The sequence below is a fragment of the Ranitomeya variabilis genome, chromosome 2 (genome assembly GCF_051348905.1).
Source record: "Ranitomeya variabilis isolate aRanVar5 chromosome 2, aRanVar5.hap1, whole genome shotgun sequence".
In the NCBI taxonomy this organism is placed as follows: Eukaryota; Metazoa; Chordata; class Amphibia; order Anura; family Dendrobatidae; genus Ranitomeya; species Ranitomeya variabilis.
This window is the reverse complement of record NC_135233.1, coordinates 1,111,321,865-1,111,462,313: the sequence shown is the minus strand read 5'-3', so window position 1 is coordinate 1,111,462,313 and position 140,449 is coordinate 1,111,321,865. Positions and strand designations below refer to the sequence as shown.

General features: G+C 52.0%; 1 protein-coding gene across 1 annotated transcript; it reads left to right on the top strand.

Moving 5' to 3' along the window:
* Positions 1-58,433: 58,433 nt before the first annotated feature.
* SNX17 (sorting nexin 17) lies at positions 58,434-136,476 on the top strand. The gene is made up of 16 exons (XM_077291991.1): positions 58,434-58,562; positions 68,537-68,635; positions 69,793-69,867; positions 71,469-71,586; positions 71,861-71,925; positions 72,395-72,505; positions 81,663-81,753; positions 82,407-82,494; positions 82,750-82,819; positions 83,059-83,151; positions 83,235-83,438; positions 87,190-87,306; positions 88,165-88,242; positions 130,521-130,595; positions 130,702-130,743; positions 135,590-136,476. Exons 2-16 carry the CDS (start codon positions 68,576-68,578, stop codon positions 135,707-135,709), a joined length of 1,407 nt encoding a protein of 468 aa, XP_077148106.1. The 5' UTR covers positions 58,434-58,562; positions 68,537-68,575; the 3' UTR covers positions 135,710-136,476.
* The last annotated feature ends 3,973 nt before the right edge of the window (positions 136,477-140,449 follow it).

The following is a 140,449-nucleotide window of genomic DNA, read 5'->3' as shown; positions in this document are numbered from 1 at the left end:
GTGGTGGAGGAGCGGGTCCTTCCTCTCACAGCCGCTATTCCCTAGTGGTGGAGGAGCGGGTCCTTTCTCTCACAGTCGCTATTCCCTAGTGGTGGAGGAGTGGGTCCTTTCTCTCACAGTCGCTATTCCCTAGTGGTGGAGGAGCGGGTCCTTCCTCTCACAGCCGCTATTCCCTAGTGGTGGAGGAGCGGGTCCTTCCTCTCACAGCCGCTATTCCCTAGTGGTGGAGGAGCGGGTCCTTTCTCTCACAGTCGCTATTCCCTAGTGGTGGAGGAGCGGGTCCTTCCTCTCACAGCCGCTATTCCCTAGTGGTGGAGGAGCGGGTCCTTTCTCTCACAGCCTCTATTCCCTAGTGGTGGAGGAGCGGGTCCTTTCTCTCACAGTCGCTATTCCCTAGTGGTGGAGGAGCGGGTCCTTTCTCTCACAGTCGCTATTCCCTAGTGGTGGAGGAGTGGGTCCTTTCTCTCACAGCCGCTATTCCCTAGTGGTGGAGGAGCGGGTCCTTTCTCTCACAGCCTCTATTCCCTAGTGGTGGAGGAGCGGGTCCTTTCTCTCACAGTCGCTATTCCCTAGTGGTGGAGGAGCGGGTCCTTTCTCTCACAGTCGCTATTCCCTAGTGGTGGAGGAGCGGGTCCTTCCTCTCACAGTCGCTATTCCCTAGTGGTGGAGGAGCGGGTCCTTTGTCTCACAGTCGCTATTCCCTAGTGGTGGAGGAGTGGGTCCTTTCTCTCACAGCCGCTATTCCCTAGTGGTGGAGGAGCGGGTCATTTCTCTCACAGTCGCTATTCCCTAGTGGTGGAGGAGCGGGTCCTTTCTCTCACAGTCGCTATTCCCTAGTGGTGGAGGAGCGGGTCCTTTCTCTCACAGCCGCTATTCCCTAGTGGTGGAGGAGCGGGTGCTTCCTCTCACAGCCGCTATTCCCTAGTGGTGGAGGAGCGGGTCCTTCCTCTCTCAGCCGCTATTTCCTAGTGGTGGAGGAGCGGGTCCTTCCTCTCACAGTCGCTATTCCCTAGTGGTGGATGAGCGGGTCCTTTCTCTCACAGTCGCTATTCCCTAGTGGTGGAGGAGTGGGTCCTTTCTCTCACAGCCTCTATTCCCTAGTGGTGGAGGAGCGGGTCCTTCCTCTCACAGCCGCTATTCCCTAGTGGTGGAGGAGCGGGTCCTTCCTCTCACAGCCTCTATTCCCTAGTGGTGGAGGAGCGGGTCCTTCCTCTCACAGCCGCTATTCCCTAGTGGTGGAGGAGTGGGTCCTTCCTCTCACAGCCGCTATTCCCTAGTGGTGGAGGAGTGGGTCCTTCCTCTCACAGTCGCTATTCCCTAGTGGTGGAGGAGAGGGTCCTTTCTCTCACAGCCGCTATTCCCTAGTGGTGGAGGAGCGGGTCCTTTCTCTCACAGCCGCTATTCCCTAGTGGTGGAGCAGCGGGTCCTTTCTCCTCACAGCCGCTATTCCCTAGTGGTGGAGGAGTGGGTACTTTCTCTCACAGTCTATTCCCTAGTGGTGGAGGAGCGAGTCCTTCCTCTCACAGCCGCTATTCCCTAGTGGTGGAGGAGCGGGTCCTTTCTCTCACAGCCGCTATTCCCTAGTGGTGGAGGAGCGGGTCCTTTCTCTCACAGTCGCTATTCCCTAGTGGTGGAGGAGCGGGTCCTTCCTCTCACAGTCGCTATTCCCTAGTGGTGGAGGAGCGGGTCCTTCCTCTCACAGCCGCTATTCCCTAGTGGTGGAGGAGCGGGTCCTTCCTCTCACAGCCGCTATTCCCTAGTGGTGGAGGAGCGGGTCCTTCCTCTCACAGCCGCTATTCCCTAGTGGTGGAGGAGCGGGTCCTTCCTCTCACAGTCGCTATTCCCTAGTGGTGGAGGAGAGGGTCCTTTCTCTCACAGTCGCTATTCCCTAGTGGTGGAGGAGCGGGTCCTTCCTCTCTCACAGCCGCTATTCCCTAGTGGTGGAGGAGCGGGTCCTTCCTCTCACAGTCGCTATTCCCTAGTGGTGGAGGAGCGGGTCCTTTCTCTCACAGTCGCTATTCCCTAGTGGTGGAGGAGCGGGTCCTTTCTCTCACAGCCGCTATTCCCTAGTGGTGGAGGAGAGGGTCCTTTCTCTCACAGTCGCTATTCCCTAGTGGTGGAGGAGCGGGTCCTTTCTCTCACAGCCGCTATTCCCTAGTGGTGGAGGAGCGGGTCCTTTCTCTCACAGCCGCTATTCCCTAGTGGTGGAGGAGCGGGTCCTTCCTCTCACAGTCGCTATTCCCTAGTGGTGGAGGAGCGGGTCCTTCCTCACAGTCGCTATTCCCTAGTGGTGGAGGAGCGGGTCCTTTCTCTCACAGCCGCTATTCCCTAGTGGTGGAGGAGAGGGTCCTTTCTCTCACAGTCGCTATTCCCTAGTGGTGGAGGAGCGGGTCCTGCCTCTCACAGCCGCTATTCCCTAGTGGTGGAGGAGCGGGTCCTTCCTCTCTCACAGCCGCTATTCCCTAGTGGTGGAGGAGCGGGTCCTTCCTCTCACAGTCGCTATTCCCTAGTGGTGGAGGAGCGGGTCCTTTCTCTCACAGCCGCTATTCCCTAGTGGTGGAGGAGCGGGTCCTTCCTCTCTCACAGCCGCTATTCCCTAGTGGTGGAGGAGCGGGTCCTGCCTCTCACAGCCGCTATTCCCTAGTGGTGGAGGAGCGGGTCCTTCCTCTCACAGCTGCTATTCCCTAGTGGTGGAGGAGCGGGTCCTTTCTCTCACAGCCGCTATTCCCTAGTGGTGGAGGAGCGGGTCCTTCCTCTCACAGTCGCTATTCCCTAGTGGTGGAGGAGCGGGTCCTTTCTCTCACAGCCGCTATTCCCTAGTGGTGGAGGAGCGGGTCCTTCCTCTCACAGCTCTATTCCCTAGTGGTGGAGGAGCGGGTCCTTCCTCTCACAGCCGCTATTCCCTAGTGGTGGAGGAGCGGGTCCTTTCTCTCACAGTCGCTATTCCCTAGTGGTGGAGGAGCGGGTCCTTTCTCTCACAGTCGCTATTCCCTAGTGGTGGAGGGGCGGGTCCTTCCTCTCACAGCCGCTATTCCCTAGTGGTGGAGGAGCGGGTCCTTCCTCTCACAGCCGCTATTCCCTAGTGGTGGAGGAGCGGGTCCTTCCTCTCACAGCCGCTATTCCCTAGTGGTGGAGGAGCGGGTCCTTCCTCTCACAGCCGCTATTCTCTAGTGGTGGAGGAGCGGGTCCTTCCTCTCACAGCCGCTATTCCCTAGTGGTGGAGGAGCGGGTCCTTCCTCTCACAGCCGCTATTCCCTAGTGGTGGAGGAGCGGGTCCTTCCTCTCACAGCCGCTATTCCCTAGTGGTGGAGGAGCGGGTCCTTCCTCTCACAGCCGCTATTCCCTAGTGGTGGAGGAGCGGGTCCTTCCTCTCACAGCCGCTATTCCCTAGTGGTGGAGGAGCGGGTCCTTCCTCTCACAGCCGTTATTCCCTAGTGGTGGAGGAGCGGGTCCTTCCTCTCACAGCCGCTATTCCCTAGTGGTGGAGGAGCGGGTTCTTCCTCTCACAGTCGCTATTCCCTAGTGGTGGAGGAGCGGGTCCTTTCTCTCACAGTCGCTATTCCCTAGTGGTGGAGGAGCGGGTCCTTCCTCTCACAGCCGCTATTCCCTAGTGGTGGAGGAGCGGGTCCTTCCTCTCACAGCCGCTATTCCCTAGTGGTGGAGGAGCGGGTCCTTCCTCTCACAGTCGCTATTCCCTAGTGGTGGAGGAGCGGGTCCTTTCTCTCACAGCCGCTATTCCCTAGTGGTGGAGGAGCGGGTCCTTTCTCTCACAGCCGCTATTCCCTAGTGGTGGAGGAGCGGGTCCTTTCTCTCACAGCCGCTATTCCCTAGTGGTGGAGGAGCGGGTCCTTCCTCTCACAGTCGCTATTCCCTAGTGGTGGAGGAGCGGGTCCTTCCTCACAGTCGCTATTCCCTAGTGGTGGAGGAGCGGGTCCTTTCTCTCACAGCCGCTATTCCCTAGTGGTGGAGGAGAGGGTCCTTTCTCTCACAGTCGCTATTCCCTAGTGGTGGAGGAGCGGGTCCTGCCTCTCACAGCCGCTATTCCCTAGTGGTGGAGGAGCGGGTCCTTCCTCTCTCACAGCCGCTATTCCCTAGTGGTGGAGGAGCGGGTCCTTCCTCTCACAGTCGCTATTCCCTAGTGGTGGAGGAGCGGGTCCTTTCTCTCACAGCCGCTATTCCCTAGTGGTGGAGGAGCGGGTCCTTCCTCTCTCACAGCCGCTATTCCCTAGTGGTGGAGGAGCGGGTCCTGCCTCTCACAGCCGCTATTCCCTAGTGGTGGAGGAGCGTGTCCTTCCTCTCACAGCTGCTATTCCCTAGTGGTGGAGGAGCGGGTCCTTTCTCTCACAGCCGCTATTCCCTAGTGGTGGAGGAGCGGGTCTTTCTTCTCACAGTCGCTATTCCCTAGTGGTGGAGGAGCGGGTCCTTTCTCTCACAGCCGCTATTCCCTAGTGGTGGAGGAGCGGGTCCTTCCTCTCACAGCTCTATTCCCTAGTGGTGGAGGAGCGGGTCCTTCCTCTCACAGCCGCTATTCCCTAGTGGTGGAGGAGCGGGTCCTTTCTCTCACAGTCGCTATTCCCTAGTGGTGGAGGAGCGGGTCCTTTCTCTCACAGTCGCTATTCCCTAGTGGTGGAGGGGCGGGTCCTTCCTCTCACAGCCGCTATTCCCTAGTGGTGGAGGAGCGGGTCCTTCCTCTCACAGCCGCTATTCCCTAGTGGTGGAGGAGCGGGTCCTTCCTCTCACAGCCGCTATTCCCTAGTGGTGGAGGAGCGGGTCCTTCCTCTCACAGCCGCTATTCCCTAGTGGTGGAGGTGCGGGTCCTTCCTCTCACAGCCGCTATTCCCTAGTGGTGGAGGAGCGGGTCCTTCCTCTCACAGCCGCTATTCCCTAGTGGTGGAGGAGCGGGTCCTGTTGTGAATTTGCTTTTTGCTCCCTCTAGTGGTTACTAGTTTTTTGACTCTGGTTTTTCTGTCATTCCTTTTATCCGCACCTGGGTCGTTAGTTAGGGGTGTTGCTATATAAGCTCCCTGGACCTTCAGTTCAATGCCTGGCAACGTAGTTATCAGAGCTAGTCTGCTGTGCTCTTGTCTACTGATCCTGGTTCCAGTTATATCAGCTAAGTCTGCCTTTTGCTTTTTGCTATTTGTTTTTGTTTTGTATTTTTGTCCAGCTTGTTCCAAATCTATATCCTGACCTTTGCTGGAAGCTCTAGGGGGCTGGTGTTCTCCCCCCGGACCGTTAGACGGTTCGGGGGTTCTTGAATTTCCAGTGTGGATTTTGATAGGGTTTTTGTTGACCATATAAGTTACCTTTCTTTATTCTGCTATCAGTAAGCGGGCCTCTCTGTGCTAAACCTGGTTCATTTCTGTGTTTGTCATTTCCTCTTACCTCACCGTCATTATTTGTGGGGGGCTTCTATCCAGCTTTGGGGTCCCCTTCTCTGGAGGCAAGAAAGGTCTTTGTTTTCCTCTACTAGGGGTAGCTAGATTCTCCGGCTGGCGCGTGTCATCTAGAATCAACGTAGGAATGATCCCCGGCTACTTCTAGTGTTGGCGTTAGGAGTAGATATATGGTCAACCCAGTTACCACTGCCCTATGAGCTGGATTTTTGTATTCTGCAGACTTCCACGTTCCTCTGAGACCCTCGCCATTGGGGTCATAACAGTTTGCCAGGCCAGTATTAAATGTTTAATGCATTGCAGAAGAGGGATTATAAGAAAGAAGATTCTGAGTTTTTTTTTTTCTTCTTCCCCTTTACCTCAGAGTGGCTATGCTTGCTGCAGACATGAATGTCCAGACCTTGATTACAAGTGTGGACCAGCTGGCTACTCGTGTGCAGGGCATACAAGACTATGTTATCAGAAATCCTAGGTCAGAACCTAAAATACCGATTCCTGAACTGTTTTCCGGAGACAGGTTTAAGTTTAGGAATTTCGTGAATAATTGTAAATTGTTTTTGTCCCTGAGACCCTGTTCATCTGGAGATTCTGCTCAGCAAGTAAAAATTGTGATTTCGTTCTTACGGGGCGACCCTCAGGATTGGGCTTTTTCGCTGGCGCCAGGAGATCCGGCATTGGCTGATCTTGATGCGTTTTTTCTGGCGCTCGGTTTACTTTATGAGGAACCCAATCTTGAAATTCAGGCAGAAAAGGCCTTGCTGGCTATGTCTCAGGGGCAGGACGAGGCTGAAGTGTATTGCCAAAAATTTCGGAAATGGTCCGTGCTGACACATTGGAACGAGTATGCACTGGCCGCTAATTTTAGAAATGGCCTTTCTGAAGCCATTAAGAATGTTATGGTGGGTTTTCCCATTCCCACAGGTCTGAATGACACTATGGCACTGGCTATTCAAATTGACCGGCGGTTGCGGGAGCGCAAAACCGCAAATTCCCTCATGTTGTTGTCTGAACAGACACCTAATTCGGTGCAATGTGATAGAAAAACCGCAAATTCCCTCATGGTGTTGTCTGAACAGACACCTGATTTAATGCAATGTGATAGAATCCTGACTAGAAATGAGCGGAAAATTCATAGACGCCGGAATGGCTTGTGCTACTACTGTGGTGATTCTACACATGTTATCTCAGCATGCTCTAAACGTATAGCTAAGGTTGTTAGTCCTGTCACCGTTGGTAATTTGCAACCTAAATTTATTCTGTCTGTAACTTTGATTTGCTCACTGTCATCTTATCCTGTCATGGCGTTTGTAGATTCAGGTGCTGCCCTGAGTCTCATGGATCTCTCATTTGCTAAGCGCTGTGGTTTTACTCTTGAACCATTAGAAAATCCTATTCCTCTTAGGGGTATTGATGCTACACCATTGGCAGCAAATAAACCGCAGTATTGGACACAGGTTACCATGTGCATGACTCCTGAACACCGCGAGGTGATACGTTTCCTGGTTTTACATAAAATGCATGATTTGGTTGTTTTAGGGCTGCCATGGTTACAGACCCATAATCCAGTCCTGGACTGGAAGGCTATGTCAGTCTCAAGTTGGGGCTGTCGTGGTATTCATGGGGATTCCCTGCCTGTGTCTATTGCTTCTTCTACGCCTTCGGAAGTTCCGGAGTATTTGTCTGATTATCAGGATGTCTTCAGTGAGTCTGAGTCCAGTGCACTGCCTCCTCATAGGGACTGTGACTGTGCTATAGATTTGATCCCAGGCAGTAAATTTCCTAAGGGAAGACTGTTTAATCTGTCGGTACCTGAACATACCGCTATGCGTTCATATATCAAGGAGTCTCTGGAGAAAGGACATATTCGTCCGTCTTCTTCCCCTCTTGGTGCGGGATTCTTTTTTGTGGCAAAAAAGGACGGATCTTTGAGACCTTGTATTGATTATCGGCTTTTAAATAAGATCACTGTCAAATTTCAGTATCCTTTACCGCTGTTGTCTGACTTGTTTGCCCGGATTAAGGGTGCCAAGTGGTTCACCAAGATAGACCTTCGTGGTGCGTACAACCTTGTGCGCATTAAGCAAGGTGATGAATGGAAAACCGCATTCAATACGCCCGAAGGTCATTTTGAGTACTTGGTGATGCCTTTTGGGCTCTCCAATGCGCCTTCAGTTTTTCAGTCCTTTATGCATGACATTTTCCGGAAGTATCTGGATAAATTTTTGATTGTTTATCTGGATGATATTTTGGTTTTTTCTGATAATTAGGATTCGCATGTGGAGCAGGTCAGGTTGGTCTTTAAAATTTTGCGTGAAAATTCTTTGTTTGTCAAGGGCTCAAAGTGTCTCTTTGGTGTACAGAAGGTTCCCTTTTTGGGGTTCATTTTTTTCCCCTTCTGCTGTGGAGATGGACCGAGTCAAGGTCCGAGCTATTCTTGATTGGACTCAGCCCTCGTCAGTTAAGAGTCTTCAGAAGTTCTTGGGCTTCGCTAACTTCTACCGTCGTTTTATCGCTAATTTTTCTAGCATTGTGAAACCTTTGACGGATATGACCAAGAAGGGCTCCGATGTAGCTAACTGGGCTCCTGCTGCCGTGGAGGCTTTCCAGGAGTTGAAACGCCGGTTTACTTCGGCGCCTGTTTTGTGCCAGCCTGACGTCTCACTTCCCTTTCAGGTTGAGGTGGATGCTTCGGAGATTGGGGCAGGGGCCGTTTTGTCGCAGAGAGGCCCTGGTTGCTCTGTTATGAAACCTTGTGCCTTTTTCTCTAGGAAGTTTTCGCCTGCCGAGCGAAATTATGATGTGGGCAATCGGGAGTTGTTGGCCATGAAATGGGCATTTGAGGAGTGGCGTCATTGGCTCGAGGGTGCTAAGCATCGTGTGGTGGTCTTGACTGATCACAAAAATCTGATGTATCTCGAGTCTGCTAAACGCCTTAATCCGAGACAGGCCCGCTGGTCATTGTTTTTCTCCCGCTTTGATTTTGTTGTCTCGTATTTACCAGGTTCAAAGAATGTGAAGGCCGATGCTCTTTCTAGGAGCTTTGTGCCTGATGCTCCTGGAGTCGCTGATCCTGTTGGTATTCTTAAAGATGGAGTTATCTTGTCAGCTATTTCTCCGGATCTGCGACGTGTGTTGCAGAGATTTCAGGCTGATAGGCCTAAGTCTTGTCCACCTGACAGACTGTTTGTCCCGGATAAGTGGACCAGCAGAGTCATTTCCGAGGTTCATTCCTCGGTGTTGGCAGGTCACCCGGGAATTTTTGGCACCAGAGATCTGGTGGCCAGGTCCTTTTGGTGGCCTTCCTTGTCAAGGGATGTGCGGTCATTTGTGCAGTCCTGTGGGACTTGTGCTCGAGCTAAGCCTTGCTGTTCTCGTGCCAGCGGTTTGCTCTTGCCCTTGCCTGTCCCGAAGAGACCTTGGACACATATCTCCATGGATTTCATTTCTGATCTTCCGCTATCTCAGGGCATGTCCGTTATCTGGGTGATATGTGATCGCTTCTCCAAGATGGTCCATTTGGTTCCTTTGCCTAAGCTGCCTTCCTCTTCCGATCTGGTTCCTGTGTTTTTCCAGAACGTGGTTCGTTTGCACGGCATCCCTGAGAATATTGTGTCAGACAGAGGATCCCAGTTCGTTTCCAGGTTCTGGCGATCCTTTTGTAGTAGGATGGGCATTGATTTGTCATTTTCGTCTGCTTTCCATCCTCAGACTAATGGACAGACGGAGCGAACCAATCAGACTTTGGAGGCTTATTTGAGGTGTTTTGTCTCTGCTGATCAGGACGATTGGGTGACATTCTTGCCGTTGGCTGAGTTTGCCCTTAATAATCGGGCTAGTTCCGCCACCTTGGTTTCGCCTTTTTTCTGCAACTCTGGTTTCCATCCTCGCTTTTCTTCGGGTCATGTGGAGCCTTCTGACTGTCCTGGGGTGGATTCTGTGGTGGATAGGTTGCAGCAGATCTGGAATCATGTGGTGGACAACTTGAAGTTGTCACAGGAGAAGGCTCAGCGCTTTGCCAACCGCCGCCGCGGTGTGGGTCCCCGACTACGCGTTGGGGATTTGGTATGGCTTTCTTCCCGCTTTGTTCCTATGAAGGTCTCCTCTCCCAAATTTAAACCTCGTTTTATTGGGCCTTACAAGATATTGGAAATCCTTAATCCTGTATCTTTTCGTCTGGATCTTCCTGTGTCGTTTGCTATTCACAATGTATTTCATAGGTCCTTGTTGCGGCGGTACATTGTGCCTGTAGTTCCTTCTGCTGAGCCTCCTGCTCCTGTGTTGGTTGAGGGCGAGTTGGAGTACGTGGTGGAGAAGATCTTGGATTCTCGCCTCTCCAGGCGGAGGCTTCAGTACCTGGTCAAGTGGAAGGGCTATGGTCAGGAGGATAATTCCTGGGTGGTCGCCTCTGATGTTCATGCGGCCGATTTAGTTCGTGCCTTTCATGCCGCTCATCCTGATCGCCCTGGTGGTCGTGGTGAGGGTTCGGTGACCCCTCACTAAGGGGGGGGTACTGTTGTGAATTTGCTTTTTGCTCCCTCTAGTGGTTACTAGTTTTTTGACTCTGGTTTTTCTGTCATTCCTTTTATCCGCACCTGGGTCGTTAGTTAGGGGTGTTGCTATATAAGCTCCCTGGACCTTCAGTTCAATGCCTGGCAACGTAGTTATCAGAGCTAGTCTGCTGTGCTCTTGTCTACTGATCCTGGTTCCAGTTATATCAGCTAAGTCTGCCTTTTGCTTTTTGCTATTTGTTTTTGTTTTGTATTTTTGTCCAGCTTGTTCCAAATCTATATCCTGACCTTTGCTGGAAGCTCTAGGGGGCTGGTGTTCTCCCCCCGGACTGTTAGACGGTTCGGGGGTTCTTGAATTTCCAGTGTGGATTTTGATAGGGTTTTTGTTGACCATATAAGTTACCTTTCTTTATTCTGCTATCAGTAAGCGGGCCTCTCTGTGCTAAACCTGGTTCATTTCTGTGTTTGTCATTTCCTCTTACCTCACCGTCATTATTTGTGGGGGGCTTCTATCCAGCTTTGGGGTCCCCTTCTCTGGAGGCAAGAAAGGTCTTTGTTTTCCTCTACTAGGGGTAGCTAGATTCTCCGGCTGGCGCGTGTCATCTAGAATCAACGTAGGAATGATCCCCGGCTACTTCTAGTGTTGGCGTTAGGAGTAGATATATGGTCAACCCAGTTACCACTGCCCTATGAGCTGGATTTTTGTATTCTGCAGACTTCCACGTTCCTCTGAGACCCTCGCCATTGGGGTCATAACAGGGTCCTTCCTCTCACAGCCGCTATTCCCTAGTGGTGGAGGAGCGGGTCCTTCCTCTCACAGCCGCTATTCCCTAGTGGTGGAGGAGCGGGTCCTTCCTCTCACAGCCGCTATTCCCTAGTGGTGGAGGAGCGGGTCCTTCCTCTCACAGCCGCTATTCCCTAGTGGTGGAGGAGCGGGTCCTTCCTCTCACAGCCGCTATTCCCTAGTGGTGGAGGAGCGGGTTCTTCCTCTCACAGTCGCTATTCCCTAGTGGTGGAGGAGCGGGTCCTTTCTCTCACAGCCGCTATTCCCTAGTGGTGGAGGAGTGGGTCCTTTCTCTCACAGCCGCTATTCCCTAGTGGTGGAGGAGCGGGTCCTTCCTCTCACAGTCGCTATTCCCTAGTGGTGGAGGAGCGGGTCCTTTCTCTCACAGCCGCTATTCCCTAGTGGTGGAGGAGCGGGTCCTTTCTCTCACAGTCGCTATTCCCTAGTGGTGGAGGAGCGGGTCCTTCCTCTCACAGCCGCTATTCTCTAGTGGTGGAGGAGCGGGTCCTTCCTCTCACAGCCGCTATTCCCTAGTGGTGGAGGAGCGGGTCCTTCCTCTCACAGTCGCTATTCCCTAGTGGTGGAGGAGCGGGTCCTTCCTCTCACAGCCGCTATTCCCTAGTGGTGGAGGAGCGGGTCCTTCCTCTCACAGCCGCTATTCCCTAGTGGAGGAGGAGCGGGTCTTTTCTCTCACAGCCGCTATTCCCTAGTGGTGGAGGAGCGGGTCCTTCCTCTCACAGCCGCTGTTCTCTAGTGGTGGAGGAGCGGGTCCTACCTCTCAGTCGCTATTCCCTAGTGGTGGAGGAGCGGGTCCTTCCTCTCACAGTCGCTATTCCCTAGTGGTGGAGGAGCGGGTCCTTCCTCTCACAGCCGCTGTTCTCTAGTGGTGGAGGAGCGGGTCCTTCCTCTCACAGCCGCTATTCCCTAGTGGTGGAGGAGCGGGTCCTTCCTCTCACAGCCGCTATTTCCTAGTGGTGGAGGAGCGGGTCCTTCCTCTCACAGCCGCTATTCCCTAGTGGTGGAGGAGCGGGTCCTACCTCTCAGTCGCTATTCCCTAGTGGTGGAGGAGCGGGTCCTTCCTCTCACAGTCGCTATTCCCTAGTGGTGGAGGAGCGGGTCCTTCCTCTCACAGTCGCTATTCCCTAGTGGTGGAGGAGCGGGTCCCTTCTCTCACAGTCGCTATTCCCTAGTGGTGGAGGAGCGGGTCCTTCCTCTCACCGCCGCTATTCCCTAGTGGTGGAGGAGCGGGTCCTTTCTCTCACAGCCGCTATTCCCTAGTGGAGGAGCGGGTCCTTCCTCTCTCACAGCCGCTATTCCCTAGTGGTGGAGGAGCGGGTCCTTTCTCTCACAGCCGCTATTCCCTAGTGGTGGAGGAGCGGGTCCTTCCTCTCACAGTCGCTATTCCCTAGTGGTGGAGGAGCGGGTCCTTTCTCTCACAGTCGCTATTCCCTAGTGGTGGAGGAGCGGGTCCTTTCTCTCACAGCCGCTATTCCCTAGTGGTGGAGGAGCGGGTCCTTTCTCTCACAGCCGCTATTCCCTAGTGGTGGAGGAGCGGGTCCTTCCTCTCTCACAGCCGCTATTCCCTAGTGGTGGAGGAGCGGGTCCTTTCTCTCACAGTCGCTATTCCCTAGTGGTGGAGGAGCGGGTCCTTCCTCTCACCGCCGCTATTCCCTAGTGGTGGAGGAGCGGGTCCTTTCTCTCACAGCCGCTATTCCCTAGTGGAGGAGCGGGTCCTTCCTCTCTCACAGCCGCTATTCCCTAGTGGTGGAGGAGCGAGTCCTTTCTCTCACAGCCGCTATTCCCTAGTGGTGGAGGAGCGGGTCCTTCCTCTCACAGTCGCTATTCCCTAGTGGTGGAGGAGCGGGTCCTTTCTCTCACAGTCGCTATTCCCTAGTGGTGGAGGAGCGGGTCCTTTCTCTCACAGCCGCTATTCCCTAGTGGTGGAGGAGCGGGTCCTTTCTCTCACAGCCGCTATTCCCTAGTGGTGGAGGAGCGGGTCCTTTCTCTCACAGCCGCTATTCCCTAGTGGTGGAGGAGCGGGTCCTTCCTCTCTCACAGCCGCTATTCCCTAGTGGTGGAGGAGCGGGTCCTGCCTCTCACAGCCGCTATTCCCTAGTGGTAGAGGAGCGGGTCCTTCCTCTCACAGCCGCTATTCCCTAGTGGTGGAGGAGCGGGTCCTTTCTCTCACAGCCGCTATTCCCTAGTGGTGGAGGAGCGGGTCCTTCCTCTCACAGTCGCTATTCCCTAGTGGTGGAGGAGCGGGTCCTTTCTCTCACAGCCGCTATTCCCTAGTGGTGGAGGAGCGGGTCCTTCCTCTCACAGCCGCTATTCCCTAGTGGTGGAGGAGCGGGTCCTTTCTCTCACAGTCGCTATTCCCTAGTGGTGGAGGAGCGGGTCCTTTCTCTCACAGCCGCTATTCCCTAGTGGTGGAGGAGCGGGTCCTTTCTCTCACAGCCGCTATTCCCTAGTGGTGGAGGAGCGGGTCCTTTCTCTCACAGCCGCTATTCCCTAGTGGTGGAGGAGCGGGTCCTTTCTCTCACAGCCGCTATTCCCTAGTGGTGGAGAAGCGGGTCCTTTCTCTCACAGTCACTATTCCCTAGTGGTGGAGGAGCGGGTCCTTCCTCTCACAGTCGCTATTCCCTAGTGGTGGAGGAGCGGGTCCTTTCTCTCACAGCCGCTATTCCCTAGTGGTGGAGGAGCGGGTCCTTCCTCTCACAGTCGCTATTCCCTAGTGGTGGAGGAGCGGGTCCTTCCTCTCACAGTCGCTATTCCCTAGTGGTGGAGGAGCGGGTCCTTCCTCTCACAGCCGCTATTCCCTAGTGGTGGAGGAGCGGGTCCTTCCTCTCACAGCCGCTATTCCCTAGTGGTGGAGGAGCGGGTCCTTCCTCTCACAGCCGCTATTCCCTAGTGGTGGAGGAGCGGGTCCTTCCTCTCACAGCCGCTATTCCCTAGTGGTGAAGGAGCGGGTCCTTCCTCTCACAGTCGCTATTCCCTAGTGGTGGAGGAGCGGGTCCTTTCTCTCACAGTCGCTATTCCCTAGTGGTGGAGGAGCGGGTCCTTCCTCTCATAGCCGCTGTTCTCTAGTGGTGGAGGAGCGGGTCCTTCCTCTCACAGCCGCTATTCCCTAGTGGTGGAGGAGTGGGTCCTACCTCTCAGTCGCTATTCCCTAGTGGTGGAGGAGCGGGTCCTTCCTCTCACAGCCGCTATTCCCTAGTGGTGGAGGAGCGGGTCCTTCCTCTCACAGTCGCTATTCCCTAGTCGTGGAGGAGCGGGTCCTTTCTCTCACAGTCGCTATTCCCTAGTGGTGGAGGAGCGGGTCCTTCCTCTCACAGCCGCTATTCCCTAGTGGTGGAGGAGCGGGTCCTTTCTCTCACAGCCGCTATTCCCTAGTGGTGGAGGAGCGGGTCCTTCCTCTCTCACAGCCGCTATTCCCTAGTGGTGGAGGAGCGGGTCCTTTCTCTCACAGCCGCTATTCCCTAGTGGTGGAGGAGCGGGTCCTTCCTCTCACAGTCGCTATTCCCTAGTGGTGGAGGAGCGGGTCCTTTCTCTCACAGTCGCTATTCCCTAGTGGTGGAGGAGCGGGTCCTTTCTCTCACAGCCGCTATTCCCTAGTGGTGGAGGAGCGGGTCCTTTCTCTCACAGCCGCTATTCCCTAGTGGTGGAGGAGCGGGTCCTTTCTCTCACAGCCGCTATTCCCTAGTGGTGGAGGAGCGGGTCCTTTCTCTCACAGCCGCTATTCCCTAGTGGTGGAGAAGCGGGTCCTTTCTCTCACAGTCGCTATTCCTTAGTGGTGGAGGAGCGGGTCCTTCCTCTCACAGTCGCTATTCCCTAGTGGTGGAGGAGCGGGTCCTTTCTCTCACAGCCGCTATTCCCTAGTGGTGGAGGAGCGGGTCCTTCCTCTCACAGTCGCTATTCCCTAGTGGTGGAGGAGCGGGTCCTTCCTCTCACAGTCGCTATTCCCTAGTGGTGGAGGAGCGGGTCCTTCCTCTCACAGCCGCTATTCCCTAGTGGTGGAGGAGCGGGTCCTTCCTCTCACAGCCGCTATTCCCTAGTGGTGGAGGAGCGGGTCCTTCCTCTCACAGCCGCTATTCCCTAGTGGTGGAGGAGCGGGTCCTTTCTCTCACAGCCGCTATTCCCTAGTGGTGGAGGAGCGGGTCCTTCCTCTCACAGCCGCTATTCCCTAGACGTGGAGGAGCGGGTCCTTTCTCTCACAGCCGCTATTCCCTAGTGGTGGAGGAGCGGGTCCTTTCTCTCACAGCCGCTATTCCCTAGTGGTGGAGGAGCGGTTCCTTCCTCTCACAGCCGCTATTCCCTAGTGGTGGAGGAGCGGGTCCTTTCTCTCACAGCCGCTATTCCCTAGTGGTGGAGGAGCGGATCCTTCCTCTCACAGTCGCTATTCCCTAGTGGTGGAGGAGCGGGTCCTTCCTCTCACAGCCGCTATTCCCTAGTGGTGGAGGAGCGGGTCCTTCCTCTCACAGCCGCTATTCCCTAGTGGTGGAGGAGCGGGTCCTTTCTCTCACAGCCGCTATTCCCTAGTGGTGGAGGAGCGGGTCCTTTCTCTCACAGCCGCTATTCCCTAGTGGTGGAGGAGCGGGTCCTTCCTCTCACAGCCGCTATTCCCTAGTGGTGGAGGAGCGGGTCCTTCCTCTCACAGCCGCTATTCCCTAGTGGTGGAGGAGCGGGTTCTTCCTCTCACAGTCGCTATTCCCTAGTGGTGGAGGAGCGGGTCCTTTCTCTCACAGCCGCTATTCCCTAGTGGTGGAGGAGTGGGTCCTTTCTCTCACAGCCGCTATTCCCTAGTGGTGGAGGAGCGGGTCCTTCCTCTCACAGTCGCTATTCCCTAGTGGTGGAGGAGCGGGTCCTTTCTCTCACAGCCGCTATTCCCTAGTGGTGGAGGAGCGGGTCCTTTCTCTCACAGTCGCTATTCCCTAGTGGTGGAGGAGCGGGTCCTTCCTCTCACAGCCGCTATTCTCTAGTGGTGGAGGAGCGGGTCCTTCCTCTCACAGCCGCTATTCCCTAGTGGTGGAGGAGCGGGTCCTTCCTCTCACAGTCGCTATTCCCTAGTGGTGGAGGAGCGGGTCCTTCCTCTCACAGCCGCTATTCCCTAGTGGTGGAGGAGCGGGTCCTTCCTCTCACAGCCGCTATTCCCTAGTGGAGGAGGAGCGGGTCTTTTCTCTCACAGCCGCTATTCCCTAGTGGTGGAGGAGCGGGTCCTTCCTCTCACAGCCGCTGTTCTCTAGTGGTGGAGGAGCGGGTCCTACCTCTCAGTCGCTATTCCCTAGTGGTGGAGGAGCGGGTCCTTCCTCTCACAGTCGCTATTCCCTAGTGGTGGAGGAGCGGGTCCTTCCTCTCACAGCCGCTGTTCTCTAGTGGTGGAGGAGCGGGTCCTTCCTCTCACAGCCGCTATTCCCTAGTGGTGGAGGAGCGGGTCCTTCCTCTCACAGCCGCTATTTCCTAGTGGTGGAGGAGCGGGTCCTTCCTCTCACAGCCGCTATTCCCTAGTGGTGGAGGAGCGGGTCCTACCTCTCAGTCGCTATTCCCTAGTGGTGGAGGAGCGGGTCCTTCCTCTCACAGTCGCTATTCCCTAGTGGTGGAGGAGCGGGTCCTTCCTCTCACAGTCGCTATTCCCTAGTGGTGGAGGAGCGGGTCCTTTCTCTCACAGTCGCTATTCCCTAGTGGTGGAGGAGCGGGTCCTTCCTCTCACCGCCGCTATTCCCTAGTGGTGGAGGAGCGGGTCCTTTCTCTCACAGCCGCTATTCCCTAGTGGAGGAGCGGGTCCTTCCTCTCTCACAGCCGCTATTCCCTAGTGGTGGAGGAGCGGGTCCTTTCTCTCACAGCCGCTATTCCCTAGTGGTGGAGGAGCGGGTCCTTCCTCTCACAGTCGCTATTCCCTAGTGGTGGAGGAGCGGGTCCTTTCTCTCACAGTCGCTATTCCCTAGTGGTGGAGGAGCGGGTCCTTTCTCTCACAGCCGCTATTCCCTAGTGGTGGAGGAGCGGGTCCTTTCTCTCACAGCCGCTATTCCCTAGTGGTGGAGGAGCGGGTCCTTCCTCTCTCACAGCCGCTATTCCCTAGTGGTGGAGGAGCGGGTCCTTTCTCTCACAGTCGCTATTCCCTAGTGGTGGAGGAGCGGGTCCTTCCTCTCACCGCCGCTATTCCCTAGTGGTGGAGGAGCGGGTCCTTTCTCTCACAGCCGCTATTCCCTAGTGGAGGAGCGGGTCCTTCCTCTCTCACAGCCGCTATTCCCTAGTGGTGGAGGAGCGGGTCCTTTCTCTCACAGCCGCTATTCCCTAGTGGTGGAGGAGCGGGTCCTTCCTCTCACAGTCGCTATTCCCTAGTGGTGGAGGAGCGGGTCCTTTCTCTCACAGTCGCTATTCCCTAGTGGTGGAGGAGCGGGTCCTTTCTCTCACAGCCGCTATTCCCTAGTGGTGGAGGAGCGGGTCCTTTCTCTCACAGCCGCTATTCCCTAGTGGTGGAGGAGCGGGTCCTTTCTCTCACAGCCGCTATTCCCTAGTGGTGGAGGAGCGGGTCCTTCCTCTCTCACAGCCGCTATTCCCTAGTGGTGGAGGAGCGGGTCCTGCCTCTCACAGCCGCTATTCCCTAGTGGTAGAGGAGCGGGTCCTTCCTCTCACAGCCGCTATTCCCTAGTGGTGGAGGAGCGGGTCCTTTCTCTCACAGCCGCTATTCCCTAGTGGTGGAGGAGCGGGTCCTTCCTCTCACAGTCGCTATTCCCTAGTGGTGGAGGAGAGGGTCCCTTCTCTCACAGCCGCTATTCCCTAGTGGTGGAGGAGCGGGTCCTTCCTCTCACAGTCGCTATTCCCTAGTGGTGGAGGAGCGGGTCCTTTCTCTCACAGCCGCTATTCCCTAGTGGTGGAGGAGCGGGTCCTTCCTCTCACAGCCGCTATTCCCTAGTGGTGGAGGAGCGGGTCCTTTCTCTCACAGTCGCTATTCCCTAGTGGTGGAGGAGCGGGTCCTTTCTCTCACAGCCGCTATTCCCTAGTGGTGGAGGAGCGGGTCCTTTCTCTCACAGCCGCTATTCCCTAGTGGTGGAGGAGCGGGTCCTTTCTCTCACAGCCGCTATTCCCTAGTGGTGGAGGAGCGGGTCCTTTCTCTCACAGCCGCTATTCCCTAGTGGTGGAGAAGCGGGTCCTTTCTCTCACAGTCACTATTCCCTAGTGGTGGAGGAGCGGGTCCTTCCTCTCACAGTCGCTATTCCCTAGTGGTGGAGGAGCGGGTCCTTTCTCTCACAGCCGCTATTCCCTAGTGGTGGAGGAGCGGGTCCTTCCTCTCACAGTCGCTATTCCCTAGTGGTGGAGGAGCGGGTCCTTCCTCTCACAGTCGCTATTCCCTAGTGGTGGAGGAGCGGGTCCTTCCTCTCACAGCCGCTATTCCCTAGTGGTGAAGGAGCGGGTCCTTCCTCTCACAGTCGCTATTCCCTAGTGGTGGAGGAGCGGGTCCTTTCTCTCACAGTCGCTATTCCCTAGTGGTGGAGGAGCGGGTCCTTCCTCTCATAGCCGCTGTTCTCTAGTGGTGGAGGAGCGGGTCCTTCCTCTCACAGCCGCTATTCCCTAGTGGTGGAGGAGTGGGTCCTACCTCTCAGTCGCTATTCCCTAGTGGTGGAGGAGCGGGTCCTTCCTCTCACAGCCGCTATTCCCTAGTGGTGGAGGAGCGGGTCCTTCCTCTCACAGTCGCTATTCCCTAGTCGTGGAGGAGCGGGTCCTTTCTCTCACAGTCGCTATTCCCTAGTGGTGGAGGAGCGGGTCCTTCCTCTCACAGCCGCTATTCCCTAGTGGTGGAGGAGCGGGTCCTTTCTCTCACAGCCGCTATTCCCTAGTGGTGGAGGAGCGGGTCCTTCCTCTCTCACAGCCGCTATTCCCTAGTGGTGGAGGAGCGGGTCCTTTCTCTCACAGCCGCTATTCCCTAGTGGTGGAGGAGCGGGTCCTTCCTCTCACAGTCGCTATTCCCTAGTGGTGGAGGAGCGGGTCCTTTCTCTCACAGTCGCTATTCCCTAGTGGTGGAGGAGCGGGTCCTTTCTCTCACAGCCGCTATTCCCTAGTGGTGGAGGAGCGGGTCCTTTCTCTCACAGCCGCTATTCCCTAGTGGTGGAGGAGCGGGTCCTTTCTCTCACAGCCGCTATTCCCTAGTGGTGGAGGAGCGGGTCCTTTCTCTCACAGCCGCTATTCCCTAGTGGTGGAGAAGCGGGTCCTTTCTCTCACAGTCGCTATTCCCTAGTGGTGGAGGAGCGGGTCCTTCCTCTCACAGTCGCTATTCCCTAGTGGTGGAGGAGCGGGTCCTTTCTCTCACAGCCGCTATTCCCTAGTGGTGGAGGAGCGGGTCCTTCCTCTCACAGTCGCTATTCCCTAGTGGTGGAGGAGCGGGTCCTTCCTCTCACAGTCGCTATTCCCTAGTGGTGGAGGAGCGGGTCCTTCCTCTCACAGCCGCTATTCCCTAGTGGTGGAGGAGCGGGTCCTTCCTCTCACAGCCGCTATTCCCTAGTGGTGGAGGAGCGGGTCCTTCCTCTCACAGCCGCTATTCCCTAGTGGTGGAGGAGCGGGTCCTTTCTCTCACAGCCGCTATTCCCTAGTGGTGGAGGAGCGGGTCCTTCCTCTCACAGCCGCTATTCCCTAGACGTGGAGGAGCGGGTCCTTTCTCTCACAGCCGCTATTCCCTAGTGGTGGAGGAGCGGGTCCTTTCTCTCACAGCCGCTATTCCCTAGTGGTGGAGGAGCGGTTTCTTCCTCTAACAGCCGCTATTCCCTAGTGGTGGAGGAGCGGGTCCTTTCTCTCACAGCCGCTATTCCCTAGTGGTGGAGGAGCGGATCCTTCCTCTCACAGTCGCTATTCCCTAGTGGTGGAGGAGCGGGTCCTTCCTCTCACAGCCGCTATTCCCTAGTGGTGGAGGAGCGGGTCCTTCCTCTCACAGCCGCTATTCCCTAGTGGTGGAGGAGCGGGTCCTTTCTCTCACAGCCGCTATTCCCTAGTGGTGGAGGAGCGGGTCCTTTCTCTCACAGCCGCTATTCCCTAGTGGTGGAGGAGCGGGTCCTTTCTCTCACAGTCGCTATTCCCTAGTGGTGGAGGAGCGGGTCCTTTCTCTCACAGCTGCTATTCCCTAGTGGTGGAGGAGCGGGTCCTTTCTCTCACAGCCGCTATTCCCTAGTGGTGGAGGAGCGGGTCCTTCCTCTCACAGCCGCTATTCCCTAGTGGTGGAGGAGCGGATCCTTTCACAGTCGCTATTCCCTAGTGGTGGAGGAGCGGGTCCTTTCTCTCACAGTCGCTATTCCCTAGTGGTGGAGGAGCGGGTCCTTTCTCTCACAGCCGCTATTCCCTAGTGGTGGAGGAGCGGGTCCTTTCTCTCACAGCCGCTATTCCCTAGTGGTAGAGGAGCGGGTCCTTTCTCTCACAGTCGCTATTCCCTAGTGGTGGAGGAGCGGGTCCTTTCACAGTCGCTATTCCCTAGTGGTGGAGCAGCGGGTCCTTTCTCACATTCGCTGTTCCCATAGTGGTGGAGGAGCGGGTCCTTTCTCTCACAGTCGCTATTCCCTAGTGGTGGAGGAGCGGGTCCTTTCTCTCACAGTCCCTATTCCCTAGTGGTGGAGGGGCAGGTCCTTCCTCTCACAGCCGCTATTGCCTGGTGGCAGAGGAATGGATTCTTTCTCTCAGATCCGTTCACAGCTTAGTGACCGAAGGTAACCTCTACACTGTGTTCCAAATTGTTATGCACATAGAGTTTAGGAGTGATGAGGTTAGAATTTTTTTGTTTGTCATGTAAGCTCATTGCTGGTGATGTGTGTCAGGGCTCTTTATATCACTGAAGTGCAGAGACCTGTGCACATTAGTTTGGCCGGTGTGTCCAAATAAAGGCAAGACTACTTAGAAGGCTGTTCCACATTATTAAGCAGCCTACATTTTTTGCCAAAATGGGAAAGAAAAAGGATGTGTCGGCTGCTGAGAAGCAACAAATTGTGGAGTATTTAGGTCAAGGCATGACTACAATCAACATTGCCAAGACACTTCATCGTTATCATCGCACAATCAAGAAGTATTTAGCTGATTCCCAGCACACACGTGTGAATGCTGATAAGGAAAAATTGAGGACTCTTTACAACAGGCAATTGCGTAAGGTTGAAAGAGCAGCTGCAAAAATGCCTTGTCATAGCAGCAGACAAGTTTTTGAAGCTGCTGGTGCCTCCAACGTCCCCAGAACAACAAGATGCAGGGTCCTTCAGAGGTTTGCAGCTGTGCGCAAGCCATCCTGTCGACCACCTCTATCCACTGCACACAAGCAGAAACGGCTCCAGTGGGCCAAACGATACATGAAGACTGACTTCCAAACTGTTGTGTTCACCGATGAGTGCCGTGCAACGCTCGATGGTCCAGATGGATGGAGTGGAGGATGGCTAGTTGATGGACACCCCATGAAAACACGGCTAAGGCGCCAACAAGGAGGAGGTGGAGTAATGTTTTGGGCTGGAATCATGGGGAGAGAGATTGTCGGCCCCTTTATGATCTCTGAAGGGGTAAAGATGAACTCCATAATCTATGTGGAGTTTCTAAAACAACACTTCCTGCCATGGTTCAAGAGGAAGAACCGTGCTTTCCGCAGTAAGATCATTTTCATGCATGATAATGCTCCGTCTCATGCTGCAAAAAACACATCTGCATCTCTGGCTGCTATGGGCATAAAAGAGAACAAACTTATGGTGTGGCCACCATCTTCCCCTGACCTCAACCCCATTGAGAACCTCTGGAGCATCATCAAAAGGAGTGTCTATGATGGCGGGAGGCAGTTCACATCTAAGCAACAGCTCTGGGAGGGTATTCTGTCCACATGCAGAACAATTGCAGCAGAAACCATCCAAAAACTGACAAATTCAATGGACGAGAGAGTCCAGATGCTTCTTTCCAACAAGGGGTCCTAAGTGCAAATGTAACATCACCTAGATTAAAGGTTTCACTTGAAAACTGTTTGATTTCATTTTGTAATAAGCTGATAATGCTTATAACTTCACAATTGACCATTTTTTTGTTCAAAATAAAAAAAAAGGTTGAAAACTCTGCTGTGCATAATAATTTGGAACATGCATTTTGAGTGTTTATTTGTTTTAAAAAGATACTGTTTTCATAGGCAGTTTGTTCCAAAACATTGCAATTATACTAGAATAGTAGATGACTGGAAAATAACAATGACTGCAATTCAGATAGGTAATTTAGAGAAAATATGAGGAAATATTATTTGCATAATAATTTGGAACACAGTGTATGACGTCACCTTCGATTACTTTTTCATTCACCAGTGGTTTTCAGCCGGGACTAGGGTTGAGCGACTTTTACTTTTTTGGGGTCGAGTTGGGTTTTGCGAAACCCGACTATCTCAAAAGTTGAGTCGAGTGCAATCGGCCGATTATCGCGAAAAGTCGGGGATCGACCGAAACACGAAACCCAATGCAAGTCAATGGGGAAGCATAGTCGGCAGTGAGTGGGGGCCAGGAAAACACCTACAGTGCCCATTTTAATGGCAAAAACATCCATTCTTGTTTCTGAAGCTTGTGAATCTTAATTAACTTTATAATAATAGTTGGCCATTGGAAATTGGGGGTCATTTGGCTAAAGTTGTGGGGGGTAGGGCTGGTTCAAGTTTTCAGTGGGCCCAGGAAACGTGGACTACGTCACGGCGGTGGAGCAGTGAGAGGTAAGTATTTCCACTTTGCAAGTGCTGTGATCCTGAGCAAGCAGGGGGGGCCCACTCGTTCGCATTGGCACTGGCACAAGTACGGCGGTGTGTTTGCACGGCGGGGGCGCCTCCCACCGGCAGCGACACTTCTGCGTACTCTGAGGGGCCCTGTGCCTGTGACATCGCCAACGAGTATGCCCCCCACCTGATGAAGGAACCTGCACTTTCATCTGCACCTTCCTCTTTGTCCCCCTGTAAGGTGGTATAGTATGCGGGAAGGGGAACCTGACTTTCAGCAGGGTCAGATTGTGGCTGTGTAGCGTGCAAGGGGAATGTAGTGGTCTGGGTCAATGTATCGCAAGACTCATCTAGCACTGGCTGGGCAATGGGCAGGATGAGGAGGAAACAGATATAGGCCCAAATAATAAAGTGGGCTAAGTGCAGTTCAAAATTGGTAACGACTAACCAGACGGCATTGGTTTGTTCAGTGGAGTTGAAAACCCAGGAGCGGCAGACGCCGTTTTAAGGGCCCAACCACAGTAGTAGGCCCAATGCAGTTTAATATTACAAATAAAGGCCGAAAGCCTGAAGATTGAAGCTTGGGAAAACAAAACAGGAGAAAACCCAGGAGCGGCAGACACCGTTTTAAGGGCCCAACCACACTAGTAGGCCCAATGCAGTTTAATATTACAAATCTAGCCCGAAAGCCTGAAGATTGAAGCTCTGGAAAATAACGCAGGACAACACCAAGGTGTGGCAGACACAGTTACTAGGCCCAACCAAAATAGTAGGCCAACTGCAGTGTTATATAAACAACAACTTAATGAGAGCCTGAAGATTGAAGCTCAGCTCTGTTCAGTGGAGAACAGAAAGCAGCGGCAGACACCGTTAGCAGGCCCCAACCACACTAGTAGGCCAACTGCAGTGTTATATTAACAACAACTACTTAATGAGAGCCTGAAGATTGAAGCTCAGGCAAGTAAACCTGGAGAACACCTTGGAGCGGCAGACACCGTTAGTAGGCCCCAAACAAAATAGTAGGCCAACTGCACTGTTATCTTAACAACAACTACTTAATGAGAGCCTGAAGATTGAAGCTCAGCTTTGTACAGTGGAGAACAACACAAGGGAGCGGCAGACACCGTTAGTAGGCCCCAACCACACATATTAACAGCAACTACTTAATGAGAGCCTGAAGATTGAAGCTCAGCTTTGTACAGTGGAGAACAACACCAGGGAGCGGCAGACACCATTAGTAGGCCCCAACCACACATATTAACAACAACTACTTAATGAGAGCCTGAAGATTGAAGCTCAGGCAAGTAAACCTGAAGAACACCTTGGAGCGGCAGACACCGTTAGTAGGCCCCAACCACACATATTAACAACAACTACTTAATGAGAGCCTGAATATTGAAGCTCAGCTTTGTACAGTGAAGGGCAACACAAGGGAGCGGCAGACACCGTTAGTAGGCCCCAACCACACATATTAACAACAACTACTTAATGAGAGCCTGAAGATTGAAGCTCAGCTTTGTACAGTGAAGGACAACACAAGGGAGTGTGTTGTGAAATTGGATTTTGGGCTCCCCCGGTGGCCACTGGTGGAATTGAACTGGTGTGCATCATCCTCTCTGTTCACCTGTTTCCATCAGGATGTGGGAGTCGCTATTTAGCCTTGCTCCTCTGTCACTTCCATGCCGGTCAACATTGTAATCAGAAGCCTTTCTGTGCATGTTCCTGCTGCTAGACAACTCCCAGCTAAGTTGGACTTTAGTCCTTGTTTATTTTTGCATTTTGTTCCAGTTCACAGCTGTAGTTTCGTTTCTGTGTCTGGAAAGCTCTTGTGATCTGAAATTGCCACTCTGATGTTATGAGTTAATACTAGAGTCTTAAAGTAATTTCAGGATGGTGTTTTGATAGGGTTTTCAGCTGACCATGAAAGTGCCCTTTCTGTCTTCCTGCTATCTAGTAAGCGGACCTCAATTTTGCTAAACCTATTTTCATACTACGTTTGTCATTTCATCTAAAATCACCGCCAATATTTGTGGGGGCCTCTGTCTGCCTTTCGGGGAAATTTCTCTAGAGGTGAGCCAGGACTATATTTTCCTCTGTCAGGATTAGTTAGTCCTCCGGCCGGCGCTGGGCGTCTAGGGATAAAACGCAGGCTACGCTACCCGGCTACTGTTAGTTGTGCGGCAGGTTTAGTTCATGGTCAGTTTAGTTTCCATCCTTCCAAGAGCTAGTTCTTATGTTTGCTGGGCTATGTTCTCTTGCCATTGAGAACCATAACAGTTTGACCGGCCAAAAAGGGTTAAATTAATTGACAGAGAAAGGAGAGAAAAGAGGAGTCTGCTGAAGATTTTTTTTTTTTTCAGTTCTGAGTGTGCTTGTAATTGAATCTCTTGCAAGTCTGCCTATATTGCAGCCTTTCTCTCTCTCTCTCCTTCTAATCCTGGAATGGCTCTGTGTTCACCTGTTTAAAATGGATATTCAGAGTTTAGCTGCAGGTTTGAATAATCTCACCACGAAAGTTCAAAATTTACAAGATTTTGTTGTTCATGTTCCTATATCTGAACCTAGAATTCCTTTGCCTGAATTTTTCTCGGGGAATAGATCTTGCTTTCAAAATTTCAAAAATAATTGCAAGTTGTTTTTGTCCCTGACATCTCGCTCTGCTGGAGATCCTGCTCAGCAGGTCAGGATTGTGATTTCCTTGCTCCGGGGCGACCCTCAGGATTGGGCTTTTGCATTGGCTCCAGGGGATCCTGCGTTGCTCAATGTGGATGCGTTTTTTCTGGCCTTGGGGTTGCTTTATGAGGAACCTCAGTTAGAACTTCAGGCGGAAAAGGCCTTGATGTCCCTATCTCAGGGGCAAGACGAAGCTGAAATATACTGCCAGAAATTCCGTAAATGGGCTGTGCTTACTCAATGGAATGAGTGCGCCCTGGCGGCGAATTTCAGAGAGGGTCTCTCTGATGCCATTAAGGATGTTATGGTGGGGTTCCCTGTGCCTGCGGGTCTGAATGAGTCCATGACAATGGCTATCCAGATCGATAGGCGTCTGCGGGAGCGCAAACCTGTGCACCATTTGGCGGTGTCTACTGAGAAGACGCCAGAGAATATGCAATGTGATAGAATTCTGTCCAGAAGTGAACGGCAGAATTTTAGACGAAAAAATGGGTTGTGCTTCTATTGCGGTGATTCAACTCATGTTATATCAGCATGCTCTAAGCGTACTAAGAAGCTTGATAAGTCTGTTTCAATTGGCACTTTACAGTCTAAGTTTATTCTATCTGTGACCCTGATTTGTTCTTTATCATCTATTACTGCGGATGCCTATGTCGACTCTGGCGCCGCTTTGAGTCTTATGGATTGGTCCTTTGCCAAACGCTGTGGGTATGATTTGGAGCCTCTTGAAACTCCTATACCCCTGAAGGGGATTGACTCCACCCCATTGGCTAGCAATAAACCACAATACTGGACACAAGTAACTATGCGGATTGATCCGGATCACCAGGAGATTATTCGCTTTCTTGTGCTGTATAACCTACATGATGTGTTGGTGCTTGGATTGCCATGGCTGCAATCTCATAACCCAGTCCTTGACTGGAAAGCTATGTCTGTGTTAAGCTGGGGATGTAAGGGGACGCATGGGGACGTACCTGTGGTTTCCATTTCATCATCTATTCCCTCTGAGATTCCTGAATTCTTGACTGAATATCGTGACGTTTTTGAAGAACCTAAGCTTGGTTCATTACCTCCGCACCGGGAGTGCGATTGTGCCATAGATTTGATTCCGGGTAGTAAATACCCTAAGGGTCGTTTATTTAATCTGTCTGTGCCTGAACATGCTGCTATGCGAGAATATATAAAGGAGTCCTTGGAAAAGGGACATATTCGTCCTTCGTCATCTCCCTTAGGAGCCGGTTTTTTCTTTGTGGCTAAGAAAGATGGCTCTTTGAGGCCGTGCATTGATTATCGGCTTTTGAATAAAATCACGGTTAAATATCAATATCCGTTGCCACTGCTGACTGATTTGTTTGCTCGCATAAAGGGGGCCAAGTGGTTCTCTAAGATAGATCTCCGTGGGGCGTATAATTTGGTGCGAATTAAGCAGGGGGATGAGTGGAAAACCGCATTTAATACGCCCGAGGGCCACTTTGAGTATTTGGTGATGCCTTTTGGTCTTTCAAATGCCCCTTCAGTCTTTCAGTCCTTTATGCATGACATTTTCCGTGATTATTTGGATAAATTTATGATTGTGTATCTGGATGATATTTTGATTTTTTCGGATGACTGGGACTCTCATGTCCAGCAGGTCAGGAGGGTTTTTCAGGTTTTGCGGTCTAATTCCTTGTGTGTGAAGGGTTCTAAGTGCGTTTTTGGGGTTCAAAAGATTTCCTTTTTGGGATATATTTTTTCCCCCTCTTCCATCGAGATGGATCCTGTCAAGGTTCAGGCTATTTGTGATTGGACGCAACCCTCTTCTCTTAAGAGTCTTCAGAAATTTTTGGGCTTTGCTAACTTTTATCGTCGATTTATTGCTGGTTTTTCTGATGTTGTTAAACCATTGACTGATTTGACTAAGAAGGGTGCTGATGTTGCTGATTGGTCCCCTGCTGCTGTGGAGGCCTTTCGGGAGCTTAAGCGCCGCTTTTCTTCCGCCCCTGTGTTGCGTCAGCCTGATGTTGCTCTTCCTTTTCAGGTTGAGGTCGACGCTTCTGAAATCGGAGCTGGGGCGGTTTTGTCGCAGAGAAGTTCCGATTGCTCCGTGATGAGACCTTGTGCTTTTTTCTCGCGTAAATTTTCGCCCGCCGAGCGGAATTATGATGTTGGGAATCGGGAGCTTTTGGCCATGAAGTGGGCTTTTGAGGAGTGGCGTCATTGGCTTGAGGGGGCTAGACATCAGGTGGTGGTATTGACTGACCACAAAAATCTAATTTATCTTGAGTCCGCCAGACGCCTGAATCCTAGACAGGCGCGCTGGTCGTTGTTTTTCTCTCGGTTTAATTTTGTGGTGTCCTACCTGCCGGGTTCTAAGAATGTTAAGGCGGATGCCCTTTCTAGGAGTTTTGAGCCTGACTCCCCTGGTAATTCTGAACCTACAGGTATCCTTAAGGATGGAGTGATATTGTCTGCCGTTTCTCCAGACCTGCGGCGGGCCTTGCAGGAGTTTCAGGCGGATAGACCTGATCGTTGCCCACCTGGTAGACTGTTTGTTCCTGATGATTGGACCAGTAAAGTCATTTCTGAGGTTCATTCTTCTGCGTTGGCAGGTCATCCTGGAATCTTTGGTACCAGGGATTTGGTGGCAAGGTCCTTCTGGTGGCCTTCCCTGTCTCGAGATGTGCGAGGCTTTGTGCAGTCTTGTGACGTTTGTGCTCGGGCCAAGCCTTGTTGTTCTCGGGCTAGTGGATTGTTGTTGCCCTTGCCTATCCCGAAGAGGCCCTGGACGCACATCTCGATGGATTTTATTTCGGATCTTCCTGTTTCTCAGAAGATGTCTGTCATCTGGGTGGTGTGTGATCGTTTCTCTAAGATGGTCCATTTGGTTCCCCTGCCTAAGTTGCCTTCTTCTTCCGAGTTGGTTCCTCTGTTTTTTCAAAATGTGGTCCGTTTGCATGGTATTCCGGAGAATATCGTTTCTGACAGAGGTACCCAATTCGTGTCTAGATTTTGGCGAGCATTCTGTGCTAGGATGGGCATAGATTTGTCTTTCTCGTCTGCTTTCCATCCTCAGACTAATGGCCAGACCGAGCGGACGAATCAGACCTTGGAGACATATTTGAGGTGTTTTGTGTCTGCAGATCAGGATGATTGGGTTGCTTTTTTGCCTTTAGCGGAGTTTGCCCTCAATAATCGGGCCAGCTCTGCCACCTTGGTGTCTCCCTTTTTCTGTAATTCGGGGTTTCATCCTCGATTTTCTTCTGGTCAGGTGGAATCTTCGGATTGTCCTGGAGTGGATGCTGTGGTGGAGAGGTTGCATCAGATTTGGGGGCAGGTAGTGGACAATTTGAAGTTGTCCCAGGAGAAGACTCAGCTTTTTGCCAACCGCCGGCGTCGGGTTGGTCCTCGGCTTTGTGTTGGGGACTTGGTGTGGTTGTCTTCTCGTTTTGTCCCTATGAGGGTTTCTTCTCCCAAGTTTAAGCCTCGGTTCATCGGCCCGTACAAGATATTGGAGATTCTTAACCCTGTGTCCTTCCGTTTGGACCTCCCTGCATCTTTTTCTATTCATAATGTTTTTCATCGGTCATTATTGCGCAGGTATGAGGTACCGGTTGTGCCTTCCGTTGAGCCTCCTGCTCCGGTGTTGGTTGAGGGCGAGTTGGAGTACGTTGTGGAAAAAATCTTGGACTCCCGTGTTTCCAGACGGAAACTCCAGTATCTGGTCAAATGGAAGGGATACGGTCAGGAGGATAATTCTTGGGTGACTGCCTCTGATGTTCATGCCTCCGATTTGGTCCGTGCCTTTCATAGGGCTCATCCTGATCGCCCTGGTGGTTCTGGTGAGGGTTCGGTGCCCCCTCCTTGAGGGGGGGGGTACTGTTGTGAAATTGGATTTTGGGCTCCCCCGGTGGCCACTGGTGGAATTGAACTGGTGTGCATCATCCTCTCTGTTCACCTGTTTCCATCAGGATGTGGGAGTCGCTATTTAGCCTTGCTCCTCTGTCACTTCCATGCCGGTCAACATTGTAATCAGAAGCCTTTCTGTGCATGTTCCTGCTGCTAGACAACTCCCAGCTAAGTTGGACTTTAGTCCTTGTTTATTTTTGCATTTTGTTCCAGTTCACAGCTGTAGTTTCGTTTCTGTGTCTGGAAAGCTCTTGTGATCTGAAATTGCCACTCTGATGTTATGAGTTAATACTAGAGTCTTAAAGTAATTTCAGGATGGTGTTTTGATAGGGTTTTCAGCTGACCATGAAAGTGCCCTTTCTGTCTTCCTGCTATCTAGTAAGCGGACCTCAATTTTGCTAAACCTATTTTCATACTACGTTTGTCATTTCATCTAAAATCACCGCCAATATTTGTGGGGGCCTCTGTCTGCCTTTCGGGGAAATTTCTCTAGAGGTGAGCCAGGACTATATTTTCCTCTGCCAGGATTAGTTAGTCCTCCGGCCGGCGCTGGGCGTCTAGGGATAAAACGCAGGCTACGCTACCCGGCTACTGTTAGTTGTGCGGCAGGTTTAGTTCATGGTCAGTTTAGTTTCCATCCTTCCAAGAGCTAGTTCTTATGTTTGCTGGGCTATGTTCTCTTGCCATTGAGAACCATAACAGGAGTGGCAGACACCGTTAGTAGGCCCCAACCACACATATTAACAACAACTACTTAATGAGAGCCTGAAGATTGAAGCTCAGCTTTGTACAGTGAAGGACAACACAAGGGAGCGGCAGACACCGTTAGTAGGCCCCAACCACACATATAAACAACAACTACTTAATGAGAGCCTGAAGATTGAAGCTCAGCTTTGTACAGTGAAGGACAACAACAGGGAGCGGCAGACACCGTTAGTAGGCCCCAACCGAAATAGTAGGCCAACTGCACTGTTATCTTAACAACAACTACTTAATGAGAGCCTGAAGATTGAAGCTCAGCTTTGTACAGTGGAGGACAACTGTAATGGGAGACAGACACAATAAGTAGGCGTAAATAAGTAATTAGGCAAAATGCAGTTCAAAATTGGTAAGTGGAGTACACTTGCAGCATAGCGTGGTTCAGCGGAGGAGGGCATGTGTAATTAGTGGCTCTGACACAGGAAGTAGGCCTAAAATAAAAATGAAGGCTATATTAAGTTCAAAATTGGTAAAAGGAGTACACAAGTGGCATAGCTGGGTTCTGCGGTGGAGGACAACTGTTATGACAGGCTTACACAGTTACTAGGCACAAAAAAGTAAGGATACATGCAGTTCACAATTAGTCACAGGCGGCATAGCTTTGTTCAGTGGAGGACAACTGCAAGGAGTGGACTGGCCGAGACAGACACAGGTAGTAGGCCTACAATGGAAAGTAGGCTGTTATGATCCCAATGGCAAGGATCTCAGAGATTACAGCAAAAGTCTGCAAACATAAATACCAGCTCGTAGGGACGTGGTAACTAGGCTGACCATATACCTGATCCTAGCACAAACACTAACAGTATCCGGGGAACGTGCCTACGTTGATCCTAGACGTCTCGCGCCAGCCGGAGAACCAACTAACCCTATCAGGGAAAATAAGACCTCTCTTGCCTCCAGAGAAAAGACCCCAAAGTAATACAAGCCCCCAACAAATAATAACGGTGAGGTAAGAAGAAAAGACAAACGTAAGAATGAACTAGATTTTAGCAAAGAGAGGCCCACTGACTAATAGCAGAAAATAGTAAGATGACTTATATGGTCAGCAAAAAACCCTGCAAAATATCCACGCTGAATATCCAAGAACCCCCAAACCGACTAACGGTGAGGGGGAAGAATATCAGCCCCCTAGAGCTTCCAGCAATATCAGGAATCACATTTTGTACAAGCTGGACAAAAATATGAACAAAGCAAAATAACAAAAAATAAGGAAGCAGGACTTAGCTTATCTTGCAAAGAACCAGGACCTGAAGACAGGAGCAAACAGAAATGAACTGATTACAACAATGCCAGGCACTGGACTGAGAATCCAGGAAGTTTAAATACCAACACCCCAGGCCTAACGAAGCAGGTGAGTACCAACCTGGTAAAAGACAATCCAAGTGCCAAAACACTAGTGACCACAAGAGGGAGCCAAGAAGTATAGTTCACAACAGTACCCCCCCTTTAAGGAGGGGTCGCCGAACCCTCACCAAGACCACCAGGGCGACCAGGATGAGCAGCGTGGAAGGCACGAACCAAATTGGCCGCATGAACATCAGAGGCGGCCACCCAGGAATTATCCTACTGACCATAGCCCTTCCATTTGACCAAATACTGAAGCCTCCGTCTAGAGAGACGAGAATCCAAAATCTTCTCTACCACGTACTCCAACTCGCCCTCAACCAACACCGGAGCAGGAGGCTCAACAGCAGGAACCACAGGCACAATGTACCGCCGCAACAAAGACCTATGGAACACGTTGTGAATGGCAAACGACACCGGAAGATCCAAACGAAAAGAAACCGGGTTAAGAACTTCCAAAATTTTATAAGGACCAATAAAGTGAGGCTTAAACTTAGGAGAGGAAACCTTCAGAGGGACATACCGAGAAGACAACCAAACCAAATCCCCAACACGAAGTCGGGGGCCCACACGGCGGCGGCGGTTGGCAAAACGCTGAGCCTTCTCCTGTGACAACTTCAAGTTGTCCACCACATGATTCCAAATCCGCTGCAACCTATCCACCACGGAATCCACCCCAGGACAGTCAGAAGACTCAACATGACCCGAGGAGAAACGAGGATGAAAACCAGAGTTGCAGAAGAATGGCGAAACCAAAGTAGCGGAACTAGCCCGATTATTAAGGGCAAACTCCGCCAATGGCAAGAAGGTCACCCAATCATCCTGGTCCGCAGAAACAAAACATCTCAAATAAGCCTCCAGTGTCTGATTAGTTTGCTCCGTTTGACCATTAGTCTGAGGATGGAAGGCAGATGAAAACGACAAATCAATGCCCATTTTAGCACAAAAAGATTGCCAGAATCTGGACACAAACTCGGATCCTCTGTTGGACACGATATTCTCCGGAATGCCGTGTAAACGAACCACATTCTGAAAAAACAAAGGAACCAGATCGGAAGAGGAAGGCAACTTAGGCAAGGGTACCAAATGGACCATCTTGGAAAAACGATCACACACCACCCAGATGACAGACATTCCTTGAGACATCGGAAGATCAGAAATGAAATCCATGGAAATGTGTGTCCAAGGCCTCTTCGGGATGGGCAAGGGCAGAAGCAACCCGCTAGCACGAGAACAACAAGGCTTAGCCCGAGCACAAGTCCCACAGGACTGCACAAATGACCGCACATCCCGTGACAAGGAAGGCCACCAAAAGGACCTAGCCACCAAATCTCGGGTACCAAAAATTCCCGGATGCCCTGCCAACACCGAGGAATGAACCTCGGAAATGACTTTGCTGGTCCATTTATCAGGAACAGTCTGTCGGGTGGACAAGAGTCAGGTCTACCAGCCTGAAATCTCTGCAACACACGTCGCAAATCAGGAGATATGGCCGACACGATTACTCCCTCTTTAAGAATACCAGCCGGCTCCGAGACTCCAGGAGAGTCAGGCACAAAGCTCCTAGAAAGAGCATCAGCCTTAACATTCTTCGAACCAGGCAGGTACGAGACCACAAAGTCAAAACGAGAGAAAAACAATGACCAACGAGCCTGTCTAGGATTCAGGCGCTTAGCAGACTCGAGATACATCAGATTTTTGTGATCAGTCAAGACCACCACACGATGCTTAGCACCCTCGAGCCAATGACGCCACTCCTCAAATGCCCACTTCATGGCCAACAACTCCCGATTACCAACATCATAGTTCCGCTCAGCAGGCGAAAACTTCCTAGAGAAAAAGGCACATGGTCTCATCACAGAGCAACCAGAGCCTCTCTGCGACAAAACAGCCCCAGCACCGATCTCAGAAGCATCCACTTCAACCTGAAAGGGAAGTGAGACATCAGGCTGGCACAAAACAGGCGCCGAAGTAACCGGCGCTTCAGCTCCTGGAAGGCCTCCACGGCTGCAGGGGCCCAATTAGCCACATCAGAACCTTTCTTGGTCATATCCGTCAAAGGTTTAACAACGCTAGAAAAATTAGCGATAAAGCGACGGTAGAAATTAGCAAACCCCAAGAACTTCTGAAGACTCTTAACAGACGTGGGCTGAGTCCAATCATGAATAGCTCGGACCTTGACTGGGTCCATCTCCACAGCAGAAGGGGAGAAAATAAAACCCAAAAAGGAAACCTTCTGCACTCCAAAGAGACACTTTGAGCCCTTCACAAACAAAGCATTATCACGCAAAACCTGAAACACCATCCTGACCTGCTTTACATGAGAATCCCAATCATCCGAGAAAACCAGAATATCATCCAGATAAACAATCATAAATTTATCCAGATACTTCCGGAAGATATCATGCATAAAGGACTGAAACACTGAAGGAGCATTAGAGAGCCCAAAGGGCATCACCAAGTATTCAAACTGACCTTCGGGCGTATTGAATGCAGTTTTCCATTCATCTCCCTGCCTAATACGCACAAGGTTGTACGCACCACGAAGATCTATTTTGGTGAACCACTTGGCACCCTTAATCCGAGCAAACAAGTCTGACAATAGTGGCAAAGGATACTGAAACTTAACAGTGATTTTATTCAGAAGCCGATAGTCTATACAAGGTCTCAAAGACCCGTCCTTCTTGGCCACAAAAAAAGAATCCCGCACCAATAGGGGAAGAGGATGGACGAATATGCCCCTTCTCCAAAGACTCCTTGACATAAGAACGCATCGCGGCATGCTCGGTTACAGACAAATTAAATAATCGTCCCTTAGGAAATTTACTGCCAGGAATCAAATCTATAGCGCAGTCACAGTCCCTATGAGGAGGAAGATCACTGGACCTGGACTCACTGAATACATCCTGATAGTCACCCAAATACTCAGGAACCTCTGAAGGAGTAGAAGTAGCAATAGACACCGGCGGAGAATCGCAATGAATTCCCTGACAACCCCAACTCGACACAGACATAGCCTTCCAATCCAAAACAGGATTATGGGTCTGTAACCATGGCAGACCTAACACGACCAAATCATTCATTTTATGCAGAACAAGAAAACGAATCACCTCCCGATGTTCAGGAGTCATGCACATGGTCACTTGTGTCCAAAACTGCGGTTTATTTTCCGCCAGTGGCGTAGCATCAATTCCACTGAGAGGAATAGGAATTTTTAAAGGCTCCAGGACAAAACCGCAGCGCTTGGCAAACAACAAGTCCATAAGACTCAGGGCAGCACCTGAATCCACAAACGCCATAACAGGGTAGGAAGACGATGAACAAATTCTCAGTCCCACATCTCGGGCACTCAGAGTCGGCACGCAACCCCGCTTTATGCATAACTTCTGGAGATTTATAGACTCTGTGCAAGATGTATAACTGCGACAGCCTATACGGCTCACTTAATGATACTCGTGGAACCCACTCCAATACCGACTCCCAGGTTTCATTCTCCATTGGGCCTAGATCTCTCTCCCACTTAGCTCTTGCTTTTATAGGAAAATCCAACAAATGTGTATGCAATAGGTCTTTATACAGGGTGGAAATAACTCCCCTTGTAGTCCCCTCACCACACACATATTCCAAAACTATGTCTTCTTGAATCCTAATTCCAGCGCCCCTGTTTTGAACTCCAAATGCGTGTCTCATCTGAGTATATTGATATTCCCCAGAGGGTCTCAGACCAAACTCTCCCTGCAACTGGGAAAAGGATTTTAACACTCGTTGTTGAACTATCTGACTAACATAACAGATTCCATTAGCCTGCCACTCCGTCAGCACTCCCAGAGCCGCAAACTCCACCAAATTATTATTAAACCATATCGGTGTGAATTTAGTCAATCCCGTAACCCCCCGAATCTGCTTCAATCTGTTCCACAACTTACGTATCAGAAACATGGTTGGATATAATTTTCCCAAAGCTCCCAAGGAGCCATCCTCCAAACACTGCACCACCGGACGTCGGTTTGTCATCCCCTCCATCAAGTTTTGTACAGCACTGGAGGACGCCTCCCGCGCCCAGCCCCTCAAATGCTGACTCTGGGCTGCAAGAAAATATAATTCAGGGTTGGGCAAAGCCAAACCACCATCTTCCTTGGGTCACTGAAGCGTCTCCAGGCTAATACGTGGGTATTGCCTCCCCCATATCAAACTTCTAAAAAGGGCATTCATCTGACGAAATTTCCCCCTGGCGCGTTATGAAGGACGTATAGTATTTTGGGCATCAGCACCATTTTAATAAGATTAACCCTACCTACCACCGATAAGTGTAGCTTATTCCACGCATCTACTTTTGCCTTAAGCACTCCCATGACAGGAGTCAAATTCCTATGTAAAAACTCCGTGACTGGCACCGAAATCCATATCCCAAGGTATTTAAAATGAGATGCCACCTTAAGTCGCCCCTCTCCCAATGGCTCACTCACATTCTCTCCCCCACCATCTACCTTAAACAGGACCGATTTATCCCAATTTATCGTCAGCCCCGACAAGGAACCAAATCTCTCAATGATCTCAATGGCCCCTCTCAAGGAGTCATCCGGGTCAGCCAAAAACAACAAAACATCGTCCGCATACAGCGCTATCTTTTCCTCAACCCGCCCATATCTAAACCCAGGGACCCCATCAGACTGTCGAATCTTGGCGGCCAGGGGCTCCACAGCCAGAGCAAACAAAAGAGGCGAGAGCGGGCATCCCTGTCTTGTGCCTCTAGCCAACTTTATAGGCTGAGATAGTTCCCCGTTTACTCTGATTCTAGCTGTCGGCAATGAATATAGCAGTTGAATCCAAGACACAAACTGTGGTCCAATACCCATACACTTCAACACCTGCCAGAGATATCCCCACTCCACAATGTCAAACGCCTTATGGGCATCCAAGGACGCAATAACTCTCTGGCCACAGTTGTCAGACTTCAACTGCAGATTCACATACAGCCTCCGCAGATTAACCGCTGTAGATCTATCAGGCATAAAGCCAGACTGATCCGGATGCACCAGGTTAGTAATGACACTAGACAGACGGGAAGCTAACACCCTGGCCAGAAGCTTGACATCCATGGTTAGCAAAGAGATTGGGCGATATGACTCAGGTTTCCCCAAATCCTTATCCTCCTTCGGAATAACCACTATTATGGCCTCCCTCATAGAAGCTGGCAGGCACCCTTGACACCTAGCTTCCTCCAGAACCGACTTTAATCTAGGAATCAACACCTCTCCCAAGCTTTTATAAATTTCAGCGGGCAACCCATCAACCCCAGGCGCCTTCCCATTGGCCATGGACTTCAGTGCCCGACTCAGTTCCTCCTCCGTGATAGGGGCTTCCAAGCTCTCCCTATCCACCTCACTCAATGTCGGCAACCCCAGACTCTCCAAGAAAGTCACTGTATCTCCGACCGACCCATCAACCCGGGAGGAATATAAGTCCGCATAAAAGTCTGCAAAAACCTTTAAAATCTCAGGTGTTTCAAATACCCTGCGTCCACCAACAGATGCTAACGAATGGACATATGAGGTACCTCTCTGAGCAGAGGCCACCAGCGACAGCATGTGGCCCATTGATGGTCTCTCTTCTTTGCACATTTTAATTTTGAGTTGCACTTCTGTCCCGGCAATAAGAATCTCAAGACTGATGCTCTGTCCAGATCCTTTTTGTCTATCGATACAGAAGAAGAACCCGCGCACATCTTGGATCCCTCCAAAGTCATCGTGGTAGCTCCCGTCGATCTGACTTCTTTGCCTCCGGGCAAAACCTTCGTCTCTGAGTGCAACAGGAGGCTGGTCTTACGCTGGGGACATGCCTCCAAATTTGCTGGTCATGTTGGTTTCAAGAAGACTCTAGACCCTATGGACTTCTTCATCCGCTTCCAGTTCCTTCGGCTCTGTGGTAACACATTGCAATGGATTTTATCACCGATTTGCCTCGCTCTTCCGGCTGCACCGTCATTCTTGTGGTTGTGGATAGGTTCTCCAAAATGGCTTATTTCATATCCTTTCCTGGTTTGCCCTCTGCACCTGAATTGGCAAAAGTTTTTATTCACCATATTTTTCGTATTCATGGCTTTCCTCAACATATTGTTTCGGACAGGGGAGTCCAGTTCACCTCTCGGTTCTGGTGAGCTCTCTGTAAATTTATGAACATCTCGCTTGACTTCTCCTCTGCCAACCACCCACAGACCAACGGCCAAGTGGAGCGTACTAATCAGACTCTGGTGACTTATCTCCGTAATTTTTCTAACTCCCGCCACAGTGACTGGTCCGATTTACTCCCGTGGGCTGAATTCGCATACAACAATCATACCAGTGAATCTTCTTCCAAGTCTCCTTTCTTTATCGTCTATGGGCAACATCCTGGTGTACCTCTACCGGTTCCTCCTGTCTTGGGTGTGCCGGCGGCTGATCTTCTGTCTGGGGAGTTCTCCAGGATTTGGCAGGAGACCAAGACAGCTCTCGAATTTACACGTGACAGAATGAAAAGACATGCGGACAAGAGGCGCTTAGATCCTCCACTATATCATCCTGGTGATAAGGTGTGGTTATCCTCCAAGTTTGTTCGCTTAAAGATTCCCTCACGTAAGTTGGGTCCCCGCTATATTGGACCCTTTGAGGTCTTGGCCCGCATTAATGATGTCTCTTACAAGTTAAGGCTACCTCCCTCGCTCCGTATTCCTAATTCTTTCCACGTTTCCCTCCTGAAGCCGCTTGTCCTCAACCAGTTCCATGCCTCTACTGCTCATTCTCCTCGGCCTGTCTCCGCTAATGATGTTTTTGAAGTCAAGTACAGCCTTGCCATGAAGAGACTAAGAGGGAGGACCTTTTTTCTGGTGGATTGGAGGTGTTTTGGTCCTGAGGAGAGATCTTTGGAGCCTCGGGAGAACATCCAGGCTCCCCGAATCTTGGCTAGATTTCTTTCTGGTCTTAGGAGGGGGGATGTAAGGGGAGGGGTACTGTCACGCCGCCGCCACCACCGCTATCCCTGGTGCCTGCTCATACTGACCGTTCCACGGCTTCTGCTTCCTGTCGGGTGCGCGCGCGCACTAGGTTCCACGGCGCACGCAGTACTCTCTGATTCCAACCGCTCCTTCCGCCTCACTCTATGCCTCTGGAGGACCTTGACCCGGAATGTACGCTGCCGCTCTGCATATCAGGCCACCTCTTCCTCCTGGCTGTGCCTGATTATCATTTGTTCTCTGCAAGTGACTCTGGCCTCCACATTTCTCTGTTTTACCTCTGCGGCTTGTCTTCCGTTCCTTAGCTAGGTTTTTAGTGCCTGACCATTGTTCGTTTCTTTGTTTCTTTTCAGCTCCGGTCTGCCTGTGTCTCAGTCTTTTCGGTGCACTGGTGCCTCTGCGTAGTCCTTCTGCTGGTGTCCTCTTCCCATTCGTATTCCTGTGTCTCCACCTTGTCTGCCGGTTTGTTTCCAACCTTCCTTCAGGGCTTCCGTCTTTTACCGTAACTGCCTGCGTCTCTTCTCCGTCTGTGTTTTCCTTCGTCCCTGCCTTGCCTTTTTGTCCACCTTGTCTTCCTGTCTCCCGCTGTTATTCCTGTTCTCTTTCATTGGGTACCAGCTGCCGTGCAGTAGTCTCCCCTGGGCCTGCTCCTAACGCTCCCTGTATAGGGGGTGGTCTACCTGGTCTCCTCGTCCTGGGGAGGTTCGCTGTCGCTGTCCAGTGGGTTCACCTTTTGTAGTTCTCCAAGTTCTAACACGATGTGCAGGATGGAGACGATTCTGAAGACACTGATGGCAGCTCCTGTGTAATCAATGACCAATGACGTCCCCAATGTGCTCTATGGTGACAACTCTGGAGATGCTGCCGGCAGCTACAGTGTAATCACCGACCAATAACATTTCCGATGGAGACAAGTCCAGAGACGCTGCTGGCAGCTCCTGCATAATCACAGACCAATGACATCCCCGATGTACTCGATGGAGAAAGTCTGTAGACACTGCAGGCAGTTTGTGTGTAATCACTGACCAACTGTAATAATTATAGGGGATAACTCAAGAGACTCTTTGCGTGGAACAAGACAACTACAGGACACAGTTTTATAAGTAGTAAAGTCTATATTATCACACGGTGATTCAAACAGGTGCAGAGAGAAACTCAAGTCCACAACACTTGGTGCAAATATCAAATGCAGCTTAGCAGTCTATAGGAAACTTCAGAGGAAAATGCAATCATGCAGAAAGTCTATGAAGCACAATTATTCTTGAGGATACTTGACACGAATAAGTCCTTGCTTAGTCCAAAACACAGATAGATATGCTTATAAGGCAGTTCAAATAATATCTTAGCTCAACCAGGGAGGTCTGGGTAATAGTCTCAGGTTCTTGCAGAGCAGAAACAGCTTACATGTCCAGCAAATGCAGATGGAAGTAAACACGAGCAGCAGATGGAAGTAAACACGAGCAGCAGATGAAGGAGGATTACTGGAACTGGTGTATGCAGCAGGAACTCAGAGCAGGGTAGCAGGATCACCACACAGGTTCACAGGAGCAGGTATGTAGCCTGGGAGTCACCAGAGGTCAGGAGCTGGATGCAAGGCAGACTACTCTAGCACAGACTGAAGGCTGGGGTGGAGTTTTATAGCAGGAAGACACAGTGCACATGAGACCAAAGACGCCATCTTGGAAAAGGGCAGTAATGCACAAAAAGGTAATAAAAAATGTTCAGAGTCCTGACATTACTCCCTCTGTTGTGAACTGTGTTTCTGGGCTCCCTCTGGTGGTCACTAACGGTATTGTGTTAGGTATGTCTTGTTGCAGGCCTGAGCTCCAGCTGTGTCGTTAAGCAGCGGGTGTTTCCTATTTGAGTCTCCTCTGGACTCAGTCTCTTGCCTGGCATCGTTGTATCCAGACCTATTTGGTCTCCTCCGGATTCCTTTCAGTCTGCCTCATGCAAGAAAAGCTAAGTCTGTTTTGTACAATTTGGATCGTTTGCATTATTCAGTGTTTTTGTCCAGCTTGCTTTACATTTGATTTTTGACTCGCTGGAAGCTCTAGGGGGCTGATATTCTCCTTCCACACCGTCAGTCGGTGTGGGGGTTCTTGAATGTTCAGCGTGGATGTTTTGTAGGGTTTTCTGCTAACCGCATAGTCCACTATCTATTTTCTGCTATCTAGACTATTGGGCCTCACTTTGCTGAATCTAGTTCATCTCTACGTTTGTGTTTTCCTCTTGCCTCACCATTATTATTTGTTGGGGGCTTTCTATATCTTTAGGGTTCAATTTCTCTGGAGGCAAGCGAGGTCTTATTTTTTCCCTTTAGGGGTAGTCAGTTCTCCGGCTGGCTCGAGACGTCTAGAACCAACGTAGGCACGTTCACCGGCTACTTTTAGTTGTTTGTGTCAGGATCAGGTATGCGGCTAGCCCAGTTTCCACCTCCCTAGAGCAGTATTTATATTTTTTCTATCTTGCCGGAATATCAGAGATCCTCTGCCATTGGGATCATAACAGAATGCCAGGCCAAAAAGAAAATGTTTAATGCATCGCAGAAGCGGGATTAAAAAGAAGTTCTGAGGTTTTTTTTGTGCTGCAGTTTGCCTAGCTTCTTCCATCCCCTTTTTCTCTGAGTGACTGAAACTCTGCTGCAGATATGAATGTCCAGACTCTGACTTCTAGTGTGGATCTGCTTGCTGCTAGGGTGCAAAGCATTCAGGATTTTGTTATCCATAGCCCTATGTCTGAACCAAAAATACCTATTCCTGAGCCGTTTTTTTGAGATAGATCTAAATTCCTGAATTTTAGGAATAATTGTAAATTGTTTCTGTCTCTGAAACCTCGTTCCTCTGGTGATTCCGCTCAGCAAGTTAAGATTGTTATTTCCTTCTTGTGCGGCGACCCTCAGGATTGGACCTTCTCTCTGGCGCCAGGAGATCCTGCATTGGTGAATGTTGATGCGTTTTTTCTGGCACTTGGTTTGCTTTATGAGGAGCCTAATCTTGAAAATCAGGCTGAAAAAATGTTGCTGGTTATCTCTCAGGGTCAGGACGAAGCTGAGGTATATTGCCAAAAATTTCGGAAATGGTCCGTGCTTACTCACTGGAATGAGTGTGCACTGGCCGCAAATTTCAGAAATGGTCTTTCTGAAGCCATTAAAGATGTGATGGTGGGGTTTCCTATCCCTACAGGTCTAAATGATTAAATGGCTCTAGCCATTCAAATTGATCGACGTTTGCGGGAGCGCAAATCTGATAATCCTTTGGCGGTGCTGTCTGAACGGTCACCTGATTCTATGCAATGTGACAGAATTCTGACCAGAGCCGAGCGACAAAATCATAGACGTCAAAATGGGTTGTGTTTCTACTGTGGTGATTCAACACATGTTATCTCAGCATGCTCTAAACGTTTAAAAAAAGAAGTTAATCCTGTCGCCATTGGTACTTTTCAGCCTAAGTTTATTTTGTCTGTGACTTTAATTTGTTCATTATCTTCTTACTCAGTTATGGCTTTTGTGGATTCTGGTGCTGCTTTAAGTCTGATGGATTTGTCGTTTGCCAAGCGCTGCGGTTTTGTCCTGGAGCCTTTGGAAAATCCTATTACTCTTAGAGGAATTGATTCTACGCCATTGGCAGAGAATAAACCTCAGTATTGGACGCAGGTGACCATGTGCATGACTCCTGTACATCAGGAGGTGATTCGTTTTCTGGTACTGCATAAAATGCATGATGTTGTCGTTTTGGGTCTGCCATGGTTACAGGCCCATAATCCAGTTTTAGATTGGAAAGCTATGACTGTGTCTAGTTGGGGGTGTCAGGGGATTCATGGCGATTCTCCATTGGTGTCTATTGCTTCTTCTACTCCTTCTGAGATCCCTGAGTTTTTGTCAGACTTTCAGGATGTATTTAATGAGGCCAGGTCCAGTGCCCTTCCTCCTCATAGGGACTGTGATTGTGCTATAGATTTGATTCCTGGTAGTAAGTTTCCTAAGGGACGACTCTTTAATTTATCTGTGCCAGAGCATGCCGCGATGCGGAGTTATATAAAGGAGTCTTTGGAGAAGGGACATATTCGCCCATCCTCGTCCCCTCTTGGTGCGGGATTCTGTTTTGTGGGCAAGAAAGACGGGTCTCTGAGACCTTGTATAGATTATCGTCTTCTGAATAAAATCACGGTTAAATTTCAGTATCCTTTACCATTATTGTCTGATTTGTTTGCTCGGATTAAGGGATACAGTTGGTTCACCAAGATAGATCTTCGTGGTGCGTATAACCTTGTGCGCATAAAGCAGGGAGATGAATGGAAAACGGCATTTAATACGCCCGAGGGTCATTTTGAGTACCTGGTGATGCCTTTCGGATTATCTAATGCTCCTTCTGTGTTTCAGTCCTTCATGCATGACATCTTCCGGAAATATCTGGATAAATTTATGATTATTTATCTGGATGATATTTTGTTTTTTTCTGATGATTGGGAGTCCCCTGTGAACCAGGTCAGGATGGTGTTTCAGGTTCTGCGGGAGAATGCTCTATTTGTGAAGGGCTCAAAATGTATCTTTGGGGTACAGAAGGTTTCTTTTTTTGGGTTTTATTTTTTCCCCTTCTACTGTGGAGATGGACCCAGTTAAGGTTCGTGCCATTCATGACTGGACTCAGCCCACGTCTGTTAAGAGCCTGCAGAAGTTCTTGGGCTTTGCTAATTTTTACCGTCGTTTTATCGCTAATTTCTCCAGCGTGGTTAAACCTTTGACGGATATGACCAAGAAGGGTTCTGATGTTGCGAATTGGTCTCCTGCAGCCGTGGAGGCCTTTCGGGAGCTGAAGCGTCGGTTTACTTCAGCGCCAGTCTTGTGCCAGCCGGATGTCTCTCTTCCCTTCCAGGTTGAAGTTGATGCTTCTGAAATTGGTGCAGGGGCTGTTTTGTCGCAAAGAAGTTCTGATGGCTCCGTGATGAAGCCATGCGCCTTCTTTTCAAGGAAATTTTCGCCTGCTGAGCGGAACTACGATGTTGGTAATCGGGAGTTGTTGGCCATGAAGTGGGCATTTGAGGAGTGGCGACATTGGCTCGAGGGAGCTAGACATCGTGTGGTGGTCTTGACTGATCATAAAAATCTGATTTACCTCGAGTCCGCCAAGCGCCTGAATCCTAGACAGGCCCGTTGGTCGTTGTTTTTCTCCCGTTTTGACTTTGTGGTCTCGTACCTGCCTGGTTCGAAGAACGTGAAGGCTGATGCACTTTCTAGGAGTTTTGTGCCTGATTCTCCGGGAGTCTCTGAGCCGGCTGGTATTCTCAGAGAGGGAGTAATTTTGTCTGCCATTTCCCCAGATTTGCGACGAGGGCTGCAAAAATTTCAGGCAGATAGGCCTGATCGTTGTCCACCAGAGAGATTGTTTGTCCCTGATGGATGGACCAACAGAGTTATTTCTGAGGTTCATTCTTTGGTGTTGGCGGGACATCCTGGGATTTTTGGTACCAGAGATTTGGTGGCCAGGTCCTTTTGGTGGCCTTCCTTGTCGCGGGATGTGCGTTCTTTTGTGCAGTCCTGTGGGATTTGTGCTCGGGCTAAGCCTTGCTGTTCTCGTGCCAGCGGGTTGCTTTTGCCCTTGCCTATCCCAAAGAGGCCTTGGACGCACATTTCCATGGATTTCATTTCGGATCTTCCGGTATCTCGGAAGATGTCTGTCATCTGGGTGGTGTGCGATCGTTTTTCTAAAATGGTCCATTTGGTGCCCTTGCCTAAGTTGCCTTCCTCCTCTGATTTGGTCCCTTTGTTCTTTCAGAATGTGGTTCGTTTGCACGGCATCCCTGAGAATATTATATCTGACAGAGGATCCCAGTTTGTGTCCAGATTCTGGCGATCCTTTTGTGCTAAGATGGGTATTGATTTGTCTTTTTCGTCGGCTTTTCATCCTCAGACTAATGGCCAGACCGAGCGAACTAATCAGACGTTAGAGACTTATTTAAGATGTTTTGTTTCTGCTGATCAGGATGACTGGGTTACCTTTTTGCCACTAGCCGAGTTTGCCCTTAATAATCGGGCTAGTTCTGCCACCTTGGTTTCACCCTTTTTCTGCAACTCTGGTTTTCATCCTCGTTTCTCCTCGGGTCAGGTTGAACCTTCTGACTGTCCTGGGGTTGATTCTGTGGTGGATAGGTTGCAGCGGATTTGGAACCATGTGGTGGACAATTTGAAATTGTCACAAGACAAGGCCCAGCGGTTTGCCAACCGCCGCCGCGGTGTGGGTCCCCGACTTCGTGTTGGGGATTTGGTTTGGTTGTCTTCTCGGCATGTTCCTTTGAAAGTCTCCTCTCCTAAGTTCAAGCCTCGCTTTATCGGTCCTTATAAGATTTTGGAAATCCTTAACCCGGTGTCTTTTCGCTTGGATCTTCCAGCGTCTTTTGCTATTCATAATGTGTTCCATAGGTCCTTGTTGCGGCGGTACGTGGTGCCTATGGTTCCTGCTGTTGAGCCTCCTGCCCCGGTTTTGGTTGAGGGCGAGTTGGAGTACGTGGTGGAGAAGATTCTGGATTCTCGTATCTCTAGACGGAAACTCCAGTATTTAGTTAAGTGGAAAGGCTATGGTCAGGAGGATAATTCCTGGGTTGTCGCCTCTGATGTTCATGCGGCTGATTTGGTTCATGCCTTTCACGCTGCTCATCCTGATCGCCCTGGGGGTCTTGGTGAGGGTTCGGTGACCCCTCCTCAAGGGGGGGGTACTGTTGTGAACTGTGTTTCTGGGCTCCCTCTGGTGGTCACTAACGGTATTGTGTTAGGTATGTCTTGTTGCAGGCCTGAGCTCCAGCTGTGTCGTTAAGCAGCGGGTGTTTCCTATTTGAGTCTCCTCTGGACTCAGTCTCTTGCCTGGCATCGTTGTATCCAGACCTATTTGGTCTCCTCCGGATTCCTTTCAGTCTGCCTCATGCAAGAAAAGCTAAGTCTGTTTTGTACAATTTGGATCGTTTGCATTATTCAGTGTTTTTGTCCAGCTTGCTTTACATTTGATTTTTGACTCGCTGGAAGCTCTAGGGGGCTGATATTCTCCCTCCACACCGTCAGTCGGTGTGGGGGTTCTTGAATGTTCAGCGTGGATGTTTTGTAGGGTTTTCTGCTAACCGCATAGTCCACTATCTATTTTCTGCTATCTAGACTATTGGGCCTCACTTTGCTGAATCTAGTTCATCTCTACGTTTGTGTTTTCCTCTTGCCTCACCGTTATTATTTGTTGGGGGCTTTCTATATCTTTGGGGTTCAATTTCTCTGGAGGCAAGCGAGGTCTTATTTTTTCCCTTTAGGGGTAGTCAGTTCTCCGGCTGGCTCGAGACGTCTAGAACCAACGTAGGCACGTTCACCGGCTACTTTTAGTTGTTTGTGTCAGGATCAGGTATGCGGCTAGCCCAGTTTCCACCTCCCTATAGCAGTATTTATATTTTTTCTATCTTGCCGGAATATCAGAGATCCTCTGCCATTGGGATCATAACATCCCTCCTTAGAAGCGGCCTCAGGACGATCCTGGAGCTGGTTTCTCAGGGAATCTCTGATGAAAACGAGAAATCTTCTGTTGGGCATTGATGTTTTCCACAGGTTCCCAAGAGTCTTCCTCAGGGGATATCCCTGCCATCTTATCAGATATTGGAGCCGATTCCTGCGAATCCTGGAATCAATAATTTCCTCCACCATGAATTGTTCTTGCCCATCAATCACCACAGGCTGCGGAGGAGGCACAACACGTCTCTGGAAGGTATTAGGAGATACAGGCTTTAGTAAAGATACATGAAAAACTGGGTGTAGCTTCATAGTCCTAGGCAGCTTCAGCCGGCAGGCCACAGAGCTCACAATACCGTTGATCTTGAAAGGGCCAATGAATTTCTGTCCAAGTTTTTGTGAAGGAACGTTTAACTTCAGATTCTTAGTTGCTAACCACACGGAATCTCCTACCTTGAACATGGGTGCAGGTTTACGGAATCTATAAGCCGATCTCTTATAACGTTCTTGAGCTGTGGTCAGTGATTCCTTCAGAACCTCCAGATTTTGCCTCATCGCAGTCAGCCTTTCCTCCACTGCCGGAACCGGAGAATTAATTGGAGACCTAGGTAAGATACACGGATGATATCCCAGATTGGCAAAGAAAGGTGTAAATTTAGTGGAGGCGCTCTGAGAATTGTTATATGAAAATTCGGCTAACGGCAACAACTCCAACCAATCATCCTGGAGATGGCTGACATAGCATCTTAGATATTGTTCCAGCATCTGGTTGGTACGCTCAGTCTGACCATTTGTCTGGGGATGGTAAGCGGAAGCGGAAGAGAGACAGACATTAATATTGAGTGCAGAGCAAAACCCCTTCCAGAATCTTGAAGTGAACTGCACTGCACGGTCAGAGATGATCTCATCCGGAACCCCATGCAACCGAAAGACATTCTGTATAACCAAGTTCACTGTATCTTTAGCTGAGGGGAGGCCGGTGCACGGAACAAAATGAGCAGCTTTAGTCAGGCGATCAACTACCACCATGATTGTATTCATGTCCCCCGATGTAGGCAGCTCCACAATAAAGTCCATTGATATAGACCCCCAAGGGCGGGATGGAACAGGTAATGGTTGTAGAAGACCCGTAGGTGCCACATGAGGAGTCTTGTAACGAGCACATACCTCGCAAGAGAGAACATAGTCCTTGGTATCCTTCAGGCAAGTTGGCCACCTGAAGAATCGGCTCAGGAACTCTTGTGTCTTCTGTACCCCCCTGTGACCAGCCAACTTGGAGTCATGTACCAACTTGAAGCTCTGCAGACGGACGACCTCAGGGACGTAGATACGTTGATCTCTGAACCACATGCCACCCTTAAAGACAAGATTAATATCCACAGGTGGGCTGGCCAGAAATACATCACCGTCATAGGCCTCCCTGCACTCCTTCCACAAGTCCTGATCGTGGATAACTCTGATGAAATTGGCATCAGATAGAATGGTCTTGGACGGGGCTCCAGGTACGGAATCCGCAGCATGGATTCGGGACAAAACATCAGCCTTCCCATTACGAGAACCTGGACGGTACGAGATAACAAAGTTAAATTGATTTAAAAATAAGTGCCAACGATCCTGATGAGGAGAAAGACATCTAGCGGATCTAAGGAACTCTAAATTGCGATGGTCAGTTAGCACTATGATCTGTTGTGCAGCTTCTTGCAGATGATGCCTCCATTCTTTGAAAGCCGCAATAATAGCCAGCAATTCCTTGTCTCCCACGTCGTAATTCTTCTCTGCTGAGGTTAGTCTACGGGAAAAGAAAGCACAAGGATGTAGCAGACCCTTCTCTCCAGTTCTTTGGGAGAGAATAGCCCCCAAAGCATTATCAGAAGCGTCCACCTCCACAATGAAAGAAAGTGTTGGATCTGGGTTTATCAACAGCGGTGCTGATGTGAAACAGATCTTAAGCCGATCAAAAGCTTCTTGAGCCTGTGATGACCACTTAAAGGGCTTTTCCTTCTTTGTCAAGGAAGTAATGGGACGGACAATATCATAAAAATTTCGAATGAAGCGTCTGTAGAAATTTGCAAAACCAATAAAACGTTGGACCTCCTTAACGTTCTTGGGTACCGGCCAGTCAAGGATAGCCTGAATCTTACCAGATTCCATGTTCAGCCCCTGGGGAGAGATGATATAACCTAAGAACTGTATCTCAGAACGATAGAACTCGCATTTCTCCGGCTTAATATACAGATGGTTCTCTTTCAGACGTCTTAAAACAGTTTTGACATGTTCTTCATGTTCCTGTAGAGAGTCAGAAAAGATTAGTATATCGTCCAAATAGATCACTACAAACTGGTCCAACAAATCTCTGAAAATGTCATTAGCAAGGTGTTGAAACGTTGCAGGGGCGTTAAAAAGCCCGAAGGGCATCACAAGAGATTCAAAGTGTCCATACAGGCATCTGAATGCTGTTTTCCACTCATCCCCTGGACGAATACGCACCAAATTATAAGCCCCACGAAGATCCAGTTTAGAGAACACCTTAGCATGGCGGACTCTTTCCAGTAATTCGGGAATCAGAGGCAAAGGGTAACGGTTTCGTACGGTTACCTTATTGAGTTCCCAATAGTCAACACAGGGTCTCAGGGTCCCATCCTTCTTCTTTACAAAAAAGATAGGTGCCCCTGCTGGTGAGGAAGAAGGACATATGAAGCCTTTTGCCAGATTTTCATCAATATACTCCTTTAAAGCTTGAAGCTCAGGTGCCGCCAAAGGGTATACGTTACCAAAAGGAATAGCTGCCCCAGGAAGCAACTCAATAGGACAGTCATAATGCCTATGTGGAGGAAGCTGATCTGCATTCTTCTTGTCACAGATGTCAGAGAACTCTTTATATGCTGGAGGTAAAGAAAATACCTGTACATGTGGTTCCATAGCCATGGACTCAGGGATAGCTTCTGTTAACGCTGAGTTGCTCCTTGTTGGAAAGATAATCTCCTTGGTCTCCCAGTTGCTAATTGGGTTCTGAGAACGCAGCCAAGGAATGCCTAAAATCACAGGAAAATGAGGAGGAGAAATTAGCAAGAAAGTTGCTCCTGATGATTAGGCTCCAACAAAATTTCAAAGGGTACGGTCTCCTGATCCACAGGCCCAGAGATTAAAGGTGACCCATCCACTGTTTCCATGGTAATTGGAGAGGCTCTTTGCTGAATTTCAATACCATGTTCCTTGGCAAATGCGATATCCATGAAATTGTCACCTGCACCAGAGTCAATCATAGGTGCACTGGAAATCCACTGTCCTGAACACAGGATCTTAATAGGGAGAGAACAGTGAGAGTTCTTCTCCTTCAGCTCCTTGGGGGGTGAAGTCATAGAAAGTGAATGGAATACAGCATTTAAAGGCAGGCTACATTCAGAGATGTCAGATTCATCCTCACAAGTGGTCATACTCCCCTACTGCTGTTAGCACCTTGTTAGGCCGTCTAGGACACTTAGGACAATTGATCAAGAAGTGGTCAGACTGGCCGCAGTAGAAACATAGACTTTCACGAAGGCGATGCTCCCGGCGCTCATTGATCTCGCGCCTTTGAATGGAATCAATTTGCATGGGCACCTCCTCCACTTCCCGAGAAGTTTTACCTGCAGGCTCTTTGGAAGGAAGGGAAAAGTTAGAAATACGGTTATATGCAGCAAACTTCTCCTGCCTACGCTCAGTAAGGCGAATGTCTATGCGCACACAATGCTGTATAAATGTTTCTAGCTCTTGTGGTGACTCAGAGCAAGCTAGTTCATCTTTTACAATACTAGACAGACCCCTTTTAAAAATAGGCAATTGTGCATAACTGTCCCAATTGGTATCTACCACTAATCTCCTGAATTCAGTAGCATACTCAATAACAGAATGTTTTGCCTGGCGTAAAGACAATAAAGCAGATTCAGCGGTTGCACGGCCATAAGGGTCATCAAACATTAATGCCATAGCGGCCAAGAAATCATCCAAGTTATTTAACCGTGGGTCACGAGACTCAATCATCGGATTTGCCCAGGCGAGTGCTCGTGCGGTCAGCAGCATTATTACACACAATACTTTGGATCTATCATTAGGAAAACGGTCAACATGCACATCAAAATATAGCATACATTGATTCACAAAGCCACGAAATTTGTCGCGATCACCATTAAATCTGAATGGGGGCAACTTAGGTGGGCTAGCTGGTGGCGGTTGCCCAGAGGGAAAAGTCGCTTGTGCAGCTATTTGCGTGCTTATGTCCTGAAAAGCCCGTCCATACTGGGACTCTATGCCAGCAAGTTTGTTTTCCTGGGCTGCCATGCGGGTGCTTAAGTCCTGCAAAGTCTGTCCAAACACTTGTTGATTGTGTTCAAAGCTTCCAAACTTCTTTTGCAGACCTTCCACATCTTTCTGCAGTGATCTAATTATGGAAAACACCTGCTCTAGTCTGCTTTCTGCAGTCATTGTTCCAGTAGTCTCCTTTTTTTTTTAGGCTAGAGTATCCTGTAATAATTACAGGGGATAACTCAGGAGACTCTTTGCGTGGAACAAGACAACTACAGGACACAGTTTTATAAGTGGTAAAGTCTATATTATCACATGGTGATCCAAACAGGTGCAGAGACAAACTCAAGTCCACAACACTTGGTGCAAATATCAAACGCAGCTTAGCAGTCTATAGGAAACTTCAGAGGTAGATGCAAACAAACAGAAAGTCTATGAAGCACAATTATTCTTGAGGATACTTGACATGAATAAGTCCTTGCTGAGTCCAAAACACAGATAGATATACTTATAAGGCAGTTCAAATAATATCTTAGCTCAACCAGGGAGGTCTGGGTAATAGTCTCAGGTTCTTGCAGAGCAGAAACAGCTTACATGTCCAGCAAATGCAGATGGAAGCAAACACAAGCAGCAGATGAAGGAGGATTACTGGAACTGGTGTATGCAGCAGGAACTCAGAGCAGAGTAGCAGGATCACCACACAGGTTCACAGGAGCAGGTATGTAGCCTGGGAGTCACCAGAGGTCAGGAGCTGGATGCAAGGCAGACTACTGTAGCACAGACTGAAGGCTGGGGTGGAGTTTTATAGCAGGAAGACACAGTGCACATGAGACCAAAGACGCCATCTTGGAAAAGGGCAGTAATGCACAAAAAGGTAATAAAAAATGTTCAGAGTCCTGACACCAATAATGTACCCAATGTGCTCTATGGTGACAAGTCTGGAGATGCTGCCGGCAGCTCCTGTGTAATCACCAACCAATGATGATCACGATGTGCTGGATAGAGACGATCCTGTAGACAATGATGGCAGCTCCTGTGTAATCAACCTATCAATGATGTTCCCGATGTGCTCGATGGAGACAAGTCCGGAGATGCTGCAGCTTCTGTGTAATCACTGACCAATGACCGCATGTTGTTCTTGATAGAGACAAATCTGGAGACACTGCAAACACGGGAGCAAGTTTAGGTCACACAGTCGGCTCACGGTAGTGTGAAAAGCATGTAGCCTGGGGTTGTAGTATTGGGATGGTATCACAATAATGTGAATAAGCCATGTTTTGAGTATATACCTAAAAGGTCCATGGCTTTTAAGACACATGCTGTGAGCTTTTCAGACCCCCCCTCTTCACTCTGTTTAGAAAGCTCTCCTTCTCTGTCTTGGCCTGCAGGCAACTCCCTCCCCCCCTGAATACAGTGGTAAATTGAAACTCCAGTGTGGGACTCTGTCCCCCCCTCCCTCTCGAATGCAGGAGTGTGTAGAGATCCTTTGTCCGAAAACTATGTGCTCTCTTGTTCATGTACAACCTTAATAGTAAGGCAAAACTTGATCCCAATTAGTGACAGAGATATGGAAGTTATGTATTTGGTATGTGCATCGGCCGGGCCATCACCCAGTGCGTTTCCCAATTTCCTGTACCCTTGGTATCCGAGAAATGAATTACTGTTTACTCGCTGTGCCTAGAGAGATCATGTTTGGTCTTAATAGAATGCTAGTTGCAAAACAAGATCAATGATAATTCCGTAGTTGCTATACGAGGTGGCATCCTGGAGCTATGGTGGATATGAATGTTCCATAACTCTGAGTCCCTCTGAGAAAAGAGGAGTGCATTTCATAACTCAGCCCACTCAGTGATGTCGTGACCAGAGGGCATATCTTAACCCTGCTGAGTTGTGAGTCTTTGGCCAGGAAGAGAGCCAACAGCAGCTTTGAAAGCTGCTCTTATGCACTCTGATGTTCGCCCATCCCCCACAGGACATGGTTTGCTATGATCTGAAATTATATGAGAGAAATGTGTTTTCCAACTTTAATCCCTTCATATTTGCAATTGTGCTGTACATACGATACTTGTCTATTTTTATAATATCTATTTATACTTCTGTAAACACTGCCTACTTTTTTTGGGTGTAAAATATATAAAATTACTAGCTTTCCTCTCCTTGCTCTATAACGTACTGTCACGTCCTCTGAAGTGAATTACGCTACTAATCTGGGTTGGCTCCGGACCTGTTATTCAGAAATCGGAGCTGGTGGGCAGATTTGTCCTGTGCGTTTCGGAGGCTTTGTAGCGATGGCAGCGTTGATAATTATTGTTCCCGCCTGAGTGGGAGTAGTTATATCGCCCTCGCTGCAGTATGCCCATTAGCCAGTACAACGTAAGGCAGCCTTTCTGGCGACTAATTATCCTAGGTGCAGTACCCTGTCTGACCTGGCCAGAGAGCTGCAAGTTCCAAACCGGAACTGGGAAGTGGGACATAGATGAATCCCCTTCAGAAAGGAACCAGGGGCAATCAAACCAAAGAACCCCAGTTCATGACAAATTGGTGTCAGCGGTGGGGATGATAAAGGTATCCTCCCCGTGAACTGTGACAGATGGCTCCTCAGATCAGTGTTATCCACATCCCTATCTATCCAAATTTTGTTTTCTATACTGCTGTTGCTATTTCAATGTAGATGACTGTATGCCACCTGTATTATCTTCCTCCTCCTGTTACTCTTCTTTTATCCTCCTCCTCCTGTGTCACCTGTATTATCCTCTTCCTCGTGTGTCATCAGTATTATCTTCTTCCTCCTGTGTTTCCTGTATTATCCTGTGCAGCTAAAGGTACCTTCACACGAAACGACATCGCTAGCGATCTGTGACGTTGCAGCGTCCTGGCTAGTGATATCGTTTCGTTTGACACGCAGCAGCAATCAGGATCCTGCTGTGATGTCGCTGGTCGCTGAATAAAGTCCAGAACTTTATTTGGTCGTCCGATCGCTGTGTATCGTTGTGTTTGAAAGCAAAAGCAACGATACCAGCGATGTTTTACACTGGTAACCAGGGTAAACATCGGGTTACCAAGCGCAGGGCCGCGCTTAGTAACCCAATGTTTACCCTGGTTACCAGCGTAAAAGTAAAAAAAACCAAACAGTACATGCTCACCTGCGCGTCCCACAGCGTCTGCTTCCTGACACTTACTGAGCGCCGGCCCTAAAGTGAAAGTGAAAGCACAGCGGTGACGTCACCGCTCTGCTGTTAGGGCCGGAGCTCAGTCAGTGTCAGGAAGCAGACGCTGGGGGACGCGCAGGTGAGCATGTACTGTTTGTTTTTTTTTACTTTTACGCTGGTAACCAGGGTAAACATCGGGTTACTAAGTGCGGCCCTGCGCTTAGTAACCCGATGTTTACCCTGGTTACCCGGGGACCTCGGCATTGTTGGTCGCTGGAGAGCGGTCTGTGTGACAGCTCTCCAGCGATCAAACAGCGACGCTGCAGCGATCGGCATCGTTGTCGCTATCGCTGCAGCGTCGCTTCGTGTGAAGGTACCTTAACTATAGACCTGTCTCTAATCTTCCCTTCATCTCTAAACTCCTGGAACGCCTGGTCCACTCCCGTCTTACCCGCTATCTCTCAGATAACTCTCTTCTCGACCCTCTTCAATCTGGCTTCTGCTCTTTACACTCTACTGAAACTGCCCTCACTAAAGTCTCTAATGACCTACTAACAGCTAAATCTAATGGTCACTACTCCATTCTAATTCTCTTGGATCTCTCCGCAGCATTCGACACTGTGGATCATCAGCTCCTCCTCACTATGCTCCGCTCCATCGGCCTCAAGGACACCGTTCTCTCCTGGTTCTCCTCCTATCTCTCTGGCCGATCCTTCACTGTTTGTTTTGCTGGTTCCTCCTCCTCTCACCTTCCCCTTAAGGCCCCGGCACACATAGCGATTTACCAACGATCACGACCAGCGATACGACCTGGCCGTGATCGTTCGTAAGTCGCTGTGTGGTCGCTGGGGAGCTGTCACACAGACAGCTCTCTCCAGCGATCAACGATCAGGGGAACGACTTCGGCATCGTTGAAACTGTCTTCAACGATGCCGAAGTCCCCCTGCAGCACCCGGTAACCAGGGTAAACATCGGGTTACTAAGCGCAGGGCCGCGCTTAGTAACCCGATGTTTACCCTGGTTACCAAAAAAAACAAACAGTACATACTCGCCTTTCGGTGTCCAGGTCCCTTGCCGTCTGCTTCCTGCTCTCTGACTGAGCCGCCGTACAGCGAGAGCAGAGCGCAGCGGTGACGTCACTGCTGTGCTCTCACTTCTCACTGTACGGCCGGGAGTCAGTGAGAGCAGGAAGCAGACGGCAAGGGACCTGGACACCGAAAGGCGAGTATGTACTGTTTGTTTTTTTTTACATTTACGCTGGTAACCATGGTAAACATCGGGTTACTAAGCGCGGCCCTGCGCTTAGTAACCCGATGTTTACCCTGGTTACCAGTGAAGACATCGCTGGATCGGTGTCACACACACCGATTCAGCGATGTCAGCGGGGCCTCAACGACCAAAAAAAGGTCCAGGCCATTCCGACACGACCAGCGATCTCACAGCAGGGGCCTGATCGCTGGTACGTGTCACACATAGCGAGATCGCTACTGAGGTCACTGTTGCGTCACAAAACTAGTGACTCAGCAGCGATCTCGCTAGCGATCTCGCTATGTGAGACGGGGGCTTTACTGTTGGGGTTCCTCAAGGATCAGTCCTAGGCCCCCTCCTCTTCTCTTTGTATACTGCCCCTATTGGACAAACAATCAGTAGATTTGGTTTCCAGTACCATCTCTATGCTGACGACACCCAATTATACACCTCTTCTCCTGCTTTCACGCCGACCTTCTTAGAAAACACCAGTGATTGTCTTACCGCTGTTTCTAACATCATGTCCTCCCTCTATCTGAAACTGAACCTGTCAAAAACTGAACTCCTTGTGTTTCCTCCCTCTACTAATGTGCCTATGCCCGACATTGCCATTTCCGTGTGTAGTTCCTCCATTACTCCCCAGCAACATGCCCACTGCCTTGGGGTCATACTTGATTCCGAGCTTTCCTTCACCCCCCACATCCGATCACTGGCTCGCTCTTCTTATCTGCATCTCAAAAACATTTCTAGAATTCGCCCTTTTCTTACTTTCGACTCTGCAAAAACTCTTACTGTTTCTCTTATTCATTCTCATCTGGACTATTGTAACTCTCTACTAATCGGCCTCCCTCTTACCAAACTCTCCCCGCTCCAATCTGTCCTGAATGCTGCTGCCAGGATCATATTCCTCACCAACCGTTACACCGATGCCTCTACCTTGTGCCAGTCATTACACTGGCTACCCATCCACTCCAGAATCCAGTACAAAACTACTACCCTCATCCACAAAGCACTCCATGGCTCAGCACCACTCTACATCTCCTCTCTGGTCTCAGTCTACCACCCTACCCGTGCCCTCCGCTCCGCTAATAACCTCGGGTTAGCATCCTCAATAATCAGAACCTCCCATTCCAGTCTCCAAGACTTTACACGTGCTGCGCCGATTCTTTGGAATGCACTACCTAAGTTAATACGATTAATCCCCAATCCCCACAATTTTAAGAATGCCCTAAAAACGCATTTGTTCAGACTGGCCTACCGCCTCAACGCATTAACCTAACCATCCCTGTGTGGCCCATTAAAAAAAAAAAATAATAATCAGGTTCCTCGCATCATGTTCTCATACACTCTATGCAGTTAATAGCCTCTGTGTCTGTACTGCTACATACTTAGGCAGTTAACGGGTTCATGCAGCTTTACATGAACACCCGAGCCTTACACTATGGCTGGTCCAAATAACTAAAGCAATTGTCACCATCCAACTCTCGTGTCTCCCCTTTTCCTCATAGTTTGTAGCTTGCGAGCAGCAGGGCCCTCATTCCTCCTGGTATCTGTTTTGAACTGTGATTTCTGTTATGCTGTAATATCTATTGTCTGTACAAGTCCCCTCTATAAGTTGTAAAGCGCAGCGGAATATGTTGGCGCTATATAAATAAAAATTATTATTATCCTCCTCCTCCTGTGTCTCCTCTTTTATTCTCCTCCTCCTGTGTCTCCTGTATTATCCTCCTCCTGTGTCTCCTGTATCATCCTCCGTGTGTCCTGTATTATCCTCCTCCTCCTGTGTCTCCTGTATTATCCTCCTCCTCCTGTGTCTCCTGTATCATCCTCCGTGTGTCCTGTATTATCCTCCTCCTGTGTCTCCTGTATTATCCTCCTCCTCCTGTGTCTCCTGTATTATCCTCCTCCTGTGTCTCCTGTATTATCCTCCTCCTTCTGTGTCTCCTGTATTATCCTCCTCCTGTATTATCCTCCTCCTCCTGTATCCTCCTCCTGTGTCTCCTGTATTCTTCGTCTGCTGTGTGTCCTGTATTATCCTCCTCCTGTATTATCCTCCTCCTCCTGTGTCTCCTGTATTATCCTCCTCCTGTGTCTCCTGTATTATCCTCCTCCTCCTATGTCTCCTGTATTATCCTCCTCCTCCTGTATTATCCTCCTCCTGTGTCTCCTGTATTATCCTCCTCCTCCTGTATGATCCTTCTCCTGTGTCTCCTGTATTATCCTCCTCCTGTGTCTCCTGTATTCTTCTTCTGCTGTGTGTCCTGAATTATCCTCCTCCTGTATTATCCTCCTTCTCCTGTGTCTCCTCTATTATCCTCCTCCTCCTGTATTATCCTCCTCCTGTATTATCCTCCTCCTGTGTCTCCTGTATTATCCTCCTCCTCCTGTGTCTCCTGTATTATCCTCCTCCTGTGTCACCTGTATTCTTCTTCTTCTGTGTGTCCTGCATTATCCTCCTCCTCCTGTATCCTCCTCCACCTGTATTATCCTCCTCCTGTGTCTCCTGTATTATCCTCCTCCTCCTGTGTCTCCTGTATTATCCTCCTCCTGTGTCTCCTGTATTATCCTCCTCCTGTGTCTCCTGTATTATCCTCCTCCTCCTGTGTCTCCTGTATTATCCTCCTCCTGTGTCACCTGTATTCTTCTTCTTCTGTGTGTCCTGCATTATCCTCCTCCTCCTGTATCCTCCTCCACTTGTATTATCCTCCTCCTGTGTCTCCTGTATTATCTTCCTCCTCCACCTGTATTTTCCTCCTCCGCCTGTGTCTCCTCTATTATCCTCCTTCTGTGTGTCCTGTATTATCCTCCTCCTCCTGTATTATCCTCCTCCTCCTGTGTCTCCTGTATTATCCTCCTCCTCCTGTATTATCCTCCTCCTCCTGTGTCTCCTGTATTATCCTTGTCCTGTGTCTCCTGTATTATCCTCCTCCTGTGTCTCCTGTATTATCCTCCTCCTGTGTCTCCTGTATTATCCTCCTCCTGTTTTTCATGTATTATCCTCCTCATGTGTCTCCTGTATTATCCTCCTCCTCCTGTGTCTCCTGTATTCTTCTTCTTCTGTGTGTCCTGTATTATCCTCCTCCACCTGTATTATCCTCCTCCTGTGTCTCCTGTATTATCCTCCTCCTCCTGTATCCTCCTCCACCTGTATTTTCCTCCTCCTCCTGTGTCTCCTGTATTATCCTCCTCCTCCTGTGTCTCCTGTATTATCCTCCTCCTGTGTCTCCTGTATTATCCTCCTCCTGTTTTTCCTGTATTATCCTCCTCTTCCTATGTCTCCTGTATTATCCTCCTCCTGTGTCTCCTGTATTATCCTCCTCCTGTGTCTCCTGTATTATCCTCCTCCTTCTGTGTCTCCTGTATTATCCTCCTCCTGTGTCTCCTGTATTATCCTCCTCCTGTGTCTCCTGTATTATCCTCCTCATGTGTCTCCTGTATTATCCTCCTCCTCCTGTGTCTCCTGTATTATCCTCCTCCTGTGTCTCCTGTATTATCCTCCTCCTTCTGTGTCTCCTGTATTATCCTCCTCCTGTGTCTCCTGTATTATCCTCCTCCTGTGTCTCCTGTATTATCCTCCTCATGTGTCTCCTGTATTATCCTCCTCCTCCTGTGTCTCCTGTATTATCCTCCTCCTGTGTCTCCTGTATTATCCTCCTCCTGTTTTTCCTGTATTATCCTCCTCCTCCTGTGTGTCCTGTATTATCCTCCTCCACCTGTATTATCCTCCTCCTGTGTCTCCTGTATTATCCTCCTCCTGTGTCTCCTGTATTATCCTCCTCCTCCTGTGTCTCCTGTATTATCCTCCTCCTGTGTCTCCTGTATTATCCTCCTCCTGTTTTTCCTGTATTATCCTCCTCCTCCTGTGTCTCCTGTATTATCCTCCTCCACCTGTATTATCCTCCTCCTGTGTCTCCTGTATTATCCTCCTCCTGTGTCTCCTGTATTATCCTCCTCCTGTGTCTCCTGTATTATCCTCCTCCTGTTTTTCCTGTATTATCCTCCTCCTCCTGTGTCTCCTGTATTATCCTCCTCCTGTATTATCCTCCTCCTGTATTATCCTCCTCCTTCTGTGTGTCCTGTATTATCCTCCTCCTCCTGTGTCTCCTGTATTATCCTCCTCCTTCTGTGTGTCCTGTATTATCCTCCTCCTCCTGTGTCTCCTGTATTATCCTCCTCCTTCTGTGTGTCCTGTATTATCCTCCTCCTCCGGTGTCTCCTGTATTATCCTCCTCTTGTTTCCCGGAACCTTTCATTGGTAAGATGTTGTAGTCGGACACTTTTCTGGGCTGCACTACTAATCGGAAGTGTCGGGAAGGAGAAAAATTCCTGGAGACGAATCTGCAGACTCGGAGACCGAGGAGCACAAGCGACAACAGGAGGAGGACGGGTGTGTGCGCGCTCTGTGCTCCGCGCTCTCTCTGTCGCCCGCTCTCTCTCTCTGTCGCCTGTCATCCACTCTCTCTCTGTCGCCCGCTCTCTCTCTGTCGCCCGCTCTCTATCTCTCTGCCGCCTGTCATCCACTCTCTCTCTGTTGCCCGCTCTCTCTGTCGCCTGTCATCCACTCTCTCTCTCTGTCGCCCGTCATCCACTCTCTCTCTCTGTCGCCCGCTCTCTCTCTCTGTCGCCCGCTCTCTCTCTGTCGCCCGCTCTCTCTCTCTGTCGCCCGCTCTCTCTCTGTCGCCCGCTCTCTCTCTGTCGCCCGCTCTCTCTCTGTCGCCTGTCATCCACTCTCTCTCTGTCGCCCGCTCTCTCTGTCGCCTGTCATCCACTCTCTCTGTCTGTCGCCCGCTCTCTCTGTCTGTCGCCCGCTCTCTCTGTCTGTCGCCCGCTCTCTCTGTCTGTCGCCCGCTCTCTCTGTCTGTCGCCCGCTCTCTCTGTCTGTCGCCCGCTCTGTCTGTCGCCCGCTCTCTCTGTCTGTCGCCCGCTCTCTCTGTCTGTCGCCCGCTCTCTCTGTCTGTCGCCCGCTCTCTCTGTCTGTCGCCCGCTCTCTCTGTCTGTCGCCCGCTCTCTCTGTCTGTCGCCCGCTCTCTCTGTCTGTCGCCCGCTCTCTCTGTCTGTCGCCCGCTCTCTCTGTCTGTCGCCCGCTCTCTCTGTCTGTCGCCCGCTCTCTCTGTCTGTCGCCCGCTCTCTCTCTGTCGCCCGCTCTCTCTGTCTGTCGCCCGCTCTCTCTGTCTGTCGCCCGCTCTCTCTGTCTGTCGCCCGCTCTCTCTGTCTGTCGCCCGCTCTCTCTCTGTCGCCCGCTCTCTCTCTCTGTCGCCCGCTCTCTCTCTCTGTCGCCCGCTCTCTCTCTCTGTCGCCCGCTCTCTCTCTCTGTCGCCCGCTCTCTCTCTCTGTCGCCCGCTCTCTCTCTCTGTCGCCCGCTCTCTCTCTCTGTCGCCCGCTCTCTCTCTCTGTCGCCCGCTCTCTCTGTCGCCCGCTCTCTCTCTCTGTCGCCCGCTCTCTCTCTCTGTCGCCCGCTCTCTCTCTCTGTCGCCCGCTCTCTCTCTGTCGCCCGCTCTCTCTCTGTCGCCCGCTCTCTCTCTGTCGCCCGCTCTCTCTCTGTCGCCCGCTCTCTCTCTGTCGCCCGCTCTCTCTCTGTCGCCCGCTCTCTCTGTCGCCCGCTCTCTCTCTGTCGCCCGCTCTCTCTCTGTCGCCCGCTCTCTCTCTGTCGCCCGCTCTCTCTCTGTCGCCCGCTCTCTCTCTGTCGCCCGCTCTCTCTCTGTCGCCCGCTCTCTCTGTTGCCCGCTCTCTCTGTCGCCTGTCGCCCGCTCTCTCTCTCTGTCGCCCGCTCTCTCTCTCTGTCGCCCGCTCTCTCTCTCTGTCGCCCGCTCTCTCTCTCTGTCGCCCGCTCTCTCTCTCTGTCGCCCGCTCTCTCTCTCTGTCGCCCGCTCTCTCTCTCTGTCGCCCGCTCTCTCTCTCTGTCGCCCGCTCTCTCTCTCTGTCGCCCGCTCTCTCTCTCTGTCGCCCGCTCTCTCTCTCTGTCGCCCGCTCTCTCTCTCTGTCGCCCGCTCTCTCTCTGTCGCCCGCTCTCTCTCTGTCGCCCGCTCTCTCTCTGTCGCCCGCTCTCTCTCTGTCGCCCGCTCTCTCTCTGTCGCCCGCTCTCTCTGTCGCCTGTCATCCACTCTCTCTCTCTGTCGCCCGCTCTCTCTCTGTCGCCCGCTCTCTCTCTGTCGCCCGCTCTCTCTCTGTCGCCCGCTCTCTCTCTGTCGCCCGCTCTCTCTCTGTCGCCCGCTCTCTCTCTGTCGCCTGTCATCCACTCTCTCTCTGTCGCCCGCTCTCTCTCTGTCGCCCGCTCTCTATCTCTCTGCCGCCTGTCATCCACTCTCTCTCTGTTGCCCGCTCTCTCTGTCGCCTATCATCCACTCTCTCTCTCTCTGTCGCCCGCTCTCTCTCTGTCGCCCGCTCTCTCTCTGTCGCCTGTCATCCACTCTCTCTCTGTCGCCCGCTCTCTCTCTGTCGCCCGCTCTCTCTCTGTCGCCCGCTCTCTCTCTGTCGCCCGCTCTCTCTCTGTCGCCCGCTCTCTCTCTGTCGCCCGCTCTCTCTCTGTCGCCCGCTCTCTCTCTGTCGCCCGCTCTCTCTCTGTCGCCCGCTCTCTCTCTGTCGCCCGCTCTCTCTCTGTCGCCCGCTCTCTCTCTGTCGCCCGCTCTCTCTCTGTCGCCCGCTCTCTCTCTGTCGCCCGCTCTCTCTCTGTCGCCCGCTCTCTCTCTGTCGCCCGCTCTCTCTCTGTCGCCCGCTCTCTCTCTGTCGCCCGCTCTCTCTCTGTCGCCCGCTCTCTCTCTGTCGCCCGCTCTCTCTCTGTCGCCCGCTCTCTCTCTGTCGCCCGCTCTCTCTCTGTCGCCCGCTCTCTCTCTGTCGCCCGCTCTCTCTCTGTCGCCTGTCATCCACTCTCTCTCTCTGTCGCCCGCTCTCTCTCTCTGTCGCCCGCTCTCTCTCTCTGTCGCCCGCTCTCTCTCTCTGTCGCCCGCTCTCTCTCTCTGTCGCCCGCTCTCTCTCTCTGTCGCCCGCTCTCTCTCTCTGTCGCCCGCTCTCTCTCTCTGTCGCCCGCTCTCTCTCTCTGTCGCCCGCTCTCTCTCTCTGTCGCCCGCTCTCTCTCTCTGTCGCCCGCTCTCTCTCTCTGTCGCCCGCTCTCTCTCTCTGTCGCCCGCTCTCTCTCTCTGTCGCCCGCTCTCTCTCTCTGTCGCCCGCTCTCTCTCTCTGTCGCCCGCTCTCTCTCTCTGTCGCCCGCTCTCTCTCTCTGTCGCCCGCTCTCTCTCTCTGTCGCCCGCTCTCTCTCTCTGTCGCCCGCTCTCTCTCTCTGTCGCCCGCTCTCTCTCTCTGTCGCCCGCTCTCTCTCTCTGTCGCCCGCTCTCTCTCTCTGTCGCCCGCTCTCTCTCTCTGTCGCCCGCTCTCTCTCTCTGTCGCCCGCTCTCTCTCTCTGTCGCCCGCTCTCTCTCTCTGTCGCCCGCTCTCTCTCTCTGTCGCCCGCTCTCTCTCTCTGTCGCCCGCTCTCTCTCTCTGTCGCCCGCTCTCTCTCTCTGTCGCCCGCTCTCTCTCTCTGTCGCCCGCTCTCTCTCTCTGTCGCCCGCTCTCTCTCTCTGTCGCCCGCTCTCTCTCTCTGTCGCCCGCTCTCTCTCTCTGTCGCCCGCTCTCTCTCTCTGTCGCCCGCTCTCTCTCTCTGTCGCCCGCTCTCTCTCTCTGTCGCCCGCTCTCTCTCTCTGTCGCCCGCTCTCTCTCTCTGTCGCCCGCTCTCTCTCTCTGTCGCCCGCTCTCTCTCTCTGTCGCCCGCTCTCTCTCTGTCGCCTGTCATCCACTCTCTCTCTCTGTCGCCCTCTCTCTCTCTGTCGCCCTCTCTCTCTCTGTCGCCCGCTCTCTCTCTGTCGCCCGCTCTCTCTCTGTCGCCCGCTCTCTCTCTGTCGCCCGCTCTCTCTCTGTCGCCCGCTCTCTCTCTGTCGCCCGCTCTCTCTCTGTCGCCCGCTCTCTCTCTGTCGCCCGCTCTCTCTCTGTCGCCCGCTCTCTCTCTGTCGCCCGCTCTCTATCTCTCTGCCGCCTGTCATCCACTCTCTCTCTGTTGCCCGCTCTCTCTGTCGCCTGTCATCCACTCTCTCTCTCTCTGTCGCCCGCTCTCTCTCTGTCGCCTGTCATCCACTCTCTCTCTCTCTGTCGCCCGCTCTCTCTCTGTCGCCTGTCATCCACTCTCTCTCTGTCGCCCGCTCTCTCTCTGTCGCCCGCTCTCTCTCTGTCGCCCGCTCTCTCTCTGTCGCCCGCTCTCTCTCTGTCGCCCGCTCTCTCTCTGTCGCCCGCTCTCTCTCTGTCGCCCGCTCTCTCTCTGTCGCCCGCTCTCTCTCTGTCGCCCGCTCTCTCTCTGTCGCCCGCTCTCTCTCTGTCGCCCGCTCTCTCTCTGTCGCCCGCTCTCTCTCTGTCGCCCGCTCTCTCTGTCGCCTGTCGCCCGCTCTCTCTCTCTGTCGCCCGCTCTCTCTCTCTGTCGCCCGCTCTCTCTCTCTGTCGCCCGCTCTCTCTCTCTGTCGCCCGCTCTCTCTCTCTGTCGCCCGCTCTCTCTCTCTGTCGCCCGCTCTCTCTCTCTGTCGCCCGCTCTCTCTCTCTGTCGCCCGCTCTCTCTCTCTGTCGCCCGCTCTCTCTCTCTGTCGCCCGCTCTCTCTCTCTGTCGCCCGCTCTCTCTCTCTGTCGCCCGCTCTCTCTCTCTGTCGCCCGCTCTCTCTCTCTGTCGCCCGCTCTCTCTCTCTGTCGCCCGCTCTCTCTCTCTGTCGCCCGCTCTCTCTCTCTGTCGCCCGCTCTCTCTCTCTGTCGCCCGCTCTCTCTCTCTGTCGCCCGCTCTCTCTCTCTGTCGCCCGCTCTCTCTCTCTGTCGCCCGCTCTCTCTCTCTGTCGCCCGCTCTCTCTCTCTGTCGCCCGCTCTCTCTCTCTGTCGCCCGCTCTCTCTCTCTGTCGCCCGCTCTCTCTCTCTGTCGCCCGCTCTCTCTCTCTGTCGCCCGCTCTCTCTCTCTGTCGCCCGCTCTCTCTCTCTGTCGCCCGCTCTCTCTCTCTGTCGCCCGCTCTCTCTCTCTGTCGCCCGCTCTCTCTCTCTGTCGCCCGCTCTCTCTCTCTGTCGCCCGCTCTCTCTCTCTGTCGCCCGCTCTCTCTCTCTGTCGCCCGCTCTCTCTCTCTGTCGCCCGCTCTCTCTCTCTGTCGCCCGCTCTCTCTCTCTGTCGCCCGCTCTCTCTCTCTGTCGCCCGCTCTCTCTCTCTGTCGCCCGCTCTCTCTCTCTGTCGCCCGCTCTCTCTCTCTGTCGCCCGCTCTCTCTCTCTGTCGCCCGCTCTCTCTCTCTGTCGCCCGCTCTCTCTCTCTGTCGCCCGCTCTCTCTCTCTGTCGCCCGCTCTCTCTCTCTGTCGCCCGCTCTCTCTCTCTGTCGCCCGCTCTCTCTCTCTGTCGCCCGCTCTCTCTCTCTGTCGCCCGCTCTCTCTCTCTGTCGCCCGCTCTCTCTCTCTGTCGCCCGCTCTCTCTCTCTGTCGCCCGCTCTCTCTCTCTGTCGCCCGCTCTCTCTCTCTGTCGCCCGCTCTCTCTCTCTGTCGCCCGCTCTCTCTCTCTGTCGCCCGCTCTCTCTCTCTGTCGCCCGCTCTCTCTCTCTGTCGCCCGCTCTCTCTCTCTGTCGCCCGCTCTCTCTCTCTGTCGCCCGCTCTCTCTCTCTGTCGCCCGCTCTCTCTCTCTGTCGCCCGCTCTCTCTCTCTGTCGCCCGCTCTCTCTCTCTGTCGCCCGCTCTCTCTCTCTGTCGCCCGCTCTCTCTCTCTGTCGCCCGCTCTCTCTCTCTGTCGCCCGCTCTCTCTCTCTGTCGCCCGCTCTCTCTCTCTGTCGCCCGCTCTCTCTCTCTGTCGCCCGCTCTCTCTCTCTGTCGCCCGCTCTCTCTCTCTGTCGCCCGCTCTCTCTCTCTGTCGCCCGCTCTCTCTCTCTGTCGCCCGCTCTCTCTCTCTGTCGCCCGCTCTCTCTCTCTGTCGCCCGCTCTCTCTCTCTGTCGCCCGCTCTCTCTCTCTGTCGCCCGCTCTCTCTCTCTGTCGCCCGCTCTCTCTCTCTGTCGCCCGCTCTCTCTCTCTGTCGCCCGCTCTCTCGCTCTGTCGCCCGCTCTCTCGCTCTGTCGCCCGCTCTCTCGCTCTGTCGCCCGCTCTCTCGCTCTGTCGCCCGCTCTCTCGCTCTGTCGCCCGCTCTCTCGCTCTGTCGCCCGCTCTCTCGCTCTGTCGCCCGCTCTCTCGCTCTGTCGCCCGCTCTCTCGCTCTGTCGCCCGCTCTCTCGCTCTGTCGCCCGCTCTCTCGCTCTGTCGCCCGCTCTCTCGCTCTGTCGCCCGCTCTCTCGCTCTGTCGCCCGCTCTCTCGCTCTGTCGCCCGCTCTCTCGCTCTGTCGCCCGCTCTCTCGCTCTGTCGCCCGCTCTCTCGCTCTGTCGCCCGCTCTCTCGCTCTGTCGCCCGCTCTCTCGCTCTGTCGCCCGCTCTCTCGCTCTGTCGCCCGCTCTCTCGCTCTGTCGCCCGCTCTCTCGCTCTGTCGCCCGCTCTCTCGCTCTGTCGCCCGCTCTCTCGCTCTGTCGCCCGCTCTCTCGCTCTGTCGCCCGCTCTCTCGCTCTGTCGCCCGCTCTCTCGCTCTGTCGCCCGCTCTCTCGCTCTGTCGCCCGCTCTCTCGCTCTGTCGCCCGCTCTCTCGCTCTGTCGCCCGCTCTCTCGCTCTGTCGCCCGCTCTCTCGCTCTGTCGCCCGCTCTCTCGCTCTGTCGCCCGCTCTCTCGCTCTGTCGCCCGCTCTCTCGCTCTGTCGCCCGCTCTCTCGCTCTGTCGCCCGCTCTCTCGCTCTGTCGCCCGCTCTCTCGCTCTGTCGCCCGCTCTCTCGCTCTGTCGCCCGCTCTCTCGCTCTGTCGCCCGCTCTCTCGCTCTGTCGCCCGCTCTCTCGCTCTGTCGCCCGCTCTCTCGCTCTGTCGCCCGCTCTCTCGCTCTGTCGCCCGCTCTCTCGCTCTGTCGCCCGCTCTCTCGCTCTGTCGCCCGCTCTCTCGCTCTGTCGCCCGCTCTCTCGCTCTGTCGCCCGCTCTCTCGCTCTGTCGCCCGCTCTCTCGCTCTGTCGCCCGCTCTCTCGCTCTGTCGCCCGCTCTCTCGCTCTGTCGCCCGCTCTCTCGCTCTGTCGCCCGCTCTCTCGCTCTGTCGCCCGCTCTCTCGCTCTGTCGCCCGCTCTCTCGCTCTGTCGCCCGCTCTCTCGCTCTGTCGCCCGCTCTCTCGCTCTGTCGCCCGCTCTCTCGCTCTGTCGCCCGCTCTCTCGCTCTGTCGCCCGCTCTCTCGCTCTGTCGCCCGCTCTCTCGCTCTGTCGCCCGCTCTCTCGCTCTGTCGCCCGCTCTCTCGCTCTGTCGCCCGCTCTCTCGCTCTGTCGCCCGCTCTCTCGCTCTGTCGCCCGCTCTCTCGCTCTGTCGCCCGCTCTCTCGCTCTGTCGCCCGCTCTCTCGCTCTGTCGCCCGCTCTCTCGCTCTGTCGCCCGCTCTCTCGCTCTGTCGCCCGCTCTCTCGCTCTGTCGCCCGCTCTCTCGCTCTGTCGCCCGCTCTCTCGCTCTGTCGCCCGCTCTCTCGCTCTGTCGCCCGCTCTCTCGCTCTGTCGCCCGCTCTCTCGCTCTGTCGCCCGCTCTCTCGCTCTGTCGCCCGCTCTCTCGCTCTGTCGCCCGCTCTCTCGCTCTGTCGCCCGCTCTCTCGCTCTGTCGCCCGCTCTCTCGCTCTGTCGCCCGCTCTCTCGCTCTGTCGCCCGCTCTCTCGCTCTGTCGCCCGCTCTCTCGCTCTGTCGCCCGCTCTCTCGCTCTGTCGCCCGCTCTCTCGCTCTGTCGCCCGCTCTCTCGCTCTGTCGCCCGCTCTCTCGCTCTGTCGCCCGCTCTCTCGCTCTGTCGCCCGCTCTCTCGCTCTGTCGCCCGCTCTCTCGCTCTGTCGCCCGCTCTCTCGCTCTGTCGCCCGCTCTCTCGCTCTGTCGCCCGCTCTCTCGCTCTGTCGCCCGCTCTCTCGCTCTGTCGCCCGCTCTCTCGCTCTGTCGCCCGCTCTCTCGCTCTGTCGCCCGCTCTCTCGCTCTGTCGCCCGCTCTCTCGCTCTGTCGCCCGCTCTCTCGCTCTGTCGCCCGCTCTCTCGCTCTGTCGCCCGCTCTCTCGCTCTGTCGCCCGCTCTCTCGCTCTGTCGCCCGCTCTCTCGCTCTGTCGCCCGCTCTCTCGCTCTGTCGCCCGCTCTCTCGCTCTGTCGCCCGCTCTCTCGCTCTGTCGCCCGCTCTCTCGCTCTGTCGCCCGCTCTCTCGCTCTGTCGCCCGCTCTCTCGCTCTGTCGCCCGCTCTCTCGCTCTGTCGCCCGCTCTCTCGCTCTGTCGCCCGCTCTCTCGCTCTGTCGCCCGCTCTCTCGCTCTGTCGCCCGCTCTCTCGCTCTGTCGCCCGCTCTCTCGCTCTGTCGCCCGCTCTCTCGCTCTGTCGCCCGCTCTCTCGCTCTGTCGCCCGCTCTCTCGCTCTGTCGCCCGCTCTCTCGCTCTGTCGCCCGCTCTCTCGCTCTGTCGCCCGCTCTCTCGCTCTGTCGCCCGCTCTCTCGCTCTGTCGCCCGCTCTCTCGCTCTGTCGCCCGCTCTCTCGCTCTGTCGCCCGCTCTCTCGCTCTGTCGCCCGCTCTCTCGCTCTGTCGCCCGCTCTCTCGCTCTGTCGCCCGCTCTCTCGCTCTGTCGCCCGCTCTCTCGCTCTGTCGCCCGCTCTCTCGCTCTGTCGCCCGCTCTCTCGCTCTGTCGCCCGCTCTCTCGCTCTGTCGCCCGCTCTCTCGCTCTGTCGCCCGCTCTCTCGCTCTGTCGCCCGCTCTCTCGCTCTGTCGCCCGCTCTCTCGCTCTGTCGCCCGCTCTCTCGCTCTGTCGCCCGCTCTCTCGCTCTGTCGCCCGCTCTCTCGCTCTGTCGCCCGCTCTCTCGCTCTGTCGCCCGCTCTCTCGCTCTGTCGCCCGCTCTCTCGCTCTGTCGCCCGCTCTCTCGCTCTGTCGCCCGCTCTCTCGCTCTGTCGCCCGCTCTCTCGCTCTGTCGCCCGCTCTCTCGCTCTGTCGCCCGCTCTCTCGCTCTGTCGCCCGCTCTCTCGCTCTGTCGCCCGCTCTCTCGCTCTGTCGCCCGCTCTCTCGCTCTGTCGCCCGCTCTCTCGCTCTGTCGCCCGCTCTCTCGCTCTGTCGCCCGCTCTCTCGCTCTGTCGCCCGCTCTCTCGCTCTGTCGCCCGCTCTCTCGCTCTGTCGCCCGCTCGCTCGCTCTCTCTCTCTCGCTCTCTGTCGCCCGCTCGCTCGCTCTGTCGCCCGCTCGCTCGCTCTGTCGCCCGCTCTCTCGCTCTGTCGCCCGCTCGCTCGCTCTCTCTCTCTCGCTCTCTGTCGCCCGCTCTCTCGCTCTGTCGCCCGCTCTCTCGCTCTGTCGCCCGCTCTCTCGCTCTGTCGCCCGCTCTCTCGCTCTGTCGCCCGCTCTCTCGCTCTGTCGCCCGCTCTCTCGCTCTGTCGCCCGCTCTCTCGCTCTGTCGCCCGCTCTCTCGCTCTGTCGCCCGCTCTCTCGCTCTGTCGCCCGCTCTCTCGCTCTGTCGCCCGCTCTCTCGCTCTGTCGCCCGCTCTCTCGCTCTGTCGCCCGCTCTCTCGCTCTGTCGCCCGCTCTCTCGCTCTGTCGCCCGCTCTCTCTCTCGCTCTGTCGCCCGCTCTCTCTCGCTCTGTCGCCCGCTCTCTCTCTCGCTCTGTCGCCCGCTCTCTCTCTCGCTCTGTCGCCCGCTCTCTCTCTCGCTCTGTCGCCCGCTCTCTCTCTCGCTCTGTCGCCCGCTCTCTCTCTCGCTCTGTCGCCCGCTCTCTCTCTCGCTCTGTCGCCCGCTCTCTCTCTCGCTCTGTCGCCCGCTCTCTCTCTCGCTCTGTCGCCCGCTCTCTCTCTCGCTCTGTCGCCCGCTCTCTCTCTCGCTCTCTGTCGCCCGCTCTCTCTCTCGCTCTCTGTCGCCCGCTCTCTCTCTCGCTCTCTGTCGCCCGCTCTCTCTCTCGCTCTCTGTCGCCCGCTCTCTCTCTCGCTCTCTGTCGCCCGCTCTCTCTCTCGCTCTCTGTCGCCCGCTCTCTCTCTCGCTCTCTGTCGCCCGCTCTCTCTCTCGCTCTCTGTCGCCCGCTCGCTCGCTCTCTCTCTCTCGCTCTCTCTCTGTCGCCCGCTCGCTCGCTCTCTCTCTCTCGCTCTCTGTCGCCCGCTCTCTCGCTCGCTCTGTCGCCCGCTCTCTGTCGCCCGCTCTCTCGCTCGCTCTCTCTCTCGCTCTCTGTCGCCCGCTCTCTCGCTCGCTCTCTCTCTCGCTCTCTGTCGCCCGCTCTCTCGCTCGCTCTCTCTCTCTGTCGCCCGCTCTCTCTTTGTCTTTCTGTCTCTGTCACCTATCGTCCGCTCGCCTCACATTTTGATCTCTCATCCTCAGGTGGTCCCTGCTCTCTCTTTGCCTGTGTGACCTTCCATCATGCACTTCTCCATTCCTGAGACTGAGACATGTAACTCTGATTCTGGTGGTCCGTATGTGGTAAGTGATGCTGCGGTCCCTGATCTCTGGGGGCTTTGTGTGCAGGGGAGGTGACTTCAATTAGCCATGGGATGATGGGAGTGATGGTGCAGACACTACTGCGGCTCGTGTGTGCGCTGCTCTCATCAGTACAGGATGTGTGATCAGCTGCCGGCGTTTCCTCTTTGTTATGTGCTTCCTGTTACTGCAGTATAATCTGCAGTGGACAATTATATAATCTCCGGGCACTGCTGTATACTGACTGCACATCCTGACCAATCCATCTATACTCTTCCCCTCCCCCTCCTGCCCTTCCTCCCCTCCTGCCCTTCCTCCCCTCCTGCCCTTCCTCCCCTCCTGCCCTTCCTCCCCTCCTGCCCTTCCTCCCCTCCTGCCCTTCCTCCCCTCCTGCCCTTCCTCCCCTCCTGCCCTTCCTCCCCTCCTGCCCTTCCTCCCCTCCTGCCCTTCCTCCTCCCCTCCTGCCCCTCCTCCCCTCCTGCCCCTCCTCCCCTCCTGCCCCTCCTCCCCTCCTGCCCCTCCTCCCCTCCTGCCCTTCCCTCCCCTCCTGCCCTTCCCTCCCCTCCTGCCCTTCCCTCCCCTCCTGCCCTTCCCTCCCCTCCTGCCCTTCCCTCCCCTCCTGCCCTTCCCTCCCCTCCTGCCCTTCCCTCCCCTCCTGCCCTTCCCTCCCCTCCTGCCCTTCCCTCCCCTCCTGCCCTTCCCTCCCCTCCTGCCCTTCCCTCCCCTCCTGCCCTTCCCTCCCCTCCTGCCCTTCCCTCCCCTCCTGCCCTTCCCTCCCCTCCTGCCCTTCCCTCCCCTCCTGCCCTTCCCTCCCCTCCTGCCCTTCCCTCCCCTCCTGCCCTTCCCTCCCCTCCTGCCCTTCCCTCCCCTCCTGCCCTTCCCTCCCCTCCTGCCCTTCCCTCCCCTCCTGCCCTTCCCTCCCCTCCTGCCCTTCCCTCCCCTCCTGCCCTTCCCTCCCCTCCTGCCCTTCCCTCCCCTCCTGCCCTTCCCTCCCCTCCTGCCCTTCCCTCCCCTCCTGCCCTTCCCCCTCCTCCCTCGTCCTGCCCTTCCCCTTCCTCCTGCCCTTCCCCCTCCTCCCTCGTCCTGCCCTTCCCCTTCCTCCTCTTCCCCTCTGTCCCCCTTCACCGAATACACATTATACATCGTCTCTTCTCTTCCAGGCGTACAACATCCATGTGAACGGGGTCTTACACTGCCGGGTGCGCTACAGTCAGCTGTTGGGTCTCCACGAGCAGGTGAGGAGCTGCAGTATATACTGTATATACTCGAGTATAAGCCGAGATTTTCAGCCCATTTTTTGGGCTGAAAGTCCCCTTCTCGGCTTATACTCGAGTCATACCCGGGGGTCAGCAGGTGAGGGGGGGCGGGCGCTGTGTAATTATACTTAACTGCTCCCGGCGCTGTGTCCCTGCTTCTTCCCCGGCGCTGCAGCTTCTTCCTGTAATGAGCGGTCACATGGTCCCGCTCATTACAGAAATGAATATGCGGCTCCACCTCCCATAGAGGTGGAGCCGCATATTCATTAATGTATGAGCGGTAACGGTGACCGCTCAATACAGGAAGAAGATGCAGCGCCGGGGAAGAAGCAGGGACACCGCGCCAGGAGCAGGTAAGTATACGGGGAGGGGGAGCGCAGCGCTGCGCGATATTTACCCCTCCTCGTTCCAGTGCGGCTCTGTCTTCATCGTCCTCTGGCAGTGATGCTCAGGTCAGAGGGCGCGGTGACGTAGTCAGTGCGCGCCCTCTGCTGAACGTCAGTGTCGAAGACGGAGCCGCACGAGGAGCAGGTAAAAGTGCCGGGGTCCTGAGCGACGGAGAGGTGAGTATGTGATTTTTTTTTTTTTTTTTTTATGGCAGCAAAAGCAAATGGGGCAAGTGGCTGTGCGGAGCATCTTATGGGGCCATAACATTTGTGCAGCACTATAAGGGGCAAGTGGCTGCGCGGAGCATCTTATGGGGCCATAACACTTGTGCAGCACTATATGGTGCAAGTGCCTGTGCGGAGCATCTTATGGGGCCATAACGCTTGTGCAGCACTATATAGGGCAAATATCTCTATGGAGCATCTTATGGGGCCCTTATTACCCTTTGTGCAGCACTATATGGGGCATATTTTAATATGGAGCATCTTATGGGGCCATCATGAACTTTATGGAGCATTATATGGGGCTCCTGATTCAATATGGATATTCAAAAACACGTAACCTACTGATGTGTCAATTAATTTTACTTTTATTGGTATCTATTTTTACTTTTGAAATTTACCGGTAGCTGCTGCATTTTCCACCCTAGGCTTATACTCGAGTCATTAAGTTTTCCCAGCTTTTTGTGGCAAAATTAGGGGGGTCGGCTTATACTCGGGTCGGCTTAAACTAGAGTATATACGGTATGTGATGTGTGTATATACAGCTGTGCAGAAGTCATAGGCAGGTATGGAGGCGCTCCATAAATAAGAGGTAGAGGGAGTCCAGCAGCAGGTTTGTATCCTGAGAGCAGCATGATGTGCGGGCAGAGAACCTGATCCCAGCAATGTTATCAAAACTGCAGCAAGCAGCCCGCTAAGTAACTCATCACCAGGATCAGGGTCTCTGCCCCCAGATCATGCTGCTCTCAGACGGGGGAGCAGAAATCTCCGGACGGGTTCCCTTTAATGGAAAAATAAATAAATTATCAGTGAACAAAATACAAAGTGGCTGAAAAAAAGAGAAATGTAAGTCTCATCAGTATCTGATGACCGCCCGTCGCCCGCTTCCGGTGGCCGCCTTCCCGTCGCCTCTTACGCCTGCCCCGTGTGACCGTCCGTCCTCAGCTTCTTTTCCTCTCTCGGATGTTGCAGCTCAGGAAGGAATATGGAAACAACGTGGTGCCGATCTTTCCCCCCAAGAAGCTCTTCACCCTCACCCCATCCGAGGTGGAGCAGAGGCGCGAGCAGCTGGAGAAGTACATGCAGTCAGGTGAGGGTGTATGTAAGGAGACCTAATATTAACCGGACCTCCCCCACAGTCGCCGAGACCCCACCTCTGATAGTAACAGGACCCCACGTGGGTATTGCATGTGATGTATCTTCATGCTGCCATATCCTGGAGATGAGCGGTATCGTGTGTACATCGTACTATTGTCAGTTATCTGCAGTGTGTGGCCCCGGTGACACGGTGCCGGAGTCTTACCTGTCTATAGGTTTATCCACAGCTCTGCTGCGCTCTGTGACGTCTTCCCTTCTCTCCGCAGTGCGGCAGGATCCGGTGCTGGGGGCCAGTGAAATATTCAACAGCTTCCTGCGACGCTCCCAACAGGTCTGTTCTGGCTTATTTCCCCCACGGCACATTAACATCCTGGTGCTGCCGGGGTGCGTGCGCGGGGTCCCGTCCCTGTGGTGCTGCCGGGGTGCGTGCGCGGGGTCCCGTCCCTGTGGTGCTGCCGGGGTGCGTGCGCGGGGTCCCGTCCCTGTGGTGCTGCCGGGGTGCGTGCGCGGGGTCCCGTTCCTGTGGTGCTGCCGGGGTGGGCGCGCGCGGGGTCCCGTCCCTGTGGTGCTGCCGGGGTGCATGCGTGGGGTCCCGTCCCTGTGGTGCTGCCGGGGTGCATGCGCGGGGTCCCGTCCCTGTGGTGCTGCCGGGGTGCATGCAACTCCTCACAAACCTGTTCACTGCAGTGCTGGTGGGGCCTTTTCTCTGCAACACAGCTTAAATACACCCAGCCCCCGTCTCTGCGGAGCTATCAGGGTATGTGGGGTCCCATTTCCACCATTGTCTGCTCTTTCCCTAGGAGACCCAGCAGATCCCCACAGAGGAGGTGCAGCTGGAGGTTTTTCTTTCCAATGGTCAGAAGGCAAAGGTGTCTATTCTGACTTCTGACCAGACTGAGGACGTGCTAGAGGTAAGAGACGTATGTGACCCCCACTTGGGACTTCTCCTCCCATCTATGCTGACCTGTCTGATACTCTCCTGTAGCCTGCTCCTCCTGTCAGTGATGATATCATGGTGACATCATGGTGACCTGTCTGATACAGGGCTGTGGAGTCTGAGTCGGTATAAAATGGTCCGACTCCTAAAATATATAATAAATTGGGTACAGTAGTTCAAGGCAGTTTGTGTAGAATATTTTTTCATAAGAATTTGGGAAAGTTATGAAATGTCCTATAAATGTCTGTCCTATTCCTGATCTAAGGTCTAGACTTTTAGCTGAGATGAATCTGTGCTGCAGTTTATGTTCATAAGTAGTGAAGCTCCTCTACAGATAAGGGGAAAAAATAACAAACACACATGAAAGGAAAGCCTGCATTCATCTCAGAACTTCTGGAGTGAACAGGAAAGCAGGATTAAAGAAGGTAAGTACTTCCTAAAGCAGATGTAAACGGTCAATACACTTTGCATAAATCAATTTTCCAGTATATGTTGTCTCTGTATGCTTGATGTTTTAGTTTGTTTTTCCTCTCAGCTCATGTTTAGAGAAATTAGCTGTCCTGATGACATATATACACTATACATAGAATATAAGGGGAAAAAATGTTTTCTAACATCTCAAATTCAGAAATACAGTAACAGGATCGATGAGAACATATATATGTGTGTGGATGTGTGTTCTGGAATATGATTCAGCACAAACACGCTTCCTCCCTCCTCTCCTCTTCATAGACTGTGAAGACATATGATGTGAAGCAATTAGTGCGCTGTACCCTGAGACAAGCCTGACATTGAAAGTTCAGCATAAAGCTATCTAGCATATTTTACAAACTTTATACTTATCTGTCCTATTGATTTATGCAAAGATTGTTTTATTTCTATCCCAAATTATACAGTGCGCGATTCCCTATTCTTGCAAGAATTACAAAATATTTTTTTTTACAGGACAAAATTATTTTGAGAGCAAATTTACATAATTACAAAATGGCTAAGAAGCCTCTTACGAAGTCCCTGTATTTGAGCATTTCACAGTGACTTAAGATAATAAACATTTTGTGTGTCAGTGTATAAGTGACCCTGATGAAAACAAATGCTGTGATGCCAAAATCAGTGCATACTCAGGCAGTGGTAAAAATGCTCCTTCAAGAGCTTCCAATCTAAAAAGACATTTACAACACTGCGACCCAGAAGTTTACGAAGCTGTGACTGAAAAAGATCCCAGCAGCACCAAGAAACCAGAGACCAGCACTTCCTGCCAGGCAAAGGAGGAGGAAAGAGCGTCTCAAAAGTCACTTACAAGATATTTTGTAAGTGACAGTTACTGTAACAATGACAGCAGATGTGTTTAAAAGACAGATCATCGAGCTTGTAGTGAAGGAATGTGTACCATTATCATTATATGCATGACCAGTTTCTAGAGCTCTTTATGGAGAAATGGCCCACAAACTTGGTGTTTCTCTGGAAAGAGAAAGTATTAGAAAATTAGTGATTGAAGAAGCCCTTAACCAAAAGGAAGATCTTAAAAAGACTCTCAAGAGACGCTTTGTATTTCTTAAAATGGATGCCTGCACACGTCACAGAGTGAACTATTTTGCTATCAACGTTCAATATGTTTGTGACAACAAAAAAAATTGTTAATAGGACACTGGCAGTAAAAGATATTCAAGTTCATCACTGCAGCCAGTTTCTCCAGACCTTAGTGGAAAAAGTTCTGCAAGATTATGAACTAAAAAAAGAACAGGTTCTTGCTATTGTAACTGATAGTGCGTCAAACATGATAAGTACAATTAAACTGATGAATGAGAATAATGAAGGTGAACAGCAGCTAGAAGAACATTTCACATTCAGTATGTTGGAGATGGAAGGCCACATTCCAAACAGCTATTACTACTGAAGAACAGCAAAATTATTCTTTACAATTAGATGATCTTGTTGAAGCTGCTTCACACCTCTTCATTACGTGCGCTGTGTTGTGCACACGCTGCAGCTGGCAATAAGACAGTCTGCAAGAGGGACATGCTGGAGCTCTGATTAGCAAGGTGAAGAAATTGGCTATTGCTGCCAGAACCCCTAAAATTGATTCCATCTTGAAGAGACGTGCTGGAAAAGGAGCCATTGTGGATAAAGTCACTCGGTGGGGCAGCACCAATTTAATGATTGAGTAATTGCTTGAGCTGAAACCCTTCCTTGTAGATACGGCAAACCCTCAGGTAACACTATATGAAAGTCAATGGACACAGGTGGCTGAATTGAAGGAATTTCTTCATCACCCATTTACAGTGACTAAAAAGTTACAAGCTGAGGATTTACCTCCTGGCATTTTTATAAAGGAGTGGAGAACTTGTTGTTTTTCCTGTCCCAAAGAGGAGGTTTAATCGCAGATGGCATTGCTGCTTCAATGAAACGCAGACAGACACTGCTTATTAGAAAATAAAATTCTTCTGGCAGCTGTTTGTGGACCCGAGTCATCGTATATTGCTGGATGATCAACAGATTACTAAAGGAAAACAAGCTTTGAGGTAGCAGTTAGGATGAGCTACAGGACGGGCAAGAGCTAGAGGACTCGGGTCCTGCCAGTGCTGCTGCCATTTCTGCATCCTCAAAAGATTAGGAGTTTGATTTCGACAAGCATTTGGACAACATGGCCCAAGCAAAGCGTTACTGCAGGGAATAAGATTCCACTCCCATAGAGAAAAGATTGACCATATTTCAGCAAAATTTTTCACTTGCTCTCAAATAAGTAGAAGAGTTCAATCGTTCATCAAAACTGACTTAGAGATGTTGTTAGAGATGTCGCCCATGTGGTTACTGCTTTGCCACCAACCCAAGTTAGTGTAGAGAGGTCGTTCTCCAGCCTTAAAATAATTATGTCAGATTTGAGGTCATCTATAAAGGAGGATCTGATGGAGGTGATACTATTTCTCAGAACAAATTCATAGACTGCACAAATGCTATTCAGTAAGTTTTTGTTGAAAACTGTTTGTTTTTTTCCCTTCCCCCATGACAGTACACTTGAGAGAGGGCATCCGCCCAATCAGGACAGGAACCCTACTGAAAATAAAAGGTTAGTACCTCTCCCTCGCTTCAGTTGGGTTTCCTGTCCGGACAGGGACCCTCATGCTGAACACGGCGGAAGAATTCTACTTACCCACTCCCGTACCGGCGTGGAAGAACAGGCAGAGCCTGTGCGCCGGTCTCCGGGTGTTGGAGGTGCCGTCCGCGGGTCTTATGAGTCTGAGCGGGCGTGGGTGCAGCACAATCAGGAGTCCGGAGCTCTTCCGTGGCTGCCGCGCTGCCTTCCCCCACTGCCAGCATCCGGGAGCTCCTGGAGGGGCGGCCGCTTCCGGGTCTCGCGCGTCTGACGTCACGCGCAAGGCACGCTGGGAGTAGGCGTGTCCACGTGATGTCGGGGGCAGGTGCCGGATCCAAGATGGTGGCACCCATGAAAGTAACGCCGGCCGGCTAAAGCGATCCCGGAGACGTGATGGGGGGAGGGACAATCATTGGGCACTGGAGGAGGCGGGGAGTGCAGTGGATCCTTGCTGAGCCACCAGCATACCAGGAAAAGTAGCCGTTTGAGTGGTAGGAGCAGCAGTCATCCTGTCTGGCAAGACTCCTCGACGTCCAGAAGGGACGTCGTACGTGCATATGACCAGCCTCCGAAACCGGTACCCTTGACTGACAGCGGTGGTGAGTGATCTAATGAATGTCACCCTTATGGTAACGGGGTCCATTTTTTCTGCTTGATCACTAGGGGTCAAGGAAGTCTAGCTTTAAAACAAAGAACAGAGTATATGCTCTTTGCAAAAATCCGCTGGCAGTTCAGTGGCAGAAGGATCTCTGTGCTAATTGCATCAATAAGACCATACAGGAAGAGACCCCTAATTTTGCCACTAGCCTTACGGCCATAATACAGGCGGAAATAATAGACTCCTTAAAAATAGCCCTTAAAAAACCTGGGAAAAGAAGCCGCAAGGTGCCTACAGATTCGGAGGCCTCTCTAGGACAGGAAGGTCGGGAAAGATCCCTGTCTCCCTCTACTTCCTCCTCCTCTCCCCAGTCCTCAGAATCCTCCTCGTACAGCGATATAGGGGGCCAACCATGTTTTCCAAACGAGGATGTAGTGAGACTAGTCAAAGCAGTCAGGACTGCAATGGGCCTTGAGGAAAAAACAACTAGATCATTAGAAGATATTTTCGGTGGTCTGGAGGAAAAAAGAAAACGCACGTTCCCTGTCACTGCAAAAACAAAAGCATTGATTGATAAAGAATGGAAAAAACCTGAGGTCGGGTACTGGTACTTTACCCACTTCATCAAAGAGGAGGTACCCCTTTGAGGAGAAAGACTCCAAAACTTGGGAAAAAAATACCTAAAATTGATGGCGCCGTGGCTAGATCTTTAGGTTGGGGAGCACACCTGAGATCCCACTCAGTACAAGGAACCTGGTCCTTGCTAGAAAGGAATCACGGTTCAAATGTGAATGAACTGTGGGCAGTGGAAAAGGCCTTCAGACATTTTCTCCCCTTGCTTCAGGACCGCCATACTCGAGTCATGACGGACAATCGAGCAGCCGGTGGCTTATATCAACCACCAGGGCCTCATGGAGGTTTCAGATCTACTATTCCAGTTAGCAGAACAACACCTGTCATCTCTCTTGGCACTACACATAAGGGGTGTTGAAAATATATAAGCAGACTTTCTGAGTCACAGAGACTTGACGGGGAATGGTCCTTAAACCCTCAAGTTTTCCATCAAATAGTACAAGCTTGGGGTAAACCAGAGATAGACCTGTTTGCCACCTCAAACAGAAAATTAAGGAAGTTCCGCTCCCTAATCCAAGGGAACATCCTTTTGCAGTAGATGCCCTACTAATACCCTGGAAGTTCTCCCTGGCCTACGCGTTCCCCCCCCCCCCCCGATGGTAATGATCCAGTCGTCCGGAAGATCAGAGAGAATCAAGCGAGAATAATTCTCATAGCTCCGTTTTGGCCGAGGAGGCCATGGTTCTCCCTTCTAAGGCAGATGTCATTACAGATCCATGGATTCTGCCAGAGGTACCGGACCTGCTTACCCAGGGGGCCAGTGAGCCACTCTCAAGTGAAGGGCTTCCATCTGGCAGCCTGGAATTTGAGAGGGCACTACTGAGGATTCTCACCAGGGTTAGTCTCCACCCTGTTGAAGAGTAGAAAACCTATAACATCCAGAATCTACAGTAGAACATGGAAGAAGTTTCTAGACTTCCTGGGGGAACTGTTGGGGGATGCAGCTCCAGTGGGAACTATCCTAGAATTTCTGCAGGCAGGGTTACAACTCGGGTTAGCAACTAGCACCCTTAAGGTTCAAGGTAAGTAACCTTGGTGTTTTTTCCACTTACTGCAAATAAAATTTTGGTGTAACGTTGTATTCCAATAAATATATTTTATGTTCTATCTAAATGGCTTGATTATTGTATCACAATAAAGATTAAAAGTCTGATGTTACCATTTTGTTACAATAAATTTATCACTTAAACATGAGCCATGTATGAGGAAGTTGGAGTCGGAGGTTTGGCTTAATGACTCCACAACCCTGGTCTGATAATCTCCTGTAGCCTTCTCCTGTCTGTGGTGACATCGCCGTGACCTGTCTGATACTCTCCTGTAGCCTCCTCCTGACTGTGGTGATATCACGGTGACCTGTCTTGATACTCTTCTGTAGCCTTCTCCTCCTCCTGTCTGTGGTGACATCACGGTGACCTGCCTGATACTCTCCTGTAGTCTCCTCCTGTCTGTGGTGACATCACGGTGACATGTCTGATGCTCTCCTGGAGCCTCCTTCGGACCGTGGTGACATTTTGGTGACATGTCTGATGCTCTCCTGTAGCATCTTTCTGACTGTGGTGGCATCATGGTGACCTGTCTGATACTCTCCTGCAGTCTCCTCCTGACTGGTGACATCATGGTGACCTGTCTGATACTCTCCTGTAGCCTCCTCCTGACTGTGGTGATATCACTGTGACCTGTCTTGATACTCTTCTGTAGCCTTCTCCTCCTGTCTGTGGTGACATCACGGTGACCTGCCTGATACTCTTCTGTAGCCTCTTCCTGTCTGTGGTGACATCACGGTGACGTCTGATACTCCTGTAGCCTCCTCCTCCTGTCAGTGGTGACAGCATGGTGACCTGTCTGATACTCTCCTGTAGCCTCCTTCTGACTGGTGACATCACGGTGACCTGTCTGATACTCTCCTGTAGTCTCCTCCTCCTGTCAGTGGTGACAGCACGGCGACCTGTCTGATACTCTCCTGTAGTCTACTCCTGTCTGTGGTGACATCACGGTGACATGTCTGATGCTCTCCTGGAGCCTCCTTCGGACCGTGGTGACATTTTGGTGACATGTCTGATGCTCTCCTGTAGCATCTTTCTGACTGTGGTGGCATCATGGTGACCTGTCTGATACTCTCCTGCAGTCTCCTCCTGACTGGTGACATCACGGTGACCTGTCTGATACTCACCTGTAGTCTCCTCCTGTCGGTGGTGACAGCACGGTGACCTGTGTGATGCTCTCCTGGAGCCTCCTTCTGACCGTGGTGACATTTTGGTGACATGTCTGATGCTCTCCTGTAGCCTCTTTCTGACTGTGGTGGCATCATGGTGACCTGTCTGATACTCTCCTGTAGACTCCTGTCTGACATCACAGAGACCTGTCTGATGCTCTCCTTTAGCCTCCTTCTGACTGGTGACAGCACGGTGACATGTCTGATGCTCTCCTGTAGCCTTCTCTTCTTCCTGTCAGTGGTGACATTTTGGTAACATGTCTGATACTCTCCTGTAGCCTCCTCCTTTCTGTGGTGTCACGAAAAGGGGGTGACCTTTGGCCAGCTCACGGCTATCACAAGTGCAGGGGGCTTATCTTACTTATCCCACCACTGCTTACGTGATGAAAACACATACAAGGCTATTGACCTATCAATTTACCGCAGGGGCTTATCTTGGTTATCCCACTGCTGCTACACTATGTCACGAACTGCCGGGATTTATGTGTATCCCGCTTTCCAGTTCCGCTTCGGAACTTGCAGCTCTCCGGCGCCCCCCTTACCCTCAGGTCAGCCTGGGAACTACACCTAGGATGATTAGTCGCCGGATGGGCTGCTTCACTGTGGACTGGCTAGCAGGCACGCTGCAGCGAGGGAATTATAAATGCTCATAAATAGCTTATAAAACCCCATTCCATCGCTGCCAGCTTTACCCACCTAGCCCAGAACACACTTTGCTGCCACCAGCTCAGATTCCTCAACAGAGGGGTTGGAGCCCACCCAAATTAGTAGCGTAATTAACTTCAGGCACGTGAAAATTCGCTATAGAACATGGAGAAGACGAACTAATAAATTTTATATTTTACTCCAAAAAGGTAGGCAGTGTTTACAAAAGGTATATAAAGATTTTGCAATATGAGACAATTAAGGTATGCACAAGCAATTGCAAAAAAACAGGGATTAAAGAAGATAAGCACTCACATGTTGCTTAGATCGTTCCAGGCTAACCAAGCTGGTGGGAGGAGCCAGACATTCCAATGCATCAGAGGGTCTTGGTGCAACAGCTTCTCAGGTAAAAACTGAAGGCTGGGCTGACTGGCAGTAACTTATACTTGTAGACTGTAACATCACTAAAGGGGGTTGAGTTACCATCGCCCTCCCCTTTTCTCAGAGTTACAGATTTGATAGCAACACTTATCCTTATCCTAACTTGCCTGGAGAACCTAGCAGAGTAATGGCACACACATCATTCATCTTATATTGAAATTGGCTTTCTAATGATGCCACACTCGGATTAACTATTCCAAACGGTTCAGGAGAAATCCATTTTTCTGGTTCTTTTAGAGCTAGAGTTTAGCAAAAGGCACTGTAGCGAAGCTCTATCAAAGCACGTTCCGAATATGTATCTGTCATGTGAAGAAGCTAGGGAGAGTAGCCTGCTGGCGAGGAAAGGGAAGCCTAAGTGCAGCTTCGAAGGTAGCAGAAAGTTCTAGAAAGTCATGTGAATTAATAAGGAAAACCATTCGTCATTTTTACATTATCATGACGTGGTGACATCACTGTGACCTGTCTGATACTCTACTGTAGCCTCCTTCTGTTTGTGGTGACATCACGGTGACCTTTCTGATCCTCTCCTGAAGACTCCTGTCTGTGGTGACATCGCAGTGACCTTTCTGATGCTCTCCTGTAGCCTCCTCCTGTCTGTGGTGACATCATGGTGCCATGTCTGATACTCTCGTGTAGCCTTCTCCTGTCTGTGGTGACATCACGGTGACCTGTCTGATACTCTCCTGTAGCCTCCTCCTCCTGTCAGTGGTGACATGTCTGATTCTCTCCTATAGCCTCCTTCTGACTGACATCACCATGACTTTTCTGATACTCTCCTGTAGCCTCCTCCTGTCTGTGGTGACATCACGGTGACATGTGTGATACTGTCGTGTAGCCTCCTCTTGTCTGTGGTGACATCACGGTGACCTGTCTGATACTCTCCTGTAGCCTCTCCCTCCTGTCAGTGGTGAGAGCATGGTGACATGTCTGATGCTCTCCTGTAGCCTCCTTCTTACTGTGGTGACATCACGGTGACTTTTCTGATACTCTCCTGTAGCCTCCTCCTGTCTGTGGTGACATCGCAGTGACCTTTCTGATGCTCTCCTGTAGCCTCCTTCTTGCTGTGGTGACATCACGGTGACTTTTCTGATACTCTCCTGTAGCCTCCTCCTGTCTGTGGTGACATCGCAGTGACCTTTCTGATGCTCTCCTGTAGCCTCCTCCTCCTCTCTGTGGTGACATCATGGTGCCATGTCTGATACTCTCGTGTAGCCTTCTGTCTGTGGTGACATCACGGTGACCTGTCTGATACTCTTCTGTAGCCTCCTCCTGTCTGTTGACATCACGGTGACTTGTCTGATACTCTCCTGTAGCCTCCTCCTCCTGTCTTTGGTGTGATCACGGTGACATGTTTGATACTCTCATGTAGCCTCCTCCTCCTGTCTGTGGGGACATCACGGTGGCCTGTCTGATACACTCCTGTAGCCTTCTCCTCCTCCTCCTGTCAATGGTGACATCATGGTGACCTGTCTGATATTCTCCTGCCTGTTCTGTTTTTCTTGTATCCACAGGCTGTAGCCGCTAAGCTGGACCTGTCAGAGGAGCTGCTTGGATATTTCAGCCTCTACCTTATAAAAGATGGAGAAGACGGATCTTTTTCATGTGAGTAATTGTGTATGCATCCCAAACCTTGCTTGCTCGCTGCCCACTCCACATTTGCCTGTGGGGCCTCGCTTCCTCGCTGCCCTCTCCACACCTGCCTGCCGGGCCTCGCTGCCCTCTCCACGCCTGCCGAGCGTCGCTTGTTCGCTGCCCTCTCCACACTTGCCTCCCGGGCCTTGCTTGCTCGCTGCCCTCTCCACGCCTGCCTCCCGGGCCTCGCTTGCTCTCTGCCCTCTCCACGCCTGCCTGCCGGTCCTCGCTGCCCTCTCCACGCCTGCCTGCTGGGCCTTGCTTGCTCACTGCCCTCTCCACACCTGCCTGCTGGGTCTCACTTGCTCGCTGCACTCTCTACGCCTGCCTATTGGGCCTCGCTGCCCTCTCCACGCCTGCCTGCTGGGCCTTGCTTGCTCGCTGCCCTCTCTGTGCCTGCCGGGCCTTGCTTGCTCTCTCTGCCCTCTCCGTTCCTGCCTGCCGGGCCTTGCTTGCTCTCGCTGCCCTTTGTGCGCCGGCCAGGCCTCTTTTGCTCTCGCTGCCTTCTCCACACCTGCCTGCTAGCCTGGTTTTGCTCGCTCTCCCTTCCCTCTCCAGCTATCTACTGGCCCTTGCTTGCTCCAATCCCCCATTTCCTACAGGACTCACTGTTTTTGTTACAGTTGTCAGGAAGCTGCAGGAGTTTGAGCTTCCCTATGTGTCGGTCACCAGCTTGCGGAGCCGAGACCACAAGATCATCCTGAGGAAGAGGTCAGTGGGTAGAGGCCAGGGGTGGTGGGTGGAAGAGGATGGTGATGATGGTAGACGGCTGATTATGGGAGAAGGAAGATGATTGATGATGAGAGATGACTGGATACAGTTAATACAAGATGATAGTGATGATGATTTGGGAGATGACAAGACATGGGTGATGATGATAGAAGACAGATGAAGATCCTGAGAAATGGATGCTGGTGCTATTGCTGGTGCTGTTGTTCTTCATCTTTGAGGTTTCTTCCTTCGCAGTTACTGGGACTCGTCGTATGACGATGATGTTATGGAGAAGAGGGTGGGTCTGAACCTGCTGTACGCTCAGGTGTGTGCTGGGTTTATGGTCCTTTCTTCCTCACTTTATGCCCTCGGTGTGCGGGGTCTTCTGACTGGCACAGTGCTCTGAGGTGCAGCCCATCTCTCTAGGGTTTGTGGGGCATCCTGTACACATGGTAGAAGTGCTATACATACACAGGCTTGCATGTATATTATGGAGGGATAGAATGCGTACTCCACCTTCTAGATGTTTCCGTGAGGGTCACATGACCATGTTCTTCATCACAGGCTGTCAGCGACATTGATCGCGGCTGGGTGCAGGTCAACAAGGAGCAGCTGCGGCAACTCAAGTCTCTGCAGGAGAAAGTTTCAAAGAAAGAGGTAAGATGTGATGTGTGGGGGTCACTTAATTTTGTCTGTGCACTCCATGCAGTGGTGCTGATAAGGAGTGATGCCTCCTGCAGTTCATCCAGCTGGCGCAAACACTGAAGTACTATGGGCATCTGAAGTTTGAGCCGTGTATCACAGACTTCCCGGAGAAGGGCTGCCAAGTGATCGTGAGTGCCGGGAACAACGAGCTCAACTTCCAGGTGAAGCTCCCAAACGAACACATAAAGGAAGGCAGCTTCAAGGTGACGAGGATGCGGTGTTGGCGTGTCACATCATCGGTGAGTGCCGTCTGTGGTCAGACCCATGATATGATGCTTGGCAGTATCAGAACAGCAGGAGATGGGCAGGAGACAAACATGAGGGAGGTTGCCTGGTGTGATGTCTGAGCAGTGTCATCATCAACATCTGTAGTGCATGACCGAGGAGGTCGTGTCACATAACGTCTGAGCAGTGTCATGATATGTAGTGTATGACCAAGGAGGTCGTGTCCTGTGATGTCTGAGCAGTAACCTAATCATCTGTATTGTATGACCGAGGAGGTCGTGTCCTGTGACTTCTGAGCAGTGTCATGATATGTAGTGTATGACCAAGGAGGTCGTATCACGTGATGTCTGAGCAGTAACCTAATCATCTGTAGTGTATGACCGAGGAGGTCGTGTCCTGTGACTTCTGAGCAGTGTCATGATATGTAGTGTATGACCAAGGAGGTCGTATCACGTGATGTCTGAGCAGTAACCTAATCATCTGTAGTGTATGACCGAGGAGGTCGTGTCCTGTGATGTCTGAGCAGTGACCTCATCATCTGTAGTGTATGACCGAGGAGGTTATGTCCTGTGACGTCTGAGCAGTGACATCATCATCTGTAGTGTATGACCGAGGAGGTCGTGTCTTGTGACCACTCAGCAGTGACCTCATCATCTGTAGTGTATGACTGAGGAGGTCGTGTCATGTGACGTCTGAGCAGTAGCCCCATCATCTGTAGTGTATGACTGAGGAGGTCGTGTCCTGTGACCACTCAGCAGTGACCTCATCATCTGTAGTGTATGACTGAGGAGGTCGTGTCATGTGACGTCTGAGCAGTAGCCTCATCATCTGTAGTGTATGACTGAGGAGGTCGTGTCCTGTGACCACTCAGCAGTGACCTCATCATCTGTAGTGTATGACTGAGGAGGTCGTGTCATGTGACGTCTGAGCAGTGACATCATCATCTGTAGTGTATGACTGAGGAGGTCGTGTCCTGTGACCACTCAGCAGTGACCTCATCATCTGTAGTGTATGACTGAGGAGGTCGTGTCCTGTGATGTCTGAGCAGTAACCTAATCATCTGTAGTGTATGACCGAGGAGGTCGTGTCCTGTGATGTCTGAGCAGTGACCTCATCATCTGTAGTGTATGACTGAGGAGGTCGTGTCCTGTGATGTCTGAGCAGTAACCTCATCATCTGTAGTGTATGACCGAGGAGGTCGTGTCCTGTGACTTCTGAGCAGTGTCATGATATGTAGTGTATGACTGAGGAGGTCGTGTCCTGTGATGTCTGAGCAGTAACCTAATCATCTGTAGTGTATGACCGAGGAGGTCGTGTCCTGTGATGTCTGAGCAGTAACCTAATCATCTGTAGTGTATGACTGAGGAGGTCGTGTCTTGTGACCACTCAGCAGTGACCTCATCATCTGTAGTGTATGACTGAGGAGGTCGTGTCATGTGACGTCTGAGCAGTAGCCCCATCATCTGTAGTGTATGACTGAGGAGGTCGTGTCCTGTGACCACTCAGCAGTGACCTCATCATCTGTAGTGTATGACTGAGGAGGTCGTGTCATGTGACGTCTGAGCAGTAGCCTCATCATCTGTAGTGTATGACTGAGGAGGTCGTGTCATGTGACCACTCAGCAGTGACCTCATCATCTGTAGTGTATGACTGAGGAGGTCGTGTCATGTGACGTCTGAGCAGTGACATCATCATCTGTAGTGTATGACTGAGGAGGTCGTGTCCTGTGACCACTCAGCAGTGACCTCATCATCTGTAGTGTATGACTGAGGAGGTCGTGTCCTGTGATGTCTGAGCAGTAACCTCATCATCTGTAGTGTATGACCGAGGAGGTCGTGTCCTGTGACTTCTGAGCAGTGTCATGATATGTAGTGTATGACTGAGGAGGTCGTGTCCTGTGATGTCTGAGCAGTAACCTAATCATCTGTAGTGTATGACCGAGGAGGTCGTGTCCTGTGATGTCTGAGCAGTGACCTCATCATCTGTAGTGTATGACTGAGGAGGTCGTGTCATGTGACCACTCAGCAGTGACCTCATCATCTGTAGTGTATGACTGAGGAGGTCGTGTCCTGTGATGTCTGAGCAGTGACCTCATCATCTGTAGTGTATGACTGAGGAGGTCGTGTCTTGTGACCACTCAGCAGTGACCTCATCATCTGTAGTGTATGACTGAGGAGGTCGTGTCATGTGACGTCTGAGCAGTAGCCCCATCATCTGTAGTGTATGACTGAGGAGGTCGTGTCATGTGACCACTCAGCAGTGACCTCATCATCTGTAGTGTATGACTGAGGAGGTCGTGTCCTGTGATGTCTGAGCAGTGACCTCATCATCTGTAGTGTATGACTGAGGAGGTCGTGTCTTGTGACCACTCAGCAGTGACCTCATCATCTGTAGTGTATGACTGAGGAGGTCGTGTCATGTGACGTCTGAGCAGTAGCCCCATCATCTGTAGTGTATGACTGAGGAGGTCGTGTCCTGTGACCACTCAGCAGTGACCTCATCATCTGTAGTGTATGACTGAGGAGGTCGTGTCATGTGACGTCTGAGCAGTAGCCTCATCATCTGTAGTGTATGACTGAGGAGGTCGTGTCCTGTGACCACTCAGCAGTGACCTCATCATCTGTAGTGTATGACTGAGGAGGTCGTGTCATGTGACGTCTGAGCAGTGACCTCATCATCTGTAGTGTATGACTGAGGAGGTCGTGTCCTGTGATGTCTGAGCAGTAACCTCATCATCTGTAGTGTATGACCGAGGAGGTCGTGTCCTGTGACTTCTGAGCAGTGTCATGATATGTAGTGTATGACCAAGGAGGTCGTGTCCTGTGATGTCTGAGCAGTAACCTAATCATCTGTAGTGTATGACTGAGGAGGTCGTGTCATGTGACGTCTGAGCAGTAGCCCCATCATCTGTAGTGTATGACTGAGGAGGTCGTGTCATGTGACGTCTGAGCAGTAGCCTCATCATCTGTAGTGTATGACTGAGGAGGTCGTGTCCTGTGACCACTCAGCAGTGACCTCATCATCTGTAGTGTATGACTGAGGAGGTCGTGTCATGTGACGTCTGAGCAGTAGCCTCATCATCTGTAGTGTATGACCGAGGAGGTCGAGTCATGTGACCACTCAGCAGTGACCTCATCATCTGTAGTGTATGACTGAGGAGGTCGTGTCATGTGACGTCTGAGCAGTAGCCTCATCATCTGTAGTGTATGACTGAGGAGGTCGTGTCCTGTGACCACTCAGCAGTGACCTCATCATCTGTAGTGTATGACTGAGGAGGTCGTGTCCTGTGATGTCTGAGCAGTAGCCTCATCATCTGTAGTGTATGACTGAGGAGGTCGTGTCCTGTGATGTCTGAGCAGTGACATCATCATCTGTAGTGTATGACCGAGGAGGTCGTGTCTTGTGACCACTCAGCAGTGACCTCATCATCTGTAGTGTATGACTGAGGAGGTCGTGTCATGTGACGTCTGAGCAGTAGCCCCATCATCTGTAGTGTATGACTGAGGAGGTCGTGTCATGTGACGTCTGAGCAGTAGCCCCATCATCTGTAGTGTATGACTGAGGAGGTCGTGTCATGTGACGTCTGAGCAGTAGCCTCATCATCTGTAGTGTATGACTGAGGAGGTCGTGTCCTGTGACCACTCAGCAGTGACCTCATCGTCTGTATTGAATGACCGTATAGGACACTGCTCCCGCCGCTATGCTGCAGTCGCACGTATTGTCAGTGTGCTCTCCATGCGCTCAGTTGACGCTATTTGTACACAGGTTCCATTGAGCAATGGCACCGGGAGCCCCAACAAGTCAGAGGCTCGTCTGGAGCTGGCCTTTGAATATCTGATGAGTAAAGATCGCCTGCAGTGGATCACCATCTCCAGCCCGCAGGTGACGCTTCTTAGTGGCAGCATATCCACAGCTATCACTACCAGCACGGACACGAGATACTGACAACATATCCACAGCTGTCTCACCAGCACAGACATGAGATACTGGCAGCATATCCACAGCTGTCACCACCATCACGGACATGAGATACTGGCAGCATATCCACAGCTGTCACGTCAGCACAGACATGAGATACTAGCAGCATATCCACAGCTGTCACCACCAGCACAGACACGAGGTACTGGCAGTATATCCACAGCTGTCACGTCAGCACAGACACGAGATACTGGCAGCATATCCACAGCTGTCACCACCAGCCCGGATACGAGATACTGGCAACATATCCACAGCTGTCTCACGAGCACAGACATGAGATACTGGCAGCATATCCACAGCTGTCACCACCATCACGGACATGAGATACTGGCAGCATATCCACAGCTGTCACGTCAGCACAGACATGAGATACTAGCAGCATATCCACAGCTGTCACCACCAGCACAGACACGAGGTACTGGCAGTATATCCACAGCTGTCACGTCAGCACAGACACGAGATACTGGCAGCATATCCACAGCTGTCACCACCAGCCCAGACACGAGATACTGGCAACATATCCAAAGCTGTCACCACATGTACAGCACAGACACAATATACTGGCAGCATATCCAGAGCTGTCACCATGGAGGGCATCATCCCAGTCACCCCTGGAGTAACCCGCTACTTCAGGCCTGCATTTGGGCTTCTGTCCATTGGAACTAGTGAGCTTCTCGCTGTAATGGGAGATCATTCAGGGATCTGGGGTAATCAGATCTGTTTCTTCACCCCGGTCTAACCCTGCCTGTTCCTCCTCCTCAGGCCATCATGATGAGCATCTGTTTGCAGTCCATGGTGGATGAGCTGATGGTCAAGAAATCTGGAGGAAGCATAAAAAAGGTAAGAATTAAGCGGCCTGTAGTGTATAGGTGAAACGGGCCATGTACAGGAGTCACCACTGTATGTCACAGATGAGACCTACCATATGTATTACTTGTATAGTAAAAGGTAGGATTCTAACTCACCAAGGAGTTTAGCTCCTGAGCTTCGTATACTAAAATAATTCTGGATAAACTAAGGACAAAGAGTCCATACTATGTGTAGCATCATCAAGGGCTAAAGTGTGCAGAAAGTCTGAAGAAGACCCTGGCTTGGAAAGCCATAGTGTTGGACTGTGAAGATCCAGGTGTGGGAAGCCCAAGTGTTGGGCTGTGAAGATCCAGGTGTGGGAAGCCCAAGTGTTGGGCTGTAAAGATCCAGGCGTGGGAAGCCCAAGTGTTGGGCTGTAAAGATCCAGGCGTGGGGTTGCCCAAGTGTTGGACTGTGTAGATCCAGGCGTGGAAAGCCCAAGTGTTGGGCTGTGATGATCCACACGTGGGAAACCCAAGTGTTTGACTGTGAAGATCCAGGCGTGGGAAGCCCAAGTGTTGGACAGTGATGATCCAGGCGTGGGAAGCCCAAGAGTTGGGCAGTGGAGATCCAGGCGTGGGAAGCCCAAGTGTTTGGCTGTGAAGATCTAGGCTTGGGATTCTCAAGTGTTGGGCTGTGAAGATCCAAGCGTGAGTCACCCAAGTGTTGGGCTGTGAAGATCCAGGTGTGGGAAGCCCAAGTGTTGGACTGTGAAGATCCAGGCGTGGAATGCCTAAGTGTTGGGCTGTGAAGATCCAGATGTGGGAAACCCAAGTGTTGGGCTGAGAAGATCCAATTGTGTGAAGCCCAAGTATTGGGCCGTGAAGATCCAGGCGTGGAACGCTCAAGTGTTGGGCTGTGAAGATTCAGGCGTGAGTCGCCCAAGTGTTGGGCTGTGAAGATCCAGGCATGGGACGCCCAAGTATTAGACTGTGAAGATCCAGACGTGAGTCGCCCAAGTGTTGGGCTGTGAAGATTCAGGCAGGGGACGCCCAAGTGTTGGACTCTGAAGATCCAGGCGGGGATGCCCAAGTGTTGGACAACAGATGGCAGTAGTAATTCCCTGGCACTTTGATAGTTTTGGTAGTTTAGTCCTTGACCTTGAGCAGCCATAACACACGAATGTGAGTTACCCTCGCAAATTGTTGTTCATGTAAATCTCCTGAGGTCATGCCAGCTGTAAAGTTTGACCTTGTGTGATGATGCGAAAGCTCTTCGGCATTGGAGATGGTCACCTGGAGAGGTGATCATAAAGAGCCTTATGAGATCAATAATAAAGAAGCTCTTTGTAATCAATTCGATCTGGAAAGACCTGATTGGAAGGTAGATGACACCATGTTCGCAGATAGTTGAAGATGACCGGGGGAAGAGATGAGATGTGTGAGGAAGGTGAGCTTTAATCCTGTAAAAGTGGTCACGGAATAATTGTTGATTATTGTGAGGGGCTGTGTAATCATCACTTGTGGTTCTACACATAGCAGTGTGTTCTGCTGGAAGTGACCAGGCAGAAGCCACTAGGTGTTACCTCCGTGTGCGGTGCCGTTCTTCCTGAGCGGCTGCTGAGACAGATCATTGGGGTGGTGAAGGGCAGGTTACTGCTTGGGACCACCTAGGGATGGTAGTTATGTGCCCTGGCAGCCGGCCATTGCTGGTGAGGGGCACAGTTAACCCTTACTGCTTGGCTGACCTATTATTTTGGGGGGGTTAACACTAACAAAAGCATCTCCACCAGAGACGTTTGGATCCTTGGACATTACTGTACCTGTAGGCTCGGCTCACATTCAGTCCGAGCTCTGTGCTGAGCCAAGCATTGTGGTTTCCAACTAATTACCCTCAAAACTGGATTCCTATGGAGCAGCTAACAGCAGTATGTGTGATGGGGGTAGAGCCAGGTATCGTTCACGCTCTATGGCCTTGGTTCTGGCGGTGTCCCGGCTGTATTAGGAAGACACAATATTGTGTGGACGTTGCCTAAAAAGACGGAAGGAAAATAGAATCCAGAGTGACACCTGCTCCACTTCATGGACCGTCCGCTGCTCAGCTTGAACCTGCAGAGCATGTGCAAATGTGAACCAGGCCTCACTGTAACCTTCTCCAGTTTAGATTTTGGTTTCTGACAGTCAATTCTGACAGTCAATTCAGGTAGAAGGCCAGTTGACCGGAGGGTCACAACCTGGCTTCTCCAAACATCTCCTTGGAGCCAGGCGACCAGTGAGTCTCATTCTTGGTTTTCACAAATGTATCGAGGTTTCAGCGATGGTCAATGGAGCAGATTGTATTCTTCCAGCCGGGGCCGAGGTCCCCTATGCTGGCATATTGTAGAATGACAAATCTGTGTCCCTCGTGATGGAGCCTTGACGTCTTGGCTGCTGTCCTGCAGAGAGTCTCTGGTTCTTTGGATCTCTGGATCTCTTGGCTGTCTGGAGGCATCGCTCCTTAATTGTCCTTCAAACCCGCCTTCTAAGGTAAAGGGGAAGAATAGTCCTCTATTTGCATGGTATTTTGGTATGCTATTTTCCTCCTCTGTTTTGCAAGTCAACAAACTGGCCTGGACAATGTGTAATCCGTATATCAGCAAACATCATTGTTCAGTGACTCTGCATGAAAGAAGAGTCAACATTTCAGACTCTTTCCCAACTGAAGAAAAATCAAATAAATTAAAAAGTCAACATATAGGTAACAGTCTATTCTTCCTGACTTACTGAAAATAGATGTCTGGTTAATTAAGATAAATTCCTGTGTCTCCACACCATAACTTTTTTTAATTTTTCCGTCCACATATCCGTAGGAGGCTTGTTTCTTGCAGGACAAGTTGTACTTTACAGTGACTCCATTTATTTTATCGTTTGATGTACTGGAAAGCGGGAAATAAATTCAATGTGCAGCAAAGAAAAGAGCAATTCCACCATTGTTTCTTGAGTCTTTTATTTACCATGTTCACTGTATTGTAAAACTCACCTCCCAGTATGATTCTGCAGTTCTCCAGGTCACTACAAGTCTGCAGATGCCAAACATGTTTAGTTGGGGGGAGGGGTGTTAAGTGATTTTTTTTTTTTTGCTTTTTTTTTTTATAATTTGTTTTAGAAATTCTGGAGGTTTTTTTCCCCACTTATGGACCCATATTTTGAGAGCCATAACACTTTCATTTTTTGGGATCTGGGGCTAGTGAGAGCTTGTTTTTTTCCACCCTGAGCTGATGTTTTTATTGGTACCATTTTGAGGACGATACAATGTTTTGATCGCCCGTTATTGCATTTTATTACAGTGTTGCGGTGCCTGAAAAAGTGTAATTCTGGCGTGTTTTTTTTCTCATTAGGTCGTTTACCATTTGTATTAATTCCATTTTATATTTATATATTGATATTTATAGTAGAAGCGATCACACGATCCCAGGCTCAAGTCCCCTAAGGGGACTATTGGATATATAATTTTTTTTATATATATATTTCTAAAAATATTGTTTTTTCTTTTCACTGTAGTGAATAGTTCCCTTAGGGGACTTGATCATGGGATCGTGTGATCGCTTCTATTATAAATCTCAATACTATAATGCTGCTGGATGTAGCAAAAATGATTGTCTGCTATGAACGGCAGCTGCAGGCCGGCCTTCACAGGAGCACCGGAATGACAAACGGGGGTGTTCAGCAGTCCCTGGCTGTCATGGAAACTGATGTGCCCATGTGATCACATCACAGACCACCAACGTGCGCATAGAATAATGCACCTCCTGCCGGCACACTGTTAATGCCGGTGTCAGAGATTGATAGCAGCATTTAAAGGGACTCTGTGACTGTTTCTGTCACCACTGGCAGCATATCCACAGCTGTCAACACCACATGTGCAGCACAGACACAAGATACTGGCAGCATATCCACTGCTGTCACCACCACATGTGCAGCACAGACACAAGATACTGGCAGCATATCCACAGCTGTCACCACATGTGCAGCACAGACACAAGATACTGGCAGCATATCCACAGCTGTCACCACATGTGCAGCACAGACACAAGATACTGGCAGCATATCCACAGCTGTCACCACATGTGCAGCACAGACACAAGATACTGGCAGCATATCCACAGCTGTCACCACCACATGTGCAGCACAGACAAGATACTGGCAGCATATCCACAGCTGTCACCACATGTGCAGCACAGACACAAGATACTGGCAGCATATCCACAGCTGTCACCACATGTGCAGCACAGACACAAGATACTGGCAGCATATCCACAGCTGTCACCACCACATGTGCAGCACAGACAAGATACTGGCAGCATATCCACAGCTGTCACCACCACATGTGCAGCACAGACAAGATACTGGCAGCATATCCACAGCTGTCACCACCACATGTGCAGCACAGACAAGATACTGGCAAGATATACACTGCTGTCACCACCACATGTGCAGCACAGACACAAGATACTGGCAGCATATCCACAGCTGTCACCACATGTGCAGCACAGACACAAGATACTGGCAGCATATCCACAGCTGTCACCACCACATGTGCAGCACAGACAAGATACTGGCAGCATATCCACAGCTGTCATCACCACCACATGTGATTGTCTGCTATGAACGGCAGCTGCAGGCCGGCCTTCACAGGAGCACCGGAATGACAAACGGGGGTGTTCAGCAGTCCCTGGCTGTCATGGAAACTGATGTGCCCATGTGATCACATCACAGACCACCAACGTGCGCATAGAATAATGCACCTCCTGCCGGCACACTGTTAATGCCGGTGTCAGAGATTGATAGCAGCATTTAAAGGGACTCTGTGACTGTTTCTGTCACCACTGGCAGCATATCCACAGCTGTCAACACCACATGTGCAGCACAGACACAAGATACTGGCAGCATATCCACTGCTGTCACCACCACATGTGCAGCACAGACACAAGATACTGGCAGCATATCCACAGCTGTCACCACATGTGCAGCACAGACACAAGATACTGGCAGCATATCCACAGCTGTCACCACATGTGCAGCACAGACACAAGATACTGGCAGCATATCCACAGCTGTCACCACATGTGCAGCACAGACACAAGATACTGGCAGCATATCCACAGCTGTCACCACCACATGTGCAGCACAGACAAGATACTGGCAGCATATCCACAGCTGTCACCACATGTGCAGCACAGACACAAGATACTGGCAGCATATCCACAGCTGTCACCACATGTGCAGCACAGACACAAGATACTGGCAGCATATCCACAGCTGTCACCACCACATGTGCAGCACAGACAAGATACTGGCAGCATATCCACAGCTGTCACCACCACATGTGCAGCACAGACAAGATACTGGCAGCATATCCACAGCTGTCACCACCACATGTGCAGCACAGACAAGATACTGGCAAGATATACACTGCTGTCACCACCACATGTGCAGCACAGACACAAGATACTGGCAGCATATCCACAGCTGTCACCACATGTGCAGCACAGACACAAGATACTGGCAGCATATCCACAGCTGTCACCACCACATGTGCAGCACAGACAAGATACTGGCAGCATATCCACAGCTGTCATCACCACCACATGTGCAGCACAGACACAAGATACTGGCAGCATATCCACTGCTGTCACCACCACATGTGCAGCACAGACACAAGATACTGGCAGCATATCCACAGCTGTCACCACATGTGCAGCACAGACACAAGATACTGGCAGCATATCCACTGCTGTCATCACCACCACATGTGCAGCACAGACACAAGATACTGGCAGCATATCCACAGCTGTCACCACATGTGCAGCACAGACAAGATACTGGCAGCATATCCACAGCTGTCACCACCACATGTGCAGCACAGACAAGATACTGGCAGCATATCCATCCCAGTCATTGCTGAAGTAACCCGCTAGTTCAGGCTTTCACTTTGGGATTCTGTCCATTAAGAATAGCGACCTGGTGGTCCTGTGACTAGTACTGGACGTGCTCAGTGTAGGGATAAGCCGTCATGCTCTAGATGCAGAGTTACTGCCGGTCTGTTCCCTGGTGGTCCTGTGACTAGTACTGGACGTGCTCAGTGTAGGGATAAGCAGTGCTGCCCCAGATGCAGAGTTACTGCCGGTCTGTTCCCTGGTGGTCCTGTGACTAGTACTGGACGTGCTCAGTGTAGGGATAAGCAGTGCTGCTCTAGATGCAGAGTTACTGCCGGTCTGTTCCCTGGTGGTCCTGTGACTAGTACTGGACGTGCTCAGTGTAGGGATAAGCAGTGCTGCTCTAGATGCAGAGTTACTGCCGGTCTGTTCCCTGGTGGTCCTGTGATTAGTACTGGACGTGCTCAGTGTAGGGATAAGCAGTGCTGCCCCAGATGCAGAGTTACTGCCGGTCTGTTCCCTGGTGGTCCTGTGACTAGTACTGGACGTGCTCAGTGTAGGGATAAGCAGTGCTGCTCTAGATGCAGAGTTACTGCCGGTCTGTTCCCTGGTGGTCCTGTGACTAGTACTGGACGTGCTCAGTGTAGGGATAAGCAGTGCTGCTCTAGATGCAGAGTTACTGCCGGTCTGTGTCCTGGTGGTCCTGTGATTAGTACTGGTCGTGCTCAGTGTAGGGATAAGCAGTGCTGCTCTAGATGCAGAGTTACTGCCGGTCTGTTCCCTGGTGGTCCTGTGATTAGTACTGGACGTGCTCAGTGTAGGGATAAGCAGTGCTGCCCCAGATGCAGAGTTACTGCCGGTCTGTTCCCTGGTGGTCCTGTGATTAGTACTGGACGTGCTCAGTGTAGGGATAAGCAGTGCTGCCCCAGATGCAGAGTTACTGCCGGTCTGTTCCCTGGTGGTCCTGTGACTAGTACTGGACGTGCTCAGTGTAGGGATAAGCAGTGCTGCTCTAGATGCAGAGTTACTGCCGGTCTGTTCCCTGGTGGTCCTGTGACTAGTACTGGTCGTGCTCAGTGTAGGGATAAGCAGTGCTGCTCTAGATGCAGAGTTACTGCCGGTCTGTTCCCTGGTGGTCCTGTGATTAGTACTGGTCGTGCTCAGTGTAGGGATAAGCATTGCTGCTCTAGATGCAGAGTTACTGCCGGTCTGTGTCCTGGTGGTCCTGTGATTAGTACTGGACGTGCTCAGTGTAGGGATAAGCAGTGCTGCTCTAGATGCAGAGTTACTGCCGGTCTGTTCCCTGGTGGTCCTGTGATTAGTACTGGACGTGCTCAGTGTAGGGATAAGCAGTGCTGCCCCAGATGCAGAGTTACTGCCGGTCTGTGTCCTGGTGGTCCTGTGATTAGTACTGGACGTGCTCAGTGTAGGGATAAGCCGTGCTGCTCTAGATGCAGAGTTACTGCCGGTCTGTTCCCTGGTGGTCCTGTGACTAGTACTGGTCGTGCTCAGTGTAGGGATAAGCCGTCATGCCCCAGATGCAGAGTTACTGCCGGTCTGTGTCCTGGTGGTCCTGTGATTAGTACTGGACGTGCTCAGTGTAGGGATAAGCCGTCATGCCCCAGATGCAGAGTTACTGCCGGTCTGTGTCCTGGTGGTCCTGTGATTAGTACTGGACGTGCTCAGTGTAGGGATAAGCAGTGCTGCCCCAGATGCAGAGTTACTGCCGGTCTGTTCCCTGGTGGTCCTGTGATTAGTACTGGACGTGCTCAGTGTAGGGATAAGCAGTGCTGCCCCAGATGCAGAGTTACTGCCGGTCTGTTCCCTGGTGGTCCTGTGATTAGTACTGGACGTGCTCCGTGTAGGGATAAGCCGTGCTGCCCCAGATGCAGAGTTACTGCCGGTCTGTGTCCTGGTGGTCCTGTGATTAGTACTGGACGTGCTCAGTGTAGGGATAAGCAGTGCTGCTCTAGATGCAGAGTTACTGCCGGTCTGTTCCCTGGTGGTCCTGTGATTAGTACTGGACGTGCTCAGTGTAGGGATAAGCAGTGCTGCTCTAGATGCAGAGTTACTGCAGGTCTGTTCCCTGGTGGTCCTGTGACTAGTACTGGACGTGCTCAGTGTAGGGATAAGCAGTGCTGCCCCAGATGCAGAGTTACTGCCGGTCTGTGTCCTGGTGGTCCTGTGATTAGTACTGGACGTGCTCAGTGTAGGGATAAGCAGTGCTGCCCCAGATGCAGAGTTACTGCCGGTCTGTGTCCTGGTGGTCCTGTGACTAGTACTGGACGTGCTCAGTGTAGGGATAAGCAGTGCTGCCCCAGATGCAGAGTTCCTGCCGGTCTGTTCCCTGGTGGTCCTGTGATTAGTACTGGACGTGCTCAGTGTAGGGATAAGCAGTGCTGCTCTAGATGCAGAGTTACTGCCGGTCTGTTCCCTGGTGGTCCTGTGATTAGTACTGGACGTGCTCAGTGTAGGGATAAGCAGTGCTGCCCCAGATGCAGAGTTACTGCCGGTCTGTTCCCTGGTGGTCCTGTGACTAGTACTGGACATGCTCAGTGTAGAGATAAGCAGTGCTGCTCTAGATGCAGAGTTACTGCAGGTCTGTTCCCTGGTGGTCCTGTGATTAGTACTGGACGTGCTCAGTGTAGGGATAAGCAGTGCTGCTCTAGATGCAGAGTTACTGCCGGTCTGTGTCCTGGTGGTCCTGTGACTAGTACTGGACGTGCTCAGTGTAGGGATAAGCAGTGCTGCTCTAGATGCAGAGTTACTGCCGGTCTGTTCCCTGGTGGTCCTGTGATTAGTACTGGACGTGCTCAGTGTAGGGATAAGCAGTGCTGCCCCAGATGCAGAGTTACTGCCGGTCTGTGTCCTGGTGGTCCTGTGACTAGTACTGGTCGTGCTCAGTGTAGGGATAAGCCGTCATGCCCCAGATGCAGAGTTACTGCCGGTCTGTGTCCTGGTGGTCCTGTGATTAGTACTGGACGTGCTCAGTGTAGGGATAAGCCGTCATGCCCCAGATGCAGAGTTACTGCCGGTCTGTGTCCTGGTGGTCCTGTGATTAGTACTGGACGTGCTCAGTGTAGGGATAAGCAGTGCTGCCCCAGATGCAGAGTTACTGCCGGTCTGTTCCCTGGTGGTCCTGTGATTAGTACTGGACGTGCTCAGTGTAGGGATAAGCAGTGCTGCCCCAGATGCAGAGTTACTGCCGGTCTGTTCCCTGGTGGTCCTGTGACTAGTACTGGACATGCTCAGTGTAGAGATAAGCAGTGCTGCTCTAGATGCAGAGTTACTGCAGGTCTGTTCCCTGGTGGTCCTGTGATTAGTACTGGACGTGCTCAGTGTAGGGATAAGCAGTGCTGCCCCAGATGCAGAGTTGCTGCCGGTCTGTGTCCTGGTGGTCCTGTGACTAGTACTGGTCGTGCTCAGTGTAGGGATAAGCAGTGCTGCCCCAGATGCAGAGTTACTGCCGGTCTGTTCCCTGGTGGTCCTGTGACTAGTACTGGACGTGCTCAGTGTAGGGATAAGCAGTGCTGCCCCAGAGGCAGAGTTACTGCCGGTCTGTTCCCTGGTGGCCCTGTGACTAGTACTGGACGTGCTCAGTGTAGAGATAAGCAGTGCTGCTCTAGATGCAGAGTTACTGCCGGTCTGTTCCCTGGTGGTCCTGTGACTAGTACTGGACGTGCTCAGTGTAGGGATAAGCAGTGCTGCTCCAGATGCAGAGTTACTGCCGGTCTGTTCCCTGGTGGTCCTGTGATTAGTACTGGACGTGCTCAGTGTAGGGATAAGCAGTGCTGCTCTAGATGCAGAGTTACTGCCGGTCTGTGTCCTGGTGGTCCTGTGACTAGTACTGGACGTGCTCAGTGTAGGGATAAGCAGTGCTGCTCTAGATGCAGAGTTACTGCCGGTCTGTGTCCTGGTGGTCCTGTGATTAGTACTGGACATGCTCAGTGTAGGGATAAGCCGTGCTGCCCCAGATGCAGAGTTACTGCCGGTCTGTGTCCTGGTGGTCCTGTGATTAGTACTGGACGTGCTCAGTGTAGGGATAAGCAGTGCTGCTCTAGATGCAGAGTTACTGCCGGTCTGTTCCCTGGTGGTCCTGTGATTAGTACTGGACGTGCTCAGTGTAGGGATAAGCAGTGCTGCCCCAGATGCAGAGTTACTGCCGGTCTGTGTCCTGGTGGTCCTGTGACTAGTACTGGTCGTGCTCAGTGTAGGGATAAGCCGTCATGCCCCAGATGCAGAGTTACTGCCGGTCTGTGTCCTGGTGGTCCTGTGATTAGTACTGGACGTGCTCAGTGTAGGGATAAGCCGTCATGCCCCAGATGCAGAGTTACTGCCGGTCTGTGTCCTGGTGGTCCTGTGATTAGTACTGGACGTGCTCAGTGTAGGGATAAGCAGTGCTGCCCCAGATGCAGAGTTACTGCCGGTCTGTTCCCTGGTGGTCCTGTGATTAGTACTGGACGTGCTCAGTGTAGGGATAAGCAGTGCTGCCCCAGATGCAGAGTTACTGCCGGTCTGTTCCCTGGTGGTCCTGTGACTAGTACTGGTCGTGCTCAGTGTAGGGATAAGCCGTGCTGCTCTAGATGCAGAGTTACTGCCGGTCTGTGTCCTGGTGGTCCTGTGACTAGTACTGGACGTGCTCAGTGTAGGGATAAGCAGTGCTGCTCTAGATGCAGAGTTACTGCCGGTCTGTGTCCTGGTGGTCCTGTGATTAGTACTGGATGTGCTCAGTGTAGGGATAAGCAGTGCTGCTCTAGATGCAGAGTTACTGCCGGTCTGTTCCCTGGTGGTCCTGTGATTAGTACTGGACGTGCTCAGTGTAGAGATAAGCAGTGCTGCTCTAGATGCAGAGTTACTGCAGGTCTGTTCCCTGGTGGTCCTGTGATTAGTACTGGACGTGCTCAGTGTAGGGATAAGCAGTGCTGCCCCAGATGCAGAGTTGCTGCCGGTCTGTGTCCTGGTGGTCCTGTGACTAGTACTGGTCGTGCTCAGTGTAGGGATAAGCAGTGCTGCCCCAGATGCAGAGTTACTGCCGGTCTGTGTCCTGGTGGTCCTGTGACTAGTACTGGTCGTGCTCAGTGTAGGGATAAGCAGTGCTGCCCCAGATGCAGAGTTACTGCCGGTCTGTTCCCTGGTGGTCCTGTGACTAGTACTGGTCATGCTCAGTGTAGGGATAAGCCGTGCTGCTCCAGATGCAGAGTTACTGCCGGTCTGTTCCCTGGTGGTCCTGTGACTAGTACTGGACGTGCTCAGTGTAGGGATAAGCAGTGCTGCCCCAGATGCAGAGTTACTGCCGGTCTGTGTCCTGGTGGTCCTGTGATTAGTACTGGACGTGCTCAGTGTAGAGATAAGCAGTGCTGCTCTAGATGCAGAGTTACTGCCGGTCTGTTCCCTGGTGGTCCTGTGACTAGTACTGGACGTGCTCAGTGTAGGGATAAGCAGTGCTGCCCCAGATGCAGAGTTACTGCCGGTCTGTGTCCTGGTGGTCCTGTGATTAGTACTGGACGTGCTCAGTGTAGAGATAAGCAGTGCTGCTCTAGATGCAGAGTTACTGCCGGTCTGTTCCCTGGTGGTCCTGTGACTAGTACTGGACGTGCTCAGTGTAGGGATAAGCAGTGCTGCTCTAGATGCAGAGTTACTGCCGGTCTGTGTCCTGGTGGTCCTGTGATTAGTACTGGACATGCTCAGTGTAGGGATAAGCCGTGCTGCTCTAGATGCAGAGTTACTGCCGGTCTGTGTCCTGGTGGTCCTGTGATTAGTACTGGACGTGCTCAGTGTAGGGATAAGCCGTCATGCCCCAGATGCAGAGTTACTGCCGGTCTGTGTCCTGGTGGTCCTGTGACTAGTACTGGACGTGCTCAGTGTAGGGATAAGCAGTGCTGCCCCAGATGCAGAGTTACTGCCGGTCTGTTCCCTGGTGGTCTTGTGACTAGTACTGGACGTGCTCAGTGTAGGGATAAGCCGTGCTGCCCCAGATGCAGAGTTAATGCCGGTCTGTTCCCTGGTGGTCCTGTGACTAGTACTGGACGTGCTCAGTGTAGGGATAAGCAGTGCTGCTCTAGATGCAGAGTTACTGCCGGTCTGTGTCCTGGTGGTCCTGTGACTAGTACTGGACGTGCTCAGTGTAGGGATAAGCAGTGCTGCCCCAGATGCAGAGTTACTGCCGGTCTGTGTCCTGGTGGTCCTGTGACTAGTACTGGACGTGCTCAGTGTAGGGATAAGCAGTGCTGCTCTAGATGCAGAGTTACTGCCGGTCTGTTCCCTGGTGGTCCTGTGACTAGTACTGGTCGTGCTCAGTGTAGGGATAAGCAGTGCTGCTCTAGATGCAGAGTTACTGCCGGTCTGTTCCCTGGTGGTCCTGTGATTAGTACTGGTCGTGCTCAGTGTAGGGATAAGCATTGCTGCTCTAGATGCAGAGTTACTGCCGGTCTGTGTCCTGGTGGTCCTGTGATTAGTACTGGACGTGCTCAGTGTAGGGATAAGCAGTGCTGCTCTAGATGCAGAGTTACTGCCGGTCTGTGTCCTGGTGGTCCTGTGACTAGTACTGGACGTGCTCAGTGTAGGGATAAGCAGTGCTGCCCCAGATGCAGAGTTACTGCCGGTCTGTTCCCTGGTGGTCCTGTGACTAGTACTGGACGTGCTCAGTGTAGGGATAAGCAGTGCTGCCCCAGATGCAGAGTTACTGCCGGTCTGTTCCCTGGTGGTCCTGTGACTAGTACTGGACGTGCTCAGTGTAGGGATAAGCAGTGCTGCCCCAGATGCAGAGTTACTGCCGGTCTGTGTCCTGGTGGTCCTGTGACTAGTACTGGTCGTGCTCAGTGTAGGGATAAGCCGTCATGCCCCAGATGCAGAGTTCCTGCCGGTCTGTGTCCTGGTGGTCCTGTGATTAGTACTGGACGTGCTCAGTGTAGGGATAAGCCGTCATGCCCCAGATGCAGAGTTACTGCCGGTCTGTGTCCTGGTGGTCCTGTGATTAGTACTGGACGTGCTCAGTGTAGGGATAAGCAGTGCTGCCCCAGATGCAGAGTTACTGCCGGTCTGTTCCCTGGTGGTCCTGTGATTAGTACTGGACGTGCTCAGTGTAGGGATAAGCAGTGCTGCCCCAGATGCAGAGTTACTGCCGGTCTGTGTCCTGGTGGTCCTGTGATTAGTACTGGACGTGCTCAGTGTAGGGATAAGCAGTGCTGCCCCAGATGCAGAGTTACTGCCGGTCTGTTCCCTGGTGGTCCTGTGATTAGTACTGGACGTGCTCAGTGTAGGGATAAGCCGTGCTGCCCCAGATGCAGAGTTACTGCCGGTCTGTGTCCTGGTGGTCCTGTGATTAGTACTGGACGTGCTCAGTGTAGGGATAAGCAGTGCTGCCCCAGATGCAGAGTTCCTGCCGGTCTGTGTCCTGGTGGTCCTGTGATTAGTACTGGTCGTGCTCAGTGTAGAGATAAGCAGTGCTGCTCTAGATGCAGAGTTACTGCAGGTCTGTTCCCTGGTGGTCCTGTGACTAGTACTGGACGTGCTCAGTGTAGGGATAAGCAGTGCTGCTCTAGATGCAGAGTTACTGCAGGTCTGTTCCCTGGTGGTCCTGTGACTAGTACTGGATGTGCTCAGTGTAGGGATAAGCAGTGCTGCTCTAGATGCAGAGTTACTGCCGGTCTGTTCCCTGGTGGTCCTGTGATTAGTACTGGACGTGCTCAGTGTAGGGATAAGCAGTGCTGCCCCAGATGCAGAGTTACTGCCGGTCTGTGTCCTGGTGGTCCTGTGACTAGTACTGGTCGTGCTCAGTGTAGGGATAAGCCGTCATGCCCCAGATGCAGAGTTACTGCCGGTCTGTGTCCTGGTGGTCCTGTGATTAGTACTGGACGTGCTCAGTGTAGGGATAAGCCGTCATGCCCCAGATGCAGAGTTACTGCCGGTCTGTGTCCTGGTGGTCCTGTGATTAGTACTGGACGTGCTCAGTGTAGGGATAAGCAGTGCTGCCCCAGATGCAGAGTTACTGCCGGTCTGTTCCCTGGTGGTCCTGTGATTAGTACTGGACGTGCTCAGTGTAGAGATAAGCAGTGCTGCTCTAGATGCAGAGTTACTGCAGGTCTGTTCCCTGGTGGTCCTGTGATTAGTACTGGACGTGCTCAGTGTAGGGATAAGCAGTGCTGCTCTAGATGCAGAGTTACTGCCGGTCTGTGTCCTGGTGGTCCTGTGACTAGTACTGGACGTGCTCAGTGTAGGGATAAGCAGTGCTGCCCCAGATGCAGAGTTGCTGCCGGTCTGTTCCCTGGTGGTCCTGTGACTAGTACTGGACGTGCTCAGTGTAGGGATAAGCCGTGCTGCTCTAGATGCAGAGTTACTGCCGGTCTGTGTCCTGGTGGTCCTGTGACTAGTACTGGTCGTGCTCAGTGTAGGGATAAGCAGTGCTGCCCCAGATGCAGAGTTACTGCCGGTCTGTTCCCTGGTGGTCCTGTGACTAGTACTGGACGTGCTCAGTGTAGGGATAAGCAGTGCTGCCCCAGAGGCAGAGTTACTGCCGGTCTGTTCCCTGGTGGCCCTGTGACTAGTACTGGACGTGCTCAGTGTAGAGATAAGCAGTGCTGCTCTAGATGCAGAGTTACTGCCGGTCTGTTCCCTGGTGGTCCTGTGACTAGTACTGGACGTGCTCAGTGTAGGGATAAGCAGTGCTGCTCCAGATGCAGAGTTACTGCCGGTCTGTTCCCTGGTGGTCCTGTGATTAGTACTGGACGTGCTCAGTGTAGGGATAAGCAGTGCTGCCCCAGAGGCAGAGTTACTGCCGGTCTGTGTCCTGGTGGTCCTGTGACTAGTACTGGACGTGCTCAGTGTAGGGATAAGCAGTGCTGCCCCAGATGCAGAGTTGCTGCCGGTCTGTTCCCTGGTGGTCCTGTGACTAGTACTGGACGTGCTCAGTGTAGGGATAAGCCGTGCTGCTCTAGATGCAGAGTTACTGCCGGTCTGTGTCCTGGTGGTCCTGTGACTAGTACTGGTCGTGCTCAGTGTAGGGATAAGCAGTGCTGCCCCAGATGCAGAGTTACTGCCGGTCTGTTCCCTGGTGGTCCTGTGACTAGTACTGGACGTGCTCAGTGTAGGGATAAGCAGTGCTGCCCCAGAGGCAGAGTTACTGCCGGTCTGTTCCCTGGTGGCCCTGTGACTAGTACTGGACGTGCTCAGTGTAGAGATAAGCAGTGCTGCTCTAGATGCAGAGTTACTGCCGGTCTGTTCCCTGGTGGTCCTGTGACTAGTACTGGACGTGCTCAGTGTAGGGATAAGCAGTGCTGCTCCAGATGCAGAGTTACTGCCGGTCTGTTCCCTGGTGGTCCTGTGATTAGTACTGGACGTGCTCAGTGTAGGGATAAGCAGTGCTGCCCCAGATGCAGAGTTACTGCCGGTCTGTGTCCTGGTGGTCCTGTGATTAGTACTGGACGTGCTCAGTGTAGAGATAAGCAGTGCTGCTCTAGATGCAGAGTTACTGCCGGTCTGTTCCCTGGTGGTCCTGTGATTAGTACTGGTCGTGCTCAGTGTAGGGATAAGCAGTGCTGCCCCAGATGCAGAGTTACTGCCGGTCTGTGTCCTGGTGGTCCTGTGACTAGTACTGGACGTGCTCAGTGTAGGGATAAGCAGTGCTGCTCTAGATGCAGAGTTACTGCCGGTCTGTTCCCTGGTGGCCCTGTGACTAGTACTGGACGTGCTCAGTGTAGAGATAAGCAGTGCTGCCCCAGATGCAGAGTTACTGCAGGTCTGTTCCCTGGTGGTCCTGTGACTAGTACTGGACGTGCTCAGTGTAGGGATAAGCAGTGCTGCCCCAGATGCAGAGTTACTGCAGGTCTGTTCCCTGGTGGTCCTGTGACTAGTACTGGACGTGCTCAGTGTAGGGATAAGCAGTGCTGCTCTAGATGCAGAGTTACTGCCGGTCTGTTCCCTGGTGGTCCTGTGACTAGTACTGGACATGCTCAGTGTAGGGATAAGCAGTGCTGCTCTAGATGCAGAGTTACTGCAGGTCTGTTCCCTGGTGGTCCTGTGACTAGTACTGGACGTGCTCAGTGTAGGGATAAGCAGTGCTGCTCTAGATGCAGAGTTACTGCCGGTCTGTTCCCTGGTGGTCCTGTGATTAGTACTGGACATGCTCAGTGTAGGGATAAGCAGTGCTGCCCCAGATGCAGAGTTACTGCAGGTCTGTTCCCTGGTGGTCCTGTGACTAGTACTGGACGTGCTCAGTGTAGGGATAAGCAGTGCTGCTCTAGATGCAGAGTTACTGCCGGTCTGTTCCCTGGTGGTCCTGTGATTAGTACTGGACGTGCTCAGTGTAGGGATAAGCAGTGCTGCCCCAGATGCAGAGTTACTGCCGGTCTGTGTCCTGGTGGTCCTGTGACTAGTACTGGTCGTGCTCAGTGTAGGGATAAGCCGTCATGCCCCAGATGCAGAGTTACTGCCGGTCTGTGTCCTGGTGGTCCTGTGATTAGTACTGGACGTGCTCAGTGTAGGGATAAGCCGTCATGCCCCAGATGCAGAGTTACTGCCGGTCTGTGTCCTGGTGGTCCTGTGATTAGTACTGGACGTGCTCAGTGTAGGGATAAGCAGTGCTGCCCCAGATGCAGAGTTACTGCCGGTCTGTTCCCTGGTGGTCCTGTGACTAGTACTGGTCGTGCTCAGTGTAGGGATAAGCAGTGCTGCTCCAGATGCAGAGTTACTGCCGGTCTGTTCCCTGGTGGTCCTGTGATTAGTACTGGATGTGCTCAGTGTAGGGATAAGCAGTGCTGCTCTAGATGCAGAGTTACTGCCGGTCTGTTCCCTGGTGGTCCTGTGATTAGTACTGGACGTGCTCAGTGTAGGGATAAGCAGTGCTGCCCCAGATGCAGAGTTACTGCCGGTCTGTTCCCTGGTGGTCCTGTGACTAGTACTGGACGTGCTCAGTGTAGGGATAAGCAGTGCTGCCCCAGATGCAGAGTTACTGCCGGTCTGTTCCCTGGTGGTCCTGTGATTAGTACTGGTCGTGCTCAGTGTAGGGATAAGCCGTGCTGCTCTAGATGCAGAGTTACTGCCGGTCTGTGTCCTGGTGGTCCTGTGATTAGTACTGGACGTGCTCAGTGTAGGGATAAGCAGTGCTGCCCCAGATGCAGAGTTACTGCTGGTCTGTTCCCTGGTGGTCCTGTGATTAGTACTGGACGTGCTCAGTGTAGGGATAAGCAGTGCTGCTCTAGATGCAGAGTTACTGCCGGTCTGTTCCCTGGTGGTCCTGTGACTAGTACTGGATGTGCTCAGTGTAGGGATAAGCAGTGCTGCTCTAGATGCAGAGTTACTGCCGGTCTGTTCCCTGGTGGTCCTGTGATTAGTACTGGACGTGCTCAGTGTAGAGATAAGCAGTGCTGCTCTAGATGCAGAGTTACTGCAGGTCTGTTCCCTGGTGGTCCTGTGATTAGTACTGGACGTGCTCAGTGTAGGGATAAGCAGTGCTGCCCCAGATGCAGAGTTGCTGCCGGTCTGTGTCCTGGTGGTCCTGTGACTAGTACTGGTCGTGCTCAGTGTAGGGATAAGCAGTGCTGCCCCAGATGCAGAGTTACTGCCGGTCTGTGTCCTGGTGGTCCTGTGACTAGTACTGGTCGTGCTCAGTGTAGGGATAAGCAGTGCTGCCCCAGATGCAGAGTTACTGCCGGTCTGTTCCCTGGTGGTCCTGTGACTAGTACTGGTCATGCTCAGTGTAGGGATAAGCCGTGCTGCTCCAGATGCAGAGTTACTGCCGGTCTGTTCCCTGGTGGTCCTGTGACTAGTACTGGACGTGCTCAGTGTAGGGATAAGCAGTGCTGCCCCAGATGCAGAGTTACTGCCGGTCTGTGTCCTGGTGGTCCTGTGATTAGTACTGGACGTGCTCAGTGTAGAGATAAGCAGTGCTGCTCTAGATGCAGAGTTACTGCCGGTCTGTGTCCTGGTGGTCCTGTGATTAGTACTGGACATGCTCAGTGTAGGGATAAGCCGTGCTGCTCTAGATGCAGAGTTACTGCCGGTCTGTGTCCTGGTGGTCCTGTGATTAGTACTGGACGTGCTCAGTGTAGGGATAAGCCGTCATGCCCCAGATGCAGAGTTACTGCCGGTCTGTGTCCTGGTGGTCCTGTGACTAGTACTGGACGTGCTCAGTGTAGGGATAAGCAGTGCTGCCCCAGATGCAGAGTTACTGCCGGTCTGTTCCCTGGTGGTCCTGTGACTAGTACTGGACGTGCTCAGTGTAGGGATAAGCCGTGCTGCCCCAGATGCAGAGTTACTGCCGGTCTGTTCCCTGGTGGTCCTGTGACTAGTACTGGACGTGCTCAGTGTAGGGATAAGCAGTGCTGCCCCAGATGCAGAGTTACTGCCGGTCTGTTCCCTGGTGGCCCTGTGACTAGTACTGGACGTGCTCAGTGTAGGGATAAGCAGTGCTGCCCCAGATGCAGAGTTACTGCCGGTCTGTTCCCTGGTGGTCCTGTGACTAGTACTGGACGTGCTCAGTGTAGGGATAAGCAGTGCTGCCCCAGATGCAGAGTTCCTGCCGGTCTGTTCCCTGGTGGTCCTGTGACTAGTACTGGACGTGCTCAGTGTAGAGATAAGCAGTGCTGCTCTAGATGCAGAGTTACTGCCGGTCTGTTCCCTGGTGGTCCTGTGATTAGTACTGGTCGTGCTCAGTGTAGGGATAAGCAGTGCTGCTCTAGATGCAGAGTTCCTGCCGGTCTGTTCCCTGGTGGTCCTGTGATTAGTACTGGACGTGCTCAGTGTAGGGATAAGCAGTGCTGCTCTAGATGCAGAGTTACTGCCGGTCTGTGTCCTGGTGGTCCTGTGACTAGTACTGGACGTGCTCAGTGTAGGGATAAGCAGTGCTGCCCCAGATGCAGAGTTACTGCCGGTCTGTGTCCTGGTGGTCCTGTGACTAGTACTGGACGTGCTCAGTGTAGGGATAAGCAGTGCTGCCCCAGATGCAGAGTTACTGCCGGTCTGTGTCCTGGTGGTCCTGTGATTAGTACTGGACGTGCTCAGTGTAGGGATAAGCAGTGCTGCTCTAGATGCAGAGTTACTGCCGGTCTGTTCCCTGGTGGCCCTGTGACTAGTACTGGACGTGCTCAGTGTAGAGATAAGCAGTGCTGCTCTAGATGCAGAGTTACTGCCGGTCTGTTCCCTGGTGGTCCTGTGATTAGTACTGGACGTGCTCAGTGTAGGGATAAGCCGTGCTGCCCCAGATGCAGAGTTACTGCCGGTCTGTTCCCTGGTGGTCCTGTGACTAGTACTGGACGTGCTCAGTGTAGGGATAAGCAGTGCTGCTCTAGATGCAGAGTTACTGCCGGTCTGTGTCCTGGTGGTCCTGTGACTAGTACTGGTCGTGCTCAGTGTAGGGATAAGCAGTGCTGCTCCAGATGCAGAGTTACTGCCGGTCTGTGTCCTGGTGGTCCTGTGACTAGTACTGGACGTGCTCAGTGTAGGGATAAGCAGTGCTGCTCTAGATGCAGAGTTACTGCAGGTCTGTTCCCTGGTGGCCCTGTGACTAGTACTGGACGTGCTCAGTGTAGGGATAAGCAGTGCTGCTCTAGAGGCAGAGTTACTGCCGGTCTGTTCCCTGGTGGTCCTGTGATTAGTACTGGACGTGCTCAGTGTAGGGATAAGCAGTGCTGCTCTAGATGCAGAGTTACTGCCGGTCTGTGTCCTGGTGGTCCTGTGACTAGTACTGGTCGTGCTCAGTGTAGGGATAAGCAGTGCTGCTCTAGATGCAGAGTTACTGCCGGTCTGTTCCCTGGTGGTCCTGTGACTAGTACTGGTCGTGCTCAGTGTAGGGATAAGCAGTGCTGCCCCAGATGCAGAGTTACTGCCGGTCTGTGTCCTGGTGGTCCTGTGACTAGTACTGGACGTGCTCAGTGTAGGGATAAGCCGTCATGCCCCAGATGCAGAGTTACTGCCGGTCTGTTCCCTGGTGGTCCTGTGACTAGTACTGGACGTGCTCAGTGTAGGGATAAGCAGTGCTGCCCCAGATGCAGAGTTACTGCCGGTCTGTTCCCTGGTGGTCCTGTGATTAGTACTGGACGTGCTCAGTGTAGGGATAAGCCGTCATGCCCCAGATGCAGAGTTACTGCCGGTCTGTTCCCTGGTGGTCCTGTGACTAGTACTGGTCGTGCTCAGTGTAGGGATAAGCAGTGCTGCCCCAGATGCAGAGTTACTGCCGGTCTGTTCCCTGGTGGTCCTGTGATTAGTACTGGACGTGCTCAGTGTAGGGATAAGCCGTCATGCCCCAGATGCAGAGTTGCTGCCGGTCTGTGTCCTGGTGGTCCTGTGATTAGTACTGGACGTGCTCAGTGTAGGGATAAGCAGTGCTGCCCCAGATGCAGAGTTACTGCCGGTCTGTTCCCTGGTGGTCCTGTGACTAGTACTGGACATGCTCAGTGTAGAGATAAGCAGTGCTGCCCCAGATGCAGAGTTACTGCCGGTCTGTTCCCTGGTGGTCCTGTGACTAGTACTGGACGTGCTCAGTGTAGGGATAAGCAGTGCTGCCCCAGATGCAGAGTTACTGCCGGTCTGTTCCCTGGTGGTCCTGTGACTAGTACTGGACGTGCTCAGTGTAGGGATAAGCAGTGCTGCCCCAGATGCAGAGTTACTGCCGGTCTGTTCCCTGGTGGTCCTGTGACTAGTACTGGTCGTGCTCAGTGTAGGGATAAGCAGTGCTGCTCTAGATGCAGAGTTACTGCCGGTCTGTTCCCTGGTGGTCCTGTGACTAGTACTGGTCGTGCTCAGTGTAGGGATAAGCAGTGCTGCTCCAGATGCAGAGTTACTGCCGGTCTGTGTCCTGGTGGTCCTGTGATTAGTACTGGACGTGCTCAGTGTAGGGATAAGCAGTGCTGCCCCAGATGCAGAGTTACTGCCGGTCTGTTCCCTGGTGGTCCTGTGATTAGTACTGGACGTGCTCAGTGTAGGGATAAGCAGTGCTGCCCCAGATGCAGAGTTACTGCCGGTCTGTTCCCTGGTGGTCCTGTGATTAGTACTGGACGTGCTCAGTGTAGGGATAAGCCGTGCTGCCCCAGATGCAGAGTTACTGCCGGTCTGTGTCCTGGTGGTCCTGTGACTAGTACTGGACGTGCTCAGTGTAGGGATAAGCCGTCATGCCCCAGATGCAGAGTTACTGCCGGTCTGTTCCCTGGTGGTCCTGTGACTAGTACTGGACGTGCTCAGTGTAGGGATTTGCAGTGCTGCTCCAGATGCAGAGTTACTGCCGGTCTGTTCCCTGGTGGTCCTGTGATTAGTACTGGATGTGCTCAGTGTAGGGATAAGCAGTGCTGCTCTAGATGCAGAGTTACTGCCGGTCTGTGTCCTGGTGGTCCTGTGATTAGTACTGGACGTGCTCAGTGTAGGGATAAGCAGTGCTGCCCCAGATGCAGAGTTACTGCCGGTCTGTTCCCTGGTGGTCCTGTGACTAGTACTGGACGTGCTCAGTGTAGAGATAAGCAGTGCTGCTCTAGATGCAGAGTTCCTGCCGGTCTGTGTCCTGGTGGTCCTGTGACTAGTACTGGATGTGCTCAGTGTAGGGATAAGCAGTGCTGCCCCAGATGCAGAGTTACTGCCGGTCTGTTCCCTGGTGGTCCTGTGATTAGTACTGGACGTGCTCAGTGTAGGGATAAGCAGTGCTGCCCCAGATGCAGAGTTACTGCAGGTCTGTGTCCTGGTGGTCCTGTGACTAGTACTGGACGTGCTCAGTGTAGGGATAAGCAGTGCTGCCCCAGATGCAGAGTTACTGCCGGTCTGTGTCCTGGTGGTCCTGTGACTAGTACTGGACGTGCTCAGTGTAGGGATAAGCAGTGCTGCCCCAGATGCAGAGTTACTGCCGGTCTGTTCCCTGGTGGTCCTGTGACTAGTACTGGACGTGCTCAGTGTAGGGATAAGCCGTCATGCCCCAGATGCAGAGTTACTGCCGGTCTGTTCCCTGGTGGTCCTGTGACTAGTACTGGACGTGCTCAGTGTAGGGATAAGCAGTGCTGCCCCAGATGCAGAGTTACTGCCGGTCTGTGTCCTGGTGGTCCTGTGACTAGTACTGGACGTGCTCAGTGTAGGGATAAGCAGTGCTGCCCCAGATGCAGAGTTACTGCCGGTCTGTGTCCTGGTGGTCCCGTGACTAGTACTGGACGTGCTCAGTGTAGGGATAAGCAGTGCTGCCCCAGATGCAGAGTTACTGCCGGTCTGTTCCCTGGTGGTCCTGTGATTAGTACTGGACGTGCTCAGTGTAGGGATAAGCCGTGCAGCCCCAGATGCAGAGTTACTGCCGGTCTGTTCCCTGGTGGTCCTGTGACTAGTACTGGACGTGCTCAGTGTAGGGATAAGCAGTGCTGCTCTAGATGCAGAGTTACTGCCGGTCTGTGTCCTGGTGGTCCTGTGACTAGTACTGGACGTGCTCAGTGTAGGGATAAGCAGTGCTGCCCCAGATGCAGAGTTCCTGCCGGTCTGTGTCCTGGTGGTCCTGTGACTAGTACTGGACGTGCTCAGTGTAGGGATAAGCAGTGCTGCCCCAGATGCAGAGTTTCTGCCGGTCTGTGTCCTGGTGGTCCTGTGACTAGTACTGGACGTGCTCAGTGTAGGGATAAGCAGTGCTGCCCCAGAGGCAGAGTTACTGCCGGTCTGTTCCCTGGTGGTCCTGTGACTAGTACTGGACGTGCTCAGTGTAGGGATAAGCAGTGCTGCCCCAGATGCAGAGTTCCTGCCGGTCTGTGTCCTGGTGGTCCTGTGACTAGTACTGGACGTGCTCAGTGTAGGGATAAGCAGTGCTGCCCCAGATGCAGAGTTCCTGCCGGTCTGTGTCCTGGTGGTCCTGTGATTAGTACTGGACGTGCTCAGTGTAGGGATAAGCAGTGCTGCCCCAGATGCAGAGTTACTGCCGGTCTGTGTCCTGGTGGTCCTGTGACTAGTACTGGACGTGCTCAGTGTAGGGATAAGCAGTGCTGCCCCAGATGCAGAGTTACTGCCGGTCTGTGTCCTGGTGGTCCTGTGATTAGTACTGGACGTGCTCAGTGTAGGGATAAGCAGTGCTGCCCCAGATGCAGAGTTACTGCCGGTCTGTTCCCTGGTGGTCCTGTGATTAGTACTGGACGTGCTCAGTGTAGGGATAAGCAGTGCTGCTCCAGATGCAGAGTTACTGCCGGTCTGTTCCCTGGTGGTCCTGTGACTAGTACTGGACGTGCTCAGTGTAGGGATAAGCAGTGCTGCTCTAGATGCAGAGTTACTGCCGGTCTGTGTCCTGGTGGCCCTGTGATTAGTACTGGACGTGCTCAGTGTAGGGATAAGCAGTGCTGCTCTAGATGCAGAGTTACTGCCGGTCTGTTCCCTGGTGGTCCTGTGACTAGTACTGGACGTGCTCAGTGTAGGGATAAGCAGTGCTGCTCTAGATGCAGAGTTACTGCCGGTCTGTTCCCTGGTGGTCCTGTGACTAGTACTGGACGTGCTCAGTGTAGGGATAAGCAGTGCTGCTCTAGATGCAGAGTTGCTGCCGGTCTGTGTCCTGGTGGTCCTGTGACTAGTACTGGACGTGCTCAGTGTAGGGATAAGCAGTGCTGCCCCAGATGCAGAGTTACTGCCGGTCTGTTCCCTGGTGGTCCTGTGATTAGTACTGGACGTGCTCAGTGTAGGGATAAGCAGTGCTGCCCCAGATGCAGAGTTACTGCCGGTCTGTTCCCTGGTGGTCCTGTGACTAGTACTGGACGTGCTCAGTGTAGGGATAAGCAGTGCTGCCCCAGATGCAGAGTTACTGCCGGTCTGTGTCCTGGTGGTCCTGTGATTAGTACTGGACGTGCTCAGTGTAGGGATAAGCCGTCATGCTCCAGATGCAGAGTTACTGCCGGTCTGTTCCCTGGTGGTCCTGTGACTAGTACTGGTCGTGCTCAGTGTAGAGATAAGCAGTGCTGCTCTAGATGCAGAGTTACTGCCGGTCTGTTCCCTGGTGGTCCTGTGATTAGTACTGGACGTGCTCAGTGTAGGGATAAGCAGTGCTGCCCCAGATGCAGAGTTACTGCCGGTCTGTTCCCTGGTGGTCCTGTGACTAGTACTGGACGTGCTCAGTGTAGGGATAAGCCGTGCTGCCCCAGATGCAGAGTTCCTGCCGGTCTGTGTCCTGGTGGTCCTGTGACTAGTACTGGACGTGCTCAGTGTAGGGATAAGCAGTGCTGCCCCAGATGCAGAGTTACTGCCGGTCTGTGTCCTGGTGGTCCTGTGATTAGTACTGGACGTGCTCAGTGTAGAGATAAGCAGTGCTGCTCCAGATGCAGAGTTACTGCAGGTCTGTTCCCTGGTGGTCCTGTGACTAGTACTGGACGTGCTCAGTGTAGGGATAAGCCGTGCTGCTCTAGATGCAGAGTTACTGCAGGTCTGTGTCCTGGTGGTCCTGTGACTAGTACTGGACGTGCTCAGTGTAGGGATAAGCAGTGCTGCCCCAGATGCAGAGTTACTGCCGGTCTGTTCCCTGGTGGTCCTGTGACTAGTACTGGACGTGCTCAGTGTAGGGATAAGCAGTGCTGCCCCAGATGCAGAGTTACTGCCGGTCTGTTCCCTGGTGGTCCTGTGATTAGTACTGGACGTGCTCAGTGTAGGGATAAGCCGTGCTGCCCCAGATGCAGAGTTACTGCCGGTCTGTGTCCTGGTGGTCCTGTGATTAGTACTGGACGTGCTCAGTGTAGGGATAAGCAGTGCTGCCCCAGATGCAGAGTTACTGCCGGTCTGTTCCCTGGTGGTCCTGTGATTAGTACTGGACGTGCTCAGTGTAGGGATAAGCAGTGCTGCTCTAGATGCAGAGTTACTGCCGGTCTGTTCCCTGGTGGTCCTGTGATTAGTACTGGACGTGCTCAGTGTAGGGATATGCAGTGCTGCTCTAGATGCAGAGTTACTGCCGGTCTGTGTCCTGGTGGTCCTGTGACTAGTACTGGACGTGCTCAGTGTAGGGATAAGCAGTGCTGCCCCAGATGCAGAGTTACTGCCGGTCTGTGTCCTGGTGGTCCTGTGATTAGTACTGGACGTGCTCAGTGTAGGGATAAGCAGTGCTGCTCTAGATGCAGAGTTCCTGCCGGTCTGTGTCCTGGTGGTCCTGTGACTAGTACTGGACGTGCTCAGTGTAGGGATAAGCAGTGCTGCTCTAGATGCAGAGTTACTGCCGGTCTGTTCCCTGGTGGTCCTGTGATTAGTACTGGACGTGCTCAGTGTAGGGATAAGCAGTGCTGCTCCAGATGCAGAGTTACTGCCGGTCTGTTCCCTGGTGGTCCTGTGATTAGTACTGGTCGTGCTCAGTGTAGGGATAAGCAGTGCTGCTCTAGATGCAGAGTTCCTGCCGGTCTGTGTCCTGGTGGTCCTGTGATTAGTACTGGACGTGCTCAGTGTAGGGATAAGCAGTGCTGCCCCAGATGCAGAGTTACTGCCGGTCTGTTCCCTGGTGGTCCTGTGACTAGTACTGGTCGTGCTCAGTGTAGGGATAAGCCGTGCTGCTCTAGATGCAGAGTTGCTGCCGGTCTGTGTCCTGGTGGTCCTGTGACTAGTACTGGACGTGCTCAGTGTAGGGATAAGCAGTGCTGCTCTAGATGCAGAGTTACTGCCGGTCTGTGTCCTGGTGGTCCTGTGATTAGTACTGGATGTGCTCAGTGTAGGGATAAGCAGTGCTGCTCTAGATGCAGAGTTACTGCCGGTCTGTTCCCTGGTGGTCCTGTGATTAGTACTGGACGTGCTCAGTGTAGGGATAAGCAGTGCTGCCCGAGATGCAGAGTTACTGCCGGTCTGTGTCCTGGTGGTCCTGTGATTAGTACTGGTCGTGCTCAGTGTAGGGATAAGCAGTGCTGCTCTAGATGCAGAGTTACTGCCGGTCTGTTCCCTGGTGGTCCTGTGACTAGTACTGGTCGTGCTCAGTGTAGGGATAAGCAGTGCTGCTCTAGATGCAGAGTTACTGCCGGTCTGTGTCCTGGTGGTCCTGTGATTAGTACTGGACGTGCTCAGTGTAGGGATAAGCAGTGCTGCCCCAGATGCAGAGTTACTGCCGGTCTGTTCCCTGGTGGTCCTGTGACTAGTACTGGACGTGCTCAGTGTAGGGATAAGCAGTGCTGCTCCAGATGCAGAGTTACTGCCGGTCTGTGTCCTGGTGGTCCTGTGACTAGTACTGGACGTGCTCAGTGTAGGGATAAGCAGTGCTGCTCTAGATGCAGAGTTACTGCCGGTCTGTGTCCTGGTGGTCCTGTGACTAGTACTGGTCATGCTCAGTGTAGGGATAAGCAGTGCTGCTCTAGATGCAGAGTTACTGCCGGTCTGTTCCCTGGTGGTCCTGTGACTAGTACTGGACGTGCTCAGTGTAGGGATAAGCCGTCATGCCCCAGATGCAGAGTTACTGCCGGTCTGTGTCCTGGTGGTCCTGTGATTAGTACTGGACGTGCTCAGTGTAGGGATAAGCCGTGCTGCTCTAGATGCAGAGTTACTGCCGGTCTGTTCCCTGGTGGTCCTGTGATTAGTACTGGACGTGCTCAGTGTAGGGATAAGCCGTGCTGCCCCAGATGCAGAGTTCCTGCCGGTCTGTTCCCTGGTGGTCCTGTGATTAGTACTGGACGTGCTCAGTGTAGAGATAAGCAGTGCTGCCCCAGATGCAGAGTTACTGCCGGTCTGTGTCCTGGTGGTCCTGTGACTAGTACTGGACGTGCTCAGTGTAGGGATAAGCAGTGCTGCTCTAGATGCAGAGTTACTGCCGGTCTGTTCCCTGGTGGTCCTGTGATTAGTACTGGACGTGCTCAGTGTAGAGATAAGCAGTGCTGCTCTAGATGCAGAGTTACTGCAGGTCTGTTCCCTGGTGGTCCTGTGATTAGTACTGGACGTGCTCAGTGTAGGGATAAGCAGTGCTGCCCCAGATGCAGAGTTGCTGCCGGTCTGTGTCCTGGTGGTCCTGTGACTAGTACTGGTCGTGCTCAGTGTAGGGATAAGCAGTGCTGCCCCAGATGCAGAGTTACTGCCGGTCTGTGTCCTGGTGGTCCTGTGACTAGTACTGGTCGTGCTCAGTGTAGGGATAAGCAGTGCTGCCCCAGATGCAGAGTTACTGCCGGTCTGTTCCCTGGTGGTCCTGTGACTAGTACTGGTCATGCTCAGTGTAGGGATAAGCCGTGCTGCTCCAGATGCAGAGTTACTGCCGGTCTGTTCCCTGGTGGTCCTGTGACTAGTACTGGTCATGCTCAGTGTAGGGATAAGCCGTGCTGCTCTAGATGCAGAGTTACTGCCGGTCTGTTCCCTGGTGGTCCTGTGATTAGTACTGGACGTGCTCAGTGTAGGGATAAGCCGTGCTGCCCCAGATGCAGAGTTCCTGCCGGTCTGTTCCCTGGTGGTCCTGTGATTAGTACTGGACGTGCTCAGTGTAGAGATAAGCAGTGCTGCCCCAGATGCAGAGTTACTGCCGGTCTGTGTCCTGGTGGTCCTGTGACTAGTACTGGACGTGCTCAGTGTAGGGATAAGCAGTGCTGCTCTAGATGCAGAGTTACTGCCGGTCTGTTCCCTGGTGGTCCTGTGATTAGTACTGGACGTGCTCAGTGTAGAGATAAGCAGTGCTGCTCTAGATGCAGAGTTACTGCAGGTCTGTTCCCTGGTGGTCCTGTGATTAGTACTGGACGTGCTCAGTGTAGGGATAAGCAGTGCTGCCCCAGATGCAGAGTTGCTGCCGGTCTGTGTCCTGGTGGTCCTGTGACTAGTACTGGTCGTGCTCAGTGTAGGGATAAGCAGTGCTGCCCCAGATGCAGAGTTACTGCCGGTCTGTGTCCTGGTGGTCCTGTGACTAGTACTGGTCGTGCTCAGTGTAGGGATAAGCAGTGCTGCCCCAGATGCAGAGTTACTGCCGGTCTGTGTCCTGGTGGTCCTGTGATTAGTACTGGTCGTGCTCAGTGTAGGGATAAGCCGTGCTGCTCCAGATGCAGAGTTACTGCCGGTCTGTGTCCTGGTGGTCCTGTGATTAGTACTGGACGTGCTCAGTGTAGAGATAAGCAGTGCTGCTCTAGATGCAGAGTTACTGCCGGTCTGTGTCCTGGTGGTCCTGTGACTAGTACTGGACGTGCTCAGTGTAGGGATAAGCAGTGCTGCTCTAGATGCAGAGTTACTGCCGGTCTGTGTCCTGGTGGTCCTGTGATTAGTACTGGACATGCTCAGTGTAGGGATAAGCCGTGCTGCTCTAGATGCAGAGTTACTGCCGGTCTGTGTCCTGGTGGTCCTGTGATTAGTACTGGACGTGCTCAGTGTAGGGATAAGCCGTCATGCCCCAGATGCAGAGTTACTGCCGGTCTGTGTCCTGGTGGTCCTGTGACTAGTACTGGACGTGCTCAGTGTAGGGATAAGCAGTGCTGCCCCAGATGCAGAGTTACTGCCGGTCTGTGTCCTGGTGGTCCTGTGATTAGTACTGGACGTGCTCAGTGTAGGGATAAGCAGTGCTGCCCCAGATGCAGAGTTACTGCCGGTCTGTTCCCTGGTGGTCCTGTGACTAGTACTGGACGTGCTCAGTGTAGGGATAAGCCGTGCTGCCCCAGATGCAGAGTTACTGCCGGTCTGTTCCCTGGTGGCCCTGTGACTAGTACTGGTCGTGCTCAGTGTAGGGATAAGCAGTGCTGCTCTAGAGGCAGAGTTACTGCCGGTCTGTTCCCTGGTGGTCCTGTGATTAGTACTGGACGTGCTCAGTGTAGGGATAAGCAGTGCTGCTCTAGATGCAGAGTTACTGCCGGTCTGTGTCCTGGTGGTCCTGTGATTAGTACTGGACGTGCTCAGTGTAGGGATAAGCAGTGCTGCTCTAGATGCAGAGTTCCTGCCGGTCTGTTCCCTGGTGGTCCTGTGATTAGTACTGGACGTGCTCAGTGTAGGGATAAGCAGTGCTGCTCTAGATGCAGAGTTACTGCCGGTCTGTGTCCTGGTGGTCCTGTGACTAGTACTGGACGTGCTCAGTGTAGGGATAAGCAGTGCTGCCCCAGATGCAGAGTTACTGCCGGTCTGTGTCCTGGTGGTCCTGTGACTAGTACTGGTCGTGCTCAGTGTAGGGATAAGCAGTGCTGCTCCAGATGCAGAGTTACTGCCGGTCTGTGTCCTGGTGGTCCTGTGACTAGTACTGGTCGTGCTCAGTGTAGGGATAAGCAGTGCTGCTCTAGATGCAGAGTTACTGCCGGTCTGTGTCCTGGTGGTCCTGTGATTAGTACTGGACGTGCTCAGTGTAGGGATAAGCAGTGCTGCTCCAGATGCAGAGTTACTGCCGGTCTGTGTCCTGGTGGTCCTGTGACTAGTACTGGTCGTGCTCAGTGTAGGGATAAGCAGTGCTGCTCTAGATGCAGAGTTACTGCCGGTCTGTGTCCTGGTGGTCCTGTGACTAGTACTGGACGTGCTCAGTGTAGGGATAAGCAGTGCTGCTCTAGATGCAGAGTTACTGCCGGTCTGTTCCCTGGTGGTCCTGTGACTAGTACTGGACGTGCTCAGTGTAGGGATAAGCAGTGCTGCTCTAGATGCAGAGTTACTGCCGGTCTGTGTCCTGGTGGTCCTGTGACTAGTACTGGTCGTGCTCAGTGTAGGGATAAGCAGTGCTGCTCCAGATGCAGAGTTACTGCCGGTCTGTGTCCTGGTGGTCCTGTGACTAGTACTGGTCGTGCTCAGTGTAGGGATAAGCAGTGCTGCTCTAGATGCAGAGTTACTGCCGGTCTGTGTCCTGGTGGTCCTGTGACTAGTACTGGACGTGCTCAGTGTAGGGATAAGCAGTGCTGCTCTAGATGCAGAGTTACTGCCGGTCTGTGTCCTGGTGGTCCTGTGACTAGTACTGGTCGTGCTCAGTGTAGGGATAAGCAGTGCTGCTCCAGATGCAGAGTTACTGCCGGTCTGTGTCCTGGTGGTCCTGTGACTAGTACTGGTCGTGCTCAGTGTAGGGATAAGCAGTGCTGCTCTAGATGCAGAGTTACTGCCGGTCTGTTCCCTGGTGGTCCTGTGACTAGTACTGGACGTGCTCAGTGTAGGGATAAGCAGTGCTGCCCCAGATGCAGAGTTACTGCCGGTCTGTTCCCTGGTGGTCCTGTGACTAGTACTGGACGTGCTCAGTGTAGGGATAAGCAGTGCTGCCCCAGATGCAGAGTTACTGCCGGTCTGTTCCCTGGTGGTCCTGTGATTAGTACTGGTCGTGCTCAGTGTAGGGATAAGCAGTGCTGCTCTAGATGCAGAGTTACTGCCGGTCTGTTCCCTGGTGGTCCTGTGATTAGTACTGGACGTGCTCAGTGTAGGGATAAGCAGTGCTGCTCTAGATGCAGAGTTACTGCCGGTCTGTGTCCTGGTGGTCCTGTGACTAGTACTGGTCGTGCTCAGTGTAGGGATAAGCAGTGCTGCTCTAGATGCAGAGTTACTGCCGGTCTGTTCCCTGGTGGTCCTGTGACTAGTACTGGTCGTGCTCAGTGTAGGGATAAGCAGTGCTGCCCCAGATGCAGAGTTACTGCCGGTCTGTGTCCTGGTGGTCCTGTGACTAGTACTGGACGTGCTCAGTGTAGGGATAAGCCGTCATGCCCCAGATGCAGAGTTACTGCCGGTCTGTTCCCTGGTGGTCCTGTGACTAGTACTGGACGTGCTCAGTGTAGGGATAAGCAGTGCTGCCCCAGATGCAGAGTTACTGCCGGTCTGTTCCCTGGTGGTCCTGTGATTAGTACTGGACGTGCTCAGTGTAGGGATAAGCCGTCATGCCCCAGATGCAGAGTTACTGCCGGTCTGTTCCCTGGTGGTCCTGTGACTAGTACTGGTCGTGCTCAGTGTAGGGATAAGCAGTGCTGCCCCAGATGCAGAGTTACTGCCGGTCTGTTCCCTGGTGGTCCTGTGATTAGTACTGGACGTGCTCAGTGTAGGGATAAGCCGTCATGCCCCAGATGCAGAGTTGCTGCCGGTCTGTGTCCTGGTGGTCCTGTGATTAGTACTGGACGTGCTCAGTGTAGGGATAAGCAGTGCTGCCCCAGATGCAGAGTTACTGCCGGTCTGTTCCCTGGTGGTCCTGTGACTAGTACTGGACGTGCTCAGTGTAGGGATAAGCAGTGCTGCCCCAGATGCAGAGTTACTGCCGGTCTGTTCCCTGGTGGTCCTGTGACTAGTACTGGACGTGCTCAGTGTAGGGATAAGCAGTGCTGCCCCAGATGCAGAGTTACTGCCGGTCTGTTCCCTGGTGGTCCTGTGACTAGTACTGGACGTGCTCAGTGTAGGGATAAGCAGTGCTGCCCCAGATGCAGAGTTACTGCCGGTCTGTTCCCTGGTGGTCCTGTGACTAGTACTGGTCGTGCTCAGTGTAGGGATAAGCAGTGCTGCTCTAGATGCAGAGTTACTGCCGGTCTGTTCCCTGGTGGTCCTGTGACTAGTACTGGTCGTGCTCAGTGTAGGGATAAGCAGTGCTGCTCCAGATGCAGAGTTACTGCCGGTCTGTGTCCTGGTGGTCCTGTGATTAGTACTGGACGTGCTCAGTGTAGGGATAAGCAGTGCTGCCCCAGATGCAGAGTTACTGCCGGTCTGTTCCCTGGTGGTCCTGTGATTAGTACTGGACGTGCTCAGTGTAGGGATAAGCAGTGCTGCCCCAGATGCAGAGTTACTGCCGGTCTGTTCCCTGGTGGTCCTGTGATTAGTACTGGACGTGCTCAGTGTAGGGATAAGCCGTCATGCCCCAGATGCAGAGTTACTGCCGGTCTGTTCCCTGGTGGTCCTGTGACTAGTACTGGACGTGCTCAGTGTAGGGATTTGCAGTGCTGCTCCAGATGCAGAGTTACTGCCGGTCTGTTCCCTGGTGGTCCTGTGATTAGTACTGGACGTGCTCAGTGTAGGGATAAGCAGTGCTGCTCTAGATGCAGAGTTACTGCCGGTCTGTGTCCTGGTGGTCCTGTGATTAGTACTGGACGTGCTCAGTGTAGGGATAAGCAGTGCTGCCCCAGATGCAGAGTTACTGCCGGTCTGTTCCCTGGTGGTCCTGTGACTAGTACTGGACGTGCTCAGTGTAGAGATAAGCAGTGCTGCTCTAGATGCAGAGTTCCTGCCGGTCTGTGTCCTGGTGGTCCTGTGACTAGTACTGGATGTGCTCAGTGTAGGGATAAGCAGTGCTGCCCCAGATGCAGAGTTACTGCCGGTCTGTTCCCTGGTGGTCCTGTGATTAGTACTGGACGTGCTCAGTGTAGGGATAAGCAGTGCTGCCCCAGATGCAGAGTTACTGCAGGTCTGTGTCCTGGTGGTCCTGTGACTAGTACTGGACGTGCTCAGTGTAGGGATAAGCCGTCATGCCCCAGATGCAGAGTTACTGCCGGTCTGTTCCCTGGTGGTCCTGTGACTAGTACTGGACGTGCTCAGTGTAGGGATTTGCAGTGCTGCTCCAGATGCAGAGTTACTGCCGGTCTGTTCCCTGGTGGTCCTGTGATTAGTACTGGATGTGCTCAGTGTAGGGATAAGCAGTGCTGCCCCAGATGCAGAGTTTCTGCCGGTCTGTTCCCTGGTGGTCCTGTGACTAGTACTGGTCGTGCTCAGTGTAGGGATAAGCCGTGCTGCTCTAGATGCAGAGTTCCTGCCGGTCTGTGTCCTGGTGGTCCTGTGACTAGTACTGGACGTGCTCAGTGTAGGGATAAGCAGTGCTGCTCTAGATGCAGAGTTACTGCCGGTCTGTGTCCTGGTGGTCCTGTGATTAGTACTGGATGTGCTCAGTGTAGGGATAAGCAGTGCTGCTCTAGATGCAGAGTTACTGCCGGTCTGTTCCCTGGTGGTCCTGTGATTAGTACTGGACGTGCTCAGTGTAGGGATAAGCAGTGCTGCCCGAGATGCAGAGTTACTGCCGGTCTGTGTCCTGGTGGTCCTGTGATTAGTACTGGTCGTGCTCAGTGTAGGGATAAGCAGTGCTGCTCTAGATGCAGAGTTACTGCCGGTCTGTTCCCTGGTGGTCCTGTGACTAGTACTGGACGTGCTCAGTGTAGGGATAAGCCGTCATGCCCCAGATGCAGAGTTACTGCCGGTCTGTGTCCTGGTGGTCCTGTGATTAGTACTGGACGTGCTCAGTGTAGGGATAAGCCGTGCTGCTCTAGATGCAGAGTTACTGCCGGTCTGTTCCCTGGTGGTCCTGTGATTAGTACTGGACGTGCTCAGTGTAGGGATAAGCCGTGCTGCCCCAGATGCAGAGTTCCTGCCGGTCTGTTCCCTGGTGGTCCTGTGATTAGTACTGGACGTGCTCAGTGTAGAGATAAGCAGTGCTGCCCCAGATGCAGAGTTACTGCCGGTCTGTGTCCTGGTGGTCCTGTGACTAGTACTGGACGTGCTCAGTGTAGGGATAAGCAGTGCTGCTCTAGATGCAGAGTTACTGCCGGTCTGTTCCCTGGTGGTCCTGTGACTAGTACTGGACGTGCTCAGTGTAGGGATAAGCAGTGCTGCTCTAGATGCAGAGTTACTGCCGGTCTGTTCCCTGGTGGTCCTGTGATTAGTACTGGACGTGCTCAGTGTAGGGATTTGCAGTGCTGCTCTAGATGCAGAGTTACTGCAGGTCTGTTCCCTGGTGGTCCTGTGATTAGTACTGGACGTGCTCAGTGTAGAGATAAGCAGTGCTGCTCTAGATGCAGAGTTACTGCCGGTCTGTGTCCTGGTGGTCCTGTGACTAGTACTGGACGTGCTCAGTGTAGGGATAAGCAGTGCTGCCCCAGATGCAGAGTTACTGCCGGTCTGTGTCCTGGTGGTCCTGTGACTAGTACTGGACGTGCTCAGTGTAGGGATAAGCAGTGCTGCCCCAGATGCAGAGTTACTGCCGGTCTGTGTCCTGGTGGTCCTGTGACTAGTACTGGACGTGCTCAGTGTAGGGATAAGCCGTGCTGCCCCAGATGCAGAGTTACTGCCGGTCTGTTCCCTGGTGGTCCTGTGACTAGTACTGGACGTGCTCAGTGTAGGGATAAGCAGTGCTGCTCTAGATGCAGAGTTACTGCCGGTCTGTTCCCTGGTGGCCCTGTGACTAGTACTGGACGTGCTCAGTGTAGAGATAAGCAGTGCTGCTCTAGATGCAGAGTTACTGCCGGTCTGTTCCCTGGTGGTCCTGTGATTAGTACTGGACGTGCTCAGTGTAGGGATAAGCCGTGCTGCCCCAGATGCAGAGTTACTGCCGGTCTGTTCCCTGGTGGTCCTGTGACTAGTACTGGACGTGCTCAGTGTAGGGATAAGCAGTGCTGCTCTAGATGCAGAGTTACTGCCGGTCTGTGTCCTGGTGGTCCTGTGACTAGTACTGGACGTGCTCAGTGTAGGGATATGCAGTGCTGCCCCAGATGCAGAGTTACTGCCGGTCTGTGTCCTGGTGGTCCTGTGACTAGTACTGGTCGTGCTCAGTGTAGGGATAAGCAGTGCTGCTCCAGATGCAGAGTTACTGCCGGTCTGTGTCCTGGTGGTCCTGTGACTAGTACTGGTCGTGCTCAGTGTAGAGATAAGCAGTGCTGCTCCAGATGCAGAGTTACTGCCGGTCTGTTCCCTGGTGGTCCTGTGACTAGTACTGGACGTGCTCAGTGTAGGGATAAGCAGTGCTGCTCTAGATGCAGAGTTACTGCCGGTCTGTTCCCTGGTGGTCCTGTGACTAGTACTGGTCGTGCTCAGTGTAGGGATAAGCAGTGCTGCTCTAGATGCAGAGTTACTGCCGGTCTGTTCCCTGGTGGTCCTGTGACTAGTACTGGTCGTGCTCAGTGTAGGGATAAGCAGTGCTGCCCCAGATGCAGAGTTACTGCCGGTCTGTGTCCTGGTGGTCCTGTGACTAGTACTGGACGTGCTCAGTGTAGGGATAAGCCGTCATGCCCCAGATGCAGAGTTACTGCCGGTCTGTTCCCTGGTGGTCCTGTGACTAGTACTGGACGTGCTCAGTGTAGGGATAAGCAGTGCTGCCCCAGATGCAGAGTTACTGCCGGTCTGTTCCCTGGTGGTCCTGTGATTAGTACTGGACGTGCTCAGTGTAGGGATAAGCCGTCATGCCCCAGATGCAGAGTTACTGCCGGTCTGTTCCCTGGTGGTCCTGTGACTAGTACTGGTCGTGCTCAGTGTAGGGATAAGCAGTGCTGCCCCAGATGCAGAGTTACTGCCGGTCTGTTCCCTGGTGGTCCTGTGACTAGTACTGGACGTGCTCAGTGTAGGGATAAGCAGTGCTGCCCCAGATGCAGAGTTACTGCCGGTCTGATCCCTGGTGGTCCTGTGACTAGTACTGGACGTGCTCAGTGTAGGGATAAGCAGTGCTGCCCCAGATGCAGAGTTACTGCCGGTCTGTTCCCTGGTGGTCCTGTGACTAGTACTGGACGTGCTCAGTGTAGGGATAAGCAGTGCTGCCCCAGATGCAGAGTTACTGCCGGTCTGTTCCCTGGTGGTCCTGTGACTAGTACTGGTCGTGCTCAGTGTAGGGATAAGCAGTGCTGCTCTAGATGCAGAGTTACTGCCGGTCTGTTCCCTGGTGGTCCTGTGACTAGTACTGGTCGTGCTCAGTGTAGGGATAAGCAGTGCTGCTCCAGATGCAGAGTTACTGCCGGTCTGTGTCCTGGTGTTCCTGTGATTAGTACTGGACGTGCTCAGTGTAGGGATAAGCAGTGCTGCTCTAGATGCAGAGTTACTGCCGGTCTGTTCCCTGGTGGTCCTGTGATTAGTACTGGACGTGCTCAGTGTAGGGATAAGCCGTGCTGCCCCAGATGCAGAGTTACTGTCGGTCTGTGTCCTGGTGGTCCTGTGACTAGTACTGGACGTGCTCAGTGTAGAGATAAGCAGTGCTGCTCTAGATGCAGAGTTACTGCCGGTCTGTTCCCTGGTGGTCCTGTGATTAGTACTGGACGTGCTCAGTGTAGGGATAAGCAGTGCTGCCCCAGATGCAGAGTTACTGCCGGTCTGTTCCCTGGTGGTCCTGTGACTAGTACTGGACGTGCTCAGTGTAGGGATTTGCAGTGCTGCTCCAGATGCAGAGTTACTGCCGGTCTGTTCCCTGGTGGTCCTGTGATTAGTACTGGATGTGCTCAGTGTAGGGATAAGCAGTGCTGCTCTAGATGCAGAGTTACTGCCGGTCTGTGTCCTGGTGGTCCTGTGATTAGTACTGGACGTGCTCAGTGTAGGGATAAGCAGTGCTGCCCCAGATGCAGAGTTACTGCCGGTCTGTTCCCTGGTGGTCCTGTGACTAGTACTGGACGTGCTCAGTGTAGAGATAAGCAGTGCTGCTCTAGATGCAGAGTTCCTGCCGGTCTGTGTCCTGGTGGTCCTGTGACTAGTACTGGATGTGCTCAGTGTAGGGATAAGCAGTGCTGCCCCAGATGCAGAGTTACTGCCGGTCTGTTCCCTGGTGGTCCTGTGATTAGTACTGGACGTGCTCAGTGTAGGGATAAGCAGTGCTGCCCCAGATGCAGAGTTACTGCAGGTCTGTGTCCTGGTGGTCCTGTGACTAGTACTGGACGTGCTCAGTGTAGGGATAAGCCGTCATGCCCCAGATGCAGAGTTACTGCCGGTCTGTTCCCTGGTGGTCCTGTGACTAGTACTGGACGTGCTCAGTGTAGGGATTTGCAGTGCTGCTCCAGATGCAGAGTTACTGCCGGTCTGTTCCCTGGTGGTCCTGTGATTAGTACTGGATGTGCTCAGTGTAGGGATAAGCAGTGCTGCCCCAGATGCAGAGTTACTGCCGGTCTGTTCCCTGGTGGTCCTGTGACTAGTACTGGTCGTGCTCAGTGTAGGGATAAGCCGTGCTGCTCTAGATGCAGAGTTCCTGCCGGTCTGTGTCCTGGTGGTCCTGTGACTAGTACTGGACGTGCTCAGTGTAGGGATAAGCAGTGCTGCTCTAGATGCAGAGTTACTGCCGGTCTGTGTCCTGGTGGTCCTGTGATTAGTACTGGATGTGCTCAGTGTAGGGATAAGCAGTGCTGCTCTAGATGCAGAGTTACTGCCGGTCTGTTCCCTGGTGGTCCTGTGATTAGTACTGGACGTGCTCAGTGTAGGGATAAGCAGTGCTGCCCGAGATGCAGAGTTACTGCCGGTCTGTGTCCTGGTGGTCCTGTGATTAGTACTGGTCGTGCTCAGTGTAGGGATAAGCAGTGCTGCTCTAGATGCAGAGTTACTGCCGGTCTGTTCCCTGGTGGTCCTGTGACTAGTACTGGACGTGCTCAGTGTAGGGATAAGCCGTCATGCCCCAGATGCAGAGTTACTGCCGGTCTGTGTCCTGGTGGTCCTGTGATTAGTACTGGACGTGCTCAGTGTAGGGATAAGCCGTGCTGCCCCAGATGCAGAGTTCCTGCCGGTCTGTTCCCTGGTGGTCCTGTGACTAGTACTGGACGTGCTCAGTGTAGGGATAAGCAGTGCTGCTCTAGATGCAGAGTTACTGCCGGTCTGTTCCCTGGTGGTCCTGTGATTAGTACTGGACGTGCTCAGTGTAGGGATAAGCAGTGCTGCCCCAGATGCAGAGTTACTGCCGGTCTGTTCCCTGGTGGTCCTGTGATTAGTACTGGACGTGCTCAGTGTAGGGATAAGCAGTGCTGCTCTAGATGCAGAGTTACTGCCGGTCTGTTCCCTGGTGGTCCTGTGACTAGTACTGGACGTGCTCAGTGTAGGGATAAGCAGTGCTGCTCTAGATGCAGAGTTACTGCCGGTCTGTGTCCTGGTGGTCCTGTGATTAGTACTGGACATGCTCAGTGTAGGGATAAGCCGTGCTGCTCTAGATGCAGAGTTACTGCCGGTCTGTTCCCTGGTGGTCCTGTGATTAGTACTGGACGTGCTCAGTGTAGGGATAAGCCGTGCTGCCCCAGATGCAGAGTTCCTGCCGGTCTGTTCCCTGGTGGTCCTGTGATTAGTACTGGACGTGCTCAGTGTAGAGATAAGCAGTGCTGCCCCAGATGCAGAGTTACTGCCGGTCTGTGTCCTGGTGGTCCTGTGACTAGTACTGGACGTGCTCAGTGTAGGGATAAGCAGTGCTGCTCTAGATGCAGAGTTACTGCCGGTCTGTTCCCTGGTGGTCCTGTGACTAGTACTGGACGTGCTCAGTGTAGGGATAAGCAGTGCTGCTCTAGATGCAGAGTTACTGCAGGTCTGTTCCCTGGTGGTCCTGTGATTAGTACTGGACGTGCTCAGTGTAGAGATAAGCAGTGCTGCTCTAGATGCAGAGTTACTGCCGGTCTGTGTCCTGGTGGTCCTGTGATTAGTACTGGATGTGCTCAGTGTAGGGATAAGCAGTGCTGCTCTAGATGCAGAGTTACTGCCGGTCTGTTCCCTGGTGGTCCTGTGATTAGTACTGGACGTGCTCAGTGTAGGGATAAGCAGTGCTGCCCGAGATGCAGAGTTACTGCCGGTCTGTGTCCTGGTGGTCCTGTGATTAGTACTGGTCGTGCTCAGTGTAGGGATAAGCAGTGCTGCTCTAGATGCAGAGTTACTGCCGGTCTGTTCCCTGGTGGTCCTGTGACTAGTACTGGACGTGCTCAGTGTAGGGATAAGCCGTCATGCCCCAGATGCAGAGTTACTGCCGGTCTGTGTCCTGGTGGTCCTGTGACTAGTACTGGACGTGCTCAGTGTAGGGATAAGCAGTGCTGCTCTAGATGCAGAGTTACTGCCGGTCTGTTCCCTGGTGGTCCTGTGATTAGTACTGGACGTGCTCAGTGTAGGGATAAGCCGTGCTGCTCTAGATGCAGAGTTACTGCCGGTCTGTTCCCTGGTGGTCCTGTGATTAGTACTGGACGTGCTCAGTGTAGGGATAAGCCGTGCTGCCCCAGATGTAGAGTTCCTGCCGGTCTGTTCCCTGGTGGTCCTGTGATTAGTACTGGACGTGCTCAGTGTAGAGATAAGCAGTGCTGCCCCAGATGCAGAGTTACTGCCGGTCTGTGTCCTGGTGGTCCTGTGACTAGTACTGGACGTGCTCAGTGTAGGGATAAGCAGTGCTGCTCTAGATGCAGAGTTACTGCCGGTCTGTGTCCTGGTGGTCCTGTGACTAGTACTGGTCGTGCTCAGTGTAGGGATAAGCAGTGCTGCCCCAGATGCAGAGTTACTGCCGGTCTGTGTCCTGGTGGTCCTGTGATTAGTACTGGACGTGCTCAGTGTAGGGATAAGCAGTGCTGCCCCAGATGCAGAGTTCCTGCCGGTCTGTGTCCTGGTGGTCCTGTGACTAGTACTGGACGTGCTCAGTGTAGGGATAAGCAGTGCTGCCCCAGATGCAGAGTTACTGCCGGTCTGTTCCCTGGTGGTCCTGTGATTAGTACTGGTCGTGCTCAGTGTAGGGATAAGCAGTGCTGCCCCAGATGCAGAGTTCCTGCCGGTCTGTGTCCTGGTGGTCCTGTGACTAGTACTGGACGTGCTCAGTGTAGGGATAAGCAGTGCTGCTCTAGATGCAGAGTTACTGCCGGTCTGTGTCCTGGTGGTCCTGTGATTAGTACTGGACGTGCTCAGTGTAGGGATAAGCAGTGCTGCTCTAGATGCAGAGTTACTGCCGGTCTGTGTCCTGGTGGTCCTGTGATTAGTACTGGACGTGCTCAGTGTAGGGATAAGCAGTGCTGCCCCAGATGCAGAGTTACTGCCGGTCTGTGTCCTGGTGGTCCTGTGACTAGTACTGGTCGTGCTCAGTGTAGGGATAAGCAGTGCTGCCCCAGATGCAGAGTTACTGCCGGTCTGTTCCCTGGTGGTCCTGTGACTAGTACTGGACGTGCTCAGTGTAGGGATAAGCAGTGCTGCTCTAGATGCAGAGTTACTGCCGGTCTGTGTCCTGGTGGTCCTGTGACTAGTACTGGTCGTGCTCAGTGTAGGGATAAGCAGTGCTGCCCCAGATGCAGAGTTACTGCAGGTCTGTTCCCTGGTGGTCCTGTGACTAGTACTGGACGTGCTCAGTGTAGGGATAAGCAGTGCTGCTCTAGATGCAGAGTTACTGCAGGTCTGTTCCCTGGTGGTCCTGTGACTAGTACTGGACGTGCTCAGTGTAGGGATAAGCAGTGCTGCCCCAGATGCAGAGTTACTGCCGGTCTGTGTCCTGGTGGTCCTGTGATTAGTACTGGACGTGCTCAGTGTAGGGATAAGCAGTGCTGCTCTAGATGCAGAGTTACTGCCGGTCTGTGTCCTGGTGGTCCTGTGATTAGTACTGGACGTGCTCAGTGTAGGGATAAGCAGTGCTGCTCTAGATGCAGAGTTACTGCCGGTCTGTGTCCTGGTGGTCCTGTGATTAGTACTGGACGTGCTCAGTGTAGGGATAAGCAGTGCTGCTCCAGATGCAGAGTTACTGCCGGTCTGTGTCCTGGTGGTCCTGTGATTAGTACTGGACGTGCTCAGTGTAGGGATAAGCAGTGCTGCTCTAGAGGCAGAGTTACTGCCGGTCTGTTCCCTGGTGGTCCTGTGATTAGTACTGGACGTGCTCAGTGTAGGGATAAGCAGTGCTGCTCTAGATGCAGAGTTACTGCCGGTCTGTGTCCTGGTGGTCCTGTGATTAGTACTGGACGTGCTCAGTGTAGGGATAAGCCGTGCTGCTCTAGATGCAGAGCAGGATTGCTGGCTGCTGTGTGCGGTGGTCCTGTGATTAGTACTGGACGTGCTCAGTGTAGGGATAAGCAGTGCTGCCCCAGATGCAGAGTTCCTGCCGGTCTGTTCCCTGGTGGTCCTGTGACTAGTACTGGACGTGCTCAGTGTAGGGATAAGCAGTGCTGCTCCAGATGCAGAGTTACTGCCGGTCTGTGTCCTGGTGGTCCTGTGATTAGTACTGGACGTGCTCAGTGTAGGGATAAGCAGTGCTGCCCCAGATGCAGAGTTACTGCCGGTCTGTGTCCTGGTGGTCCTGTGACTAGTACTGGACGTGCTCAGTGTAGGGATAAGCAGTGCTGCCCCAGATGCAGAGTTCCTGCCGGTCTGTTCCCTGGTGGTCCTGTGACTAGTACTGGACGTGCTCAGTGTAGGGATAAGCAGTGCTGCTCTAGAGGCAGAGTTACTGCCGGTCTGTTCCCTGGTGGTCCTGTGACTAGTACTGGACGTGCTCAGTGTAGGGATAAGCAGTGCTGCCCCAGATGCAGAGTTACTGCCGGTCTGTGTCCTGGTGGTCCTGTGATTAGTACTGGACGTGCTCAGTGTAGAGATATGCAGTGCTGCTCTAGATGCAGAGTTACTGCCGGTCTGTTCCCTGGTGGTCCTGTGACTAGTACTGGACGTGCTCAGTGTAGGGATAAGCAGTGCTGCCCCAGATGCAGAGTTGCTGCCGGTCTGTGTCCTGGTGGTCCTGTGACTAGTACTGGACGTGCTCAGTGTAGGGATAAGCAGTGCTGCTCTAGATGCAGAGTTACTGCCGGTCTGTGTCCTGGTGGTCCTGTGACTAGTACTGGACGTGCTCAGTGTAGGGATAAGCAGTGCTGCCCCAGATGCAGAGTTGCTGCCGGTCTGTGTCCTGGTGGTCCTGTGACTAGTACTGGACGTGCTCAGTGTAGGGATAAGCAGTGCTGCCCCAGATGCAGAGTTGCTGCCGGTCTGTGTCCTGGTGGTCCTGTGACTAGTACTGGACGTGCTCAGTGTAGGGATAAGCAGTGCTGCTCTAGAGGCAGAGTTACTGCCGGTCTGTGTCCTGGTGGTACTGTGACTAGTACTGGACGTGCTCAGTGTAGGGATAAGCAGTGCTGCCCCAGATGCAGAGTTGCTGCCGGTCTGTGTCCTGGTGGTCCTGTGACTAGTACTGGACGTGCTCAGTGTAGGGATATGCAGTGCTGCCCCAGATGCAGAGCAGGATTGCTGGCTGCTGTGTGCGGTGGTGACGATTGTGCTGTGCGGCAGCCGTGTCTCCGTGCTCCTGCTCTGCATCTGCTGGGACCGCCCAGTCTGTGTACAGCTCTGTGTCTGCTGAGGTCCCGCAGGCGCCAGCTCCATAATCCGCAGGCAGGAGCTGGAGCAAATGAGAACTATATTGCCAACCCCAAGATGGCGGCCCCTATAACCTATGATTCCCTCATTGACGTCATTATTCTTCGAGTGGTGATTTATCTCCAGTTTCTTTAGTGTCCTTACTGTAGTATACCACAGTACGTGTGGAGGTGATGGGTCCTATGTAATCCCAAATATAACCCAATGTGGGGTAAAGCTGCCGCAGGATTAACACCAGAGCTGGATTGTTCATATTAACCTTCTTTTATATGAAGCACTCAAATCCTGGACGACCAGGAGACCCAAGGTCCCAAAATGTCGAGCTCAGGACCTTCACATGAGGATAAAACCAGAGCTCTGGGTAGATAAAGGATGATGGAGAGCTCCTAGTATCCCGTGGAGCCATCCGTGGGATAAGCTCGTGTTACACAGGGAACACTGCAGTAATGACGTTAGGTCTACCCTTGTTGGATGAAATCTGTACAATATAACAAGGCTCCCTTGGATGGAGTCATGGCGGTCATGTTATGCAAGTTTCTTTCCATGTCTTGTTGATACCTTATCTTGTATGTACCAGTCTGTCTTGGGGTTGGATTCTCTAAACTATACCTCTACCTTTTCACAGATGTCACGGAAAAGACCGTCCTGTTTGGTGCGGCGGTCTGACAGTCAACAGGCCATAAAATCTCCACCAGTTTTGGTAAGAACCAAGTTTCCACATCTTCGTTACTTAGTGATCATGCAGTCTCCTCCCTCAGCTACTCAATCTTCATCACGACCTGAACCCTTTCTTTCTGTGTCCGCAGGACTCTCCAGATGGAAGCAGGGAACCCATCGTCAAGCTGTCAGTAAGTGTTAACAGCCCGGCCTCTTCAGGACATTCCTATATGTCCTGTCCTGCATTGGGTTCCAAGTCATTGTTTGCCACATTTCCTTGACGTAAGCAGGAAGGTCAGGAGAGCCCTCACTATGAGGAGTGGTCATCCATGAGCTGTTGTGGCCTTTCTCCCACATGAACGGTCTACTCTCTTCTAGCCCATTCACCGGTTGGGGCAATGTTTGATTCCTGGATGTTCTCCTCGTGTTTGTGATGTTCCCACAGAGTATACTCGGCCATGTTTTATTCCTCATGTTCTCATCGTATACCGTGAGGAAAATAAGTATACACTGTGTTCCAAATTATTATGTAAATCATATTTCCTCCTATTTTCTGTAAATTACCTATCTGAATTGCAGTCATTGTTATTTTCCAGTCATCTACTATTCTAGTATAATTGCAATGTTTTGGAACAAACTGCCTATGAAAACAGGATCTTTTTAAAACAAATAAACACTTAAAATGCATGTTCCAAATTATTATGCACAGCAGAGTTTTCAACCTTTTTTATTTTATTTTGAACAAAAAAATGGCCAATTGTGAAGTTATAAGCATTATCAGCTTATTACAAAATGAAATCAAACAGTTATCAAGTGAAACCTTTATTCTAGGTGATGTTACATTTGCACATAGGACCCCTTGTTGGAAAGAAGCTTCTGAACTCTCTCGTCCATTGCATTTGTCAGTGTTTGGATGGTTTCTGCTCCAATTGTTTTGCATGTGGACAGAATACCCTCCCAGAGCTGTTGCTTAGATGTGACCTGCCTCCCGCCATCATAGACACTCCTTTTGATGATGCTCCAGAGGTTCTCAATGGGGTTGAGGTCAGGGGAAGATGGTGGCCACACCATAAGTTTGTCCTCTTTTATGCCCATAGCAGCCAGAGATGCAGATGTGTTTTTTGCAGCATGAGACGGTGCATTATCGTGCATGAAAATGATCTTGCTGCGGAAAGCACGGTTCTTCCTCTTGAACCATGGCAGGAAGTGTTGTTTAAGAAACTCCACGTAGATTATGGAGTTCATCTTTACCCCTTCAGGGATCATAAAGGGGCCGACAATCTCTCTCCCCATGATTCCAGCCCAAAACATTACTCCACCTCCTCCTTGTTGGCGCCTTAGCCGTGTTTTCATGGGGTGTACATCCTCCACTTCATCCATCTGGACCATCGAGCGTTGCACGGCACTCATCGGTGAACACAACAGTTTGGAAGTCAGTCTTCATGTATCGTTTGGCCCACTGGAGCCATTTCTGCTTGTGTGCAGTGGATAGAGGTGGTTGACAGGATGGCTTACGCACAGCTGCAAACCTCTGAAGGACCCTGCATCTTGTTGTTCTGGGGACGTTGGAGGCACCAGCAGCTTCAAAAACTTGTCTGGTGCTATGACAAGGCATTTTTGCAGCTGCTCTTTTAACCTTACGCAATTGCCTGTTGGAAAGAGTCCTCAATTTTTCCTTATCAGCACGCACACGTGTGCGCTGGGAATCAGCTACATACTTCTTGATTGTGCGATGATCACGATGAATTGTCTTGGCAATGTTGATTGTAGTCATGCCTTGACCTAAATACTCCACAATTTGTTGCTTCTCAGCAGCCGACACATCCTTTTTCTTTCCCATTTTGGCAAAAAATGTAGGCTGCTTAATAATGTGGAACAGCCTTCTTAAGTAGTCTTGCCTTTATTTGGACACACCGGCCAAACTAATGTGCACAGGTCTCTGCAATTGCTTTCAGTGATGTAAAGAGCCCTGACACACATCACCAGCAATGAGCTTAAATGACAAACAAAAAAATTCTAACCTTATCACTCCTAAACTCTTTGTGCATAATAATTTGGAACACAGTGTATACAGGTAACGAGATCAGAGGTGCAATTAATACAGGTAATGAGTGCACAGTAGGAGGCTTCTTACAGAAAAACTAACAGGTCTGTGAGAGTCAGAATTCTTACCGGTTGGTCGGTGATCAAATACTTATTTCATGCAATAAAATGCAAATTAATTATGTAAAAATCCTACAATGTGATTTTCTGGATTTTATCTTTAGATTCTGTCTCTCACAGTTGAAGTGCATCTACGATAACAATTACAGACCTCTCCATTCTTTGTAGGTGGAAATCTTGCAAAATCGGAAGTGTATCAAATACTTAATTTCCCCACTGTATGTGATGTTCCGCAGAGGAAACTCAGTCATGTTTTATTCCTCGTGTTCTCCTCATATATGTGATGTTCCCACACAGTAAGCTCAGCCATGTTTTCTTCCTGGGTGTTCTCCTCGTGGATGTGATGTTCCTGCAGAGTAGGCTCGGATGTGCTATATTCCTGGATGTTCTCGTGTTTGTGAGCGTAAGCTCAGCCGTGTATAATTCCTTGTGTATGTGATATTCCCGTAGAGTAGGCTCAGCCATGTTTTATTCCTAGGTGTTCTAGTGGATGTGATGTTCTCGTAGAATAGGCTCGGCCATGTTTAATTCCCAGGTGTTCTAGTGGATGTGATGTTCTCGTAGAGTAGGCTCAGTCATATTTTATTCCCAGGTGCTCTCCTCGTGGATGTGATGTTCTCGTAGAGTAGGTTCGGACATATTTTATTCCCAGGTGTTCTCCTAGTGGATGTGATCTTGCCGTAGAGTAGGCTCGGCCATGTTTTAATCCTGGGTGTTCTCGTATATGTATGTAATTTTTGCGCAGCCTAAGCTCAGACATGTTTTATTTCCGGATGATCCTCTTGTGAATGTGATGTTCCCACAGAGTAGATTCGGCTGTGTTTTATTCTTCGTGGATGTGAGGTTCCCACAGAGTAGGCTCGGCCATGTTTTATTCCTTGCTGTTTTCGTCATAGTTGTGATGTTTCCACATAGTAGGCTCAGCCATATTTTATTCCCAGCTGTTCTCCTAGTGGATGTGATGTTCCTGTAGAGTAGGCTTGGCCATGTTTTATTCCCAGCTGTTCTCCTGGATGTGATGTTCCTGCAGAGTAGACTCGGCCATGTTTTATTCCCAGCTGTTCTCCTCGTAGATGTGATGTTCCGGTAGAGTAGGCTCGGCTGTCTTTTATTTCCAAGTGGTCTCCTAATGGATGTGATGTTCCCGTAGAATAGGCTCGGCCATGTTTTATTCCCGGCTGTTCTCCTTGTGGATGTGATGTTGCCGTAGAGTAGGATCAGCCATGTTTTATTCCCAGCTGTTTTCCTCGTGGATGTGATGTTCCGGTAGAGTAGGCTCGGCCGTGTTTTATTCCCAAGTGGTCTCCTAATGGATGTGATGTTCCCATAGAATAGGCTCGGCAATGTTTTGTTCCCAGCTGTTCTCTTAAAGGATGACATGTTCTCGTAGAGTAGGTTCGGCCATGTTTTATTCCCAGGTGTTCTCCTAGTGGATGTGATGTTCCCGTATAGTAGGCTCGGCCATGTTTTAATCCTGGGTGTTCTCGTATATGTAATTTTTCCGCAGCGTAAGCTCAGCCATGTTTTATTCCCGGGTGTTCCCCTTGTGAATATGATGTTCCCACAGAGTAGATTCGGCCTCGTGGATGTGAGGTTCCCGCAGAGTAGGCTTGGCCATGTTTTATTCCTGGCTGTTTTCCTCATACTTGTGATGTTCCCACATAGTAGGCTCAGCCATGTTTTATTCCCAGCCGTTCTCCTAATGGATGTGATGTTCCCATAGAGTAGGATCAGCCATGTTTTATTCCCAGCTGTTCTCCTCGTTGATGTGATGTTCCGGTAGAGTAGGCGCTGCCGTCTTTTATTCCCAAGTGGTCTCCTAATGGATGTGATGTTCCCGTAGAATAGGCTTAGTCATGTTTTATTCCCGGCTGTTCTCCTCGTGGATGTGATGTTCCCATAGAGTAGGCTCGGACATGTGTTACTCCTAGGTGATTTCCTAATGGATGTGATGTTCCAGCAAGGTAGACTCGGCCATGTTTGATTCCTGACTGTTTTCCTCATGAATGTGATGTTCCCGTAGAGTAGACTCGGCCGTGATTCTTTGTGGATGTGGTGTTCCCTCAGAGTAGGCTCAGCAATGTTTTATTCCCGGCTGTTCTCCTCTTGGATGTGATGTTCCCACAGCGTAGGCTCGGTCATGTTTTATTCCCAGCTGTTCTCCTAGTGGATGTGATGTTCCCGTAGAGTAGGCTTGGCCTTGTTTTATTCCCAGCTGTTCTCCTAGTGGATGTGATGTTCCCGTAGAGTAGGCTCGGCCTTGTTTTATTCCCAGCTGTTCTCCTAGTGGATGTGATGTTCCCATAGAGTAGGCTTGGCCATGTCTTATTACCGGCTGCTCTCCTGGTGGATGTTATGTTCCAGTAGAGTAGGCTCAGCCATGTTTTACTCCCAGCTGTTCGCCTCGCGGATGTGATGTTCCTGCAGAGTAGACTCGGCCATGATTTATTCTTCATGGATGTGGTGTTCCCTCAGAGTAGGCTTGGCCATGATTTATTCTCAGCTGTATTCCTCGTGGATATGATGTTCCCGCAGAGTAGACTCGGACGTGATTTGTTCTTTGTGGATGTGGTGTTCCCTCATAGTAGGCTCAGCCATGTTTTATTCCCTGCTGTTCTCCTCGTGGATGAGAAGTTCCCACAGAGTAGGCTCGGCCATGTTTTAGTCCCAGGTGTTTTCTTCGTGGATGTAATGTTACTGCAGAGTAGACTTGGCCGCGATTTATTATTCTTTGTGGATGTGGTGTTCCCTCAGAGTAGGCTTGGCCATGTTTCATTCCCGGCTGTTCTCCTCATGTATGTGATGTACCTGCAGAGTAGGCTTGGCCATGTTTTATTTCTGGGTGTTTACCATGTGTTTGTGATATTTCCACAGAGTAAGCTCAGTTCTGTTGGACTTAAAGGAATCAGCAACTCGAGCTCCAACAATGATGTCAGCGCTGAGGACTTCCATGGAAATTACGCCTTTGAGGGCATTGGTGATGATGACTTGTGAATGTCTCCGTCCAGGAGTTGCCTTTATTGAGACATTTGCCTCCATCGTGATTGTCAGCGAGGTCAAGGCTTCATCTCAGACAAGGGACACTGGAGATGTGCTCTCCACCAGCAGAATATGAGAGGGAGCTCTACTGCGCTGGAGCCCTCACTACAGACACTAATACTCATATGTAGCGCTCAGCTTGCACTTATAATTCAGAAATTTGCACAGATGGGGTCAAACCCCAATATTTCCAATGAATTTAACCCTTTACCTGCTAGCTGTGCTGCTCAGTGAGTGAATGTTGGATTAGCAATATTCCATATATAACATCAGGACCATAAGGGTTAATATTTATAGCTATACGCTCTCATCTCTTATGTAATCTTACTTCACAGTCATGGTGCCAAAATTCTGACCAAATAAACTTAAGAGTCAGCAGAAGCTGGATCTGCAGAGTGCGTGCCAATCCCATGATGTGTCATAAGCTTCTTTATGCCAGTTGCAGACGCCGTCGCATTGTATGATGGCTCCAGCCACGTGACAGGATATTGACCATATGTACAGAATGTAGAATGTGAGGGTGGCATGTTCTGCGTCACGTGTGCCGGTGCATGTGTCGCCTCTTGAGCCCCGTCTTAGGATTAGCTGACCGTGTATATATACTGCTGATTTGGTGAGGAGTAGATGCCTCTCACATGATCAGATGCTTGTACTTTGCCGTTTACATATTGAGCCGATCGATTATCTTCCAATAATAAATTACTTGTTTACATTAAAGCTTCACGGCGTCTCCTGGTGTCAACCCTGCGCGTCAGTCACTCACCGCCGCCCGCACCTACACCATCTGCTGGATGCAAAGATGGTTCCTGCCGCTGGAATCACCTGCCCAGAGAAGTACGCATCCTCTGCTCTGAATTCACATGGGTTCTTGTTCTGCATTCAATCTGATGTGTGAAAAACAAAGTGCGGCTTATCCGACCAGGGCAGAATAGTATAAATAATCATCGTAAGCCATGGGGTGAAGTCTGCTGGCACCAAGGACACACCTGCATTGTGCCGAACAGTTCTGGGGCACTTCTCTAAATTCCAAAACAAATCTTTTTTTGTGGGAGAGGCCTCTCTGCTTAGCATATCCCTCAAGTTGTCCGGGTGGCCATGCTCCAGCTTCTTGGGCCATAAGAGTCTGGCTGCCTTTTGGCTTGTGATCCTGACCTTTAGCAGGGGTGACCGCCTTAATCTTTTGTACCTTGCCCTAAGAGATGCCGGCGAGTTGCACTTTTAGGCTTTACAGACAGTAAATCAATTGTCATGTCTTGTACCATAGATCAGATACACCAGAATTGACGCTTCCAGAAGCCCGTGGTTAGGTCACCTTGTATCTGCTTAACCATATGACCTACTAGCTAGTAGGTTTCATTTTTAAGGGCTCTCCCCAGAAAGTCTTCTCTCACAGACGTACCATCCTTGGGAGGGTGCCAGTTTAAAGGCAGTAAGTGCCTGATGACGCTCCCCTGATGTACAGTGCCTTGCAAAAGTATTCGGCTCCCTGGAACTTTTCAACCTTTTCCCACATATCATGCTTCAACCATAAAGATACTAAATGTAAATTTTTGGTGAATCAACAACAAGTGGAACACAATTGTGAAGTTGAACGAAATTTATTGGATATTTTAAATTTTTGTGGAAATTCAAAAACTGAAAAGTGGGGCGTGCAATGTTATTCAGCCCCTTCAATACTTTGTTGCGCCACCTTTTGCTGCGATTACAGCTGCAAGTCGCTTGGGGTATGTCTCTATCAGTTTTGTACCGAGAGACTGAAATTCTTGCCCGTTCTTCCTTGGCAAACAGCTCGAGCTCAGTGAGGTTTGATGGAGATCGTTTGTGAACAGCATTTTTCAGCTCTTTCCACAGATTCTCGATTGGATTGAGGTCTGGACTCTGACTTGGCCATTCTACCACCTGGATACATTTATTTGTGAACCATTCCATTGTAGATTTTGCTTTTTTTTTGGGATCATTGTCTTGTTGGAAGACAAATCTCCGTCCCAGTCTCGGGTGGTTTGCAGACTCAAACAGGTTTTCTTCAAGAATGGTCCTGTATTTGGCTCCATCCATCTTCCCATCAATTTTAACCATCTTCCCTGTCCCTGCTGAAGAAGAGCAGGCCCAAACCATGATGCTGCCACCACATTTGACAGTGGGGATGGTGTGTTCAGGGTGATGAGCTGCGTTGCCTTTATGCCAAACATCGTTTGGCATTGTTGCTAAAAAGTTCGATTTTGATTTCATCTGACCAGAGCACCTTCTTCCACATGTTTGGTGTCTCCCAGGTGGCTTGTTGCAAACTTTAACCCCTTCCTGACATCAGACATACTATCCCGTCGAGGTGGGGTGGGCCCGTATGACCACCGACGGGATAGTACGTCATACGCGATCGGCCGCGCTCACGGGGGGAGCGCGGCCGATCGCGGCCGGGTGTCAGCTGCATATCGCAGCTCACATCCGGCACTATGTGCCAGGAGCGGTCACGGACCGCCCCCGGCACATTAACCCCCGGCACACCGCGATCAAACATGATCGCGGTGTACCGGCGGTATAGGGAAGCATCGCACAGGGAGGGGGCTCCCTGCGGGCTTCACTGAGACCTCCGGAGCAACGCGATGTGATCGCGTTGCTCCGAGGGTCTCCTACCTCCCTCCTCGCCGCAGGTCCCGGATCCAAGATGGCCGCGGCATCCGGGTCCTGCAGGGAGGGAGGTGGCTTACCGAGTGTCTGCTCAGAGCAGACACTTGGTAAGCCTGCAGCCCTGCACAGCAGATCGCAGATCTGGCAGAGTGCTGTGCACACTGCCAGATCAATGATCTGTGATGTCCCCCCCTGGGACAAAGTAAAAAAGTAAAAAAAAAATTCCCCACATGTGTAAAAAAAATAAATAAAAAAAATATCTTAAATAAAGAAAAAAAAATATATATATTATTCCCATAAATACATTTCTTTTGCTAAATAAAATAAAAAAAACAATAAAAGTACACATATTTAGTATCGCCGCGTCCGTAACGACCCAACCTATAATACTGCCCCACTAGTTAACCCCTTCAGTAAACACCATAAGAAAAAAAAAAGAGGCAAAAAACAACGCTTTATTATCATACCGCCGAACAAAAAGTGGAATAACACGCGATCAAAAAGACGCATATAAATAACCATGGTACCGCTGAAAACGTCATCTTGTGCCGCAAAAAACGAGCCGCCATACAGCATCATCAGCAAAAAAATAAAAAAGTTATAGTCCTGAGAATAAAGCGATACCAAAATAATTATTTTTTCTATAAAATAGTTTTTATCGTATAAAAGCGCCAAAACATAAAAAAATGCTATAAATGAGGTATCGCTGTAATCGTACTGACCCGAAGAATAAAACTGCTTTATCAATTTTACCAAACGCGGAACGGTATAAACGCCTCCCCCAAAAGAAATTCATGAATAGCTGGTTTTTGATCACTCTGCCTCACAAAAATTGGAATAAAAAGCGATCAAAAAATGCCACGCGTCCAAAAATGTTACCAATAAAAACGTCAACTCGTCCCGCAAAAAACAAGACCTCACATGACTCTGTGGACTCAAATATGGAAAAATTACAGCTCTCAAAATGTGGTAACGCAAAAAATATTTTTTGCAATGAAAAGCGTCTTTCAGTGTGTGACGGCTGCCAATCATAAAAATCCACTAAATAACCCGCTATAAAAGTAAATCAAACCCCCCTTCATCACCCCCTTAGTTTGGGAAAAATAAAAAAAATAAAAAAATGTATTTATTTCCATTTTCCCATTAGGGTTAGGGTTAGGGCTAGGGTTGGGGCTAGGGTTGGGGTTAGGGCTAGAGTTGGGGCTAGGGTTAGGGCTAGTGTTACGGCTAGTGTTAGGGCTAGTGATAGGGCTAGGGTTAGGGTTTGGATTACATTTACGGTTGGGAATAGGGTTGGGTGTGTCTGGGTTAGAGGAGTGGTTAGGGTTACTGTTGGGATTAGGGTAAGGGGTGTGTTTGGATTAGGGTTTCAGTTATAATTGGGGGGTTTCCACTGTTTAGGCACATCAGGGGCTCTCCAAACGGGACATGGCATCCGATCTGAATTCCAGCCAATTCTGCGTTGAAAAAGGAAAACAGTGCTCCTTTCCTTCAGAGCTCTCCCGTGTGCCCAAACAGGGGTTTACCCCCAACATATGGGGTATCAGCGTACTCAGGACAAATTGGACATCATCTTTTGGGGTCCAATTTCTACTGCTACCCTTGGGAAAATACAAAACTGGGGGCCAAAAAATAAGTTTTGTGGGGAAAAAAAAGATTTTTTATTTTCACGGCTCTGCGTTGTAAACTGTAGTGAAACACTTGGGGGTTCAAAGTTCTCACAACACATCTAGATAAGTTCCTTGGGGGGTCTAGTTTCCGATGTGGGGTCACTTGTGGGGGGTTTGTACTGTTTGGGTACATCAGGGGCTCTGCAAATGCAACGTGACGCCTGCAGACCAATCCATTTAAGTCTGCATTCCAAATGGCGCTCCTTCCCTTCCGAGCTCTGTCATGCGCCCAAACAGTGGTTCCCCCCCACATATGGGGTATCAGCGTACTCAGGACAAATTGCACAACAATTTTTTGGGGTCAAATTTCTTCTCTTACCCTTGGGAAAATAAAAAATTGGGGGCGAAAAGATCATTTTTGTGAAAAAATATGATTTTTTACTTTTACGGCTCTGCATTA

Excerpts from the sequence above, each read along its gene's own strand:
- SNX17 (XM_077291991.1), top strand. The coding sequence starts at position 68,576 with ATGCACTTCTCCATTCCTGAGACTGAGACATGTAACTCTGATTCTGGT. Across the intron at positions 71,926-72,394 it reads TCCTGCGACGCTCCCAACAG|GAGACCCAGCAGATCCCCAC; the intron begins GTCTGTTCTGGC and ends CTCTTTCCCTAG. Across the intron at positions 83,439-87,189 it reads GTTGGCGTGTCACATCATCG|GTTCCATTGAGCAATGGCAC; the intron begins GTGAGTGCCGTC and ends ATTTGTACACAG.